Source organism: Dromiciops gliroides, chromosome 3, assembly GCF_019393635.1.
Source record: "Dromiciops gliroides isolate mDroGli1 chromosome 3, mDroGli1.pri, whole genome shotgun sequence".
In the NCBI taxonomy this organism is placed as follows: Eukaryota; Metazoa; Chordata; class Mammalia; order Microbiotheria; family Microbiotheriidae; genus Dromiciops; species Dromiciops gliroides.
In genome coordinates this window covers 647,206,514-647,335,715 of record NC_057863.1, presented here as the reverse complement: position 1 = coordinate 647,335,715, position 129,202 = coordinate 647,206,514, and the positions used below count along the sequence as shown (strand labels likewise).

Genomic DNA, 129,202 nt, shown 5'->3' with positions numbered 1-129,202 from the left:
TGCCTTGCTGGGCCTCCCATTCTTTAACTGCAAAAAGGGGGCAGGGGGTTGGACAAGCTGATCTCCAGGACCTTTCCAAGCGGGACATTCTGGAATCACTGGACACACAGGCTCTTTTCAAGAGCAAATGGAGAGACAGCCTTGTTGACTGAGGACCTTGCTGAGAGGGATCTTGAGGACAAATCACAGACTGTCCAACCTTGCCCAGCAGGGAAGTCACCTCAAAATAACAGAGGTCACAAGGGGTTGGGTGAAATTCCTGGTGGGTGGAGGCCCACGGGCTTATTTAGAACGGTCTGATAGAGTGGAAAGGGGCCAGAAGGGGCCCTGAAAGTTGCTTGGAGATACAAACACCCTCCCCACCCGCTCCTCAACCCCATTCTGAGGGGGAAATGAAGACCCACGAGGGGGGAGTGATTCGCCTAAGCTTTTGCAGCTGGTCAATTGGTCTAAAACTCAATTCTTTTGATTCACAGCGTCTTGGGCTTTTTCCAGGCTGTGGTGCTTTGGGGATAACTGCAAGCAGACATTTTTGAGTCAAAATATGTTGCCCAGAGCCCAGGGAAAAGGAGGAGACATGCTTACAGTCAGGCCTTCTGTTCCTTCCTGTTAGCATTCAGAGCATGTCAGAGCCAGGAGGGACCTAACAACCTAGAATGGCCAAGCTAAAAGGAACCTTAGAACACTGAACTCAGAGGGACCTCAGGATATGGGATGTCTGTCAGAGCCAGGAGGGTCCTTAGAATATAGGGTGTCAGAGCTGGGAGGGGCCTTAGGACAAAGAATGTTAGCTGGAAAGAACTTTGGAATACAAATGCCAAACTGGGAGGAACCTTAGAACATAGGATGTCTGAGTTGGGAGGGACCTTAGAACACAGCATGTCAACATTGTAAAGGGCTTAAAAATATGTTACATAGAAAGTTAGAACTAGGAGATTCCTTAGGACACAATGTTAGAAATGGAAGGGAACTGAGAAGAGAGATGTTAGAACTTGAAAGAACTTTAGCACATAGAAAACCTGAGTTCAGCAGAAGCTCGAGACATTGAATGGGGAGCTGAAAAGGAGTTTAGAACAGAATGTCCCATCTGAGAGGTACCTTAGGACACGGAATGTAAGCTAGCAAACACTGAGAACATAGAATGTCAGAATTAGAAAGAACCTTAGAACATAGAATATCAAAACTAGAAAACACTTAGAACAATGAATGTCAGAATTAGAAAGAACCTTAGAACCCAGAATGCCAAAGCTAGAAAACACATAGAATGTTGAATGTCAGCACGAGAAGGAATGCTGGAATGTAGACCACCAAAGCTAAGAGGGCTCTTGGAAACTGTGCAGTTCAACCTACCCCTCCCCACTAGACCCAGGTTTTAGAGTGAGAAGACTTGAGGCTCAGAGAGGGGAAACAACTTTGCCTGAGGTCATAGAGCCAGAAAGTATCTGAGCCACAATTTGAACTCTGGCTTCCTGGCTCCTAGCCCAAGGCACTCCCCACCCCTACCATGGCTGTCTCTTAAGTAGCACTCCCCACCCCTACCATGGCTGTCTCTTAAGTAAACAAATGAGTGATGATAATATAATATTCTGGCTCCTTCCTCAGCTCCTGATCTTAGTCCGGCGCAACCACTTCCTGTGTCTCACTCCCAACAAACCCTCTCCCATCCACCACCCCTCCCCTCCTTGAATCACTTTCCTCATTTAGAGAAATTTTCCCATTCTTTCCCCCCACTCCCCCCCCATTTCCCAGTATAGGTTTCCAGGAATCTCTTTGGGGGTTCAGTACAGGATTGACCCTTGACGTTACTCACCTCCCCAGCCCTAGCCCAGCCTGGTCATTCCTGGTGGGAGAAGGCTGGAAGCATCCAAAACAATGCTTTGAGATCATCAGTCTGTTTTACCCCCTTCTCCTTACTTGGGGAGGCTGGGGGCGGGGGAGGCAAAGAAACCAGAGAGAAGTCTCCTCCTCATGGCCTGGATAGGTGGGAGAGAAGTGACTGATCCTGGATAGCAGCTGGAGAAATCTCCCCAACCCTCCCTCCCTTCTACCCCCCTTCCTTTCAGGAGCGTGTGAACTGAAGCAGGGGGCAGGAAGGAGAGCCTGGGGAGACCCTGCAGCTGCTCACAAGATCAGAGATTTTAGAACCGGAAAGGGCCTTAGTCCCACAGTGTCCAGGGCCCCTGCACACCAGCCCAGCCCAGCCTGTCTGCTCCGTGTTCCTCAGAAGGGAGCCCAGTACCATCTTCCTGAAGTTTGTGCCTTGCAAGGGACAAGGGAGAGATGTGGAAGGAGAGATCCCTTCCTGGTAGAACCTTAAAGCCATCCACGAGAGAGGAAAACCAAGGCAAAGAGACTTACTCAAGGCCATCCAGTCATGACAGCCTGAGCTGGCATCTGCCTCGGAAGCGTCAGCAGCTGTGGATCTCTCCCCAACACCTCACTTTCTCCCCTGCTCACTGAGGGACAGCCCCATCTCCCCTTTCCCTTCTCCTCTCTCTCCATCCAACTCCAGCCCTCCTTGCCTTCCCCACAGTTTAGGCCTGCAGCCTTCCCCCCCCCCCCAGAGGACAAAATGAATGTCCCCTCTCCATCTTGGCTCATGCCCTCTTTATGGATTCATTTGCATCTCATTTGCACATAAGAGACAGGGGTGGGACGAGGCTGGGGTCCAGCGGGGAGGCTGGCAGAGGAGGGTCACTTCGAGGGAGGCAGCATCTTGAGCTGCACGTCATCCCCTCGCGAATGGGAGTGGGAGGCCAGGGCCCCTCCCCAGCCACAGCGGCCCACACTGTTCCTCTTGGACGCCAGCGGGGTCTCCAGGGTCAGGGAGGCGTTGGCCATCTCCTGGGGCTTGTCGCTGGCCAGGAATCGCAGGAGGCTGTGAAGGGCCTTGGCCACGTCGCCGCGGGCGCCCTCGTTGACGAAGCAGTAGAGGATGGGGTCGGCCACGCAGTTGAGGCTGGTAAAGGCCAGCGAGCTGTGGTAGGCAGCGAAGACCTTCTCTTCGAAGCCGCAGTCCCAGGGGCGGCCCAGGTAGACGGCGCTGCGCGAGAGCAGGAGCACGTGGTAGGGCGCGAAGCAGACCAAGACAATGGCGATGAGGCTGAGAGCCAGCCGCTTGATCTTGGCCTTCTCCTGGCGCTCGGTGGACACGCTGCCACGCACGGCGCGCAGGATGCCCCTGTACGAGAAGAGCATGAGGGACCAGGGGAAGAGGAAGCCGATGAAGATGCGATAGAGATTCATCCAGGCCACCCAGCCCTCCATGGGGAACTTCTCGAAGCAAAAGGTGTGGTTGTAGCGGTCTCGGAAGAGCTCGTCGTGGAAGAGCGGGGCCGAATTGGCGCCCAGCTCCGTGGCCCACACCACGGAGCTCACGGCCACTGCCGTCTTGACGCGCCGCAGGCGGGCGAAGCGCAGGGGGTGAGCCACGGCCAGGTAGCGGTCCACGGAAATGCAGCAGAGGAAGGCGATGCTGATGTAGATATTAGTGTAGAAGACGAAGCCAAAGAGCTTGCAGGAGCCTCGCCCGTGGATCCAGTTATCGTGGTGCAGAAAGTAGTCGACCCACAGCGGGAGCGTGGCAATGTATAGCAGGTCAGCGATGCTCAGGTTCATTAGGTAGACGCCCAGCTCGTTGTGTTGGCGGACCTGGCGGTAGGCAGCCCACAGAGCTAGGCAGTTGGTGGGCAGCCCGATGCCCATGACGATGATGTAGAGGGACGGCGGGAACAGGTGGTCTACCCTCGAGTCCACGTGACAGCCTTCCAGCGTGGTATTGCCCATCGTGGGTGAGGAGGGCAATGGAGGGGCAGGGGTGCACCCCCTGACCCAGGTGGGCGGTGGGGCCTCCAGAGGCTGAACGGCAGGAGGCCATTGGGGCCCCCCTATCCCCTCCAGGGGACTCAGGGACACATGATTAAGGGGAGAGCAGGGGGCTGAAGGGATGGGAGACAGCAGGCTTAGAAAGCTGCGGGAAAGGAAGTAAGGATGGGTTGGGGAGTAGAGAAGGGGTATTTAATGAGACAGCCGAGAGCAATAAGTATAGGTAGTGTTGGGACGGTGGATCCCTCCGCCTGCCCCCTCCTCCTTCCTCTTATTTCTCAGAGAGCCAGAGGACGGTTAAGTGGGAGAGGGCTATAAAAATCCTGGAAGAATAAAGAGAGAACAAGAAAGGCAGTATCTAGAACACTTGGGAGAGTAAGGGAGGAACTGGTGGGGTGGGGTGGAAGAACAGGGAGAAGCAGTATTGAGTCCCTTAGTTTTCTCTCTCTCTCTCTCTCTCTCTCTCTCTCTCTCTCTCTGACAGGCAAGTTGGAAGATGGGGGAGGGGGAGAGGGCTATGGTCTTTGGGAAATAAAGAAAATGTGAAATTGGGAGTTGGGAGTTAATTTGAACCAGTCGGGGTAGAGATGGAAGGCTTCAGGGAGATGAGAGAAGGCAGTTTCAGGTCAAGGGGTTAGGTGTCTCAGTGAGATTCTTGGGGTGGTTCTGGTTGGAGATTTGGCTGAATTATGCCCCTCTACCTCCAACAAGCTGCCTTGAGAGTCTGAAATTCCTCCTGCGTTAAAAGAGAGAAGCGTGAGTGTAAGGGTTATAGAAGGAGAGTCAGCCCCTCCCATACCTCCACTATTTTCAACTTAATCCCATGAATACTTATTAAAAGAATGGGAGGGGCAGCTAGGTGGTGCAGTGGATAGAGCACCGGCCCTGGAGTCAGGAGTACCTGAGTTCAAATCCGGCCTCAGACACTTAACACTTACTAGCTGTGTGACTTTGGGCAAGTCACTTAACCCTAATTGCCTCACTAAAAAAAAAAAAAAAAAGAATGGGAGAAGGGCAGCTAGGTGGCGCAGTGGATAGAGCACCGGCCCTGGATTCAAGAGGACCTGAATGCAAATCTGGTTTCAGACACTTGACACTTACTAGCTGTGTGACCCGACCCTGGGCAAATTACTTAACCCTCATTGCCCCACAAAATAAATAATTTTTTTTTTTAGGCAATGGGGGTTAAGTGACTTGCCCAGGGTCACACAGCTAGTAAGTGTCAAGTATCTGAGGCCGGATTTGAACTCAGGTCCTCCTGAATCCAGGGCCGGTGCTTTAACCACTGCGCCACCTAGCTGCCCCCAATAAATATTTTTTTTTAATGGAAGAGGGGTCAGCATGGGAGGGTAGAAAGAAAGTCAGCTAGTATTAGAAGACCTGAAGTTCAGATCCACACACCCTGGGACCCTGGGCAAGTCTTTTGGGCAATAGATGACACCTAAAGTCTCACAGTATATGAGTCCATGGGTCTCCTTCCTAGCTAGCCCATCATCAGATTCTGTGGCTAGAAGAGGATGGAGCTGTGAGTTGGGAGTCACCAAGGAGAAATAGGTCCCTCCATCTGAAGAAAAGATTATCCACCCTAAGAAGCAGACAGAATCCTGGGGGAAAAGCAGGACCCAGGCATCCAGAGACCTCCCTCACCAGCCTGGTTCTCCCCTGAGGAAGTTGGACAATCATCTAGCAGTCAGTTAATCGATCTGCATTTATTAAACATCTACTATATGCCAGGCACGTGCAAAGCCCTCAGAATACAAAGATACAGCAAAAAACAGTCGCTACCCTCAGGGAGTTCATAATCTAATGGGGGAAAAACAACATGGATACAAATATGGACAAGCAAGCTATAAGCAGGACAAATTGGAGATAATCAACAGAGAGAAGGCACTAGCCTAATATAACACAAAACAGTCAAATGACTCTAACAGTCAAATGAGAGACAAGTATGCGCAAACATGCAGTAATTCACATGCACAGCAGCAAACATGCAGTTACATTCAAGGCACACGTCACAGGGACAGGCTTTCTATAATGCTTTAAGGCTTCTTGTGTTCTTTCCTGACAAGGAAATCCCATTTTATAGAGACTGAAGCTGAAATGTAGGGATGGGTTGCAATATGTCTGTGCTTGCCCGGCTAGGACAGACTAGAAAGGGAATTCAGGGTCACAGATTAGAACTGGAAAGGGCCTTAGAGATGATCTAGTCCAGCTCCCTTATTTTGCAGATTGGTAGACTGAGGCCCAGAGAGAGTCTTTTGCCAGAGTTCACATATGTGGTAAGTAGCAGAGCTGGGATTCAAACTCAGGTGTCCTGACTCCCAGCCCAGGGCTCCAGTCCTCCCCCTCATGCTGTATCTAGCAAATCTGATCCTCTTTGAGTTCTCTTTGCTTGGGTAACCTGGAATTACCCGAAGGTGTGGGACTTCTGCTCTCTGGATGTGCACACGTGTAAGACACACATGCATATATATGTATGGGGTCTTGTGTGTGTTCTCCCTGGGGCTCAGCCTGCCCTTCTGACCTTGTTGTATTCCCTTGGCACAAAAGCATGAGAGCAGCCTCTTAATCCACCAAGAGAAAGGTCAAGTCTGCTTGGCAACCCTGGCCCCAAACAATTCCCATGCCCCAACGTCTATCCTATGGTTCCCACTGGGAGCTGGGATTATGATTACCTGGCTCTGCCCTCAGCCTCTTTCCCCCTCCTCCTCTCCGTCCTTAAGTCTTCCCTCTCAGACAACCTCAGTTTACCCTCAGTCCTTAAATATTCCCCCACTCCTCATCCCTAAATGCTCTTCCTTTTAGTCCCTTAGTCTCTCCCACCAGCTTTTCTGTGTCCCTTCTTTCTGTACCCATCAATGGCTCTTCTCTCTGTGTTCTTCAGTCTCCCTCTGCTTTCCACACCTCTTTGCCTCAATGTCCCCTCCTGATCCATCTTCCCTCTCTGTCACTCAGCCTGCTTTTCTATCCTTAACTTTCTCCCCATCTTTATCACTCTGTGTCTTCCCTGTCTGTCCGTCAATCTCTCCTTTTGTCTTTTCCTCAGTGGTTCCTCTTTCTGTCCCTGGCTCTCCTCGGTCCCTCAGTTTCTCCTGTTCCCAACCCTCAGCATCTCCTCCCTCTGTCTTTCAGTCTTCCCTCTCCGTATTCTTCATCCTGGCTCTCTGTCCCTCAGCCTTTCCATCTTTTTCTCTCAACATACATGTCCCCTCACTGAGTCTCTCCCATTCTCGGTTCCTCAGTATCCTTCCTGCCCCCCCCCCACCATAGGCTCCCTGCTACCACTTCTGTTCTTCAGTCCCCCTCTCTGTCTTTTAATCTCCCTCTCTCTGACCTTCCCTCTTCTCTGTCTCCTTCAATGTCCCCTCCCTCTGGCAGTCTTGCCTCTCTCCCTTCTTCCCTTTTCCTCCATTCCTCACTCTCCCTTGTCCCAACTCTCTATCCCTTATTCTCTACTCGCTGTGTTCACCAGTCTCCCTGCTTTATCAAGTCTTCCCCATTTGCCACAGTCTGTCCCCTTCTCCTTTCCCCTTGGTCTCCCTACACCCTATCTCTCAGTCACCCCTTCTTTCCCTCAGTTTCTTCTTCTTCTCTGATAGATTCAATAAATGTCTTTATCTCCCTTACCTGGTGCCCCTTGGGTGCAGAAGAGAAAACCAACCACCCTGTTTCCTGATATCAAGGAAATTCACCTCCCACCCAATCATTTCCTCCTGGGGTGGGAGGAAGTGGGAGGGAGGTGTGTTATTGCCCTCCCTCATGCAGAGGAAGGGGACACTTTAGGGAAATATCTTGGGACTGATCTCACCCCTCTGTCTTATCTGTTGATCCAGAGTAGTACCCCCAAGAGACCCCCTTTCACAAAGTCCTAGAGTCTTGCATTAATAAGCTCTTGGAACTTCTCATCTCCCTGAATGCTCAGGGTTTCTTGTTGTTGTTGTTTTTTCTACTACCCTACACCACCACCATGCTTCATAATTCTTTGAATACTCTCCCTGTTCTGCTGCCTGGTGACCCCTCTGGACCTCCACCCCTCCATATATGCATTTTAGGGTTGTCACCCCCCCCCTTTCTTCTGCTAAACTTCTGGAGCTCTGGAGAACCCAGTCTCCAATCTCCAACCTCTAGTCTTTGCCACTGACCCCCTCATCTCTTTGTCCTACTCTCATCTGCAGGTGAGGAGGTCTAAGAAGAAAGGTGTTCTGGGAAGGAGAGGTAGGAAGGGAGGAGGAAAGGGGCTGTGGAATCCTTCAGTTTATCTTGATCTGCCTCTGCCTCTGCCTCTGTTTCTCTCATCTCACCTGTCTCTCATGTTTCTGTCTTTGTACGTATGTCTCTGTCTCTGCCTCTCCCTCCACATCTCTTTCTGTTCCTTTCTACCGTGTCACCCTCATTCCAGCCCCCAAAGAGACAGAGCCTGGGGGGATGAGATGGGAAGAGGAACACTGGCGTCTTCTACCTCTCTCCCCCTTCATCCTAAGTCAAAGAGGCAGAAAGACGTAGAGAAGAGAGACAGCGGTAGAAAGGGAGAGGTACGAAGTGGGACTTCGGGCAGAGGGTGGGAAGAGGGGTCAGGGAGGGAGAGAAGGGGGTGGGGAGAGACAGAGACACAGAGATATAGAGTTAAAGCGTCAACGAGGAGGGGTGGGGTGGTTCAGAGACAGGCAAGGAGAGGCAGATAGAGCAAGAGGATGGGGAAGGAGGGGATGAGGGGCTAGAGCAAAGATGGGGGCTCCCCTCCCTCACGAACTGCCCCAGCCTGCTCACCAGCTCCGCCGTCCCCCGGCGCGCGGCCGCCTGCTTCTCCGTCGGTGTCTGTGTCCCCCTCGCATCCGCCCTCGCCCCCGCCCCTCAACCCCTCTAGGCCGGCTCCCCCAGGGACCGCCCGCCGGCTCCTGCTCCCGCAGGCTGCCCATTAGAGGCTGAAATGTGATCACGCTGGCCCGGCCTCGCTCCCCACCTGGTGTCCGGGACGGCCAGAAACCTGACCCTCCTCCCCCCGCAGTCCCCCTGCCTTCGACGGCGCCGGCGACGGCTGGACCCGCTCGAAGCCTTGGAGCCCCCACCCCAGGTGAAGAGAGATAGTGCAAGAGGAAGGAAAGAGAGGTAGAAAGATGAAATGAAACTGGCAGAAGAGGGGACCGAGACCGAGACCAAGACATACGGAGAGACAGTCAGAAACCACTGGGTTATAGTGATGGAGATAGAAGCGCGGAGGAGGAATAAGGCAACCCAGTTTACTGCCGTGGAAAGTGGCTTCTCCTCCCCGGCCCCTTGCCGGGTCTTTCTAGATGAGAGCGTCTTGGGCGCAGCCCCCAAGCTCCCACAGAGACCAACACCCTCTCTCCTCCTCCTCCTCCCCATCTCCATTCCCTTCTTCTGTCCCAGTCACAGCAGCCAAGTTATTAGTTGTCTAGACACAGGCCAAATTATAACCCCCAGCAGGCTAGGAAAGGGGCAGGCAGAAAGCTTGGGGTTATCCCCTTGCCCCCCCATTTTCACCCCTTCATCCAGATTATCTTCTTCCCAAACTAGCTTCCTTCCCCATCTCTTGTTTTGGTCAGGGGTTCTTCACTTCCTGGCCATAGAGCCTAGAGCAGAAGCTCTTAACTGGGGGCAAGGGGGATCCAGGAACCCGTTTGGGCAGTCAGTCTGGGAAAATCTATGAACCCCTTCTTAGAATCATGGTGTTATAATGCCTAAAGTTAAACCTGCAGGATTAAAAAGAAACTGAAGCACCGGCCCTGGATTCAGGAGGACCTGAGTTCAAATTCAGCCTCAGACACTTGACACTTACTAGCTGTGTGAACCTGAGCAAGTCACTTAACCCTCATTGCACCGCAAAAAGAAAAAAAAAAAACTAGATTTGGCGGGAAAATGCCACAGATCCAAATCCAGAACCTCTGGTCTCCAGCTTGTAACTTTTCAGGTTCTAGAATTCCCCAGTTGAAACTACTAAAGTTCTCTGATGCTAAGGATCTAGATTCTACAAGTTCTCAAATTCCACGATTTGAAAATTCTAATGTTCTATGATTCTCTTATCCAAAGTTCACCAAATTTGGCAAACAAAGATTGCGATTCTGATTCTTTTTCAGAAGCCAGGTCCCCATATCTTCAGGGACCTTCTCTCCAATACAGTATCTCAATAGAACCCTCCTAGAAGTGGGAAAGCCTTCTCTCCATTAGTCCCTGTATCCAAAGCCATACTCAGCCATAGACAAAGTGGTTGGAAGATGGAGGGGGGAGCCTAATTTTTAGTCGTTGGGTGGTGTCTGAGCCTGAAAAAAGAAGTGAGGCTGCTCAGCCTAAAGGGTTTATGAGTGGGGTGGGGGAGTGTCAGGAAGGGGTTAAAGTTGGAAAGTTCAAATCCTGTAAGGAAGAAGGTGGGGGTGGGGGGGTTCAGAGAGGAAGAGACCCCCCCCCTCCTCCCAAGCCCGGAATTCCTGAAGCCTTCCTGTCCTGGAGGGGGGGGGGGGACGACGCAGGAGAGGAAGTGGGGATGGGGGGGGGGGAAATTAGAGGAAAGGTGGTGGCCTGATCAGCCTCCTGCCTCTGAGGGCTTTATCTTCTCCTCCAGAACAACCTCTTGAGGGAAATTAACTCCCACCCATGGAAAGGTCGGATGACTTTAGAGACAGATAAAGAGACAGATAAGGATGGGAGAGTAAGGCAGTGTAGTTCTTGGGTAAGCAAAGGAAGCCTTAAAGGGTCAGGAGGAGGGAATGATAGGGTTAAGGGTAACAGAAAGAGGGCAAGGATTGTTGTTGTTGTTTGTCCTTTGTTCTTGAAGGATGTGACATCAAAGTGATGTCATGACTTGCAGTGAATTGGATTTAAGTGAGGCAGGGCTGTGCAAAGAAGTCAGCCTCACCGTCTCCTCCAGAGCCATCTGGGTCCAGAGGCAAGGTAGATATCAGGATGACTGGAGATAGCCCCAGATGTTTAAGGCATTTGGGGTTAAGTGACTTGCCCAGGGTCACAAAGCTAGTAAGTGTCTGAGGTGAGCAAGGATAAAGGGAGAAGAGGGAAGAATGAGACTCTTGACTTCTCAAAGATGCATCTGAGGGCTTCCGATACCAGACAGATGCCAGCTGGGGGTAGGGAGTAATAATAGTTAAGGCCAGCCTTCGTTAAGCCCTTTCAGAACAATGTAATTCTGGAGTTAGGAAGTGGGGAAGAGAGAGAGGAAGACTGCAAGAGAGATAGACAGAGACACAGAGACAGAGACAGGAGTGGTGGAGACAGAGACAGACAGACACATAGACAGTGAGAGAATGCAACAGAAAGACAGACAAAAAAATAAAAAGACAGATACACAGAGAAAGTCAGAGATCAGGGAGGGCTTTCTGGAAGGGGCTGGGAAAAGGGAGCACCAGCTGGGCCTAGAATGGTGAGGGTGGCTGAGAGGGATAGTTAGAATGGGGGGGAGGGGGGCGCTAGGTGGTGCAGTGGATAAAGCACTGACCCTGAGTTCAAATCTGACCTCAGATGACACTTACTAGCTGTGTGTGACCATGGGCAAGTCACTTAACCCTCATTGCCCTGAAAAAAAAAAAAAAGATAGAATGGGACTGGGGTGGGGGCAGCTAGGTGGCACAGTGGATAGAGTACCTGCCCTGGAGTCAGGAGTTCAAATTTGGCCTCACTTACAAGCTGTGTGACCCTAGGCAAGTCACTTAATCCAGATTGCTTCCCCCCAAAAATGGGACTAGGGATTAGGACTCCAAAGGATTTGGGTTTGAATCACTAATGTGTCCCTTGCTATGTGTGACCTTAAGAGCATACTTGTTGGGGCAGCTAGGTGGCGCAGTGGATAGAGCACCGGTCCTGGATCCAGGAGGACCTGAGTTCATATCCTGCCTCAGACACTTAACACTTACTAGCCGTGTGACCTTGGGCAAGTCACTTAACCCCAATTGCCTCGCAAAAACAAAAAAACAAACCAAACAAAAAAAGAGCACACTTGTCTTCTATTTAGGGCAAGTTACACGCCCTCTCTGGCTTCCTTTTCATCGTCTATAGAATGGGAGTAATTAACCCCTGCCCTCTCTCCCACAATGCTAGGATGGTTATTACTTGTGAAGAAAATGTTTTGTAAAACTTGAAATAGGGAGAAATTGGAATCACTCTATGACCCTCAATAGTCACACAGGGTTTGGAAGCAAAGCAAAGGGCTTCCTGAGAAGGTGGAGTAGCACTGAGCCAGCCTCAGAAGGACTGGGAGGGCTGGAAACAAAGAAGACAGGGAAGAAGTGAGGAGCAAGTAGACCAGGCTCTAGTCACGAGCTAAAAGACCTGAGCTACCCCCTGCATATCAACCCCAGAGCCGCTGGGAATTCAGGATAGCACAGTGATCTGAGGGTCCTGGAGGTTCCCACTTGTCCTGTCATTCCAGACCCTAGAAGGAAAAAGACTCCTGGATCCTGAAGGAAACTGCTGATCTCCACCCCTCCGCCTTAGTTTCCACCATGGTCCTTTCTTTTTTTTTCTTTTTTTGTGGGGCAGTGAGGGTTAAGTGACTTGCCCAGGGTCACACAGCTCATAAGTGTCAAGTGTCTGAGGCTGGATTTGAACTCAAGTCCTCCTAAATTCAGGGCCAGTGCTCTATCCACTGCAGCACCACCTAGCTGTAGTAAGCACTTAATAAATGTTGACAGAATTTATTGAATTTGAATTGAATTCTATAAAACAAGAGGAATTATTTCTGGCTCTGTCTTCTTATGCTCTATCCCTAGAGATCCCCTTATTCCAATCCCCTCATTTTACAGATGAGGAAACTAAGGCTCTTGGCCAAGGTCACACAGCCAGTCACATGCAAGGGTCAGGATGGGACCCAGGTTGACTGATTCCCAGCCCTTTCTTTTTCTTTTTTCTTTTTTTTTTAGTGAGGCAATTGGGGTTAAGTAACTTGCCCAGGGTCACACAGCTAGTAAGTGTCAAGTGTCTGAGGCCATATTTGAACTCAGGTACTCCTGACTCCAGGGCCAGTACTCTATCCACTGCGACACCTAGCTGCCCCTCCTTCCTTTTTTTTTTTTTTTGCGGGGCAATTGGGGTTAAGTGACTTGCCCAGGGTCACACAGCTAGTTAGTGTTAAGTGTCTGAGGCCAGATTTGAACTCAGGTACTCCTGAATCCAGACCCAGTGCTCTATTCACTGCGCCATCTAGCTGCCCCCCTCCTTTCTTTTTCTAAACAAAATTCAGGAAACTGAATTCCCAGTCTGACCCCATAATGACCTGTTACAAAGGCACCCAAGTTCTAAACTGCTGAGATAAAGGCCCAAAACTTTAAATAGGTATATCAGGACCAGACAGAGGGACACCTGGGATGAGAGGGGAGAGTGGGAAACAGCTGCCCAAGATGAAAATTAGCACCCTCCTACAAGCAGAAGAAACAAGGCTTCAGGGAGGCCATGGCCAGAGGGAGGCAGAGAAAGACACCTTGCCAGAGATCTACAGTGTCACACCCCACATGCTCACCATCCCACTCTGTACCCAATGATGTTCACAGCCCTGCCTCCCAGGTCACACACATGCAGAGGCAGATGTGCTCTTACCAGCCCTTAGTGTCACGACACACAGCATCCCAAAGAAACCCAGGCACACTTACTCTCTCAGTGCACATGTTTTTATTTCTGGATGATACAAAAGGATGAACTAAAAAAAAAACTAAACTAATGTGCCCTTCCTCCCTGAAGCTATGAGACCTATCCCCTCCCCCCACCCCTTCCCCCAACCTGGAGAAATATAGAGACCTTTGTCTGCTTGGCTGGTCGTCCCCCCTTCACCCACTTAGAACTCTCTTTCATATATATATATATATATAGAATATATTATATATATAAATCTCTCTCTACATATAGATTCTGGTTTATATATTATATCTCTCTCCTACAGAGTCAAGGAATGTCCCAGCCCTATTCAGGGGTTCTCTTTGCCCATGGCCTCAGACCACCCGCCACTGCAAGACACTGGTGTCCTTCCCACCAGCTGAAAGAGCAGCCGAATCATCCCACAGGAAGGCCACGTTAGTCACGTGGCTGCTGTGGCCACCATATTTGTGGCTGGGAGCCTGAGCGGGGAGAAGAAGGGAAGGTTAGAAGAGGGGTAAATTCTCTCTGTCCCAGCTTCAGTCTGCCCCTCTGCCCCCCACTGTTCTTCCCCTTCCTCCCTCCATCCAGTCTCCATTGCTCACTCTGGGATAGGAGCAGGGATAGGCAAACAGGTGCACTTTGCCGAAATCATCCGCCGAAGCCAGCAGCGTCCTATCGTGGGAACGTGCCACTGCGTTGATGTCAGTGCCGTCAGCTCCCTCAGACCAGATCCCTTTGGGGAGGGGACAAGCAGAGGGTCATAGGGATGAGAGCCGGCAGGGACTTTGCAGGTTATCTAGCCCAAAGAAGCCTGGGAACAAAGTGCTCAGACCCAAAGAGAGTAAACAGTGGAGTAGGGATCTGAACCCAGGTGTCCTAACTCCCGATCCAAGTCCAGGTTCTGTTAGAGCTCAGGGAGGTCTCTATCCTTCCTCACTCTACCCCTTTCCCCAATAGACTCCAGGCCAGTTAGGCGCAGGGGCTAGCAGAAGAGAAGGTTTTCACCCATTACTCAGTCACTCAGAGGGTGGCTGCTAAGTGGGGGAGGGGAGGTCCCCCGTATACATTCTGACTCCCCTTTCCCTCTACACCCTCCCCAGCTTCTCACCAAACACGCCAAATCCCAGGACGCAGGTGGCTGTTGCCCATTCCACGTTCCGCACAGTATCTGCGCTAGTGATTTGCTTACAAGTGGCTGGATCCCCTGAAGACCAGAAGGAAAGATTTACCCACAGTTCCCCCCCAAAAAAAAACTGGGCTCAAGGGTTAGAGTGCCCCTAGCAATTCTACTTCCTCCACTGGAATGAGGAACCCAAGGGTTGAGCCCCAGGCTGATGAGACAAGTCAAGACCGAGTATGGCCACTGGAAATGACAAGACAAGGGAACTAGAGGGCTCCCTACCACCCCCAACTAAGAAGAAGGAAGATAGACTGTGGCTTGCAAATTAGCATGCTAATGAGATGGGGGGGGAAGAGGGACCAACAAACTGGAATACCATCATGGTTGGCTGGAGACTCCAGTCCTCTTGCTGGACCCACCCCAACACTTCCCCGAGCACCCCAGGCTCTTTCACTCACAGTACAGGATCTCATAGTCCCCTGAGTTGGTGACAAAGCAGGAGCTGTCCTCTGCCCAGTCCAGATGTGTTATAAAACTGGAGTGACCCTGAAAGAGATGAATCAGGGAGGATGGGTGGGAGGGGGAAGATGATGATAACAAGAATTATAAGAGCCAACAGTTATAAAGGGTTTTAGGGTTTTCAGAACACTTGACATCTATATTAGTCATTTTGTATGAGAAAACTTAAATAAAAGGAAAACATGAAGGAACATAAAAACAGCATGCTTTAGTCTGTGTTCCATCAATATCAGTTTTTTCTTTGGAGGTGGGTAGGATGTTTCAATTGTCTTGGATCATTGAGCACTTTATATCTCAATCCATCAATAATCATTAAGTATCATCAGTAATCATTAAGTATATTCTAATGAGGAGCCAACATGCCTTGATACAAAATTGTGGTTGTTTGTCCTTGTTCTCGAAGAGGACCATGACTTGCACTGAATTGGATTTAAGTGAGGGAGGGCTGTGCAGTCACCAACTTCACTCTCTCCTCCAGAGCCATCTGGGTCCAGTGGCAAGATATATATCAGGAAGCCTGGAGATGGCCCCAGATGTTTGAGGCAATTGGGGTTAAAGGACTTGCCCAGGGTCACACAGCTAGTAAGTATCAAGTGTCTGAGGCTACATTTGAATTCAGGTCCTCCTGATTCCAGGGCCAGTGCTCTATCCACTGTGCTGTCTAGCTATGTAATCATGGGCAAGTCACCTAACCCTGTCTGCCTCAGTTGCTCATCTGTAAAATGAGCTGGAGAAGGAAATGGTAAACCACTCCAGTTATCTCTGCCAAGAAAACCCCAAATGGGGTCATGAAGAATCAGACAGGACTGAAAAATGACTGAACAACAAAAACAACAAAGAATGAGCTTCTCAGCCCTGGTAGAGGGATTTTTCTCACTGGAAGTATTCTATGAATCATGGTTCCAAAAAGAAAAAATGAGAGAAACAGGCTCAGAGGGGTTCAGTGACATACATGGGGTAATATGTGTCTGAGGCAGGATTTGAATTAAGTTCTTGCATGTCCTGTCCTTCAGTCACCATGCCAGGCTCTGTTAAGGCTAAAATTCTAGCTAGTCTGTCTAAAGTATCTAATGAGTGGTTGCCAATAAATTATAAGCTTTAGCAAGAGTTAGACTTTTAAGCATTTATTAAGGAGAATAAGAATTTGGTAAAGAGAGAGAGAAAGGCCTACATTCATCTATCTATTAAAGGGAGAGTGCATTCCTAGCTCCGCTCCCTTCCAGAGTCCACAGGAAAGAGCACAAGTCAGAGCGCCAGCTTCCCCCTTCTTCCTCCTACAAGCAAAAAGACGCATGGTCTTGCCCTCAGAGACCTTCACCTCATGGCGGAGCTTTTCTACAGTAAGTCTCCAGCAGGTGGTGTCATTCCAATCATTACAGCTCCCTCCTGGGTTAAATATTGGCAATGGGGATAAGGAAAATAGCTAATAATAATCCTGGAGGGGAAAAAAGTCAAGATGGGGACCACTACCCTCATAATAGCTGACAACTAGTGAATGTTGTTTAAACCTTACAAAGCCATCCTTGGAAGTGTGGGGGATGAGGTAGGACAGGTCACAGAGATCAGGTCTAGGCTAGGGGCCTGTGCACTCACCGAGCATTTCCCTAGTCGGCTGACTTTCCGGCCTCCCTCGCTCACACTGTACACATAGACTAGGTTGTCATGGGAGCCCACCGCCAGGAACTCGCCATCTGTTGGGGACATGAAATGAGCCCTTAAGACCATGCCCTCCCCAACCTGCCCCCCCCCCAGCTTCTCTCCCTAGGCTCTCTTTTTCTTCTTTTTTTTTTTTGCAGGCAATGAGGGTTAAGTGACTTGCCCAGGGTCACACAGCTAATACGTGTCAAGTATCTGAGGTTGGATTTGAACTCAGGTCCTCCTGAATCCAGGGCCCGTGCTTTATCCACTGTGCCACCTAGTTGTCCCCCACCCCCCCAGGCTCTCTTCTGCCCAAAACTGGCCACTCCCTACCTGGAGAAAAGCTGACCACGGAGATCTGCTCATTACCATCTGTATGAATGGCCACAAGGTCATGGGTCTCAGTGTCCAAGAGGAGCCACCTGGAGGGGAGGTGTCAAAGGCAGACTGAGCTGAACCAAGAAGCCCCCACCTCCTCAGGAGGGAGGAAAGGCCAGCAGAGGGGCTGAGGATTGTGAGCCTCAGTTTCCTCAGCTGTAGAGGAGATTCATAACTGCTTCACAGAATGGTTACAAGGAAAAGGCTTTGGAAACCACGAAGCACCAGAGAAAGGGAAGGTCTTATTTTAATGAAGCTCAAGCCCAGAGAGGTTATCAGTTTGGTTAATGTAACACAGCTATTGAGTGTGGGGTAATGAGTCCATCTCAGGTGCTACATTAAGGGTCAGTGGGCTACTTGGGAGCAGGGACGGACATCTCCTTGTAAAAGAGAAGGATCTTACCCAATGGAACACACAGGTGAGTTCCCTCCCTCCACCTTCCCCTAGGGGTGGTGATCCTCAGGGCCCTACCTGCCAGTGATGGTACCCACAGCCAGGACGGAACCATTGGGGTGGAAGCCGGCCGATCGGCCAGGATCCTGGAGGCCAGGAGAAAAAAGGCAGCCATGGGAGACTGGCACCTCAGAATTCTCTGCCATTCACATGCCTGGGCGGCAGGCTCTTCTTTGTCCAGCCCGGCTTGGAACCTCTTCCTGCCATGCTCTGAGATCTTCCTTGCCTCCCCATAACCCTCAAGGCCCCTGTCCATATCTTTCAGTCTAGTATCTGAAGCCTTCTTGGTGAGTCCCCAGGATTGATTCCTCTCCAGTTTCATGCCCTTCCAAAAGCCACCTCATCTCTCCACACTGGGATCAAGCTCATCCCTCAGGGGCCAGATGGAGTTTCCCTTCTCCTTGACCAGAAAGCCCTCCCTGATCTTCCTGTCAACCAATATTGAATAAGCCTCCCTGCTCTGTGGGCTCAGGGCCAAGTGTAAAGAATTATACTAGCTTGAGGTGATGCGGAGGGTGGGGGCAGGAATAAATCAAGAAGGGCTTCCCTGGAGATGAGGGACCTGAACTGGGCCCTGGAGAGTGGGAAGCAGCTCAGAAGGGAGAGAAAGCTCTCCAAGTTCAAGAAATCTGAGAGGGCTTCCTGGAGGAGGCAGATCCAAAGACGGATGGGGAGGAACTCATTGTGGGGCTCAGGGCTTGACTGGAGTCAGGAATGGGGGTAGGTCCCTGCTCTGGGGAGAGTAAATCACACTAAGAGTGAGCAATGGGGATGTTCAGGTTGGGGATGGGGTTCAATGACTTCCTCTGACCCACCTCTATGATCTTGCTCCATATGGGCTGATGGGAATCTGTACTCCACAAGTGTACTTGCTTGTCCTGACCACATGTGATGAATTGGCCCCGACTGGGGTGGACAGCCAGACCCCACAGCTCCTCAGTATGGCCCTAGACAGGGTGTGGGTGATGGGGATAGGGGACAATCACAGGACAGAGAATAGAGATGGAAGGGCCCTTCTTGTTGATAATTGGTCCAATGCTCTTGTCTTACCAATGAAAGAGCTGCTAGCCCCCAGCTCTGACCTTCCCTGTTCTAAGGCCCTCCCAGTTCTATATCCCCTGTTCTAAGGGCCTTCCCAGTTTTGACATCCCCTGTTCTAAGGTCCATCCCAACCCTGACATCCCCTGTTCTAAGGGCCCTCCCAGCTCTGACCATCCCTGTTTTTTTTGGGTTTTTTGCGGGGCAATTGGGGTTAAGTGACTTGCCCAGGGTCACACAGCTAGTAAGTGTCAAATGTCTGAGGCCGGATTTGAACTCAGGTCCTCCTGAATCCAGGGCCAGTGCTATATCCACTGTGCCACCTAGCGCCCCTAACCATCCCTGTTCTAAGGTCATTCTGTGTTCTAAGTTCCCTCCCAGCTCTAACCCTCTGTGTTCTAAGCTCCGATATTATATGCCCAAAGTTCCCTCCCAGCTCTGACTTCTGGCATCTGATGCCCCTCTGGAATCCCTCTTAAATTTTTGACCTAGAGACAAGGTCCCCAGAGACAGTAAAGATGGCTAGGGAGAGACTTGATTCCTGTGAGTCAATACCGCCATCTTGTGGCCACTTTCAGTAGTGGAGCATGCAAATATTGGCTCTCTGGCAGGAGACCCAGAAAAGGAGAGTGACTTTCCCTAGATCACGGGTAGTAATCCTTTAAGGCAGTATTTGACCCCGGGCCCTCAGAGTCCAGCAGCAGGGCTCACTCAAATCAAGGTAAACAAGGCAGTTCCTCTCTGCATTGCTCTGAGGCAAGGGTCTATATCCCCTTTGGCAGCCAGGGAAGTTGGGGCCCAGAGTTCTAAGTGACCAGCCACAGTGCCCTGGCTGGTGAGTATCAGAGCTTCTCTTTTCTTTTTTCTTTTTTTAGTGAGGCAATTGGGGGTAAGTGACTTGCCCAGGGTCACACAGCTAGTAAATATTAAGTGGCTGATGCCGGATTTGAACTCAGGTCCTCCTGACTACAGGGCCAGCGCTAAATCCACTGCACCACCTAGCTGCCCCAAGTATCAGAGCTTCTCAAAGGCCAAAGGGGCTGGGACCCAGGTGGAGGGGCAGGAGGGAGGGAGCTCACCTGGACCAAGGAAGAGAAGCCCGTGTGGACGGAGCCCCGAAGGATGGAGTTGCGGGTCGTGCCCACAAACAGCTCATCTTCCCGACCTTCTGCCACTGTGCGCACTGGCCCAAAGGCCTCAGGGACCTGGAGAGGCGGCAGGGGAGGGGAGTGGACTGACCAGCAGGGACACAAAGGCACACACAAAGGGGGAGGATAGGGGCAGCGTTAGGGCTGGGACTCCCAGACTTCCCCCTCCTTGGCCTTAGCCAGGGCACCTGGATCTCCTAAGCCTTCTCTACAGGCCTGGGAGCCAGGAGAGGGCAAGGGAAGGAGTCCAATCAGGTGGATCAGGACTAGACACGCCTTTGAGGGCATCTAAGTCAATCCTCTCATTGTACATCTGAGGAAACCAGGGTCCAGAGAAAGCAAATGACTTGCCCAAGGTCACAAAGGTAGCAAGTGAGGGCCCAGATTTGAAGCCAGTGACTGATTACAAATACAGAAAGAACAGGAATTGGAACCCAAAGAAATAACTGATTGTTATTATCTACTCTCATTTTCCTAGTGCTTCCATAAGTTTCCTGTGTCACCACAGTCCTATACTGTGCAAACTTCATGATACCCATTTTACGTATGAGCCAATTAAGGCTCAGAGAAGCCCAGTATATGTGGGGAGTTGTGAAGGAGAACTGGGCGATGCATCGGAGCAAGGAGAAGGACTGGGTAAGGTCTGGATGTAGACAGCTGTTGCTCAGTAACAGCTGTAGTCAAGAGATCGGGGAATTGGAGGGGGAAGGCTAGTCAGGGTGTAAGGAGGTGCTGGGTACCAGGAGTGGGCAGAGCTAGGAGGGTGTGACTTTAAGGCTCAAAGGGGGTGGGGCCAGAGTTAGGAAAAGCAAGGAGTTGCTCTCCCAGCCCGCCCCCTTTTTAAAAATGCAAGCAATTTGATATTAAGGTCAAGAACCTAACAGTCTTTGATGCAAAGAGAAGTGGCCCAGAAGGGAGGTCAAAAGAGGCCAAGCAAGACGAGGGATCTGCAAGATCCAGCTAACATTTCTGTTCAGCGCTGGAAGGTTTATAAAGCGCTTTCCTTATGACCTCCCTGGGCTGCGATCCACACAAGTGAGTCCCTTCTTTCTCTTCGGGGCAATGAAGGGTGGTAGAAATCATCTTACAGGGCTGGAAACTGAGGCCCAGAGAGGTTTACCCAAGGTCAGCTAGGGAGCAAGAGGCAGAGCTAGGATTCGATGCCAGCTCCCACTATGAGAGTGCCTCTCAAGGCTCAGGGCTGAAAGATACAGAGCCCAAGATTCAGAATGGTAGGACTTGGGGCTGGAGCAGAGCTCGGGGCCAAACCTAGCTCCCAGCCTCCTGCCCCTTACCTCCATCTCCTGCAGTTGACTGTAGTCCCGGCCCCAGAGCACCACTCGCCGGTCCCGACCGCCCCCAGACACCAGCGTCCCGTCCCGCAGGACGCACAGGCCGAAGACACCACCCTCGTGGGCGCCAGGCACCGCCTGGCTGATTCGAGTCCCCCCTGCAAGATTGGCAAAAGGTACAGTGTGCACTGGTTCTGCTCTCCCCAACAACCTCCCACCATTCTCCATCCTTCTCACCTTCGTTGGGGTCTCCACCTCCTCATCCCTCTTCCCCTCCAGGGGACCTCCCCTGATCACCCCTCACCTGACATCTTTTTTTTTGCAGGCAATGGGGGTTAAGTGACTTGCCCAGGGTCACACAGCTAGTAAGTGTTAAGTGTCTGAGGCCGGATTTGAACTCAGGTCCTCCTGAATCCGTGCTTTAACCACTGCGCCATCTAGCTGCCCCCTGACATTTTCTTTTAACATTTTTTATTTAAAGCTTTGCATTCCAAATTCTATACCTCCCCTCACCCCTCCCTAAGCACTCAGATATAAGTTATACATATACAATTACGTAAAACATTTCCATATTAATAATTTTGTATAAGAAGGCTTGAATAAAAGGAAAAAATGGAAGAAAGTGAAAATAGCATGCTTCCATCAGTGTCCAATCCATAGCAGTTCTTTCTCTGGAGATGGATAGTATGCTTCATCATTACTCCTTTAGGAATGTCTTGGATCCTTGTATTGCTGAGAATAGCTAAGTCATTCAGTTCTTCATCAAACAATATTGCTGTCACTGTGCACAATGTTCTCCTGCTTCTGTTCACTTCACTATACATCAGTTCATGTAAGTCTTTCCAGGTTTTTCTGAAATCATCCTGCTTGTCATTTCTTCTAGCACAGTAATATTCCATCACCATCATATATCACAGCTTCTTTAGCCATTCCCCCAATTAATGGGCATTCCTTTGATTTCCAGTTCTTAGCTACCACAGAAAAAGCTGCTAGAAATATTTTTGTACAAATAGGTCCTTTTCTAATTTTTTTGGATGTCATTGAGATTTAAACCTAGCAGTGGTATTGCTGGATCAAAGGGTATGCACAGTTTTATAGCCCTTTGGGCATTCACCAGCAGCTTCTTACAAAATCATAGCTGAAATACAATGATCAAAGACAATTCCAAAAGACTCATGATGGGAAATGTTTTCTATATCCAGAGAAAGAACTGTGGAGTCTGAATGCAGATTGAAGCATCCTATTTTCACTTTTTTGTGTTTTTTCCTCACGGTTTTTCCCTTTTGTTCTGATTCTTCTTTCACAACATAACTAACGTGGAAATATGGTTAACATGATTGTACACGTATAACCTATATCAGATTGCTTGCCATCTTACAGAGGGAGGAGGGGAGGGAGGGAGAAAAATTTGGAACTCAAAAATCTTATAAAAATGAATGTTGAAAACTATCTTTACATACAATTGAGAAAAAAATACTATTAAGTGTGTGTGGGGGGAAATCACAGCTGAGAGTAACTTCTGAAACCAGAGTCCCCATCCTCCCCTCCATTGTACAGACAGGGAAACTGAGGTCAAGAAAAGGGAAAAGACTCACCCCAGGACACATAGTAAGTCAATGGGACTAGAATTCGAGTGTTCTGCATGCACCCCTTCTGCCTCAGTTTCCTTTTCTGTCTTTTCCCTGAAGCTAGATGGGGAGGCTTCCTTGTTGAGGGAGAGAAGAGGGGGGTGGGGGGTGTCTCTGACCTTTTCCCCAGATATAGATGTTCCCACTGGAATCTCCAGTGACGACGTCACCACCCTCTGTGAAGGCCACACTCAGCACGTATTTGGGCTTCTCGTGTTTCTGGGGGCAAGGAGTGGGGTACAGGGAGTCATGGGAAACAGGAAGAAACTTCATGGGAACAGGCCCTCTGCCTTGCCACCTGTCTGTAAGTTGGGTTTGCCTCTTATCTCTATTTCTTGTCTCCCTCTTTCTTCTTCTTTTTTTTTTTTGCAGGGCAATGAGGGTTAAGTGACTTGCCCAGGGTCACACAGCTAGTAAGTATCAAGTATCTGAGGCTGAATTTGAACTCAGGTCCTTCTGAATCCAAGGCCATTGCTCTATCCACTGCGCCACCTATCTGCCCCCCCTTTCTTCTTTGATTTGTTTTTTGGGGGGAGGGTTGCAGGGCAATGAGGGTTAAGTGACTTGCCCAGGGTCACACAGCTAGTAAGTGTCAAGTGTTTGAGGCTGGATTTGAACTCAGGTCCTCCTGACTCCAGGGCCATTGCTTTATCCACTGTGCCACCTAGCTGCCCCCCCTTTCTTCTTAAGTCATATCCCTGTTGCCATCTCTAAATGTTTCCCATCCCTCCTGCCTCAATGGCTCTCTGGGTCTCTGCCTTGGAGTTTCTTCCAATTATCTGCTGTTGTTTACTGATGAGGATTGTGGAGACACAGGAAAACCCCCGAACCCTTCCCCAAATCTCCCCCCTTTCCCTATCTGTCTGTCTCTTTAGCACTTAGGTCTCTGCTTCCTGCTTCCCATCTTCTCCTCTCTGTCTTTGCTTCTGGGTTTGTTTTTTCCCCCCTCTGCCTCTGAATCCATCTGTGTGTCTATATCTCTCTCTGTGTATCACACACCCCCTTCCACTTTTTGTTTCCCTTCTATTCCCATTTAAAGATCTGCCTGCTGTCTCTGTTGGTCTTTTTTTCCTGGGGCTCCCGGTTTGTGTGTCTGTGTGTGTCGTCCTCTCTCCTTGTGGCTCTATCTTGGTCTCTGCATTTCTCTTCCTTCCTACCCCCACCACCCACACCCCTCAAAATCCCAGAGTGGGAAGGGAGCTCAGAGGCCATCCTCACCTCAAAGATCCCTTGCCTCTTGCTCAGGCTTCCCCCTTCAAGGCTCCAGAAATAGATGTGGGACTTCCCACAAGTGATGATGAGGTTGGGCTCAGTGGGATGGAAAGTGGCCACAAGGACGGCCTCATTGGAACACTGTGGGGAAGAAAGGGGACAAGACAGACCCACATGTAGGTCAGAAAGGTGGAGCCACAAGTACCCTTAGGGAACACTAAGTGGACACCTGCTCATTTAACAGATGGGAAAACTTAGACCTAGAGGGGTTAAATGTCTTTCCCAAGATCACAGGTCAAGCCATGACCTGGAGGAAGAAGTCCTAGACTGGAAGTTGGAAGACTTCCGTTGAGCTGCCAGTCCTGTGAATTGGGCCAAGTGGCTTCCCCTCTCTAGGCCTGTTTCCGGGCCTGAAAAAATGAATGGGTTGGAACAGACGGTCTCTCACGATTCTTCCATCTCTTAACAATTGGAGCTGGGGTTTCTATTTTCTGCTCCACTAGAGGGAGCTCCTGGGTGAGCCTTGTGGGGAGGGAGGACAATCCTAGGGCAAAGAAATCTAAATTCTAATTTCATTGATTTGCTGTGTGAGCAAGAGCCAGCCCCTTCTGTTCTTGGGAGCTTAGAAGGGATGTTGGACTCCAAGGTCCCGCCTAACTGACCGTCTGTGCTCCTCTGGGCTTGAGAATGCTCAGGACAGGGCTACACGTTCCAACCCCTCAGGGAATGAGGGGAAAGAATCTCTGGTGTCAGGGAAGTTAGACAAAAGGAAGAAGGGAGGGGTCTCCTCACCTTGATTTCAGTCACTTTTTGCTCCTTGGCCCAGTCCCACACAGACAGCACATGGTCATTGGAGTCATCCACAGCACACAGTAGGTTCCCTCCATTCTGGATGGAAGAGGAACCAGTTAGCAGCCACCCCTCCCAAATCAGCATTCCCAACATAGCTGGACTCAGGGGCCTTCGACAGAGGCCAGGCATAGAACTCACAGGCAGAAGACTGGGACAGGCAGTAAGGGAAACAGAAAGGAAAGCCACTGTGGGAGGAAAGGGGATCCCACAGTAGGTCTGACAAAGGACAAAGGGCTCATTGGGAGGAGATGGAACTTACAGACTTGGAGAAGCCCACACAACAGACGGCTCGGTCAAAAGCACCCAGACCTAACACGTGCAGAGTAGAGAGGGAGACCGAGTCCCAGACCCTCACGTGGGGAGGCAGTGGCTACATGGAAAGACAAGTGGAGAGGAGAGTCTGAGTCCTGTCCATTCACCTTTTCTTCCTCCCCACACTCAGGATACCGCCTCCCCAGACTCCAGCCTCTCTTTCTTTCTTTTTTTTTTCTTTTTTTTTTAAGTGAGGCAATTGGGGTTAAGTGACTTGCCCAGAGTCACACAGCTAGTAAGTGTTAAGTGTCTGATGCCGGATTTGAACTCTGGTACTCCCGACTCCAGGGCCGGTGCTCTATCCACTGTGCCACCTAGCTGCCCCCATCCTCTCTTTCAAAGCGTTCCCAGGGGCTGTGTCCTCTAGCTTCCAACAGTCCCACCCCCTCCCTTGTCTGGACCCTACATTGCAGGCATCCCAGGCTCTTTGTACCTTGCCCTCTTTGGTGGTCCCGGCCACCTGTCCCGTGGCGATAGTGACCATGTCAGGGTGGACTGCCAGGCTGGGAAAGGGAGGGAAGGGGGACCCAGGTCACAGAGCTTCCTAGATCTGTGGACCTTTCAATTCCTCCCTCCTTCCTTCCACCTGCCAAGGGTTGGAACTGAACCTCTCTTGGAGAGCCCCAACCTTCTCCCCCATTTTATAGTCGAAGGGATATTGAGGCTCAGAAAGGGGAAAAGACTTTTCATTTGTCCAAGGTTGCCCAAGGAGCGAGAGGACGAGCCAAGATTCTTTAGGTCTCCCAGGCTGCATTCCGCGCCCCCTCCCCCTCCCAGGGGCGGGTCTTCCACCCCGGTGACGTCACCCCGCCCGGGGCTGCAGAGCGAGATGGAGAGGGGAGAGAGTGGATGCGTGGCTAGGGGCGGGGTCTCTTGGGACCAGAAAGATTCCGAGGGTCCGTTCCCACCACTTGATGTCGTCGGTGTGGCCCAGATAGTGGCGCTGCCTTTGTTCCTCCAGGCTGTAAAGGACGCCCACGGAAGCTACGAAATAGACGATCTCCCCCGTGGGCAGCAGGTAGAGGTTGGCCCGGCAGTCCCGACCTCGGTACCCGTAGCTGGGCCCACTGAGTCAAGGCCTCTTTCCTCTGTGGTCTCCGTGAGCAAACTCATATCCAAGAAGACCCCCATAGGACTGCTCTCACTCTGTGCGCCTGCTCTCCTGCCACCAGAATGCAAAGCCCCCTTGGGTTATCCAAGGCTTCTGCATGAGAAGTCCTCTGGGACTGTGCAAACCCTCACGCCTCTGCATGTCTAAGTCTTCCCCAGTCCCTTTTAGGAAATCCAGCTCAAAACCACCTCTGGAAATTCTGGCTTTTCTGAGCCTATACAGAGTTTTTCTTTTCTTTTCTTTTTCTTAGCAAGGCAATTGGGGTTAAGTGACTTGCCCAGGGTCACACAGCTAGTAAGTGTCAAGTATCTGAGATCGGATTTGAACTCATGTCCTGCTGACTCCAGGGCCGGTGCTCTATCCACTGCGCCACCTAGCTGCCCCTATACAGAGTTTTTTGCCCACTCCCTTCCCATCTCCACAACCTCCCTACCCTTCAAGGCTCAGGTTCATTCCACCTTCTCTCCAGAGCCCTCCCAGACATTCCACAGGACTCTCTTCTGATATTCATTACCCTTCCCCGTGCTTCAGGACTCGGGTCAATGCCACATAATGTTAGAGGTATAAGATCCTTGGAGCCCATGGGGTCCAACCTCCTTCTTTGACTGAGGGACAAACTGAGTTTCAGCAAGCACTGAGCTTCAAACTTAGATCCCTTGACTCTCAGTCCTTTCCTCTTGGAAGACTTTGATGTCATGGAGTCGTTGTCAAGCTCAGAGCCAGAAAACCCAGGTTTGAATCTTTGTTCTGATTCATATTAGCTTTATCACATTGAGCAAGACACCTAAGGAGAGGCAGAAGCATTGAGGTGTGGTGGGAATGGGGCTAGCCTTAGACAGTGGATCTGGGGCTAGCCTTGGAGTCAGGGGAGAAGTGAGTTAGAATTCTGCCCCTGCCACTTAATGTCTGTGCAAGTATGGGTAAGTCACTTAAGCTCCATTAACTAACTCATCTACAAAGCAGCAATAACACTCCCTTAGTACGTCTGTCACAGGATTGTGATGCTGGATGAAATCGTGTATTTTAAGGAGAGGCGGGAATTGGGAAATCAATCTACCCTCACTTAGCTGTCCTCTGTAAGCCCTCTCATTGGAGTTTATGGAAAGGATACACCCAGTCCAATTTGAATCGTCTGGCAGGTAGCTCTGGGCGTGCATCCAGGCTGTAAGTGGGCGCCAGGGAGTCGGGGATCAGCATGGGCACTGGACGGCCTCGAAGAAACATTTTCACGGCTCCCTCCTCTGCAGGAGCAACCAGTTCTAGTCAAGGGGCGCCTGCGTCTCTTTCTTCCCAACTTGAAATCCTCCCTTCCCCCAGTCTCGACCTCCCCTCTCCCCAAATTCCCACTCACCCAGGCTGAAGATAACTTCTTTGGTCTTGCTGTTGGGGAGGGAAAAGGAGCTGTTAGAAATGAGATTGGGGGTGGGGGTGGGGAAGGAAGATTAGCTTCTCTTCCACAGCATTCCTATGGTCTGTAGTCTTGGAGTCATAGACCCTTAGAATATTAGCTGCATCAGAGCCTTAGACGTCCTTAATCTTGTATTCAAAGAGTTTCTTGAAGGCGTGGAAGACAGAATGGCCGGGCTAAAAAAAGACCTTAAAAGTCACCTGAGATCCTTCTACCTGCTAGGGGCAGGTGACGAGAATGTGACCAAGGTATGTCAGCTGGCTCGTACGGCCTTTTGATACGGTTCAGGGCAAACTATCATTTTCCATAGCGGGAAATTGAGGCGGAGAGGGAGGGAGGAGCTTGCCCAAGGGAAGTGAACTAGTTGGGAGGCACGGTCAAATACTAGGGCGCCTTACTCTCCCGAGTTTCGTTCGGAGAGTTTGTTTTGAAAGGGGGCGTGGTGCACAAGAGCGGAATATTCTCGGGAATGGGGGTGGCAGGGATTTCCAGTGGCCCCTGTCTCTCTCCTCCCCACTGATCGCAACAACTCGGGACCCTTAGCCTCGAGTTCCAGAGAGGTTAGGGGGAGGGGCGCGTTCCCCTTCCACAGTCTGAGTGTGCACGGAAGAGTTAATCAGGCCGGGGAAGAGGATCCGGAGGAAGGGAGAGCCTGAGGAAGCCCTTCCGAAGCAAGGGGCAGTGGGTGACCCCAGTGACTAGAGAGGGGAAAGGTCTCACCCAGGTCCGAAGCTGCTCATGGCGGCGGCTGTGGCGGTGGCCGCAGGGGTAACTGTGGCGGCGGCGGGACCAGCTCTCCGAGAGGGAGGCGGGGGGCAGGGCGGGGCCGGGAACCCGAGCTGCAGCTTCCTGCCCCTGGAGGTCTGGGCTCCACCCCGCCGTGGTCCCAACCCTCCTTCCGCAGCCTCAAACACCCCGCCCCTCTGTAGGCTTGCACTTGCTGAGAGGACTCTTAGGAGTCTGAAAATCGACTGACTTGTGGGTCTGGGAACTTTTATCTGAGCACCTGGGTTCAAATTCATGGCCAATTAACTGTGTGACCTTGGACTAGTTACCTCCCTTCTCTGGACCTCAGGTTTCTGAGCTCTAACATGAAGATAGCACCGTGGATAGAGTGCTGGGCCTGGAGTCAGGAAGTCTCACCTTCCTAAATTCAAATCTGGCCTCAGACACTTACTAGCTGTGTGACCCTGGGCAAGTCGCTGAACCCTGTTTGCCTCAGTTGCTTCGTCTGTAAAACGAGCAGGAGAAGGAAATGGCAAACCATTGCAGTGTCTCTGGCAAGAATGCCCCAAATGGGATCACAAAGAGCGAGACAAGAACCACAACGAGAGGGTTAGCCCGGAAAACGAAGGTCCCCTTCCTTAAATTAATCTACCACCTGACTAAGTGCCTACTATGTGCGAGACGTGCGAGACGCCAGGGATACAAAGATAAACAGTGCCCCTGTCCTCGACCAGTCCTATTGGAGGAAATCACATATTCACGTCTAAGTAAATACAAAGTGTATACTTAATAAAACAGCTACAGGGCAAAGACCGCGTCCTCCTAGGACACAGCCCCTTCCCTGTCCTCGAGGACTTTTACATTCTAGGGGGATAGGACATAGAGGGATATGGAGCCGGCATTCGGACCCGAGATTTCATTAGTGTGGGGGTACTCCCGGCATGAAAACTCCCTCCACTGGTGCAGGTAGGCCACTAGTCATTCATTTATTCTCAGAGCCTCAAAGTCGGGAAATGTTAATGACTTGCCCAAAGTCACGTACGTAAGTGACAGCCAGCTGAACCCAGATTTTCCTTCCTAACTCTGTCCACTACTACCCCAGGACAAGACATGTACACAGATATATGACATAGTATTATATACAGTAATATATATATAATACAGAATAGTGTGTGATGGGAGAAAAAGAGACCTGGAAGAAAATGTGAGGAGCTGGGGGGGAGGGTGTCATGAAAGGAGAAGACAATGAAAGGCCAGGCTGAGTCAGGGAGAGGCAGACATGCCAGGGGTTCACTGAAATTCTAGGGTTCTGAGATACTTCTGAGCGCTGTTCTAGGAGTGCCTTTCTCTCACCGCCCCCCCCTCCCCAAACCCTGCTTCTCACTCTCTGCTCCACCTCCTCGGCATTGGTCCCGCCCCCCACCCAGGCCCCGCCTCTACCCGTCCTTCTTGGCGCTGCAGTTGCTGCTGGAGGATGTGGTGCGGCTGCGCTCATCGCGGCGGACCGAGGAGAGGCGTTCCGGGGACGGACAGCGCCGCCCGCTGTGGCTGGGCACGGAGGAAGCGGGGCTGGGCATGGGGGCCTCCTCCCCTTCTCCATTCCTCCTCCCTTGCTTCTCCTCACCTCCTGCCTTTTTCTTCCTCTCTTTCCCCTGGCTCCTCCCCTCCTCGCTTTCTCCTCTGCCCCTCACCTTCCTCTCTTGCCTCCTCCCCCCTTCCTTCCTCCCTTTGCTCCTGCCCCTCCTTCCTTTCCACCTACCCTCCTCGTCCCCTTCCCACTGCAGGTTCCCCGGTCTAGAGCCAGAAGAAACTATACATGCCATCTGGTCCAACCCCCTAATTTTAGAACTGAGGAACTCAATCGAGGCCTGGAAAAGTTAAGTGACTTGACCAAGGTCATACAGATAATACGTGCCAGGGCTGGGGTCCCTGCCATTTCCCTTATTTTTTCTCCTCCCTCTCCACACTCTCGGAACCCTAGAGTCAGGGTCTCCCAGCCTCAGTTCTTACCTTCTTCCCGAGGTCGCTTCCTTCTTGGGAGAGGAGGGGGAGGTGGCATAGCCTCCAGGGCGCCGAGGGGTCGTCACACCATTCACCGAGGATCGGGAAGGGAATCCCTTCAGGAGCTGGCACACTGGGAAGAGGGGGGGAAATGGTCATTGGGCCAAAGGACATGCTATTTTAACTTAGTCCAACCCTCTCATTTTACAGACGGGGAGCCCGAGGCCCTAGAAATTATGTGTGTGTATTTAATTTTGGGGGGGTGGGGCAATGAAGGTTAAGTGACTTGCCCCGGGTCACACAGCTAGTAAGTGTCAAGTGTCTGAGGCCGAATTTGAACTCAGGTCCTCCTGAATCTAGAGCCGGTGCTTTATTCACTTTGCCACCTAGCTGCCCCCTGGCCCTAGAAATTAAATGGCTTGACTAGGCTAATATTAGGTGATACACTAGAGATCTGAATCCAAGTCTTCCCATTCCAAATCCCACTCCTCCCTTTCTGTTATGCCTGGATGTCTCCCCAGGTGGCAGCTAGGTGGCTCATGGGCCCTGGTGTCTACAGGTCTTGAGTTCAAACTGGGCCTCAGACACTTGACATTTCCTAGCTGTGTGAAACTGGGCAAATCACTAAACCCTGATTGCCTCGAAGACAAATAAATAGATATCTAGATAGATAGATAAATAGTCTCCCCAGGTAAGCCTACTTCCAACTGCAGTAGCACTCCCTCTCACCACCACCAGCCCAGTCCTATTCTATCCTGCTTTTGATTTTGTGTTAGATCTTCAGAGGTTAAGGTTAGATAACTTCAAGATTGCCTGATTCTAAGAGACAAACTCTACATGAGGAGAATTTTTAGTTCAGGAAATCTGGACTCACGCACAACAAGCCAAGTCACACTGAAGCAATCTCTTCACTTTTCTGAACCTCAGTTTCCCCTTCTGTAAAATTCAACAACAATACTTGTACTCCCTATCTTACATAGGTTTTCTTTAGGAAAGTGCTTGGAATTGTAATTATGAATAAGATTCGATGACTGAAAAATGCATCTGAGGTATTCAAAGAAACGGGGGAAGATTTGTATGAACTGATGCAAATTTCACAAGCAGAACCAGGAAACAATGTGCATGGTGACTACAACAATGTAAACAGAAACAACCATTTTAAAACCTGAATTCTGTTTAATTGTCAATTTCCATGCCTTTTAACTACCTGTGCCCCATGCCTTAAACATTCTTCCTTTTCACATTGACCTCTTGGACTTCATGGTTTCATTCTGGGTATAAACACCACCTTTATTTTATTTTATTTTTAGTGAGGCAATTGGGGTTAAGTGACTTGCCCAGGGTCACACAGCTAATAAGTGTTAAGTGTCTGAGGCCAGATTTGAACTCAGGTACTCCCGACTCCAGGGCCAGTGCTCTATCCAACACCACCTTTATACTGAAGACCTTTCCTGGTGTGTTTTTCTTCTCTCCCAAAACTGCCAGTGGAGGGGTGCCTGCCCTGCTAAGGTTACTGTATATCTGCTTTGTATGTATATTAGATATAATTACACATGAACATGTCTCCTTCACAGAATGTAAGCTTCTGGAGGGCAGGGTCTGTTTCTCATCTGTCTTTGTTCTCTTAGCTTCTAGAACAGTGTCTAGCACAGAGTAAGCACATTGAAATTTATTCTAGGGGACAACTAGGTGGTGCAGTGGATAAAGCACTAGCCCTGGATTCTGGAGCACCTTACTCGGACACTTGAAACTTACTAGCTGTGTGACCCTGGGCAAGTCACTTAACTCTCATTGTCCCACCCCCAAAAAAATTGATTCTGAAGTCCAAGCTTGGTCCCAGAGAAGAACTGAGAACGTGTACCTCCCTTCCTTCCTTGCAGGTATGGACTTGGCATCAGGAAAACCTGAACTAAAATCCCATCTTGGACATTTCCTAGCTGTGTCACGACCCCTGGCCAAATGTCTTAACCTCTGATCCATCACCTACAAAATGGCATCTACCTCACAGAGTTGTTGTAAGGACCAGATAAGAATCGGGTATGTCCAGGGTTTTGTCAACCCTCAACTTAGGCAGATTCCTTTATAAATGTGAACTGTTTTGATATTATATCGCATATATCAGGGCCTCAGAGTCAGGAACACCTGGGTTCAAGTTCTGCCTTGACAAATAGAGGCTGTCTGACCCTGTCCAAGTTACTTAACCTCTCTCGGTTCTCCCGGCCTTAATACAGTGCATGACACCCAGGTACTTCATAAATGCTTATTGATTGACTTCCTGCCACCTTAGACCATACATTGCATAGCTGATGGATGCAGTTCTGCGTTTTTGACTGGGGGGGAGGGGGGAGGGGTTCCTCAGTGGGACCAATGAAATAATAGATCAGGGTAGTTGGGGCGGGGGATGAATATGCTCTCAGACTGGGTTCCTGCGTTGACTTTGCTGAATTGTTTCTTTTAAAATCCTGGCGACAAGGACAAGCTGGATTGAGGGGGTGGGGAGCATTCCAAAATGAAGGCGAGCTGGGGCTTAGCGCAGCGCCTAACACGTAGTAGGCGCTCACTAAACGCTTGCTGACTTGATCTGGCACGTCAAGACCAAAGGGATCGCTCAGAATGCCTGTCAACGACTCGATGACTAAGATCCCGAAAAGGATCTCTCGGGTTTCTCTCTGGTTCTCCAAGTCTCAGGCGGTCCGTGTCTAAGGTTCTAGAGTTCTAAGGGGTTTCTAAGTTCCCAGAGCTGTGGTATTCGGACATCCTAACACCGGAGGACTCGAGAGATCGACTTCGATGTTCTACGACCTCCGCCTCCGCCCCAGGCCCCGGTACCTGTGGCTGCGGCGCCCAGACGCAGCGGGGCCCGCCCTTTGGGGGTGCCGCGCGCGCGGATCGCGGTCCCCTGCTCCTCGCACACGCGGAGCCGGCGCAGGGCGTCCGCCAGCGCCGCCTTCAGCACCGCCAGCTCGTCCTCCTGCAACTGCAGCCGCTGCTCCAGCGCCGACACGCGGTCGTCCACCTCCATGCCGCTCCCGGACAGGTTATCATCTGACGGATGAAAGGGAAGATGAAGAAGGGGGCCCAACTCCCGTTCCCATCCTAGGCCGAATGGGCGAGCGATCGCCCGACCGGGCCCCCTTCGCCTCCTACACGGGGGAAACACATGCTCTGGGAGTTTCGTGGGACCCTGGTCTTAGAGCTGGAAAAGACCTCAGAAGTCACCTGGGCCAACTCCATCCCTTGACAGAAAAGGAAACTGAGGTCCAGGACAGTTAAGTGCCTTGTTCCAGGTCATACAGACAGTAAATTGCAGAGGCTGGATTTGAACCCAGGTCCTCCAACTTCAAAGTCTGCAGTCTGTTGAGGTGGGACCATGAAGGAAATGAGGTCGGAGAAGCGAGTGGAGGAGACTGGGAATTCCCTCCCATTCCTCCTTATCTAATCTATTGGCCCCTCTCCCTACAGCCTCTGTCATTCATTTCGAGGACTCTGGGGCAAGTCGGGTCCCTTTCTTGGCCTCAGTTTCCCCTTCTGGGTAATGAGAAGCTTGTTGGAAGTAGGTTGTGTCTAAGGGACCTTCCAACACTGATATTCTAAGAGCCTTTCTACCCCTCCCTCCAATACACACACATGCTCTACCCCAGAGCTAGTTGCCAGTACTGGGTTAAGGTAGCGCAGGGGCGCCGCCTGGCGGCAAACAGAGGGAGTGCCGGCAGAACGGCGCCAATTGGGAATCCTTAAAGCGAGGTGCGGGTCATTCCCTTGACAACCCACTCCCCAGCTCTCGAAGCCACTTTCCCCTCCCCCGGCGATATCTTGTTCACCCTGTCCCATCCTGAACCCCACCCATCTCATCAGCCATCTCTCCCAGGCCTTTTCGGGGTGGGAGAGGCTGAGGACCCTCTCCCCTTTCCCCCGTCTCCCAGGTACCCAGGAGTTCCCTGCTCCCAGTCCTCTGAGTTGGTGGGGGTACAAGGGGGGCACCTGCCATCCTGAGGTCCGCTAGCTCCTCCCGCTAGGTCTGGACTCCGCAGTGCCTTCGGCCCCTCCCCCTCCCGCTGCCCGCTGCCCAATCCTCTGCCCGAACCTTCCTGCCACCCCGCCTCCACTCCCCTCCCTTGGCCCGAAGCCAGCAGCCTGCAGCGGCCAGAGGAGATGGGAGCAGGAGGGCTCCCTTTAGGAAAGGGAGAGGAGGGTCCCTTAGGTGGGAGGTGGAGAGGAAGAAGGGGGCGGACCCATAGAGGGTCCGTCATCCTATTATTTCTGAGTTTCCCAGGTTCCATCTTCCCAAGATTCTGGGGAAGGCCAGGGAGGGGGGTGGGGTCTGCATCGTCCGCACCTCGCCCCAGCAGGCGAAGGGAGCCAGGCATCATACCGGCCCTTCAGCTACGCTCCTTCTAGCCCATCGTCAGCCACCACTCCGCACCGCCCCCTCCAGCCGTTCCAAGCCCTCACCCTCTCAACCTCTGAGGAGCAGTACTTGGCATGCGTGGGTTCTCACTCTGAGGAATCCCCGAGTGCTTGGGAGTGGAGGAAAGATGTTCTATGTGGAGAACCCTCAGAACTAGAGATCTTCCCACCACCCCCCTTCCCTCTCTTATTCTCCAAGAGGGCCCCACCCCACAAACAGTTGCATCTGGAGGCATGGAGAGAGGATGGGGTATGCCCGTCGTCCCGGCGCCCGGTAAGCGTCGGGGGAGCATCCTCTTCTCCAGCCTGGGCTCTCTCCACAGGAATCTGGCTGTTCCCCCCCACCCCCAGATTTCTCCCCAGCATTTCTCGCTCACCTAGCCCCAGACACCTGAAGCTAAAGTCCTTTCTCCACCTCCCCTGCTGGGCTTCTTCTCCATCGCCTTTATGTGTCTGCCTCCCCGCCCCCCTCCCCCATCCCGGTTACCCTCAGCCTTCTTAATTTCTCTCAGGCCTCCTCTCTCTCTACCCTCTCCTCTCTATCTCCCTTGGTGTTCTCAACCCACCAAGCCTCCTTCACTTCCCTGTGATGGTTTGTCCCTTTATTGCCTCAGTTTCCCCTAGACCTGTTTAGTCCCAAATCTCCCATCGCAGGAGTGCTCCCACTTTCCTGCCCTCTCCCCCATCCTCCTGCCCTCCCCAGGTTTTTCAAGCCCCTGCTCCAGCATCAAGCCCTGGTCCTCAGCATCCTTTTCTACTCTATGTAACTGATTCCTCATTTGTGCCTCAGCCTGCTACCCCAAACCCGCCTGTCCCTCAAGTCTCTGGTTCTCCCCTCAGTCCCCATCCCCCAGGCCTTTGTCTCCCTCAGTCTGCAGCCCCCCTTGAGCCCGGTTCACCCTCACCATCCCATCCTTCAGTTTGCTCTCCTCCACCCATTCCATCATCCCTCCTGTCCCCAGTTTTCCATTCCCCTTCAATCATCTCTCAGGTTCCTAAGCCACCCCACCCCAGTTCTTCCTCTCACCTGCCCTTTCCCCTATGTCCCTCAGGCTCCCTTTGGACCCCTCTGTCGTCCCCCACCCCACCCCGCCTCGCCACTCCCCCACAGTCCAGTCCCTTTCCTTTAGTTCTCTGCCCCCATTTCCCTTGCTTCCTGAGTGACCCCCAGCCCTCCTCTACCACCATGTTTCCCCTAGCAGGTGGAGGAGGGGAAGGCAGGGGGTGGAGATGAGAGCCTCATCTCCCCCCGTTCCTCACGCCCCTGACCTCTGCCCCATTCCACTAACATTTCTCAATTCTACCCTGCTCTTCTTATCACCCATTACCCTGATAGCCTTCGTTTCCCCAGTCCCCAAAGCCATAACCTCCTCTAGTCCATCCTCTGCCCTACTCTTCCCTGGTCTCCCCTTCCTCCGTTGCCTCAGTTTCCCCTGTCCCTTGCTCTCGTCCTTCCAGTGTCCCCTATTTTTGCCTCCTCCTGTTCCTTGCAGCCCCTTGCTTCCTCTCCCTCTGAACTCTTTCACGTCTCAGTCCTTTCTCCTCCAATCCTCAGGGCTTGGACTCCCTCCTGTCTTCCCCAGATCTCTCTCTTCTTGGCCTCACCATTACCACCTTTGTGTCCTTGCGGGTGGGGAAGGGTGGGAGGGGAGAGGGGATGCAGCAACTACGGCCCTCCCCTCCCCCATATTCCTCAGCCCCTCAACCTCCAGTAACTCCCTTTGTTGCCTCAGTTTATCCCCTGGTTCCCCACCACCACTGTGCCTGCCAGCCCGCGGCGAGGAGTGGTAGGGAAGGAAGAGAGGATGAGGCGGAGCTTTGCTCTGTCTTTCATCTCTATCAGCTCCCTCGTGAACACACACACCCTCTTTATTTCCTCAGTTTCCCCCCAGGTTCACTTCCCCGCCCTCCAGTCCTGTGCGCGGGAGGGTGGCAATGAGGGAGCAAAGAAAGGATGGAGCTCGGACCCCGAGCCAGGAACTGACCGTGGCAGAAGCGAAGCAGAGAGGAGGTGTCGTACAGGCCGGGGGGGCAGGCCGGGCCCGGCTCCCGCTCTCGCTCAGACATCGCTGCGATCCCAGCCCGGGCCCGGCCTCCCGCCGCCATGGCAACCAGATTACACCCCCCCCCCCTTTCCCGGTGTCCTTCTCCACCCCCTCCTCCTGAAACTCCGGGCGACGGACGGCGGAGACCGGATCGGCGTCCCACACTACCTCAGACCCCGGGCTCTCCCCACCTCAGCCTCCTGATTGGCTGCCCTCCGGCCAATGGGGCTACAGCAGAGCCAGGGATGCTAAGAGCCCGGGGCTGCCCGGATCCCCAACACCTCCTCCCCTCCCCCACCTCGGGGAACCCCGCCCCCGCAGCCCTCACGGCATTTCAAGCTCCACTCCAACCCCGACATCTTAGCCCCGCCCCAGGACACACCCCATGTTCTAGGCTCCTGCCCCTCCCCCTCAGCTGCCTTCCATTCTATTCGGCTCTTCTAGCTCCACCCCCTCCCAGACCCCTCAGCCCCGATTCAAAACTGGTCTCCTGGCCCATGCCCCTTGGTCCACTCTCAAACGCTTTATTTTCATCTCCCTCCCTCTCCTGCTCCCTTGCCTCGATCTAGGTCTTCCCCAACATTCCACGAGGAAACTGAGGCTTAGAAAAGCTAAGCGACTTTTGCCAAAGCTCGTCATTGTCAAAGGCTGAACCCGGCCAGCCTTCTAATTCCATTACCTAAGTCCTTTCAATTAAAAAACAAACATTCTGCCTCTCCGAACCTTCCATTCACAAGCTCTTGAGACCTTGGAATTTCTCGTCTCAGAGCCTCAAAATCTTAGAACCTCAGAACATTAAAGCACAGAACTGTAGAACCGCAAAGCTGCAGAAACTTGGAACCCCCAAACTTTGGAATCTCCAGGCTTAACATCTTTATAGCTCTCTCTCTCTCTCTCTCTCTCTCTCTCTCTCTCCTTGTAGAGCAAAGAGAGTTAAGTGACTTGCCTAGGGTCCCACAGCTAGTAAGTGTCAAGTGTTTGAGGCTGGATTTGAACTCAGGTCCTCCTAAATACAGAGCCGGTGCTTTATCCATTGGGCCACCTAGCTGCCCCCATAGCTGTAGTATCTCAGAACTTTATTTAGCACCCCTTCTGGACAACTCCCCTAGCTTGAACTTAAACCCATGGCTGCCCTCATAGGTCCTTAGAAAACTTCTAAGGTACCCTTGGGAGCCTGCACTCTTAACTCTCCACTGCTGAGCTTTCCCTAAAGTCAGAAGTAGACACAATTAGTTAATAGCAAAGACATCTAATTAGAGGAATAGTAAGAACAATAGCTATACTCCCCCCATAAACTTGGGGTGTACTCTTCTACAAATCCACGCAGCAAGGTAACCCTTCAGAAAAAAAAAAAGGTATCCAAGACAACTCACTAGTAACTCTGTCTCTGATTGGTGGGTTTGCTCAGCTGGGGTCACAGAGTCTGGTCCTCTCCTAAACTAGAAACCGGCAGAACTAATGCTCCCTTGAGTCCATGGTCCGCTCTCTTCTCTGCTGCCAGGGTTTTTTGCTCCTTGCAACTGTTTCTTGACCCTAGAGTCATTGCCTCTGTGTGTGTGAGCCTGTCTGGATACTGTTTCTCTATTCCTTGCTGGATGAGTAATCTACCAGGGGAGTCGCTTGGATGCTATAAGAGACTTCACATACTTCTCCCCAGTCCCCAAGAGGTGAGGAGGCATTCCTTTCTCCAGGCAGAGCTCTTTTTCACCTACTGATTGCCAAGATCTTGAATGGCTGTTTAAGGGTCTTGAGGCCAAACTGTACCAGATCAACGAATGGATTTCTCTTCCAAGATTTCTTCCCATTTCATAAAGGGATGAAAGGGTGTGCATGAATGTTAGAACCTCAGCACTTTGGAATCTCTCTGAATCTCAGTGCCTTAGATTCTCAGAACATCATAGTCTCAGCATCTGACCATGATGCAGCAGAAAGTAGGCTGACTTGGGAGTCAGAGTCATTTTTCAGTCATGTCTGAATCTCTGTGACTCCATTCGGGGTTTTCTTGGCAGAGATACTGAATTGGTTTGCCATTTCCTTCTCTGGCCCATTTTACAGATGACTAAATTGAGGTAAATGGGCTTAAGTGACTTGGCCAAGGTCACACAGCTAACAAGTGTGAGTTCAAATTTGAACTCAGGTCCTCCTGACTCCAGGCCCAGAACTCTATACACTTTGCTACCTAGATGCCCTTCCCTGCCATAAATACCTGTGTGACCATGGGCAACAACAGCCCAACCAAGTTATTCAACCAACAGTTTCCTCATGAATAAAATGAATCAATGAAGATGAAAATGAGTATAAAATCTAAATTTCCTTCTAGTTCTTGGAACTTGGAACCTTGGAATTTAACAACTGTCATAACTCAGGAGCATAAAACCTTCAAAATTTTAAAACTTAAGAACCATCTGATCCTTGGAACCTCAAAACCTCAAGGTTCTGAGTTTCAAGTCCAACCTCAGAGGATAAGAACCATAGAGCCTTTCAAATACTGAATGTTTGAACAATATTCAAGAACGTGCAAAGAGTTGGTATTAGAGGTTGTGGTGCACCCTGGTACATCTCAGAACTTCTCTTAGAATCTTAGAACCTCTGAGGAACTAGAACCTTGGACCTAAAAAAGATCTTGGGCCCCAGAGAAAGTAAAGTCACACAGTCATTGAAACAGTCATTATTTCCATTTAGAGGGTCTTTCTGGTCCTGAGAGCTGAAGCCTGAGCTTTGGGGTATGCTCTTGGGAGAAGGAAGAAGAGTCAGTCTGCTAATACACACACACACACACACACACACACACACACACACACAGAGGAATTACGGAAAAGAACTCAGGAAGTCATCTCTGTCCCTCCCTCCACTTGGTCCAATATAAGAACAATACCCTCTCTCCTAATCTCCACCTTGCAAACTCTGGCAGATAGAGAGCCCTTGAATTTAGGGCTGGAGGAGATGTCCACAGGGGCCTGGCCCAGATCTTTCCTGTTTCTCCTTCTCTCCAGAGGCCCCAGTGCTGAGAAAAAAGGGTTGACTCCGGAACCGACAATATTTGCTCCCTGGCTTCAAGGGAGTCACTATGACAACCAAGGGATCCGGACTCCAGACTGTGGAGAGAGATAGACAGGGATAGAGAAGAGATATAGATATAGATATAGATAGATATACATATTTCTATATGCATGTATAGTCATTCACATATAGTATACATACATGTATAGTCTATATTCATTACAGTATATGTACACACTAATATCCATGTAAAGAGACAGACATAAAGGCAGATAAAGAAATATATGTATATCTATGTAGAGCTACAGAGACAGATATTCCCACACACGAGTCAGAAAGGCAGAGAGCGAGATAAAGCTAGTGATAGAGAACAAGTTAAGAAAGAAAATCAGAGAGAAGAGCTAGGCTCAGACCCTGAAGTTCCCTCAGACCTCCAGCCAAGGGAATAGAGTTAGCATTAGCTGGAGTGGCTTCTCTCCCATCTGTGTGGGTGGCATTGTGAGCTTGGCTGGAAGTAGGGTCTACAGGGACCTGGGCACTGAACAGTCAGTAGGGGAGTATTGGCTGCCCTGTTTCAGTCTTGCTTTCTATCTCTAGCTCCCTTCTCCTCTCTGTGTATGTGTCTCAGTTGTGTCTCTGTCTTCTACCTCCCCTCCCCCAAGCCCATCCCTTCAGCATCACCCTCTCTCCCCCGCCCCCAGAGACCTCATTTCCCTGCCTCATCGACCTTGCCATCTGCCTGGGCTCCAGGCCCCTGCCTCTTCCCCCAGGATCTATTTCCTGTCCCTGCTGTCTTCTCAGCCCCAGGCCACAGCCCCCTGACTAGCCTGACAGTCCTGTGGAGGGATCATTTAGGAAGGGGCCCTCAAACCTCACACCAGGAGAGAGAGGGAGACAGAGAGACAGAGAGACAGAGACAGAGAGAGACAGAGAAACACAGAAACAGAGACACAGAGACAGAGAGAGAGAGAGTGAGAGACAGAGATACTGAGTCTAGGATAGAGAGAGAAACATAGGAGAAAGAGACTAAGATACAAAGAGAGCCAAAATATGCTCACAGAAATGCTCAGAGACTGTCTGGGGTGGAGCCAGAGATTGAGGAGAAGAAACAGAAAAAGGAGGAGAGTTATGCCCTGAGTTTCCTCTCCTCTCCTTATTGGCTCCTGAGGGGAGGATGGTGGGAGGGCAGGGGTTCCAAACACCTGAGTCCTGGATTTAGGGGTCAACTGACCTCACCACCATTATTCTGAGGAGACTGCTCTCTTTCCATCCCATCCTTGGTTTCTTTAAGTGCTTTGAGATCTCAGAGGAGAAGAGTTGGGGGTGGGGTGGTGAGATTCAGAAGGTATTCACACCAACCAGCTTTCTCCTTCCTACTCCATCCCAACACCATAACCAGGGGGTGCCAAGACATATTTTACAGTCTTCTTTTTTTCCCCTCTGTCTTTCAGCTTTCTCACTTACCCTTTTGGGGACTCAGTTTCCTCCTCTGTGGAATGAGAAAATGGGTTCCTGATGAGTGGGTGTGAGTGTTTATGAACATTGAAGACACTGATGAATGTGTATGAGCTCTTTTGCATATGAAGGGAGGTTTTTGTTGGCTCCTCACGTCTTAGAACCACAGTTGGGATACAAAGACACACAGAAACAGATCAATAGAATCAAAGGGAGACAGAGGTCGAGACAGACAATATACAGTATGTCCCCAAATCAGTTCAATTTTAAGTTTATTAAAGACTTTTTAGAACATCTCATATTTACATTTTTGATGCTTGTGAAATTTTCCATAAAATTTTTTTTAAAAAGATCCTTGGGGGCAGCTAGGTGGCGCAGTGGATAAAGCACCGGCCCTGGATTCAGGAGTGCCTGAGTTCAAATCTGGCCTAAGACACTTGACACTTACCAGCTGTGTGACCCTGGGCAAGTCACTTAACCCCCATCCCCCCCCCAAAAAAAGATCCTTGGGACCTTGGAAGCACCATGAAGTAGTGGGTAGATTGCTGTAGGTGTGTAGTTTGTTTGGAAGATTTGGGTTTGAATCTGGTTGTGTGACCCTGGGTAAGTCACTTGACTTTTCTGAGCCTCTGTTGAATTTGACCTTTAAGAATCTTTTCAGCTCTAAATTGATGATACTATGATATTTCCCATTACAACAAAACAAAGAGAAACAAAGGGAGAATTTGAGACCAAGAGGAATAGGAGAAGAGAGGAAGACACAGAAAGAGGAAGGGCCAGAGAAGAGAGAAAGAAGCCCCTGCATGTTTGTTCTGCCCTGTGGGAGACACAGGATGACTGAGAGACTTGAAAGAGGTGAAAACAAAAAGGGTAGTTGAAGGCTAAGGTATCTTCCAGCTTCCAAATCCTAAGATTCTAAGAGACAGAAATGACAGGGCACACACACACACACACACACACAAACATAGGCAGAATGAGAACGAGCCCTGGTTAGGTATAGGAGGGCTGAGCCAGTGACAGACTCTATGTGTGACAGTTAGTGCTTGTACCCACCCTGGGGGCGGAGCTCAGAACCCAGAGCCTGGAGGAGAGAGACAGAGAGAAAAGGGGAAAGCAGCAGCCACAGGTGAGAGAACAGGTAAAGGAGAAGCTCAGACCTTTTGGTCTTTGGCTTTCTCTCTCTGCCTCTCTGTCTTTGTCTCTTTCTCTGTTTGTTTCTCTCTGTCTCTCTCTGTTTCTGTCTCTGTTTCTCTCTGTCTCTCCTCTCTATCTCTCCTCTCTGTCTGTTTCTCTCTGTCTCTCCTCTCTGTCTCTCTGTTTGTATCTGTCTCTGTCTCTCCTCTCTGTTTTTCTCTGTCTCTCTTCTCTCTGACTGTTTCTGTTTTCTCTGTCTCCTTTTTCTGTCTCTGTCTCTCTGTTTCTGTCTCCGTCTCTTTCTGTTTGTATCTGTCTCTGCCTCTCCTCTCTGTCTGTTTTTCTCTGTCTCTCTTCTCTCTGACTCTGTTTCTGTTTCTCTCTGTCTCCTTTCTGTCTGTCTCTGTCTCTCTGTTTCTATCTGTTTCTCTGTCTCTCTTCTCTGACTCTGTCTCTTTTCTGTTTGTATCTGTCTCTGTCTCTGTCTGTCTGTCTCTGTCCATCTGTTTCTGTCTCTGTCTCTCTCATAGGATCTTAGGGATGACCTCATACCTTTTCTCTCCCCCAACCAAAATTTCAATCTCTTCCTCTGTCTCTCCCTGTGTCTCAGTGTCTCCTTCCTAATACATTGGTGGTGGGGATTTGGAGGTAGATAGGGAGATGGAGGTGGAGTGGAGGCAGGGGAAACTATTGGGACAAAGAGAATGGAGCCACTTTTTCTCCTTCATTCAGATGCCTGAGACTCCTGCGTTCCTCCTCCCCACCCCAATCCCACTCTGGCCACCAAACGTTTGGAGATCTGAAGTTGTCAAGGAGGAAGGTAGTGGAGGGGACCCTCTTGAAGAAAGTGGGGAATGGAAAATAGGTTGAGATATGTGGCAAAATAGGAACTCGGCAAACAGTTTTTGGGAGTGGGGTGGCAAACAGTCCATTCCATAAGTCTGAGTCTGGTATAGGGAAGCACAAGATGTGACTTAAGAGTTTTCTTGTTATTCAGTCATTTCAGTTGTGTCTGCCTCTTCTTGACCCCATTTAGGGTTTTCTTGGCAAAGATGTTGAAGTGGTTTGCCATTTCCTTCTCCAGCTCATTTTTTTTATCTTCTTCTTCTTCTTCTTCTTCTTCTTCTTTTTTGGTGAGGCAATTGGGGTTAAGTAACTTGCCTAGGGTCACACAGCTAGTTAAGTGTTAAGTGTCTGAGGCTGGATTTGAACTCAGGTCCTCCTGATTCCAGGGCCGGTGCTCTATGCACTGTGCCACCTAGCTGCCCCTTCTCCAGCTCATTTTACAGATGAGGAAAATGAAGCAAGTAGGGTTAAGTGACTTGCCCAGGGTTTTAACATCTATTAAGTATCTGAGGCTAGATTTGAACTCATGAAGATGAGTTTTAGAGACTTCAGGCCTGGCACTCTACCTGCTTGCCTTAAGGCTTAGAAGTTAGGGGAGATTAGAAACCACCAACCAACCAAATCCTCAGTTTCTGCCATGGATCTTAAAGTGCCTTCTGGACAATCCAAAACCAGCTTGATTTAGGGGATTGAAATCCTATTTCTTTTACTTCATCTTGTCTGTATAGTGGGGATTGTAATAGCACCTATCTCCCAGGGTAGTTAGGAATAGGAACTGGACCCATGATTGGTATAGAGAGCTACAGGGAAGGGGCAGCTAGGTGGCACAGTGGATAAAGCACCAGCCCTGGATTCAGGAGGACCTGAGTTTGAATCTGGCCTCAGATACTTGACACTTACTAGCTGTGTGACCCTGGGCAAGTCACTTAACCCTCATTGCCTCACCCCCTACCCCCCTCAAAAAAAAAAGAATTTGGATGCTGTACCACTTGGTGCATATATGTTTGATATTACTTCATTGTCTATAGAGAGCTACAGGGTGAGGAAATCCCCTCTACCAATACAGGTTAGCTTTTCTTATCAATGTAAGTCATCAGATGGTGTAGACGAGGGTACAAAGATGCCTGAAGATGAGGGGACTTGTTCAGGGTCACAGAACCAAGATGTGTCAGAGAACTTCTTGGCTCCAAGGTCAGCCATCCTTTATGTCTCCCTGCCTCCCACAAGGTTGATACGAGGAGCCCTGAGGCACCCCTGGAACCTTGGGCTCTGAAGGCCAGATTCTTTCCTGTGATGTTGACATCTCTGATCCTCTTGCTGTCCCATCCAGTCCTGTGGAAAGCGCAAGTAAGGGGCTGGGAGAGAGAAGCAATAAGCTCTCAGAAATCCTCCTAGGGGTGGAGAGGAGGGAGGGGGAAATTGTAGTTTCCAGACCCTTCCTCCCAGGAGCGCTAATGGTGGGTTTCCAGACCCTCCTCATTCCCAGAAGTCCAAGCTTTGGAGGTTTAAAGAGGTCCCTCAGTTTGGATGGTGGGTCAAAGCCTCCTCCTTTCCCTTTCTCACACCAGCATGCAAATCCCGCCCCCTTCCTGATCGTTTAGGAATCCAGGATGAGGGATAAATGGAAGATGGTCTAAAGGAGAAGGGCGGGGCACATTTCAGCATATGGAGGATGGGATGGGTTCAGATGGGTTTCCAAGAGGGTTGTAAGCACCCCCATCAGTTGTAGAGGAATTCCCGAGATACCTCCCTCTTTCCCTGTGTACCTGGGGGTCTCCAGAGGAGACTTCTTCCTCCACAGGCCTGCTCTCCAGGGAGCACAATCCTTGAGCTCCAGCGTCGGTGGGGGAGGTACCGGGCTCAGTGCCAGGAAGCTCTAGCTGCTGCCGAGCCCTCGGCAGGTGAGCTGGGACTCCTGAGGAAGAAAGGAGGTGGTGGGCCATCCTGAATCTAATGGAGAATCTGGGGTCAACCCTGTACCACGTCACGGCTGGAGATGGTGGAGATGCCTTTACAAAGACTGAAGTGACTTAACTGTGGGCATTGGGGGATGGGTATGGATGTGTGTGGGCAGGGAGGGAAGTGTTCCTGTTGGAGAGGGAGGGTAGGAAGGGACTGGGGAAATGGCCAGTTCATCTAGACCTCGGGCAAAGCAACAAGGGTGGACACTCCACAGGGCAGACATTTCACAGATGTGACGGGTCATGCTTGAACTGATGAAGGAAAGGAAGGGGCAGTTATTGTGTGTTATGGGAGGGATGGGGGGAAGAATCCACCTCTTTCCCAAGCCTCCATTCTCTTCCTCTCTCCTCCCTACCCCCCTTGGGGGTGCCTGGGAGAAGGAACTGGGAGTGAACATCTTTACCCCCTTTTCTCTTCCTCCCCCAGGCCTTGCCTGCAATGGGACATTTGACATGTATGTCTGCTGGCCCCACTCACCCCCTAACACCACAGCCAGTGCCCCCTGCCCCTGGTACTTGCCCTGGCATGAGGAAGGTGAGGATCCCCTCCCTGAGAGAATTTGAGGCTGCCTCAGTTTCCCTTTCTCCACTGTTTGGGGGTTTTAAAGTGTCTGTCATGTGTGTGTGTGTGTGTAAGGATCTGATCTCCTCTATTTCTCTCTCATCTCTTTCTCCCTGTTCTCTCCGGGTTTCTCTATGTCTATCTCTCCTTTGTCCTCCCTATGGTTCTGACTCACTGCCTTTCTCCATCTCTCTGTTTCCTTGATTCTTTAAATCTCTCAGTGTTATCTGCATCTCTCTGGTTTTTCTAGGTTAAGCCTTTTTCTCCCTGTGGGACCTTGGGAAAGTCACTCCCCCTGCTGGGGCTTCCATTTCCCCCTCACCCTGTGTCAAAAGAGGGATTGGATTAGATGTTCTCGAAGGTCCCTCCTCTTCTGTGTTCTAATGCCCTGTGTGCCGAGGGACCTCCAGGTCTGACGTACTAATATTGTGCTTCTCTTTCCCTGGGACTTGCCTCAAACTTTGTGACCCCAGCCAGGTCACTGAACCTCTTTAGGTCTCAGTTTCCTCATCTGTAAAATGAAGAAGTCCCTTCCCGCTTGAAATCTGTGATCCTGTGAGCCCTCTCTCCAGGTCCCCGTCCTTGCCCGCTTCCCCCCTCACCTCCACCCTGACATCCCACATCTCCTTTAGCCTGGTCTCTGTCTTCCATCTTCTCTTCAGTGACCATGGGCTCTGTGCTGCGTCTGTGTGGGGCTGACGGGCAATGGGGACCCTGGAGAGACCATTCCCAATGTGAGGCTCCAGATGGGGAGCAGGTCTTCCAGGTGAGATCACTGCGTGTAGAAAAAATAGATCCCTTTCTTTAGGGAGCGTCTGGAAAAATCTCACTGCTCCACGGGGAGCATGCCCTGTTGGTCTCAGGGCTTTGGGGGTCTTCCCTCCTCCAGGGTCAGAGACTCATTCTGGAGAAGTTGCAGCTGGTGTATACGGTGGGGTACTCACTCTCCCTGGTTGCTCTGTTGCTGGCGCTGCTGATTCTCAGCTCCTTTAGGTAACTGAAGCCCCCGGCCTCCACCCCAGTCTAAAGATAGAGGCTTAGCCTTGCTCTTTAGAGACCTCTGGTTGGAGGGCAATATGTGGGGGTGGAGAGCAGATGTGCCAGCTGTCTCCAAGCATTGGAAGGGCCTTTAGGTGGATGCCAGTTCAGATTTGTTCTGTTGGCTCTGGAGCAGGGCCTAGGAGCATTAGGATGAGGCGCTTATTGGGAAGAGTTGTCCAAATGCAGAAACGAGCTGTCTTGGGAGATGGTGGATTCCCTTCTCCACAGACATCTTCAAGCAAAGATGGGAGGGCCGGGGTGAAAGGTCAGCCCAGGTTGGGCTTCCTTAAGGAGAACTAGAAAGGAGGCATGGGAGTGGGAGTGGGGGGGATAAGGGGTGGCTATGGGGCAGGGTCAACAGATTCCATCATAAGCTTTTCTCTCCAGGAAGCTTCGATGCACCCGAAACTATATCCACGTGAATCTGTTCATCTCCTTTGTCTTCCGAGCAGCTGCCATCCTCACTCGGGATAAACTGCTGCCCGCCCTGGGCCTTAACATTGGAGACCCATTTCAGGTGCTCACTGGACAGGAGACCTCTTCCCTTCCTCTTTCAATGTGGACAGAAGTCCTGCAATTCTAACACACCAGCATTCCGTGTCTGTAGTCTGAGATTCCCAGTTGTGTTGGTCTCTTTTATCCTCTGTGATCATTGGTCACCTCACCTCCTCTCACCCCGTTTTGCTCACACACCACTCACTATCTGACTGTCCACACTCATCTCTTTTTGTCCCCCTGGACCAGGTCTGGAAGAGGGGGCTTTACCTGGGGAGAGCATCTGGTTCATGGGGTGGGAGGAAATGGCTGGCTGTTGGGAGAGGGAGTCTCTGCTGGGAGGTTTGCCCCACTTGCTTCTCACCTTCCCACCCACCCCCAGGCCCTGGCCGCTTGTCGAGTGGCCCAGATCGTGACCCAGTACTGTGTGAGTGCTAACCATACGTGGCTGCTGGTGGAAGGTATATACCTGCACAGCTTGCTGGTGCTGATGGCCTTTTCCGAGGAGAGTCACTTCAAATGCTACCTGTTTCTTGGCTGGGGTGAGTCTCCTACTGCCCCGCCCTCACTCCTCCCCATTTGACAATACCACGGGGCTTGGACTAGTGCCCGTAGAGAAAATAAAGGCGGGACTAGGTTACCTCCTAGCTCTGGGACCAGCCAGTCAATAAGCATTTATTAAACCCTGACTATGGGCAAAAGACCTGCGCTAAATCCCGAGGATGCAAAGGCAAAAAGCGGTGCCTGCCTTCAAGGAGGATACACTCGCACGGGAGGGACTACGTGTGAAGAACTAGGTCCACACAAGGTATAGATTGAAAGAGCAGATGAAGGCATCTGAACCAGGGGAAGGCATTTCTAGGGTTTTAGGCATTTCCGGTTCCCTGACCTTAAAACCCTTCAGACACACCGACAACTCCCACCTCACCCCCCAACTCCGGACAGGTGTCCAGTCTCGTGACCTCTGTGGGCATGGCTGATTTCCACAGGGGGTCCCGCGCTCTTTGTAATCCCGTGGGTGATCTCTCGCCACCTCTACGAGAACACTCAGTGAGTGAAAGTGGACGCCAGGAGGTGGAGCCAGTATGGAACGTGGGCGTGACCTGCTCTGGGGCGAGATGGATGGACCTAGTGGGCGGAACTGGGGTGGAGTATGGGTGTGGCCTGCACAAAGGCGGGGCCAGGATGGAAGGGCGGAGCCAGGATCGAACTGGCTGAGCAGGACCTCGGAGAGTTCTTTCTTACAGGTGCTGGGAACGCAATGAGATCAAGGCAATCTGGTGGATTATCCGCACACCCATCCTCGCTACCATCTTGGTTTGATTTTCCATTCCCTTCCCCATAGAATAGTTCTCTCTCTTACTCAGAGAAGATGTCTGCTCCAGCAGCCTCTGGCCCCGCCCCCCCTCGTCTCCCTAGTTTAGGCTTTTTTTCATCTAGTTCTAGGCTCCTTTCCCAGGCCTCTGTCAGAGGCCAGCCGGACTTCCCACCTCCTCCAGGAAGTCCTCCTTGACCGTTCTATTTTCTAAGTGTCTTTCCTCTTCTGAGCTCCCCATCATTGACCATGTGGGCGCCCTCCCCCTGCCAGGCTCTGAGGGTGGGAGTGTTGCCTGAGGCTCCCAAAGGCCCCATGTTCCCAAGATTCAGTCCTGTCCTAGTGGGGGTGGGGTGGGGGTGTAAGGAAGAGGTTCACTAAATAGGACGGCTGGATGAAAATGAACTTTAACATTTTCAGAGTTTACTACGTTCAAATTCTAGGTCTAATCTTCCAGAACTGTAATGTTTGAACATTCTATGTTTGTTTGTTTTTTTTTTAGTGAGGCAATTGGGGTTAAGTGACTTGCCCAGGGTCACACAGTTAGTAAGTGTTAAGTGTCTGAGGCCGGATTTGAACTCAGGTCCTCCTGACTTCAGGGCTGGTGCTCATGTGCCACCTAGCTGCCCCACATTCTATGTTCTTGAATCCCAACTTTCCCCAGTGCTAATAGGCTAGGGTTCTAACAGTTTCTGAGTCTGGAACCTTCCTGTTCCTTAGCTTCCTACTCCAACAGCTTTGTCCTCTCCCCCAGCATGACCTTCCCTACATTTTGTCATTCCCCTCCCCAGGTTAATTTCCTTATCTTCATTCGAATTCTGGGCATCCTGTTGGCCAAGCTGAAGGCCCATCAGATGCGTTGCCAGGACTACAGGCTCAGGTGGAGGTCGGGGGTGGGGGAGGAAGAGACCCTGGAGTCAGGGAGGATCCACATGGGGGGGAGAGATAGAAGAGCTCTGTGGGGTTCATGCTCCCTCTATTCCCAGGCTGGCCAGGTCCACACTGACCCTGGTCCCCCTGCTGGGCATCCACGAGGTGGTGTTTGCACCTGTGACAGAGGAACAAGCGGAAGGCACCCTTCGCTACACCAAACTGTGCTTTGAGATCTTCCTCAGTTCCTTCCAGGTAGGTCCTGGCATAGTTACTGTCCCAATTCCATTCCAAATCAACCAACTGCCACCCCTGCTCCCTGACCTTAGAGCCCAACGTGGCTCTGCAAACGGCTTTGAGAAATCTTCCCAGATCGGACCCCACTTCTAATGCTCCAAGGATGAAGAGTACAAAAACTTTCACCTTCGAAAGTCTGATTATAGAACTGGACATTAAAAACTGTTTAATCTAACGGCACCCACACCCATCCTATTTTACATATGGGAAAGTTTAGACCCAAAAGGGGAAAGGATGTGGCTAATAGCAAAGCTTTTGACCCTCACCCTTGCATGTCAACTGAGAGCAGATAACATCACTCACATTTCTAGGATGCACCAAGGCTTATAAAGTCCTTTTCTCACAGAAAGGGAGGGAAGGGGCAGTTAGGCGACACAGTGGATAGAGCACCGGCCTTGGAGTCAGGAGGACCTGAGTTCAAATCCGGCCTCAGACACTTAACACTTACTAGCTGTGTGACCCTGGGCAAGTCACTTAACCCCAGTTGCCTCACCAAAAAACAAAAACAAAAAGGGAGGGAAGACAAAGACTATCAGGTTGCTAAGGGGGAGAGAACACTGGATTTTGGCACCTGGTCAAGAGTCAGGCTGAAGTGCTGGGCATTCTCTAGAGAGGGCTTGTGCTTCTTTCTCATAAAGCACTTCTGTTCATTTGACATCTTCTCTCCCGCTTCTTTCCAGGGCCTGTTTGTCAGCATCCTATACTGTTTCATCAACAAAGAGGTACAAAGCCCCCAGATGCACTTCTTCCCCAAAGGGGGCCAGTTAATAATGGCCGTGTCCTACCTTTGCCCCTTGGCCCCTGCAGGTCCAGGCCGAGATCCGAAAACAGTGGCAACGTTGCCAGCTGGGCCAAAACCTCTTGGACGAGCAGCGCCTGTCCAGAGACCGCCAGTCTCCTAGCCATGGGGCGGTCCCCTGCCTCTCCATATCCAGCAGAGCGATGGGTGGGGAGGGAGAGGAGGCCAGCCCGGCCTCTGAGAGCTCTTGCTAAGAAAGGTTCCAAGGACCCCCTGCTCCTCATGTGTCTAGCAAAAATGTGATCACTACCATGCCCATTTCTCCAGCCCTAATTTGAGTTTTCTAGAGCTCTCTCCTCAGGCACAGCCTTGAGCTGGGTAACGAGGCACAAGGTTGATTATTCCTGATTTACAGAGGGAGAAAAATGATACTTCAGAGGCTACACAACTTGGCGAGAGGTATACAAGTAGGTAGAGGCAGAACCAAGAACCAGCTAAGGACAGGCAGGAGTCTGTACTGAGGAGCCCCATGGGTGTATTGAAGAATAGAATAATAGGATCTGAGAACCGCAGGGATCACTCAACCTGCCCCTGAGCTAGGGGTCCCTCGGCAGTATCCAGCCTGTTGATGGGAAGCTCACTACCACCCTCTCTCCCCTCTCCCACCTTGGCAGCCCATTCTGTCCTTAAACTGCTTATTATTAGGAATTCTCCTCCCTTCTAACAGTTTTTGGAGTCAGAAAACATGGGTTCAAGTGTCATTTCTGCCACTGATTTCCTGTGTGATTTTAAGAGAGAATCCCCATTCTCTGGGCCTTGGTTTACCAATGTATGAAAGGGTTTGAAAATTGGAATTCCTGCCTTCTGGGACCAAACACAAGTAATCAGTTTCATAGCTGAAAAGGACCTCAATGGCCATGAACTCCAGCTTGGACCTGGCAAAACCCCAACTCTTTGTGTAATGTACTGGATAAGTGGCCATCCAAGCTGGGCTTGGATACCTCCAGAGATGCGGAGCTCACTATCCCCCAAGAATGTCCACTCCAGTTCAGGATGACTGATCATGAGGACATTTTTTTCTTAGTTATCACCCCTAAATCTGCCTTTTCAACTCCCCTTTACAGCTCAAGGCCCTGTCCTCTGAGCCCAACCCAGGGAGGGTGAATCCCTTTTCCATACACACTGTGAGAAAATAATGGGATTTGGCAGATGCCCAAAGGCCCCACCTGGAGATTGATTTAGAATTGATTGAGTTAAGTGAGACTGACTGAGAGACTGAGAACCTACTTCAAGTTAATTAAATCAAAACCATATCTGGCTGACCCTAAATAGGGTATTGTTCTCAGAAGATAAGGACTTTGAACTCAACAATGAGACCACCCTAAACTCCAGTGAACCGATCTAACCAACCAGCTTGAAAGATGGCCTCTTTTGGGGAGGGAAGCAGGAAATAGGAAGTAAGGCTGGCTCCCTGGCTCTGTCTTTTTTCCATGGCTGGAACCTCATGGGGGTGGTAGGGAAGGAGGAGGCCAGACTGAACCCTAGGGTAGATAGGCTTGCTCTTAATTTTCTGAACTCCTTGTGTTCTCTCATGACTATGCTTTAATAAATGCTTAATGCCCAAAGGCTGGTGCTAAAAGCTTCTAATTTAAGGCGACCTCACATTTAGTTTTATTCGGCACAAGACACTTGAAGAGAGCTATCATGTTGTGAGGCTTCTCCAGGGTAAAAGATCCCCCAGCCCCTCCTCATTTGGCATGGAGAAGGCCCTTCACAACCACTGTTTCCTTTCTTTGGACGTTCTCCAACCCATCAGAGTCCTCCACAAATTGTGGTGCCCAGAACAATGCCCCAGACAAGGCCTGGCCCCTGAGAGGACAGCAAGGCCAACCCCTGGATGCTGGAAGTTAGGCCAGTCTCAATGTGGTCCAAGATCCTGATAACTTTTTGGGCTGCTGTCTGCCCCGATGAATTATCTTGAGTTTTCATTCCCCTGAAGACCCATGATATTCTTCAGATGAGTTGTTCAGTCTCACCTCTCCCGCCCGTTTATGTTTTGAACCCAGGGTCAGGACTTGACATTTATCCCCTTTTTTTGCGGGGCAGTGGGGGTTAAGTGACTTGCCCAGGATCACACAGCTAGTAAGTGTCAAGTGTCTGAGGCCAGATTTGAACTCAGGTACTCCTGAATCCAGAGCCAGTGCTTTATCCACTGCGCCACCTAGCCACCCCATTGACATTTATCCCTATTTTATGTTATTAGATTCAGCCCAATTTTCACAGAATCACAGGTCTAGAGCCGGAGGGGACTTCAGGGGTCATCTAGTCCTGCCTGACTCATGTTATAGATAAGGAAACAGGCTGGGGGTGGGGGGAGGGGTGTGAAGCAGGTAACTTGCCCAAGGTCACTTATGTGGGATTTGGATGAAGGTGATTCCAGACCCATAATCCTCCTTCATGTGTTATATTAGCCTGTCAAGAGCTTTTTGTACCCTGATGCCATCACTCACTGTGATAGCTAGCTCTTGCAGCTTCCTGTCATCTGAAAGTCTGATAAAGACGCCACCTATATCCTTAATAAAGTCACTGACAAGGACACCCAGCAGCCAGAGCCAAGCGACAATCCCTGGGGCACTCCGCTGGGGACCTCCTCGTGAAGCAGCATTGAATGACCAGTGGGCTGCTTCTAGAACCTGCCCATTCCACCAGTTCTGAATCCTCTCTCCACCTTTCCCACAAGAATGTCATGAGAATCAATAGAATGTTTTGATAAGATTTAGGTCAATTCTGTACACCGTGCCCTGATGGATGAGCTTAGATAACATGGTCAAGAAAAAAAAAAGGAAATAATTTTTTTTGGTGCTTCCTGCTTCTCCTCCCTCTCTACTCAGTGTCCCTTTATGAATAACTCATTCCTCAGACTGGCAGATGCTGTTCCCCTCTGGAAAGTCAGGATGCTCGACCTTCTCGGCTTGGGGCACCTCTCCCACTCTCCCACCCTTTCTTTTTGTTGTTGTTGTTTTTGTGAGGCAATTGGGGTTAAGTGACTTGCCCAGGGTCACACAGCTAGTAAGTGTTAAGTGTCTGAGGCCAGATTTGAACTCAGGTACTCCTGACTCCAGGGCTGGTGCTCTATCCACTGCACCACCTAGCTGCCCCTCTCCCACCCTTTCTAAGGTCCCTGATGGTGGCTCGGAAATCACAGCCAGGGATGTAATTCATCTGGGTCCCTGTGGACTCATCCCGAGTAGCCAGGGGCCCTCTCAATTTCTCCTGACTCAAGGATCAGCCTCCTAGTGGCCATTTTCACTTTTCTTTCCAGTCTGCAAATCATTCTCCTTGGCAAAGAGAAGTGAAATGAATGTGGTACAGTCCAATCATCAACTGCCCTCTGCTTCACTGGCTCTCGATCTTGGCCCCCACCACCCCCTTCTCCTTGACCAACTGATCCCAGCACTACTGGTCTGAGACATTTAACATGCACCTTCACAAGCAGTCTGGAGGCCTAGAAATCTAAGCTGGCTGTTGTCTGTACATCTACGCCCATCTCCCCAGACCACTGTCCCTTGTCCTCCTTCTGAGAAGAGTATTCAGAATTCCGTTCTTGTGTTTCCTGTTCTTAGCTGTTTCACCCAAAGAATTTTTTAATGCATGGGAATCTAGCCTACTCTGAACTCTTTGAAATCTGTTCTCTCAATTTCTAAGCTGCATGTTAGACCATTCTCCTAGGAAGGAGAGGCCACCGCTTCCCCTACCCCACAACTAGCTCCTCTGTTAGTGAGAATCAGATCCAGAACAAAATTCCCTGTTGGTTCTGAAATTACAATTGAGATAATGAGGGGCAGCTAGGTGGCGCAGTGGATAAAGCACCGGCCCTGGAGTCAGGAGTACCTGAGTTCAAATCTGGCCTCAGACACTTAACACTTACTAGCTGTGTGACCTTGGGCAAGTCACTTAACCCCAACTGCCTCACTTTAAAAAAAAAATTGAGATAATGGCAAGGAAAGGAGGGGAGCTAGGTGGCCCAGTGGCTAAAGCACCGGCCCTGGATTCTGGAGGACCTGAGTTCAAATCTGGTCTCAGACACTTGACACTAGCTGTGTGACCCTGGGCAAGTCACTTAAACCTCATTGCCCAACCAAAACCAAAACAAACAAAAAAGATAATGGCAAGGAAGACTTCACGTGTGTAATTAATATCATATCGTTTGTCTTCTCAATGTGTGGGAGGGAATATGAAGTAAAAAAATTTGTAAAAATGGATGTTAAAAATAAACATTTAGGGGCAGGTAAGTGGTACAGTGGATAAAGCACTGGCTCTGGATTCAAGAGGACCTGAGTTCAAATCCAGCCTCAGACACTTGACACTTACTAGCTGTGTGACCCTGGGCAAGTCACTTAACCCTCATCACCCCGCAAAAAAAAAAAAAAAAGAATTTGTGCTAAAAATAAACATTTAAAAACACATTAAAAAGGCAAGAAATCAGCAGAGAATGAGCACTAGCAGAGGTCTGGAGGGGCCAGACCTCCCCAACAGGGTTCTATCAAGTTTTCCCTCAAGTCTCCTTTTCTGGGTAGCCCCTTCCCTTCAATGATCCTCTTAAATGACTGTAAGAGCTAGTTTGAGAGAATCCTCTTTTTATTCCCACGGGTCCAAAGGAGCCCTTCCTTCTTCCTGGGTAAGGAGCACCTTCCTTCTTGCAATGATACAAGATTTTCCAAATCTAGACTGAGGTGAGAGAGGATTAAGAGGAAGATCCTTGAGGTGGAAAGCCTGGTGGGGTCTTAAGCCTGTAATAGTCCTAAAGGAAGGGGGAGCTCCTTGAGATCTGGTGCTGAGCAGCTGGAGTAAAGCTCAGTGTCTCCTTAAACAAAGGCTGTGAATGCGTGTGGAGGGTTCTTCGCCCCAGCCCCAATCACTACCTTTAGGACCCCTTCAATGCTGTCCCTTGGGCTTCAGTTCCCTTTATACACAGAAGGGGTTGAACAAGAGAGTCTGTAAAGCCCCTTCCAGGTCTCAGGGCCTGTAATTCCATGCCTTCCTATTCCTCCCCACTCTCTTCTGTTTGAAGGGTCTCAATTCCCTTCCTCTGGCATAGAATGCAGCACTGCACCCCAACCTCCATGACTTTACATTATAGTCTGTAATCCTTGGGATGGAAACAGTGACTCCCCAAGAGTGGGAAGGAAGGAGAGCCCTTTGGGGCCAGAGCCAGGTCACTGGGATCTGTGTCCAGCCCATATCCAGCAGGGCTGAGCTGGGAGTCTCCAGGATAGACAAAGATTTAGGGAGTGAGAGTTTGCTTCTTTCTCGTTGGTGAAAGTAGCATGTATAAGTAAATGATGCAAACCACCTTGTTCTTTGGGGGAAGAGGGAATGAAAGTCGACCTCGCTGAGCTCTGCATTCTGCGTGGGGCTGTTAGCAACCCCAGTCTAGAGGCCAGACTTGCACCCCCAAGGTTCAAGATCTCACTAGCTACTAACAGCAGTCCCTTCAATAGCTGATTCATACTGAGCTAGTGGTCAGTCCCACCTGTGGCAACTTACAATTGACAGTATAAATGTTGTGGGTTTTGGGGTTTGTGTATGTGTTGGGGGGAACAAGACTGGGGACCAGGTCTGCTTCACCTGACCTGTCATCAAACCACATCTCTGCCCCAATCCCAGGGGGCTGCTCTCCCTTCTGTTGTCTAACCCCATCCCTGCCTCATCTGCTATGCTTATGCCCAACCCCACCAGGCCTACTCTGTGGACACCCGTGTGCCCAGCCCCACCTAGGTTACAAGAACCAGACTGGGGAAGAAAAAAGAGCAAGGCTTTATTCACAAAAGGAAAACTATGAGGAGCCTGGAGTTCTCCACTGGGCTGAGTCAGGTGCTGGGCAGGAGAGGGAGTCTCTGGCTGCACTACTTGCCAGCAATGAGTGGGTTCCTGAGGACCACGATGACTGAATCCCCTCTCAGGAACATCTTGGAAATGTAACGATCTTTGTTCACTGGCTTGGACTTCTTCTTGCCTTTGCCGCTCTTGGGTACCTCCGTCCACATTTCCTTTACATTCTCCAGGACCATGTTGCAGTGCCTGGGGCCAGGAGGGGCAGGGGATGAGCACAGAAACCGGCTAAGCCTCCCCCAGGCCCCTGAAGGAACAGGCTTGGGCTGTGGACAGCCGTGGAGAGTGGGGCCCCTCCCTTGGCAATGCCGTGGGTCCCTCCTGCCCCTGCTGGCAGGTCAGGACCACGGAACGGTCCTGGAAGTGCCCCCCAACCCCCACCCCAAGTGACCACCAGCAGGGCCCTCACCCACCTGTCAAAGGCCTTCACTCGGCCCAGCAGCTTCTTGTTGTTGCGGCAGTTGATAAGAACCTGAGTGTTGTTCTTCACTGACTGTGTGAGCACCGACAGGGGCCCGGTGTTGAATTCCTCCTCTTCCCGCTTCTGTAGTTCCTCAGGGGTCATCTCGCTCTTGGGCTTGTTTAAGAGACTCCTGGGGACAAGGAATGGACACAGACATGTTGGTGTCCCTCCCACCTGCTTGCAGTGGCTGGCTCCCTGGGCTTCTGATAATCCCTCCCTAGGAGAGGGGAGGACGACTTCCCCAGGTGAGGGTCTGCTGGGCCTGGGCTTCTCCAGATAACCCAACCCTGGGTCCTTGCAGCCTCATCTCATCCGTGACCAAGCAAAACTCCCATTTGACCAAGGTCTCCACATTGCCTTTACCCCTGTAGGTGACCAGGATGGCCGAGTGCCCCCTGCAGTATGGGGTCTGAGCCGGGCAGCAAGATCCCCCCAAACGCTCTGGCCTGCAGATAAGAACTCCCCTTTAATCCGTGGTCTGACACTCGGATCATTTATCTGGCAAGCTGCTCTCACATGGGACTCCCCACCCAGGGCCCCACTATGATCCACCCAAAACTGGGAATGGTTCAGCTGGTGTTACCCACAAAGAAGGCTCCCCAGCCCAGCCCAGCCCAGCCTCAAAGAATCCCAGGGTTGGGAGATACTTGGGGAAGAGGACCTTAGCCCACATACTACCCCTATACAACAGCATTTGGGAAATGACCATCTAGCTTCTTTGTGAATACTTCCAGTGACAGGGAACTCATTACCTTATGCAAACAGAGAACCATTCCCTTCTAGACCACCAGACCTCCAAAGACCACACCCTGAGGGATCTAAGCAGATCTATACATCCCGATCAGCCTGGGAACTGCCAGCCTGGGGCTTCTGTTATCCCAAATGCTCAGTGTAAAACCACATGGCTCACCATGTCTAGTTCCACCCTGAGGGTATTACCAAGTGCTCTGCTGCCCCCAGCCCCCCCCCCCAATACTAATACATCCACTGCCATGTTACCTAGGAGGGCTTGTTACTCCACTTCCCCATTCACCAGACCAGACCCTCCTTCCACAGCCACCTCATCCTTACTAGGCATGCTGTGGGCTTCTAGCAGAAAGGAAGGACACTGAGGGCTTCTCTATTATCTCTGTGCCTGGCCCACAATAAGCACTTAGTAAATCTCGGAAGATAGTATCTGCAAAGCTATCAGCACAGTGCACACAGCAGGCATGGAAACGCTTGTTCCCTTCTCCCTCTGATAAATGCTTTCATTCGATCAATAGCCCTTAGGATTTATAGACGTCTGAGTGGAGGGTGGGGGAGGGAGGAGGGGAAGAATTTCTCTTCTCAAAGAAGCTTCTGGCTTGTGGAAATGGAGTGAACCATGAGATCATGGGAAAATATGTGGCTTGGCCAAGGCCACGTAGCCGTGGCCAATAGCAGAATCTAAGCCCAGGGGTCCTGGTGCCAGACAGAGCGCAGGCTCCCACCCTCCCCATTCTGAACGGCCTTGGAGAAGCGCAATATTCCACAGGGAAGATGGAGGCAGGGGACCGCAGGCAGACAGCATGAGGAGAATGGCAGCAGAGGACGAGGTCTGTTTAGGAAAGGGACAGACCAGTCTGGCTGAACTATGCGCACAAGGAGCTGGGGTATGGGGTAGGGGGGACGACGACACACAACATATTTCTCAGACTTCCTCACAGTAGCTGTCAGTGACTTTGGAAACAGGAAGGAGTTTCTCAGGCTGCTTAGAATGAATGGGATGAGGAGCAGCTAGGTGGCACGGTGGATAGAGCACCAGCCCTGGATTCAGGAGGACCTGAGTTGAAATTTGGCCTCGGACCCTTGACACTTACTAGTTGTGTCACCTTGGATAAGTCACTTAACCCCAATTGCCTCACCAAAAAAAAAAGGGGGGGGGATGAATGGGATGAAGATGTGTTTGAGGTGGAGAAGAAAAGACTCTGTAGGAAAAGGATCCCTGCTTTCAGGTATATGAAAGACTAAGACTCAGTGGACTGGGCTCCAGAGCAGCCAGCAGGGAGGCTGATGTCCGGCTGACCCAAGTGAAGCCTTAATGAGGCAGCTGCTCTTGCTTTGGGAGGGGCAGCTTTCCCACCTGGTTTCCTCATTTCACCCTTGTGGGCTACTTGACTCTCAACTCCCTTTGACATTCCTAATAATGCCCCCCCCCCCCCAATAAGGAGTTCCTCATTCATTCCCCAGTAGCTTCTCAAACCTTTTACCAGCATACACCTACATCTGTCTCTGCTTCTGCCCAAGTGACTCCTCACCTACTCAAGTTCTCATCAAGGCCTGTCTTCCCTGTGACTCCCTATTTGGCAGCCCTCCTTGCTCTCACACTCAGTAGATCCGGCTTGGGAACTGAATTCCCTCAATACTTTGATCACCCCCCCCCCCCCCAGGCTGGTCCTCTTTAGCCTGCTCTGAGCCTTCCCTTTTCCTCCAGGTCTCCCTCTCACATTTATTCTTTAAGTCCCTGACGCTTCCCAGTAGCTCTCTGTGGATTGTGGCTCCCTATAAACCCGCCACTTAAGGCTCTTCAGCTAGACCAGTTCCCCCTATGATTTGCTGACTGATTCAGATCTGTTCCCTACCACTTTCACCTACAGCCTCATCTGTGCAGGTTCCCTCACAACTGCCCACCACTCTTCTTCCCTTCACTCCATCTATTTGAGACCCTTCCTCCCCAAACCCCACGAATCTACTTTCTCTAATCTTTTCATAGCAGCTTTCCCCCAATCCCACAGCTCCCTATCCATTGTCCTATCCATTCACCACTTATAATTCTTTATGGTCCAATTCCCTCCTAAGGTCTGGGTCTACATTCCGTCCTGAGGCTGGCTGACCCTCTGGCCAAGAAACTTCTCTAAATGCAACAGAATGCTCTCTCCTCACCTCTAACTCTTGGAATCTCCAACTCTTTTCAAGATTCACAGGATCATTTGTTGTTGTTTGTCCTTTATTCTCAAGGACGATAGTGACATTGGGGTGATGTCATGACTTGCAGTGAATTGGATTTCAGTGAGGGAGGGCTGTGCAAGGTCACCAACCTCACTCTCTCCTCCAGAGCCATCTGGGTGCAGTGGCAAGATATACATCAGGAGGACTGGAGATGGCCTTGGATGTTTAAGGCAATTGCGATTAAGTGACTTGCCCAGGGTCACACAGCTAGTAAGTGTCTGAGGCCAGATTTGAACTCAGGTACTCCTGACTCCAGGGCCGGTGCTCTATCCACTGCACCACCTAGCTGCCCCTTTTTTTCTTTTTGTTTTTGTTCCTCCTGACTCCTGAGCCAGTGCTTTATCCACTGCACCACCTAGCTGCCTTATAGGATCATATATGAAGAGCAGGAAAGAACCTTACATTATCTAGTCCACCCTACCTCCTCAATTTACAGATGAGCAAAACCAGGGGGGATTTCTGTCTAAATCTAGTATTTATCCACATGAATATTCCTAGTTTACCCTCTAGTAAAATATAAATTCCTTGAGTACAGGGAACATCTCATAACCCCATCACCTAGCTGTGTAGACCCTTAAGACTTGTAGAGCAACGGAATAATCTCTATCCCTTAACACCTTAAGATCAGGGCTTTAGAAGCCTTGGAGTTCACCTGACCCAGCACCCTTACGTTACTTAGGACCAAACAGCAGAGGTCTGGTGGGCAGGGGCAATGCCTGGCATACGGGGATGGTTTAGTTCTTTTTCAATCCTGGCTGACTCTTCGTGACCCCATTGGGGTTTGTTTGTTTTTTAAATGAAAGATGCTTTTATAACACTATTGATTTCCTTTCCCAGCCTCTGGGCAAAACTGTCTCCATTTGGGGTTTTCTTGGCAAAGATACTGGAGTGGTTTGCCATTTACTTCTCCAGATCATTTTACAGGCGAGGAAACTGAGGCAAACAGGGTGAAGTGACTTGCCCAGGATCACCCAGCTAGTAAGGGTCTGAAGCTGGATCTGAATTCTGTGTTACCTAGCTGCCCCCACACAAATGGCATCCAGAAGGCACTAAATTCACAGCAGGGGGTGACTGACAGACACATATTCTAGCGTCCTATTTATTTAGCCCGCCCCCTCCACTCATTGGCCGCCCGCGCCGCTCTACTGGCTCAGCCCCTCTTCCCATTGGCCGCCCTGCCTTGCTAGCCCGCACCCCCCATTGGGCCCGCCCCGTCCACCCATGGGCCGCACGCGCCGCCCTAGGCTCCACGTGCTGCGCGCGCGCGTCCCCTCCTCCCGTAGGAAGCACGATCTAGCGCGGCGCCCCGCTGCATTCTACTAGCGCGCTCCCGCCTCACTGGCCTCACGCGCCGCCTTGCGTTTTAATCACCAACGTCACCCAGGAGGCTGTCCCGGCTAGTAGCTTTAGCTCCGCCTCCCTCGTGGCTCTGGCCGCGCCCCCTCCCCGGATGGCATCCCCGAGTTCGGGCGAGGGGAGGATTGCTGCTCACATGGTGGCGGTGGTCCCTCCGTCCTTTGCACCTCCTCGCGCCGCGACTGCCTCTGTGATCTGGCTCCGTTTTCGCCGCCGCCCGGAGTTGATTCCGGTTCCGGTGCCAAGGAGCGCGGCAGGGTAAGCGGGAGAGGAACTTCCGGTTCCGGGCTGAGAGGCGACTGTGTTGGAGAGGACTCGGGAGCGGAAAATACAGAGGAAGGAGCGTATAGCGCATGCGTGCTGACCTGGGAAGACGCCTGAGTGGAAAGGTTGGCGCAGGCGCGTTGTCATAGCGACCGGGGACCACAGAGACTGTCCAGGCTCAAGGGGTGGGGTCCAGGCTGCCCAAGTTCCAAGGAAGGGAGCAGCCTGAGGGCTCCAGTGGACCCCTTTCATTTCCAGCTTTGGGGTGAGGGGAAGAACAGACTTTCTGCGCCCACCCACACCTCGGTGCCCACGAGGTAGCGCTAGATTTGGAATCAGAGGACCTGGGTTCTAATTCTGGCTGTCCCACCTTCTGTCACCCATGTGCGGTCCTTTCTGGGCCTCAGTTTACTCCTCTGTAGTCATAACAACAACAGTAATAATACCTAATATTCTATCGCACTTGAACATTTGCAAAGCACTTTGATATGAAATGAATGAAAAAGCGTTGATTGGGGGCAGCTAGGTGGCGCAGTAGATAGAGCAGGGCCCTGGATTCAGGAGGACCTGAGTTCAAATGTGACCTCAGACACTTGACACTGACTAGCTGTGTGACCCTGGGCAAGTCACTTAACCCTCATTGCCCTGAAAAAAAATGATTTTGTGAAACCCTTGGAAGCAGCTGTCCTGTCCCTAGAGACTTCAGCCTTAATCAGACAATCCACCAAACCAGCTGCCCTAGAAGAATATGTTCAGCTGATGATGCAGGGGTTAGAGCACTGGGCTTGGAGTTAGGAAGACCCGAGTTCAAATCTGGCTCCAGACACTCAGTGGCTGTGTGGCTCTGGATAGGACACTTCACTTCTGGTTGCCTCAGTTTTCTTATCTATAAAACAGGGTAATAATAGCACCTCCCTCCCAGGATAGTTGTGGGGATCAAATGAGATTGTAATTGTAAAGCGCCCTGAACAGTGCCTAGCACACAGTAGGTGCTTAACAAATCCTTACTGGCTGACACAGAGGACACATGGGACAAAGGATTTAAAGGAACAGCATCAAGGTGAGCCAATTAATTTTAGATGTGGTCAAGATTGTGAAGGGAAGAAGGGAAGGCCAAGGAATTGGCCTTCATGCTGAGGAATAGGATTAGGAGAGGCAATGGGAAGGGTGGAAATTTATTTTGATTTGGGGACCCTACCTTTGGGCTGAGATTAGAAACCCTTAGGCCCTCAGGTTTTTCTTCTCTGTGTGGGAGGGGCTGGAGCTCCTCCCCCTCTGCTTCAGCTGAGCCAGAAAGCCCCATGGCCTGTACAAGACGCCAAGTCAGACAGCTGGGGGAGAAAGCCCCAGCTCCCTCTGCACTGAGTGGATCTATCTGAGAGATCCCGGGCTTGTCCAGCCTGGCCTCTGGCATGGCCCGTGCAGAGATCCCTGGGCACACAGCAGGGGGCATGGGCCCCTGGAGCCCTGGGTGTGGTAGGGGGACACTTAAGCATCCCCCTTCCCCCGCCACAGGGCTAGGGCGGCCAGCGGATTAGATTGGTGTGTGTAGGGGTGCAGAGAGCCCAAGATTTGAGGGGTGAGAAAGAACATATATAAAGGGGGGGGACGCAGGAGATTAGGGGAACAGAGAGAAGGACGCAGGAGATTAAGAGACGGGGGAAGGAGAAAAAGCTAAGAGCAAGAAGGAACAGAGGCCGATAAGGAGCAGGGGGGCTTTTCAGTGAGGGGAACGCTAGAAGAAGGTCCGCTGGTACGCAGGAGGAAGCTAAAAAAGTTCCAGGAGCAGCAGGTGGAAAGAGATGCGTTGGAACGCCGTCAGGTTGTACATTTTATTTCCCTGTGTTCTTAATTTTAAATTGTATCTCATAAACCCTCTGCTGTTAAAATAGAAGAGGCTTTTTTTTTTTTTTTTTTAGTGAGGCAATTGGGGTTAAGTGACTTGCCCAGGGTCACACAGCTAGTAAGTGTTAAGTGTCTGAGGTCAGATTTGAACTCAGGTACTCCTGACTCCAGGGCCGGTGCTTTATCCACTGTGCCACCTAGTCACCCCTGGAAGAGGCTTCTTAATCTTTTGCTTATCAATTTGGGAGGAGCAAGTGTGGTGGAACCTTTTAAACGGCCCATATTAAATTAATAGCAGTCAGATAGGTAAACAGTCAAAAGTCCCCAGATTAACTACCCCAGTCAGATTAGGCCCCCCAAATTAGCCCTAGTCAGTTAAAATATTTTTACATTTGGGGCAGCTAGGTGGTGCAGTGGATAGAGCACCGGCCCTGGAGTCAGGAGGACCTGAGTTCAAATCTGACCTCAGACACTTAACACTTACTAGCTGTGTGACCCTGGGCAAGTCACTTAACCCCAATTGCCTCACTAAAAAATATATATATATATATTTTTACATTTGAATGGTGACTGCAGCAGGACTTACGGCCAAATTATAATTTTTCTAAACTTATAATTTTTCATATAAGTCCAGTTATCTAATTTTCAGACTAATTTTTCTAGCTAATAATTAATTTTTTTTTAACAGAAGGATGCAAGGAGAGGAAGCCATGAGGGGAGGCATTCAGAGTCGTGGACCATAGAGGTTACAGATCTAGAGCCAGAAAGACCCAGAGAGGGGCAGCTAGATGGCGCAGTGGATAGAGCACTGGCCCTGGATTCAGGAGTACCTGAGTTCAAATCCGGCCTCAGACACTTAACACTTACTAGCTGTGTGACCCTGGGCAAGTCACTTAACCCCAATTGCCTCACTAAAAAAAAACAAACAAAAAAAAAAACAAAACAGAAAGACCCAGAGAGGCTGTCAGCCTAATGGCTTTGTTTTACACTGGAGGGAGCCAAGGTGTGGAAAGCTATGGGTGATGCTGAGATGAGGTGAGGAGCCATGGCTGGGCTGGGACTCCAGGAGGGAACAGCACCAAGTCTAGGGCAGGGGGACAGGAGTATGGGAGGCAGGTGTTGAAAAGCCTATGAGAAAAGAAAGGAGACGAGTGCCTGGGGAGAGGGTGATACACCTGGATAGGACGCATCCTTGTCTCCTAGCTGTACCACCCAGGAAAGTTAGCCTATCTGCTGGGCTCAGAGGACCCGTGCTAAAATGAGAAATGAGAAATAATGAGAAAAATAATCAGACTGCCTTCATAGTAAGTGTATGTGGGTGTGCGCACACACGTGTTTGATCCTGCACAGGTGTCGGCCGCCCATCTCACTTTTCACCTGCCTTGGAGAGGCAGCACAGACTCAGATCCTGCCTCAGACACTTCCAAGTCAATCCAAGTGTTTATTAATGCCCTCTGTGCTGGGAATACAAAGACAAAAATAGAAACTGGGCCCTGCCCTCAGGGAGCTCACACTCTATATTACAGCAGGCCAACAGATAAGCATATTCAGGATTGTTTAAGGAGGAGGAAGAGAGCATCAATAGCCCGGATTTAAACCCCACAATCCTCCCTTGTCCAACCTCTCCGAGCCTCAGGCTCCTCAGCTGTAAAATGGATAGTCCCTGTCCCACAGGGTCCTTTTGTGGGGCTGGATGAGACAATGCACGAGGGGAACTTTGTAGGCTCAGGAAAGGCAGCAGCCACCTGTGAGCTACGCCTGGAAGGAAGCTGGATCAGAGGAGACAGAGCATTTCAGGCAGGGGGAAGGGGCACAGAGATTGGGAATGGAAGGCGGCGCTCAGTAAATGACTGAAAGGGAAAAAATAGAGTAACAGGGAATAAGGGCAACTAAGCCTGGAAAGGCAGGGTGGTCAATGCCAAACTGAGGAGTCTGTCTGTACCCAATCCTGGAGGTAAGAGGGAGCCACGGAAGCTTCTTGAATGAGGGAGTGAAGATTGTTTTGGCAGCTGGGTGTAGGATGGACTGGAGAGGGGAGAAAGTGCGGGCAGGGAAACCACTGAGCAGGCTGTTGTGACACTGCTCAGGCAGGGCCTAAACTAGAACGGTGATCTCTGGAGGTCAGCTGTGTAATCGTGAGCAAATCCCTGGACCACTCTGACCCTCAGCTCCAGCTCCCTTCTCTATGAGATGGAGACAGTATTACCTGTCAGGCTCCTCACAGGAAAGCATGTTTCAGGTGCTGGATAAAGATCCTACCCCCCCCCCCAAAGGTGATGCCCTGCCCAGAGGGAAAGGACCCTGGGCTTCTTTCCAGGGGAGTATAGGCTCAGTCAGGCCTGGTCAGGCGAGTAATCCATGTACTCTCACCTCCAGGGACAAGCCCAGCTTGGGACTCTGAGACCCTTGGCCACCAGGGATGTGCACCAGGGGGTGATGGGAGCCCCGCCCCCGGTAGCCAGAGGCCTCAAGATTGGCCAATTCCCTCATAGGTTCTTTTTTTCTTTTTTCTTCTTGTTGTTTTTGTTTTTTGGAGGGCAATGAGAGTTAAGTGCCTTGCCCAGGGTCACAGATAATAAGTGTCAAGTGTCTGAGGCTGGATTTGAACTCAGGTCCTCCTGAATCCAGGGCTGGTGCTTTATCCACTGTGCCACCTAGCTGCCCCCTCCCTCATAGGTTCTTGAGGGAAGCTGTGCCTCTTACAGGTGTGTGAGTGAGCAAGGAGACTGGGAACTGTTCACAGTCAAACCGCCTGGTTCTGTTTCCTCAGATGTAAAATAGGGAAATGACAGCAGGGGCTACAATGAGGATCAAAGGAGATCAGCACTGTCCAAGGATCAAAATAGTCTTAGGCACTTATTAGGTGCCTATTCTGAGCTAGGTGCTCACAGTAGGTGCTTAACAGGCTGGCCAAAGTGAACAATAGTCACGCTGGTGGTTGCACAGCAAGCTACATTTGTACATGTTACCTCCTGTGACCCCCAGAACAACCAGGACAAGGTGCAGTATTGTAATCCTCACCTTACACATGAGGACACTGAAATCAGGTGACTTTCCCAGGGTCACACCCTGACCGGCACGCTCCATCTGCCTAGTGAAGGGTCCCTTCCTTGGAGGCTCAGCTTGGGTGCCAGGGCCTCGCTGGTCCCTTCTCCCAATGTCCTGCTATTTGCTTATCTCTTCAATTCTGCGAGTTCTCTGCGGGTTCTCCTTCCCAACCTTGTACCCCCAGGCCCTAGCACACAGCAGGGGCTTAACAAACGGTTGCTAGCCCCCCTCAGCTGGGCAGCTCACTGCAGGCAGGCCCCTCAGACCGAATGAACAAAGCCAGAGATACAAAAAGGAGGATTTTTCTCACAGTAGCACGTTTGAGTAATCAATCCCTGAGGGTCACAGTCTGGCTGTTCCTGCCCCCACTGCCTGGAAGGGTCAGTCCATGGGTTTCTGGGGGGCCCCTCTGGGGCAGGAGCTCAGAACCAGCCTTGCTCCGGGGCCCTGACATAGAGCCGGTTGTCCAGGGGCTAGAGGCCCAAATACTCAGCCAGGAAGGTGGCCAAGATCCGACTGAGGTTGTGTACTGTGGGCGGATGCAGGTTGGCTTCAGTGTCAGCTGGCGTGTGCCAGACGGCTGGGAAAGGTGTGGGGATGAGGTGCAGAATGGGCACGCCTGGAGGGAGAGAGGCAGAGGCGGTGAGACACCCCCTCCTCCCAGCCAGGCGGGCCCCGTGAGAAGCCACCCCTTTGGCTGTCTGGCCTCAGAGCACAGATGTGAGGGCCAGACCGGGCCAGGCCAGGGATGCAGAGACACATACTCACCTCTCCGCAGGAAGGGGACGTGGTCGTCGTCCACAGCCCCGTAGGGTGGTCCTTGCTGGAAATACATCACCTCCTGAGGATGGGACGCCAGAAGCCCCAGCTGGTGCAGCCTCTTCTCTGCAGGGGAAAAGAGGAGGGAGGGTCAGAGAGAGGCCCCCCTCAGGGAGGGCCTGCTCCCTTCCTCCCCCTGCCCCCCATTACCTATTGAGCTAAGCCGCTGGAACCAGGGGGCTGTGCGGGGGAAGTGACTCTTAATGACGGGGTCGGGGGCTCCCAGCAGGTCCAGGAGGACAAACATTTCCTGGGACAGACACACAGAGAAGTGGGGGGGGGGACGGAAGAAATATCAGCTCCCCTTGCCCTGCCAACGGCCAGACTGGTCAGGAAGGACTTGATCCTCCACTGGGTCCATATGCAGAGACCGAGCCTCTGGTGGTCTTCCTGCGTCTGCCCATGTAACTGCTCCGGTGATTCCTGGGCCTCCTAGGAGCTGGCAGGGAGGCTGGGGACCCCTATGCCAAGGGGCCAGCTTAGGCCAGGCTCCTGCACGAAGCCAGGATGCTGCCCTCTCCCCAGGGCTGGGTGTCCTTCACTCCCTGCCTCTGGCCTTGGGGGCCCAAGGCTTCTTGTGGGTCCCCTCCCAGCCTCTGGTCATTCAAACCCCATGCAGCTGGTGGCCCACTGGGGAGAGTGCTGAGCCAAGAGTCAGGAAGACCTGAGTTCAAATCTAGCTTCAGACATTTGGTAGCTGTGTGACCCTGGGTAAGCCTCAGGTTGCCTCAGTTTCTTCAACTGTAAAGTGGGGATGATAATAGCACCTACCTCTCAGGGTCATTGGGAGGATCAGATGAGATCACATGTGTAAAGCACTTAGCATAGTGCCTGGCACATAAGCAGGTGCTTAATAAATGCTTATTCTTACCCCCAGGAAGAGGATTCAGACATCCAGCCCTGACCTCCCAGTTCTAGCCCACCCTTGACTTTGAAGTTTCCCCACATTTCTCCTGGACTGGAGCCCAAAGGAAGGGATGTAAACCACTTGGTTGCTAAGGGGGGAGCCCTGGAGGAAAGGATAGAAACACGGAGAGAAGAACGAATGCTTACAGACGGTCTGAGGCTGGGAGAAGAGGGAAGGAGGAGGGATGGGGATCCCCCCACTCACACTCCAAGCACTCACAATCGCCTGGATCTCTGAGAAGCCAATGCCATGGGGTGTCTGCTCCATGCGCTGGGCCAGGTGGCGGGCCCCATAAAGAGAGTCTTCTGGCCCCCATTCTTTCAAAGCCTCCTCCCCATCCAGGAAAAGGAGCTGGAGGGTCACAGGAGCCCCCTGTCAAGAGAGATTGAAGAGCCATCAAGAACAGGAAGAAGGCAGAGGTCACCCCTTCCTCTCTGCCTCCCCCCAAACCAAGCTTTAGCACTAAATATTCTTCTCTGTTCTGGAAAATCCTCCAGGGTTATCCCTCCCTCCCTTGTTCTCATTACCTGGTCCTTAGAACGGACAAGTTGAGGGTCAAGGGCACGGGCAAGCTCAAGAAGCAGAGCGCAGGGCACAGCAGAGTCTGTGGCACCCAGGAAGGGGGGTGCACCTGGAGGGAAGAGCTTGGAGTCCAAGTGGCAGGCCAGGGTCAGGCGGCGCGGGGCTTCTGGGGACAGCGTGGCCACCACATTGGCGAAGGCCACAGGCCCCACTGGGGTTGGGGCTGAGAAGGCATCCACATCCACCTGCCAGCCAGCACCTAGAGCCCGGAGTTCATCCTCTAGGAACTGTGGGTACAGGATGGGGGCCTAGTGGGCCAGGTGCCTGGGTCCTGCTATGAGTCTGGGGGCCTAGTGGGCCAGGTGCCTGGGTCCTTACTAGAGATCTAGAGATCTAGGAGGCTCCAGACATCTGCATCCTGTGTACAAGTAGAGTAGGGAGGAATTGGTGGTAGGGACCCTTAGTTTGTTCAAGGGATGAGGAGGGTGGGCTCTGAAGTCCAGGATGCCTAGTGCCTGTCTGTGGGTCTGGGAAGGAACTAGAGGATTTGAGATTCCCAAGCCCACCCTACACCCTCTTTCCTCCCAGGCCCTTCTCTTCCTTACCTGTCGGACCTTCAAGTTCCCAGGACTTCCTGGTGTCCTTTCAACCAGTAGGGGCTGAAGGTACTTGCCCCAGAGGCGTTGGGGGTCCAGTTGTTCTAACAGCGCCCGAAGGTGGCCTTCAGGGAGGCTTCGGCCCGGCCGGGACTGGGACTGGGAAGAGAACCGCCAGGCCTTAGAGATAGACCTATGGTTCCCTCCCCATCCCCGCCCTCTATTCTGCCTCCTTGAGGCCGTCCTCTGCCCACACTAATTCTAAATGTCCCCCACAGTCCGAAGCATCACAGACCCTTGGAACATCAGGAAACACAGAATGCTGAGGTCCTAGAACTGTGGGAACTACAGGATGTTTAAATCAGGACATGTTGGAACAAGAAGAATCAGAGACCACTAAAAATGTGGAATTTCTTTAAAGAAACTGACGATGGAAAGAAAGGACCCACGGTACAAGAACCTGCAGCAGCCCTTTTATCGTAACAAAGCACTAAAAACTAAGGGAAAGTGTGCATCACTGGGGGATGGCTGAACAAATGGCCCATGGATGTAATGGAATATTGTAGTGCTCTAAGAATGGCAAAGGATGGTTAAAGAGAAACCCCAGAAGATTTGTATGAGCCAATTCAGAGCCAAGTGAGCAGAAACATGAGATGATGGATTTAAAGACTCCAACATTGTACAGGAGAACCACTGTAAAGGAGTTAAGAACTCCGGCCAAATCAACAGATGACCAATGGTGATTCTGGATTCCAACACTCCCAGCGTGTGAATTTCTTTTCCTGGCTCAATGCCTTTGAGATGTCCTTTCCCCATGTCTGGAATGTTCTCTCCAACTCCCCCCCCCCCAACTCAAATCCCACTTTCTGTAGGAGGCCTTTCTGGGTCTTGTATGTACACAGTTGTTGGTACATGGTCTCCCCCAGTTAAAATAGGAGCTACTTGAAGACAGAGACTCTCTTTTTGCCTTTCTTTGTATGAAGAGCCTGTGTTGACTGGCTGATTATATTTGGTTACAAGGAAGGGCATTTTGGGGTGGGAGGTGGGGAAGAGCATGGTCAGTAATACTGATGCCAAAAAGAAAAGATCATTAATGAAACTTTTTTTAAATGGACAGAGAACAGAAAGCAATTCAGAATAAGAATGAGACAGGTAGGATAGCTCTGAAACTAAGGCATTAAGTTTGTTCATACACACACACACACACACACACACACACACACACACACACACACACATTTAAAACCCTAGCCGTATATTATAAACTTGTATTTCTTGCACAGTCCTTTTTTCTGTTCTTTGTATGTGAAAATGCTCATGTCTGTTAATTTCATAATACAAATAATTTTTCCCCCAAAAGGATGACAGAATTTTAGAATAATAACTCTGTAAATAGCAGTCTGTGAATGTCAGAATCTTAGAACTTGAGAACATCAGAGCTGGAATTTGGAACTCTACCCAAAAAGGTTACTAAACTCTGCAAACCCTTCAACATACCAATAGCACTACTAGGCCTATACTCCAAAGAGACCAAAGAAAGAAGAAAAGGACCCATGTATACAACAATATCTGTGGCAGCTCCTTTTATCATGGTGAACAACTAGAAACCAAGGGGCTATCTACTTATTGGGGAATGGCTAAACCAGTCATGCCGGGTAAGTGTAATTACTGTCCCATAAGAAATGGCAAAGCACTAGTTGTGTGACCTTGGGTAAGTCACTTAACCCCAATTGCCTCACTAAAAAAACAAACAAACAAGAAATGGCAAAGCAGACAGCTTCAGAGAAACCTAGGAAGAGCTATATGAACTGATGCAAAATGACACAAGACCAAGCAGAAAGATGATTGCTATAAGCTTGGCAACACTGGAAAAGACAACTTCAAAGGATTCTGGGACTGTGATCATGGCAATGATAAACTGATTCTGGAGGGCTGAAGATGAAGCAGCTACCTGCCTCCTGACAGAGGGGAGATGTAAACAAAATGCAGAATAAGACATACATTTTTAGATAAAACCAATGAGGGAATTTGACTTTGTTGCTGTGGTTTTGCTTTTTCTCTTTTGCTTTTCTTTCTTTTTCCCTTGTTCCTTTTCCCTTCCTTCCTTCTCTCCCTTCCCTCCTTTCCCTTCCTTCAATTCCTTCTCTCCCTTCCTCCCTCCCTCTCTTCCCTCTCACCAGTTTCATGGGAGGGGGAAGCAGAAGGAAGAGAGACTCAATGAGCAATTAATGGGTAGTCAATGATTGTTTGATTAATTATATAATCGATGGTTAATTAATAGAGGGGGGAAAGAATATTGGAGTTGGAAAAGGACCTGAGATACCAGCTAGTCCACTTTCCGGAATATCATTGAGAAGGAGAAGGAAAGAAGCAGGTCTAAGGAGAACATCTGAGGCTCTTTGGGGGAGGGCGGTGAATGGTAAACAGCTGCTTGGTCATCGCTGGAGTCGTCCACTAAGGAAGGGAGGCAGTAGATCCAAGGTGCCCTCAGGGAGAAGGCAGCAGCAGCGGGGAGCATCAGGAGTGAACTGGAGATTCTGGGAGGTGAGGATGAGGATGAGGAGGGAGAGCTTTCTGGGAAAGGGAGCCAACCAGCACACAGTCAGGCACAGTGATGGACTGTAATGTGTGAGCAACATTGAGAAAACCAGATCTCAGAAACCAGTTAGAATGAGGCTGGAAGGGGCAGCGAGGTGGTGCACTGGATAGAGCACCGGCCCTGGATTCAGGAGGAACTGAGTTCAAATCTGGCCTCAGACATTGACACTTACTAGCTGTGTGACCCTGGGTAAGTCACTTAACCCCAATTGCCTCACCAAAAAAAAAAAAAAGAAAAGAAAAGGAGAATGAGGCTGGAAGGGCAGGCCAAGGCCTCGTGGCAGGGGGCCTTAAACACCATAGGGGGTTACATCAGATCCTAGAGATAACAGGGAACCACTGGGGTTATTGCATGGGGATGGGGTGTGGTGGTCAGATCACAATTTAGAAAACTTAGTTTGACAGCTGAGTGAGTGGAGGATGGATTAGAGTGGAAAGAGGGGGAGACAGGGAGATGAGTGAGAAAGCTACTGCAATAGGACAGGTGAGAGGCAAGGAGGGCCTGGACCAGGGTGGAGGCTGTTGTGAGTGGAGAGAAAGGGACGTATGGGAGAGATGTTGTGGAGACAAACAAGATTTGGCAAGTAAACGCATTCATGGTTCGAGTGAGAATCAGAAGCTGAGGATGGCACCAAGGTTGCAAATCTGAGGGAATGAAAGGATGGTGGTGCCCTTGAAAAGAGCAGGGAAATTCAGAAGATGGGTTTTAAGGAAAAGTGTATTTTAGATACATTGAGTTTGAGATACCTATGGGACATCCATCTCAAAGTGTTGGTGAAGGGCAGCTAGGTGGCGCAGTGGATAGAGCACCAGCCCTGGAGTCAGGAGGACCTGAGTTCAAATCCTGCCTCAGACACTTAACACTTACTAGCTGTGTGACCCTGGGCAAGTCACTTAACCCCAATTGTCTCACCCCCCCAAAAAATGATTGTGGTTAAAGTGTTGGTGATGACAGGTCTAGAGCCCAGGAGAGAGACTAGGGCTGGGTATATATGTAGGAGTGAGAGAGATGATGATTGGACTCATACCATGAGATCATCAAGTAAGAGTATAGAGAGCAAAGAGAACAGGGCTTTGGGACAGGGCTTTGGGTACACCAACATTTAGTAGGTGAGAAATGGATAAAAATTATGCAAAGGAGTCAGACAGATAGAGGAACTAAGAAGAAAGTGTTGTAAAAATCCAGAAGGACAGAGGATCTTTGAGAAGAAATTGGTCAGAAGAGCCGGAGCCTACAGAGAAGTCAAGAACAAAGACCATTTGATCGAATGGTTGTGTGATGAAAAAAGCACTGGTAACATTGGAGAGAGAAATCTCTGTGCAATGCTAAGTTTAGAAGCTGGGTTGTAAGGAGTTATGAAGAGAGTGAGAGGAGACATGGAGGAAGCACCAAGTGTGGACTATCTTTTCAGGGAGTTTAGCTTGGAAGGTGAAGAGAGCTACGCAGGGGTAAATAGCAGGAAGACAGATCTAGTGAAGGTTCTTTGAGAATAGAGAAGACTTGGCTGAGTATTTGTAAATAACCAAGAAGGAGCAAGTAAATATGGAGAGAATGAAGATGAAAGAGTGGATGTTAGCAGGGAAATCTGCTGGGGAAGATGGGAGGGGAGGGGATTGGCTTTGGTAGGGAAAATGAGCACCTCTTCATCAGAGTTCTTCTCACTTCCCGGATCAATTACAAAATGTTGTTTGGCCCTTCTAATCTAGGCCCCTCCTACTTCTGAAAGGCCAGACAACAAATAATATTCATCAATTCTGTAACAAATCCCGTAATTCTGTTTCTATCTACAATGATCTCTTCCACATTGAAACTTTCCCCGTGGGGATTTTGATATATCAAGGGTCGACGTAAAAAAATTAAATGGGAATTTGGGGGGAGTTTTGCAGTAGCCACAGATGATATGCAAAGGCCAGCAGACAACACAGAAAAAGTTTAGAAACTCAGAAATGCATAAGATATAGATATAGATATGTGTGTGTGTTATTGTATAATATCAACATATTTTATCTCTTATACCATAATAATACAGACTTCTCTGCTATGAAGGGAGAGCCAGACAATTTTACTCAGACTTTCCAGATCACAGGGGCACCATGCCGCTAACCCCAGAAGATGTGGAAGGGATAACTACTTATTGAGCCCTCAACTTCTCGAATCACCAACTGCCTGAGCACTTCAAACTGTTCAAACTGTTGCCAGAAACATCTCAAACACAACCTGTCTAAACCTTTACCCCTAAGACTTTCCATCTTCCAAACTACCCTATTTCTGTCTAAGACACCACCATCTTCCTAGTGTGTCAGGTTTGTAAGCTCAGCATCATCCTGGGTCTCTCCCTCCCCCTTATCCCATATATCCAGTCAGGTGCCAAGTCCAGTCCTTTTCCACCTTTACAACATCTCTCAGCCAACCCCCTTCTCTTCACTCACACTGCTACCAAGATCATTTCCATTCCCCATTCACTGGTCTTTCTCACTCAGGTCTCTCCCCACTTGTCTATTCTAGACACAACCACCAAAGTTATTTTTCTTAGACCATGCGGCTCCCCTACTCAGCCAACTCCAGTGCCTTCTGATTGCCTCAACTCTTCTGGCCCCAGTCTCATTGGACGGCCTCAGTGGACATGACTCCCCTTCTGTACTCTGCAACACAGCCAAAGTGACCTTCTCAGATATCACATTATCTCCCCATCTCTTTTCTCCCCATGCCCAGAATCCACTCCTCTCTGCCTCATAGAGCACATCTCTTCCTTTAAGATGCACCTTAGCCACCTTCCTCTGCAAGAAGCCTTTCCTGAGCCCCCAACTGCTCCTCCCCTCCCTCCCAAGCTAAGGTGCATTTAGTTCCTTTGTATAAACAAATATATATTATATACATGTATTTGCATATTATGCTGTACATATCTTTTTAAGTACTTGTCTCTTCCTCCTAGACTGTAGACTCATTGTGAGTACAACTACTTTGTATATAGATATGTATTAACTTCATATTATATTTTTATATTTCAAGCCATTAAAGCCATTAAGATTTTTGGGATACTTTGTCTGTTTGTTGTCTCCCCCACAGGGTGGGTAAAGATTATTTCTTTCTTTGTATCGCCAGTGCTTGGCAAACAATAAGTGATTAATAAATGCTTAGTGACTGACTGCAAATCAACTTGAAAGAAATTGGATCGCCTCAGGGATCCATGCTTGGCTCTGATAGTTAATATTTTTTCATCAGTTATCTGAATAAAGACACAGATGGCACCCTAATCATATTATAGGTGATGATCAGGACCCAAGAAGATCATGAGAGGTTGAAATATTGGACAGGATAAAGGAAATTCAGTAAACATTAAGTCTGACCCTTGGCTTCAAGATGTCAGCTTCACAAGTAGAGTTTGGGGAGGCTGAAGCTAGACCAAGGTTCAAGTGAAGAATAGCTGGGAGTTTCAGGGGCCTGCAAGCTCAGTATGGGTATGGCATGGGGGGATGGGTGGGTCTAACAACCTACTGTGCTCTCCACCTACATTCAGGGAGGCCTAGCTTTGCGGAACAAGGAGTTGGTAGTTTTGCCATATGTATGTATAACTGGAGTACTGTGTTCAGGTGTGGGCGCCACATATAAGGAAGGCCCCTGTTACACTGGAGAGCATTCGGGGAAGGCAATTAAAATCTAGATGAGCCCTAAGCCAATGCCAGATAAGAATGGGCTGAAGGGGGGGGCAGCTAGATAGCACAGTGGATAGAGTGCCGGCCCTGGATTCAGGAGTACCTGAGTTCAAATCTGGCCTCAGACATTTGACACTTACTAGCTGTGTGACCCTGGGCAAGTCACTTAACCTCCATTGCCCCACCAAAAAAAAAAAAAAAAAAGAATGGGTTGAAGGGGCTGGTGATGTTTTAGCCAAAGAAGAAAACTGTGGGGGGCAGCTAGGTGTCGCAGTGGATAAAGTGCCGGCCCTGGATTCAGGAGGATGTGAGTTCAAATCCGGCCTCAGACACCTGACACTAGCTGTGTGACCTTGGGCAAGTCACTTAACCCCAATTGCCTCACCAAAAAAAAAAAGAAAAGAAAAAGAAAACCGTGTCCTGTCTATAACTCTAGAGGAAAAAAACAGGAGTTCTGGGGTATGCGGGTATGCATAGTATTTCTAAGAGACTGCAATTTAGGGGCAGCTAGGTGGCACAGTGGACAGAGCACCAGCCCTGGAGTCAGGAGTACCTGAGTTCAAATCTGGCCTCAGACACTTGACACTTGCTAGCTATGTGACCCTGGGCAAGTCACTTAACCCTCATTGCCCTGGGGGGGGGGGAAAGTTAAAAACTGTTTTTACATGTTATTGGGGGGGAAATAAAGTATATTTTAAAAGTGACCCTTGAAGCTGTCTTAAGGTTAGAGTCCAAAGGGGTGTGGGGATGAGCCATGTGGACCACTCTTCCAGTCTCTGAGGCTCCTAACCTTGGCACGATCCTGGACTCCTTAGCCTCCCTCACCCCACATGTCCAGTTAGTTGCCAAATCTGGCCATTTCTACCACTACATCTCTCCCATCTGACCCCTTTTCTCCATTCCCACATCTACCTCTTTACTTCAGGCCCTCGTGGGCCCCCACCCCAGATTCCTGTAATAGCCAATATCAATGGGTCTCCCTACCTTGGGTCTCTACCCTCTCCAGTCTACCCTACATCTTGCCACTGCTGCCAGGGCATTTTCCTGAAGCACGGATATGACCACATGACTCCTCTGCTCCTCCCCTCCAGGCGGGAATGCTAGTTTCTCCTGAATAAGGGTCAGTGTGTTTACTGGGATGTCAGTATCCTGTGGATGGGTGTACAGTGGGATCAGTCTTTCCTAGACAGGTGAGGGGGGCGATGGTAGATAGGTCTGTGTTGGTGGTGTCAGTCTCCCTAGGATCAGCGATGGGTGGTCAGGGTCATCTTACCCTAGTGGATAGGTGAGAAGGGGTCAATCTCTCAGAGATAAGTATGGGAGTGGTGATGTTAGTTTCCAATGAATTAGTAGGAGGTATTGTCTCTGACAGATAGATTGGGTGGGGAGGCTGTCAGTTTCCCCTGGGATTGGGGGTGGGGGGAGTGGTGACAGTCTTCCATGGGTCGGTGGAGGTGTCAGTATCCCATAGATCAATGTGGGGGATGTATCAGTCTCCTGAGGGTCAAGGGTGTGTGTCATTCTCCAGTGGGTTACGGAGCGGGGAGGATCAATAGTGTCAGTCTCCCAAGGGTCAGTCCGGGAAGGGCCCGCCCAGCTCCCCGCCCCCTCTCACCTGCAGCTCCGGGCCGCCGCTGCCGCTCCTCCTCCGTGCCGCCGCCGCTCCTCCTGCTCCTCTTCCCTTTCCTCCCCCTCCTCCCCTTTCCCCTCCCCCTCCCCCTGGTGCCCAGGCCACGTAGAGCCCGGTGCCCAGGGCCAGTGCCAGCAGCAGCAACGGCAGCGGTGGCCCGAGCAGCCGGCGCTGGAGCAGGGGCCGGGCCTGGGGAAGCTGGGGCGACTCGGGAGGACCGCGCTCCCAGCTCCGCCGCCAAGCTCGCCCCCCGCCGCCCCCGGGAGCCCCTCCGCTGCTTTTCCGCATGGCCCGGGACCTGCAGAGCAGCCTCTGCGGCCCGGGAAGCCGAAGTGTGCCCGTCACGCCACGCCCCTCCGGAAATAACCCGGCCAATGAGCTAGAACTGAGTAGCGATCGCGACCAATGGGAGGCCCCGGCCCAGACACACAAGGACACGCCCCCTTCCGCCTCCTTCGGTGGCACGATTGGCTCCGCGGAAGCCACGCCCACTCAAGTCTTCAAGGGGCACTTGCTCCCCTCATCCTACCTGTGGACTATTGGACACGCCCCCAATAGGTGTGATTCTGATTGGTTCTACAGTGGCTACACCGCCCAATCTTGCCGGCTCCTGATTGGAGGAGACGAAGGCGCGCTCCCCTTTAACTGGAGATGGTTGGGCCCAAGTCAGGGCTGGTCTAAATCCTTGGACGAGCTCCTTTGCTCTTGTAGGAGTCTCAGTGCGAGTCACCTATGAGCCTTGAGATCCAAGAAGCCTGAGCTGTTACCATTTGGAAGCAAAGTCAAAGGATACCTCTTCCAGCCGTCCCTTCGACTGCACGCTACGGGTAGACGTCCAGCTTAGACTTGGAGACCCGCAATATAAGGGAATCCCCACGTTCCCAGGCAGCCCAGAACATGCCGGGCATCGGGAATCCTTATCTGACCTCAAGCCGCCTCCGAGCTCTGCCCTCTGGGAACAAATAATTATATATATATATATATATATATATATATATATATATATATATATATATATATATATATATATATATATATATATATATATATAAAACAATTGTATAGTGCTTAAAAGTTTGCAAGGAGCTTTGCAAATATGATCTCATTTGATCCTCACAACAACCCTGTTGTTGCTATTCTCATTTTAAAGACTAGGAAACTGAGGCAGATAGGGTTTAAGTGACTCACCCGTGGTGAGACAGCTAGCAAGTGGCAGAGGGTGGATTCGAACCCAGGTCTCTCTGACTCCAGGTGAATTACTATCTCCACTGTACACCTCCAGTTTGCATGTTTATGCAAGCATAAAAGCAATGTGTTATTATGGAAAGAGCACCAGATTTGAAAACAGAGGACCGGGATTGAAATCATGCCTCTGTCCCATATTGCACATATGACCATAGGCAAGCCACTTCAGCTCTGGGCCTTGTTCTCTTCTATAAAAATAAAGGCTTGTCCAGCTCTAAACCAATGAACCTAAGATGCTTTATCTGGTCTCTCTTACATTATGATAACCCTTCAGATACTTGAAGACCACTATAAAGTGCCCCCCCCCAGAGTGAAGCATCCCCACTTCCTTCAGTTCATCCTCAGAAGGCAGGATGTCAACCTGCCCCATGACCATTCTGCACTATCCCGGCTCCCTTTCTCTGTGTGACTTTATTTTAGGATCCTAGATCTGAAGGTGGGAAGGACCTCAGAGGCCAATATGGTTTAACTCCTTCATTTTATTGAGGAGGAAACCCAGGGCCAGGGAACTTAAGTGTCTTAGCCAGTGTTGTCATCTGGAGCAGAAAATATCAGAGGTGAGATTTGAATTCAGGTCTTCTGGCTCTATAGCCTGAACTCTTTCCTTTGCACCTTTCTCTACTTTCTGAACCAGATTTGTGATTTCATTGGTTGGGGAATTCCCGATGAGAGCTCCCTCTACCAACGCAGGGTGTAGCTCTGCAACTAGAAAATTCCAGAGAGTTGTCTGCGGTCGATAGGAGGCTCTATGCCTTGCCCAGGGTGACACTAAGAATTCTGGGGGCTTTGGGGGCTGCCCCATCACACCACTGATACCAGTTCAGCTTTATATGTGTGTCTATGTAAACACACACATAACTTCCCTATAAACTGGCCTTCTTGAAGTTCCTCACACACTTCCTTAACTTTGCATAAACCCTCGCCCCCTGCCTCTTCTCACCCTCATAGCTTAGAATTCACCACTTCCCACATGAGAATTTTCCTGCTCTGGTTCCATCCCCAGGTGCTCTTGCCTCCCCTGCTTCCCCTGAGATTGCCTTGTATTTATTTTTGGATCTAGAGGTGGCTGGGTGGCATGTGGTCGGGAAGACTGGAGTCTGTATGCTCCCTCTATGGGCAGTGACGGGGATCCTGGCAAGTCCTTTAATCTTCCTTGGCCTCAGTGCTTTTGAAACTTCTTTTGGTTCCCATCTCCTGTGGGCTAGCCTTTTCCATCCCACCCTCTCCTTGCCTAGCCAGTCCAACTCTTTGTGAAACAGGGTGAAGTGACTTGCCCAGGGTCACATAGTCCAGTAAGTGTCAGAGGTCAAATTTTAACTCATAACAGTCTTCCTGATTGTGCTCTGTGCACTATGGCACCACCTAGAGGCCCATAACTTCTTTAAATAGCAATCCTGTCTTTAACACTAGTTACCAAGTGACTTAATTGGAGCCTGTTTCTTTCTTGTTAGGTAGCTGTAGCCCCTTGATCAGTGTGTTGTTGTGAGGGTCATATGAGGTCATGTAAGGCACCATCTAACCTTTAGATGCTATGGGAATGTCTGTTATTGACCAAAGCTCCTGGTTCTCTGTTCAGTCTTCCTGGATTCCTTTGGATGGTAAGGACCTTCCCCTGGGGAGCACCAGAACAGGGTGAGTGGGAAGTCAGGGGACCTTCCTTCCAGTTCCATCCCTGCTCTTTATCATCTCTACAATCTTGGTCAAGTCACAAGCTGGCAGAATTTGAAACAAAAGTCACCTCCAAAGCCATCCTGTTCAGTCCCCTCATTCTGAAGACAAGAAAACTGGGGCACAGTCAGTGGTCTCCCCCATGGCCACATAGAATTAAGTAGAAGAGGCTGGATTCAAACTCAGGTCCCCCCAACTTCAGGACACTGCCCTGACACTCATCTGTAAAGTGAAAGACATTGTACCAGAAGCCTTCTCAGGGCCCCTGCTGGCTCTGAAGCAATGATCTGCTGGCTGCACACAGTTTTGTTCAGCTGTTTTCAGCCATGTCAGACCCTCTGGGACCCCATTTGGGGTTTTCTTGGCAGATACAGGAGTGGTTTACCATCCCTCTCTGCAGCTCATTTTACAGGTGAGGAAACTGAGGCCAACAAGGTGAAGCAACTCGTCCAGGGTCACACAGCTACCAAGTATCTGAGCTCAGGTTTTTAACTCAGGAAGGCAAGTCTTCTTGACTCCAGGCCCAGCACTCTATCCACTGTACCAGCTGGCTGTCCTTTATTTATACCTTTCTTTTTTTCCTTTTCTTTTTTTTTTTGGTGAGGCAATTGGGGTTAAGTGACTTGCCCAGGGTCACACAGCTAGTAAGTGTTAAGTGTCCGAGGCCAGATTTGAACTCAGGTCCTCCTGAATCCAGGGCTGGTGCTCTATCCACTGCGCCACCTAGCTGCCCCTACACCTTTCTAATGTACCTTTGATATATTATAGTTATCAGTTTTGGTATCTTATCCCTATGGGCTAGACTGTCAGTGCCAGGGCAGAGATGGTATCTCAGCTACTCTGTATACCCTTCAGGGGTCCCCTGGTGCACAGTATATGCTTGGTGACTCTAGGGCCAATGTATGAGGGAAAGAAAACCCTGGGTTTGCCACCAGGGGACCTGGATTTAAATCCCAGTTTAGCTCATGGCCATCCCTGTGTGACCTTAGATAAGTTTCTTGTCCTCTCTGAGCCTCTGGTATCTGCTTCTCAATGCAGAATGCAGCACACTGGTCCCTGAGTTGGGGAGGACCCATCTGAAGATGACTTTGAGATTTTCAGTCTGTGATAATTAAAGCTTTACAGAAAGAATATATCATTTGAAGGAGATGATTTGTATCTCTAAACCCTAAGACCCTACTCATTAAAACATGGGTTACTGTCCTTCATCTTCCCAACCCAAAATGGGCCTCTGGATGCCTCCCCCCTCCCACTCCCTGAACACAGACCAGCCCAGGCCCAGGCTTATAAATAGTTGCTTTATAGAAAGGGCCGATTTCCAAACCAGCCAGACCGCCACACATGAGAAGCATTTGGAACCACAAAGATGTAAAAACAAACAAACAAACAAAAATCACCACGAAACAAATAAACAAACAAACAAAATATGAGAATGTCCCAGATTGGATTCCCAGCTTCCCCAGGAAACCCAGGAGTCTGCTTTTCTTCTGGGAGCCAAAGGGAAGCAAGCCTTGCCTGGCAAAGAGAGGACCAAAGCCCCCCAAGAGTTTCCTCTGAGTTGAAGTGGGAAACCCAGTAATTCCAAGCCAGGCTTCCCACCACTCTCAGAAAGGATTCACAGCTTTGGGATTGGGGGTTGCCTCAAATTGTGTGGTGAGGGGTAAATGGATTTAAATCTCAAAAAGAAATTTTTTTCCCTCCTTCCGACCCCAAGAAAAAGGGAGGGGAGATTTTATGGATGAGAGATTTGGGAGAAGATGCTGCTAATGTCTCTTCCAGAGACTGGAGAGAAACATTAGAGGGGCTGGGGGCTGGGGATCAGTGTGGAGACTGTCCTGCAGAGGGGACATCAGGGCCAGTTAAGGTAATAAGCAGTCTAGGGCAGGGGGCACAGGAGAATCAAGACAAAAAGGCCTGTGGAAAAAGTGGGGATCGGAGAAAATGGACAGATGGTCCCGTCGAGGGTATGGACAAGGCCTCAGTCTACTTACTCTGCTGGTAGGGCACTGGGGGGAGAGGCTGAAAGGGGATCGGGCCCCTGGCTCATACCCCAGCATCATCCCCATCTGGTAAGTCCAGATCAGAGAAGGAGAGGGGTACAGGGGGCTGAGATGAAGACAACACATTATTCTGAGATGCCCTTCTCCATTCCCGAGCCCCAAGACACCTTCGGGACAGGAGAATGTGAGAATTTCCACGTGTCTGTGGGGGCGGGGCTTAACTGACAAAGAGCCAATCAAAGGGAGGCGTCTCACGTAGGCTCTTCAATTCCCTGTTTGATTGGCTACCAATCGGTTGGGTTTTTTTTCTTTTCTTTTTGGAGGGGGGCAAGCCAAAGAGCGGTCTGGGGAGGGGCTGGGAGGGGGGGGGCGGGCACTCCCTCCCCCTCCCCTCCCTTCACCTGGCATCCTCGCGGCCAGGCCGAGAGCCCGCCAGTGTGTGGCAGGGCAGCACCCAGTTGTTATCATGCAGGCCCAGCCTGCAGCCCGGGGTGTCCTTGTCGGGCCGGCGGCAGCACATCCAGTAGGAGCGGCCGTAGGGCAGGTCATGGTGGTAGGGCTTGGGGTGCCAGCGGCACAGCGACACATCGCCCTTTTCGTAGCACTTGCGGCATTGCTTGCAGGGGTCGTCCCGGTAGAGCGGGTGGCGGCTCCAGCGGGAGTCTGTGGCCTGGACGCCGAAGGTCTCGATGACGCACTTGAAGTAGTGGCAGGTGCACTTGAGCGCGGCCAGGGCGCGGGTGGGCAGGTAGCCGAAGATCTTCACCAGGACGTGGTCGGGCAGCAGCAGCATGTACTGACGGGGCTCCAGCAGGCGCTGGATCTTGAAGCGGATCTCCAAGAAGTCGTGCGAGACGTGGTGGTAGAGGCGGCACAGCGAGGCGTCGGGGGCGGCGCCGGCCGCCTCCCGTTCCCCGCCCTCCGGTGTGGGGGCCGCCGGTGCCTCAGGGGCGGCCGGGGCCTCGGGCGCCGGCTCCCCCCGGGCCGGCAACAGGAAGAGCTGCCCGGGGGGCGGCGGCTCCTCGGGGCTCACGGTCAGGCACACCGTCTCCTCCTTCACCGTCTTGGCGCCGTCCTTGCCGAAGAAGACGCACTCGTCCACCACGCCGGTAACCACCACGTCCACGTGGAAGCCGGCGGCGCCCGCGCCCCCGCACTCTCGAGTCCCGGCTGGAGGCGGGGGCGGGGCCGGGGGCTTGTCCCCCGCGGCTGCGCGCTCCGGAGGGCCCTCGGGGCGCGCGGCTCCCGCAGCCTCCCCGTCGCCCGCCTCGTCCGCCCGGGCCAGCAGAAAGTCCACGTTGCTGGGCAGGGCGTCCCGGGACGGGCTGATGAGCTGGTACAAGTCACAGGTGATCTTGTCCTGGGCCCGGCTGCTGGGCCCCGGCCCTCCGGCGTAGGCGCACCCGGGCCGGCTGCCAGAGCCCGCCCCTGGTTGGCCGCCCTCCGGGGAGCGGGGCTCACGGCCGCTGGAGATTCGGAAGGCGATGCGCACCTCGCCAGAGCCGCCCCCACGGCCCCCGTCCCCCGGGCGCACCTCCTCCTTTCGAAGCCCATCACGCCGGGCCTCAAAGTGGGCCACGGCCTCGGCCACGCGGCTGCAGTCGCCGCCGGGCCGCCGCTCCCCGCCAGAGCCCTGCGCACCCTGCTCTGCGGCTGACACGAACACCACTGGGGTGGGGGCCCCGGCGCGGGGGTAGCTCTGCAGGGCCAGGGCAGCCCTCTGCTCCACCAGGGCCACCATCTCGGCCACAGAGAGCAAGTCCACGTCCTCGGGGGCACCGGCGGCTGCCTCTGAAGGAGCTGGCAGCTGTTGGTCCTCCTCGCCCCCGCCGTCGGGGGGCTTCCCGGGAATGGGCCGGGGCTTGGTGGAGTCAAGGCAGCGGCGCCTCCGCTTGGCCTTGGAGCTGTCACTGCCCCAGTGGCCCTTGACCTTGCCGGCACTGGCCCTGCCGGCTCCCCCACCGCACTGGTGGGCCACAAAAAAGGCCACCTTCTCCTTAGTGTTGCCCGGCTTGATGACGTACCAGGTATCCAGGAGGACCCGGCCCTCCTCCCCAGGGGCGGTGGAAAGCAGAGGGGCTGCGGGGGCTGCTGGGGCTGGAGGTGTGTTCTCGGATCGGGCCAGCCCATCGCCAGGGCCGATGCTGCTACCGCTTCCGGGCTCAGGGCAGGCAGGGGGAGGCGGTGGCTTGCGGGCTGAGGGGGCGGCTGAGCGGGGCTGATTCTGAGAATAGGTCCCAAAGGGCCGAGGGCACCAAAGCTGCACTGGAGACAGGCTGCCGGGGTCCATGGCTGTTGGGCCGCAGGGTCACCACATGCTGAAGACCCGGCCGGTGGAGGCGAAGGCACCCAGAGCCACCTGTGGAAGGGAAGAGAGACAAAGGGATCTGCAAACGGCTGGGGAAAGGATCTGGTTTTGTTTGTTTTTAGCTGAGCAAAAAAGTCTCAAAGTTGGGAGAACTCATCATATGGAACTCCAAAGCCACAGGGAACCTCAGAACACAGAACCCCTGGCTTGAGATGGATAAGTGGCATAAGGCAAAGTGTATGACATTTGGAGTTTGGGGAAGGGGTTCAGATCTTGCCTTTTACCCTTCCCTTGGGAAAGGCACTTTCCTTCCTGTGGGTCTCTGTTTTATTTCTATTCACTGGCCTAGGACTCACCCAGTGATTCTTGCTGTGGGATTTCTGAGGGCTGTATGGGGAGGTCAGATACCACAGCCATCTGGGGGCCTGCCGAAATCATCACAGCAGATGGCAATGAGCTGAAGGAACTGGTGACTGTCAAGCCGGAGGAAAGAAGGCTTGGATTTGGGGAGGGGGATGTCTTCAGCAGAGGGCTTAGACTTCAGGTAAATCGAGAATGGATGGGTACATGGTGCAAAGAGGCAGCTTTGGACTAGATGGAAGGAAAAACTTGGAGAACTGTCCCCAAGTGTGATAAATGGTCTGACTGAGGGACTTTTCATGCTTTTCTTCTCCCTGGAGAGCTTCAGAAAGAGACTGGCTGCTTCAGGGGAAAGGCTAGAGTGGGGATTCAGGTACTGGGCCAGAGGTCCTTAGGACACACCAGGCTCCAAGCAGCATAGATTTGAAGCTGGAAAGAGCCCCACCCCACCCTTATTTTACCGAGGCTCAGAGAGGAAGGGATTGCTCTGGCCAAGTCACTAAGCAAATGGCCCCTTCCACTGCACCCTTTGTCTCCTTGGCACACTTGGCTGCTCCCAACCCACGCCCCCTCTTCTATAGCCCTGTCTGGCTCACTGCACCCAGCACGCTTCTCAAACATCCCGGCAAGAATTTGCAGCACTGCCCACAGTTATGGATTCCAGGGCCCACTGGCCAGAAGGAAGTGGAAGGAAAGGGAATACTTGTCAAGGCTCTTGGAGCTAGAAAGAAAGGACCCAATAAGATCATGGGGTACAAACTCATTCTACACAGGAGGAAACTGAGGCCCCCAGAAGCAGGGGACAAGGTCACAGAATCAGGGACTGCAGAGCCGTGACTGATGCCAGAGCATCCTGCCTCAGTCTGGGTTTTCCGGATAGTTGCCTGGCCTGTTCAAATGGACACAGCACCCCTCTAGGGCTTGGGTCCTGCTGCTTCCTCCTGGCTCAAAGGGTCCCACATCTGCCCCGGTTGGTTTCCCCAACTTCCCAACCCCGAAATTCTGGCACCCAATCCACTCCACGGTGGTCCTTTCACCCAGACTCCTCCCCAATTAGAGGCAGAGAGATTTCGTGCTGACAGAGCCCTGGGAGGTCATTCTAGACCAATCCTTTATTTTACAGATGAGTAAACTCAGGCCCAGAGAGGCAGTGACTTGCACAAAGTCACATAGCTGGGCAGCAGCATGGCCCAGGGCTCGCGACTCCAAATACAGAACTCCCCCTCCCACCTCCCCCAGGAGGCCACCTGGTCCGCACACCTTCCACACACTCCGCACCCCTTCCACACACTCCGTACGGTTTAGAGGGAAGCCCAGAGCGTAGGAAGTCAGAGCGCATGCGCCTGAAGTGCGGGCGGGAGGAGGCCACGCCCCCTCCTCGCACTCCAGGCGCCCTGGCTCCCGCCCAGCCTTCGAGTGAAAGGAAGGCGAGAGGGAGGGGGAAAGATGGGAAGGGTGGAAAGTCGAGCTGTCCCGGGAGCCCGCGCTACCACTCACTCCCCGCCCCTTTGTTGACAGACTCGCGCATGACGGCGCGGCCCAATGAGAAGCCGCCGTTCGGGGCCATGCCCATATATGGATGGACATCGACGAGAGGGCGGGACTGAGGTGTGAGTATGTGAGGGGGTGGGGGGAGGGGAAGGTGTGCACGAGCTGGCCAGGGAGCGTCCTCCAGTTACTAAGCCCGCACTCTCCCGTGCGGAAGGAGGGGGATGGACTCATGTCCTCCGCGGATCTTTCTTATCGAGGCTCCCTGAACTCGTCCTCCCGCCCCCACCACCCCCCGCCAACCCCCGCCGTGGACTAGGAGGGATTTAAAGAGCAGAGCCCACACTGAAATAGACATTCAAAAGGCAAAGAGAAGTGGGTGGGAACCTGGCGGGGAGAGTTCGAGGGGAAGAGAGATCCCCGCTTCCCATCTAAGGCCCGGAAGCCTCGAGCTGCCCAGCTTCCCAGAAAATCGGGACCCCCACTCTCCTCCAGTTTCTCACAAAGCTCATACAGACCCACCAAATTAGTCTAGCAGCGTCCCATTCCTTGGGAGGGGAAACCAGCCCTAGAGCCGAGCTCGACCCCGCTTGATCCAAAGCGGAGGGCTTGGCCCCTGGCTCTCCCGGGAGTGCCCAGCACAGAGCAGGAGCCCAGGCCATGTCTGGCGGCTCCAGTCCGGCCCCTGAGCCCAAGGAGGGCGGGGCAGAGCATACATGGCAGGGCCAGGAGGGGCCAAAGAGACGTTCCCCCAACCCACCGAGTTCCAGGGGGCAAGGGATGTGCTTAGGGTCACAAGGCCAAGGCAGGACTATGTCCCCATCCCCCACCTCACTGCGACCGAAAATGACGGCAGCCCCTCCAGCTGGAGCAAAGAGTCTGGAGGGATCTGAGTTCAAATGTCACCTCTGGCACCTACAAGCTGTGTGACCTAGGAGCATTTAGTGACTTAACCTCCACTTTAAAATCGGGTCACAATGCCAGAAATCAGGCCATGCAGTGTACCTTAAAGTGTTATACAAATGTCATCTATGACCTTTTGTCCTTAGACACCCTCTCTCCCCACTCCCAATCCCCACTTCCAAAATGTTCCCTCAGGAGCTGAGAGGAAAGCAAGCTTCAGTTGGGAAAGACATTCCAGCTTCTGATGGCTGCTAGTGATTTTATGTACCTTCCAGTATCGGGTCCAGGCTACCCTGGAGCCAGTAATACCTAAGTTTGAATCCTACCACAGACACCACCCACTGCCTCTGTGCTCTAGATAAGCCATTTCACCCTGAACCTCAGTTTCCCCAACTGTGAAATGGTATAATAATAATACTTCAGAGAGTGATGGTGAGTCTCACATGAGAGAATATCTGTATGACACTTTGGAAACCTGAAAGTGCTTTAGAAATGTGAGCTGTTCTTGACATTTTTAAGTGAAATTTTATTGATAAACTTGTTATTATGACTATTTTCCATAATCCACAGGATAAAGGTCAAAATCCATTCAGTGCAGTAATCATTGAAGTGCCTCCTATGTGGCAGGTAGATGAACATCCATCCCTGTCTTAAGGGCTAACTTCTGAGTTTGGCATTCAAGGCTTCCACAATCAAGGCTCAACTTCTCTCTCCAGTCCTAGGCCCATTTCCCAGCCCCAATCACAGCCATGGAGACCTCTAGGTCAAGTGGTAAGTCTGAAAAACTTCCAGCCCTTATTCGAGGAGCTGCTGGGAGCCATCAGTACAAATCCTTGGCACTTACTACTGCTTTATACAGCCTCAGACTATGAGCAATGTGAGGCCAGGGACCAGTTCTCATTCCCTTCTCTTCATCTCAGGGGAGTTGGAAAGAAGCTTAGAGAGAGTGAGAGAAGCTTAGAATCAATCAGAAGGTATTTACAATCTAGAACATCCAGACTATATCTCAACTACAGGCCTTCCATTTTACAGATAAAAAAACTGAGGTCCAGAGGCAATGGGACTGTACTAGGGTCAAACAAAGGGATATGTCTAAAGCCAAATATCTATGCAAAACACACACACACATATATCCTGCCTCCCACTTCAGGGCTCTTTACTATTTCTTATGCTCAGGCACCCCATTCACTGGACCGAGGGCATAGGGACCCTTTGTCCTTGGTCCCCAGATCTCATCTTGATAGGCATCCTCAGGGACTTGAAAGATGAGAGGCTGACACCCAGATACGAAACCCAGCTCTGATTGCAGAAATAAGGGACGGACCTGGGTCAGGCCGGGCTGTGTCTTACTACCAGTTCCTTGTTTAGGAACAAAATCCCCTTTGCCCAGACCCAATCTCATGCCCTTCCACTTTTGGGGGTATCAGTTTCCCCAACTGTAAAATGAAGAAGTTAAACCAGACGTTCTCTGACACTCCATGTTCTAAGAACCATCTCGGCGCAGACACTTCAAGTTCTAAATTCCCTCCCTGTTCTGACTTGCCTGTTCCAAAGTTTCTTTCCACTCTAACATTCCCTGTTGTAAGGGTCCATCCAGCTCTGACATTCCATGTTCTAAGGTGCCTCTCAGCTCTGATATGCCATGTTCTACATACAGTCCGTTCCAGCTCTGACATTCCATGTTCTCAGGTCAATTCGGGTTCTGATATTCCATGTTCTCATATCCTTCCCAGCTCAGACATCTTGTGTTCTAAGTTCCCTTCAAGCTCCCCAATGCCCTGTTCTAAGGTCCCTCCCAGCTGGAACACCCTGATATCTGTAGGCCGCCCAGGCCCTCAGGCTCTCCGTAGCTCCCTAAACTCCCTTGGGCCGTCGGGACTCCCGCAGAGGTGAATGATATTGATGGTCAGGCTGGTCCCAGACCATGAATGGGGTGCTGATGGTCCAAGGGACCTCGGGGTGGCTGAGGTTTACGAGCATCTAATGATCTCTGGAGCCGTAAGGGGCCTTGACTTCGTACAAACACACCTGCCCCCTCCTCTCCCGATCGGGAAACTGAGGCCAAAGACACCCGCCCTTCCTTGCACAGGTAGGGAAACTGAGGCCGGATAAAGGCCAACCAGGAAGACGGGTGGAAGAAGGAGAGGAGGAGGCGGGTCTCCCAAAAGGTGCCCTCCCCACCCTCCAGGGTCAAGACCCCTGGGTCGGGGCGGGGCAGGAGTGAGGCCCCTTCCTCCCACCTGTCTCCCCTCCCCCCCAGGTGCCCCGCCCCCCGGTCCCGGTCTCCGAGCGGGGATGACCCCCGCGCCCGCCCGCGGGCCACTCCTGCCCGCCTCCCCGTCTCCCCCTTTCGGCCTTACCCGCTCCGGGCGCCCGCAGGTCGCTCCGCGCCAGGGGCTCCCCCCACTCACTCACTCCACTCACTCCACTCACTCGCCCTCCTGCCTCCACTTCCGGGTTCCCGGCGCGGGGCACGCTGGGAGTTGTAGTTCGACCCAGGGTCGGAGGGGACGGGAAGGGCGGAGGGGAGGGAGGGACTCCATTTCCCAGAAGACACTCTGTCGGGAAGGCCGGCGATGAAGAGCCGCGATCTTCTATGGGAATTGTAGTCCCCGAGCCGCCATTTTGGCCAGGATCCTCGTCCCTGTACATGGGGCTGTGAGCGCCACAGTGGAAAAAAGGACTAGCGCTGTTCCCCCAGGCCTCCCAGAGCCAAGCACACAAACTATGCACCAGGCACTATCCTAGGTGCTGAAGAGAAAAAGAAAACATGAAACAGGATCTGTCTTCAAGGAATTTACATTCATCCTGTTGACTAGTTAGCTGCTGAAACCCCTTTCAGTTCTGTCTCTTTAATCCTGTAACCCTGGTCTCCTGGACTTCCCTGACCACACCTTGCGTCTAATGACCTAGCCTTTCTTGCTTTCCCTTGCACAGGACATTCCATCTCCCTGACTATGTCCATCAAAATAGCATACACTTCCCCCTTCATCTGTGTCCCAGCTAAATTTCCATCTTCTACAAAAAGCCTTTTCCACCCCCTTAATGCGTTAGTGCCCTCGCTCTGAGGTTACACTGAATCTTTCCTGTATAGACATTGTCTGTACAGCGTTGTCTTCATCTTTACATTGTAAACTCTTCGAGGGCAGGGACTGATTTTGACCTTTCTTTGTATCTCCAATATTTAGCACAACGCCTGTCACAAAATAGGTGTTTACCAAATACTTGTTGATTTGACTTTGAATTCTTTTCACCGCACCCAGTCACACACTGCCTTGTTGAAATCATTTAATATATATAATTTTATATAAACACATATATAAGTGTGTGTGTGTGTGTGTGTGTGTGTGTGTAATTTTTAGGACCCACAAGGGAGCTTAAATAAAGATTATTGTATCTAGAAACAAAATGATGAAACCAAGACTGAGAGAGAAAAGGATTTGTCCAATTTTAAGAACAAGCCCACATTTTACAAAAGTAGCAAATAGGGGCAGCTAGGTGGCACAGTGGATAGAGCACTGACCCTGGAGTCAGGAGTACCTGAGTTCAAATCCAGCCTCAGACACTTAACACTTACTAGCTGTGTGATCCTGGGTAAGTCACTTAACCCCAATTGCCTCACTAAAAAAAAAAAAAAAAGTAACAAATGATGTTGGGGCTTCTGGGAGAGAAGGCATGGAAGAAAGAGAACTGTATTTGGAGTAAGGGCCTGGGTATTTGACTCTCAGGTTCAGTATTTGCCATCTGATATGATCTTGGGTAAATTACTTCCCACCCCAACTCAAGTTTCCTTACTTTGAAAGTGAATGGGATTAGACTGTCATCTCTAAGATCTCTCCCAGGTCTGTATCCTATGATCTTCTGATCTTCATTTCAAGGGAACTCACTACCTTGAGTATGTTAGCTTAGAGCCCCAGAGGACTCATGTTGTGCACCTGACTCCCCTGCCCTTGACAGCTCTGTGAACAAGATAAGGTCAGGCAAGTGAAACCACCTCCACCTTGTCCATCGTTTCTCCTTAGGCCCTGCAGGAGAAAGTCCAAAACCCTGAACCCAAGAACCTCTGCAATATCCTGCTGTTGAATGGTTCGACATCAGAAACTGATATGATTTTTTTAAACTTTTTTTTTTTCGGGCAATGAGGGTTAAGTGACTTGCCCAGGGTCACACAGCTAGTAAGTGTTAAGTGTCTGAGGCCGGATTTGAACTCAGGTACTCCTGACTCCAGGGCCGGTGCTTTATCCACTGCGCCACCTAGCTGCCCCCCAACTGATATGATTTTATTAGCGAAAATGACAGAGTCATTAGGTAATATAATATCTGCTTTGCTGCTTGCTGTTCCTTACAGACTAGGGGGACCTTTTCACCTGACTTGCAACTGAGACCTTCCACATCTGTTGTCTCCCCCCATAGAATGTGAACTCTTTGAAAGCAGGGATTCTTTTCTATTTGTACCCCCAGTGCTTTACACATAGTATAGAATGCTTCGTTCATTCATGCATGCATGCATGGTCCTTTCTTTAATTTAAGCTCAATTCACTTAGGTCTTCTCAGCAAGACAATGATCCAAGACAATGCCAAAGGACTCATGATGGAAAATGCTCTCCACATCCAGAAAAAAGGACTGTGGAATCTGAATGCAGATTGAACCATACTATTTCTACTGTTTTTTGTTTTCTTTTTTGAGGTGTTTCCCTTTTGTTCTGATTATTCTTTCACAACATGACTAAGGTGGAAATATGTGTATTGTGATTGTACATATGTAATCTATATAAGATTTCTTTCTGTCTTTGGGAGTGGGTTGGAAGGGAGGGAAGGAAATTTGGAATTCCAAATCTTATAAAAACATGTTTAAAACTATCTTTAGGGACAGCTAGGTGGCTCACTGGATAAGTCCTGGATTCAGGAGCACCTGAGTTCAAATCCGACCTCAGACACTTGGCACCTACTAGCTGTGTGACCCTGGGCAAGTCACTTAACCCTCATTGCCCTGCAAAAAATAAACAAAAAAACAGCTATCGACATGTAACTGGGAAAAAAAATACTATTAAGATTGAAAAAAAAATTCAGCTCAATTCTCCCTGCCTCGATTTTCCCATCTGCAAAAGAGGAGTAGATTCCTCCAAGTTCCGAATTCTGAGTGATGAGGCTTGAGAATCAGGGTCAGAGCAGGGGCATAAATCGGTTGCTGACCCATCCGGCCAAGCTAACCAAAGAGGAGGCTCTCAAACCTCAGACCCGGGCCGGGGCCAGTGGGCGCCGTTGCCACGGCAACTGAGCAGGGACGAGGCTGCCGGAGATGCATCTCTGGAAGGGAGGCCACGCCTTCTTCCCGTCCCCGCAGGCGCCTAAGACTTCTGATTGGCTCCTGTGTTTATGGTCCCTCCTTTTCGTTTCTCTCTCCTTCCCGCCCCGCCTCGCCCCGTCCTTTTGGGGGCATAGCCCAGACTGGATGGTGCGCCCTGAGGGCGCGGGTGTTTTTGATCCACCTGCTCTCCTTCCGTTTAAGGAAAGGAGTGGGCCTGGGAGCCTGCAGCTCCTAAATCCGGGTCCTCCCCATGTCACCTTTGCCGCCTTTCCCCCCCCCCGCCTCCACCCCCGTCACTGGGCCTCAGTTTCCCCATCTGTGAAATAGAAGTGGTAGCAGTAATATCTACTCTTGGAACCTTAGAAGTCCCTCACTTTGAAGGCGGGAAAACTAGCCGGGAATGACCCCAGCGGGGACTGGACCCAGGTCTCCCAGATTCCCAGCTCGGGGTTCTGGGCACCCCGCCACGTGACCTTTCCCACAGGAGGACCCCTCCCCGCTTCTGCGACCTCCGTCCATCCAGTGCAGCCCTTCCATTCCCATGGATGGTTTGCTCCACCAGGGCCAGGCTGTGGTGTCCTTCTTGTATTGGGTGGGGGAGAGAAACCAGAGATGTAACGCAGGCTTGCGGGTAAAATTTTCCGTGCCTCAGTTTCCCCATATGGAGAAGGAGGGCCTACGTGGTCTCTAAACTCTCTACTATCCGTGATAGAGGCCTTGAATGCCAGAGTGAAGAACATGGTGGGAAGGTCAGGGTAGGGATTGGAAAGTGAGGTGGGTGGCCCGTGGGAGGAGCAGAGGGGCGCAGGGTGGGTCAGGAAGGGGAGGTAACATGTCCTCCGAAGTCCCTCCCCCCTCCAGGGACGTTAACAGTTGACACTTGACAGTTGACAGTTGACAGTTGATAATTGGAGAGAGGGCAGATACCCGGGACTGGGAGGAGTCCTAGGGGATTGGTGGGCGGGGGGAGGCCGAGCCTATGGCGTGAAGGGAGGGAAAGAGCTTGCCCACTAAAGAGGCGGGACCCCCTACAAAAGGCGGGAAAGCACCTCCTGACTGGAGGGCGGGGCCAGATAACGGGGGGGGGGGGGGGGAACGGAGCGTCACGAGTCAGCTCAAGGAGAGAGCTGAGAGGCTGCAGGGGCGCGAGAGGGGCGGAGCCCACCAGGCTTCCGTCCAATCCAGGGCAGAGATTGCGAAGCGCGGAAAGTGCGGGAAGTTCGAAGCCAGCCGCAGGGGGATGGGGCGGGGCCAAGGAGGAGAGGTGGTGCGTGATTGGCCATCCGGCTGGGCGCGTGGAGGCTGCAGCTGGGCCTCGAGGCTGCTGCGGCTATTGCAGCAAAGGCGAGGACGAAGGCAGCAGCGGTAGCTGCAGCGACACGCGCTAGGTTTCAGGCCCGGGGTTCACACGCTGGAGAGCCAGGCGCGCGTGCGCGTGGCGGCTTTCCTCTGCTTCCCCTCCCCCTGCTCAGCACGCCCCGGCGTCTCGTGCCGACTCCCGGGCAGCAATCTGGGGGTAGGGCGCTGCTGGAAGGAGGCTCGCGCCATTTCGCACTTCGGGAGGAACCAGCTCGGAGGAATCCCAGCAAGAGGGTACTGGGAATGGGGGGGTACCGACTGGGCACACCCCTGTCCTCTCTTCTATGGGTGCGGCCGAAGTCCCTCTCCATGCCCCGCCCCGAGATCTTCTGTCCCCTCCCCCTGCCGGCTCCCCACCAGCGGCCTCTGCCAGATCCCCGACCCAGCTCCCCACCTCCACCCCCCACCTCCCCACCCCCGTTCCCTTGGCCCCTCCTCCTTGCCTGCCCCCCACCCCAGGATCCCCTCCCCTGTTCCCAGCCCCCAGCTCCTCCTTCCCTTGGCCTTTCCCCCTTGCCTGCTCCCCCACCCCAGGGTCCCCTCCCCTGTTCTCGGCCCCCAGCACCCCCCTCCCCACCCCCAGCTCCCTTTGCCCCTCCTCTTTGCCTTCTCCCCACCCTCGGGTCCCCTCCCTTCTTCCTTACCCCCGGCTTCCCCCTCCCTTTTCCCCTTCCCTTTGCCTGCTCCCCACCCCAGGGTCCCCACCCTGGCTCCCTTGGCCCCTTCCCCATGCTCCTCCCCCAGCTCTCCACCCCCTCTCCTCACCCTCTCCCATCCCACTCCTTTCTCAACTTCCCAATGGCCCTTCACCAGCTTCCCAATTCCCAGGCTCCCTTACTCTGGTCTCTCCCTAACTGGAGATGCCCAGACCCTTCTCTCATGCCCTGCCTCTCTCTCTTCTTGATCTCCTTTCTCCACCTCCAAGGGGTCTCCTCCCCCCAAAAAAGCCTGCACCCTTCTCCCTATGCCCCACTCCCAAATTCTACCTTCTCATACCTTGTCCTTCTACCTCCCAGAGTCCCCTTCCCCTAGATCCTTCCCCCCACTTCTCAAAGGCTTCTCCCCTATACTTTCCCCCTGCCTTCCTGCATTCTTCCTCCTGAAGATGTTCAGGCCCCTCCCTCCATGCCTTCCTCTCCCCGTCCGTTCCTTCCCTTCAACACAATCCAAAGGCCCTTCCAGCTAGTTCTTCCTGGGCCATCCCTCCTTCCTCTCCTTCCCCAGACTCTTCCCTCACTCCCCAGCTGGCCTGGATATCTAAGGATAATGACCCAGCACTCCCCTGCCTATCTTAGGGAGCTTTCCCCAGATTTCCCTTTTCCCCAGACCCTTATCTTCCTTCCCATGGGGCAAAGCCTCTCCTGAAATCCCCGCTTTTCTTAGAAGTTCTTCATTCCCACTCCAGCCCTTCCCTTATGTCCCCTTCACTCCCTTCTTTCCTCCTTCCAGGGCCCCAGAGGGGAAGAGATGTCCCTCTTCTCCCCATGGATTCTGCCTCCTTTCTCTGGCATCTACTTTGGGTCCCAGTCCCATGGGTGTCAGAGGTCAATGCCCCACTTGTTACCTCACCTTCTTTTTTGTCTTTTTCCAGATGTGGGGCCCTAGTGGACATCCTCGTCCCCCTGAAAGGCCCCAAGGAGGCCCTGGTTGCAGAATAGGCCCCCTCTGCCCCAGTGAAAGGTAACAGGGTCTCCTCTGTGTATCAGAACAAATGGCAGGAGTAGAGACACTTAGCATAGGGAAGAGGTGTTGGAGAGAACATTGAATTCGAGTCAGAAGGTCTGAGTTCCAAGTGCACATATGCCACCTGTGACCTGGGCAGCTCACTTTTTCTTTGGGTCTTAGCTTCCTCATCTTACAGATAAAGGTGGGGGTGCAGCAGGGTGGCACAGTGGATAGAGCACCGGCCCTGGAGTCAGGAGGACCTGAGTTCAAATCTGGCCTCAGACACTTAACACTTACTAGCTGTGTGACCCTGGGCAAGTCACTTAACCCTCATTGCCCACGGGGGGGGGAGATATATATATACATACACACACACACATATATATATATGTATATATGTATATGTAATAAAATAAAGGGGGTGGGTTAGATGACCTTTGAGGCTTTTTCTATTCCTGGACTTTCTGATAATGTGGTTCTTCAAATACTTGTCCTGTATAAGACAACTTAGTTGTTAAACTTGGCCTAGAGGGCAGGCTTGGCAGGGGATATTGCAGAGAAATTGCCTGATTGGAGCTTGAGAAGAGGGAGAGGGACCTAAAAACAGAAAGGGTTGCCTGTTGAAGGTAGGGGATTCCTCATCATTGGAAAGCTTCAGCTTAGCCTGGAAGAGCCTTGTGGGAAATCAGGCAGTTTGGCATCGAAGAAAGCTGCACAAAACTCATGAAGTTCTGACTGAGCTGGAATCACCCTTGTGATGCCAGCCGTGTGACTGTGGGCAAATTGTTTTATCAGCTAGCATTTATTGATTGTTGTTTTGTTTTGGGGGGATTTTTTTTTTCGGGGCAATGGGGGTTAAGTGACTTGCCCAGGGTCACACAGCTGGTAAGTGTCAAGTGTCTGAGGCCTGATTTGAACTCAGGTACTCCTGAATCCAGGGCCAGTGCTTTATCCACTGCGCCACCTAGCTGCCCCTAGCTAGCATTTATTAAGCACCAACTTCATGCCAGATACCTGCTGAGCTGGGGGTACAAAGAAGGTAAAAAGTTCCTGCCCTCAAGAAGCTTACATTTTAATGGGTGAAACAGCAAATAACTTGGTGCACACTAGATAGATAAAGAGATATACATATCTGCCTCTCTCTCTCGATAGATAGATATAGATATATAAACATATATATAGAAAGACACACACACACACAGAGTAGATTGAAGCCAATTTGGTAGGAGGGGAAAACAATGAATAGCAACTGGGAGGAGACCAGGGAAGTTCTCCTTGGATAAGTGGTATTTGACCCTCATTCACCACGAAAAGAAATGAATTCTAGACTTGACCATTCTCTCCCCTGTGTTAGGAGCCCCAAGTTGGCAGCTTTCACTTTAGAAGAAGCCCTCTAGCGAATTGGGTGGACCCCCTTTGGAGGAGTTACAGTCGATCATGGATAAAGGTTGCACAGAATGAGAAGATGTGGGCCTTCCCGTCTGTAATTTTATATGGAGCACCCACATTCATGAGATCACAGCTTTATCTAAATGTCAAAGGGGTGCTGACTTGGCCAAGTTGTGAGGGTCATTTGAGTTAATGTATGTAAACGATTTGGCCAGGCTTAAATAATCTTATATAAACTCTGGCATTCTGATGCTGTGGGCAATCGTGCTTGGTGCTAGCTTGGACAAGGTGTCCTGTGAGGGATCTTTGAGCTCCTGGTCCAGTTCCAGACAGGGCCCCCAGGGAACCCTCCTGCCCTGTTTGATGGGGGCTTAGGGGACAGACAGTCTGTCTGCAAGCAGGGCCCTGTTCTGCCAATCCTTTATCCTAGTGTCTGCAGCTCCCATTCCCTCTGGGCCCAAGCTGTCCTTCCCCAAACAGCTCTAAGTCAACGCAGCTTGAGCTAAAGCCAATCAGCAAACTGTCTCTGCTGGACTGGGCCCTTCCCTGGGGCTCACAGAGCCCCTTAGGGCCAGCTTCTGAGGCCTGTCTGTGTCTTCCCAGACCGCCTCACCCTGGTTTGGCCCCACACAAACACAAAGGCTTCCTGCTGTTATTAACATTTGGTGTTGGGGTAAACAGTGTAAAAATTGGGAGCATACCAGCATGGGGCTGCTTGCAGTGCACAAGCCTGCAGGTGAGCCCAGGACTTGAAGCAACAAGGGAGCTCCAAACCGATCTAACTCTCACTTTGCAGACGAGGACCCTGAGGCCCAGTGAGGAGAAACAGCTGGTTCTGGGGCAGGTGGAGTTGCTGATTCCAGGGCCCCAAGTGGGCCCCAGAACCTTCCTTTTTGTATCTGTAAAACAGGTGCTGTCATAATAGCTAGCATTTAGTGCTACACACAATAGCTCCTTTGATCCTCACAACTACTTCGGTGCTGTTCATAGCCCCATTTTATAGATGGGGAAACTGAGGCTGAGAGAGGGGAAGTGACTTTGTTCAAGTTCGGACAGCTAGGGTCTGAGACAGGATTTGAACTCAGGGCTTCTGGTATATAGGGCCAGCCCTCCTAGCCACCTAGAGGCCTAATAATAGTACTGCCTGTGCTACGTCCCTTACCGGAGTGCAGTAACCAAAGGAAGCACTTGGCAGACCCCACCCTGCTATGTAAATCTGAGCAGATAGCATAACCCATGAGTCACCCATTTGGGTGGGCAGTGGGGAGAACTTAGTCCTTTGGCATTCTTCTACCAGGAGTAGTTGAGATCTCTCTCCTAGGGGCCTATAGGCAGGATCAGAATCCAGACCTAGATTTGGGGTGCTCACTGACCTCTTCTGAATTCTCTCCCTGAACAGAAAACGGAGGCGAAATTACACCAATACGCTTCAGGAGTTAGCCATGCTACTGCCTATCCCCCTGCAGGCCAGCAGCAAAAAACTCACCAAGGTACAGGGAAGGGTGGGCCAGGAGCTATGGAAACACAGGTGAGACAGCAACAGGAAACAGGGAGGCTGATGAATGATCGAAGGGGCCTTAGAGATCACTGGAAGGCAAGGGACCTGCCCAAGCTCCCACAGGGGTTGTGATTTGAACCCAGACCCTTTGACTCTAAATCTGGTATTCCTTGCATTTCACCACTGTCCTGGTGACCATCTGCCAGCCCCTGAGGGTGAACGACAGAACTGCTGGGAGAGAAGCAGGAGCTCCCACTGACTCTGCTCATGTGGGAGCCCAGTTTGCTGCTTGGCTCACTGGCTTTCCCCCCTCTCAGCAGGGGTAGCTGAGTGGTCATTGCCAGAGCCTGAGGCCAAGTCAGCTAGAAATGAGCCCACACCCCACACCCCGACTGTGATGCTGTTCATTCAGCACATTTTCTGGAGGGTAATGTAATTGAAAGAGCTGGTGGTCAGAAGCCTGAGGCTGGGGATCTGGCTCAGCCTGGGGGACCCCTTAGACATGGGTGATTTGCACCAAATGATCTCTGTGGTCCTTTCTGGCACTAATTGTGCCATGACAGGGTTGAAGAGCCCAAAAAAGAGAACATGGCCTGACTGGTAGCAGTGTTCCAGTACTGGCATATTGGGTGAGCAAGCACCCTCCTCCAGCCTGGCCTTGGCCTTGCGCAATGGAGGGTGGCTGCCAAGAGGCACAGGCCACTGGAGGCATCCGGGCCGGACAGGTGGCCTCAAGGGCTGGTGATCTCAGCCTGAGACCGAGGGAGCACTCTTTAGTGCAGCTCTGAAAGGGGCTCCTGCCTGGGCCTGGAGGCAGATTTCTGAAGGTCCCTTCCAGCGCGGAGATTCCGTCATTGGATGATGCCGTCACCCCCCGGCACCCTCTACCTCAGCCAAATTGACTTCCTTGCTGCTCTTCCCATACAGGTGCCTTCCAGGCTGTCTGCCTGGCCAGGGAGACTCACCCTCTTTATATGGGCTTCTTTGAACCCAAGCATTTCCTCCACGAGGCCTCTCCCTGAAATGACTTCATATTAACTATGTCTGTACATCTCTTTGTCTGACAGAATAGAGGCTCCCTTAAAGGCAGGCACTGTGCCATCTTACTCTTTTCCCAGTTTCTAGCACATAGTAGGTGCTTTATAAGTACTTGTTAATCAGCTTTCCTAGAGTTCCTTTCACAGCTGACATTCTAGGACTCTCTGCGTTCTTGTCTCCAATCCCGTTCTCTCACCCAGTCCTGCTGCTAGGAGTCCCTCTTTAACCCATGGGTGTTTGGCTGCCTCCACAAACTCAGGACTTCCAAAACAGGACCCGTCCTCTCCCCACATTCCCTGTCCCTGTGGAGGGACCTCTTCTCCTAAACATCACTCCTTTCCTTTGCCTCCTTCATCGTGAGTCATAGTATTGTGGTTTTTTCAAAGGGCCCCTCTCAGATCTGCCTCTTCCTCCCCTTTGCTACCACCACGCAAGGCCTCGGCACCTCCCACGTGAACTGTGATACCATCCTCGGCCTGGCCGTCACATGGTTGAGCAGGGGACCTATGATCTAGAGGTCAGAAAACCTTGGGTCTAAACCTGGACCTGTCCCCCTCCCTCCCCCTGTCTGTGATCATGGAGAATCCCTTTCCTCTTCAGGCCAAACCTTCATTTCCTGCCTAGAGAATGAGGGGATTAGGCAAGATGGCTTCTGGGGCCTTCCAGCTCCTGCAGACAATGATTTTGTGGTTGCTCTTGGTTTTTCCTTTCCAAACTCTCCTGGGAAGCCCAGCAGACAGCTCTGGACCAGAGACTCCTCCAGCTCATCTGACCTCACCTATCGTATCTGCAAGGGGCCTCTGACTTCACCCTGTCCAAGATGTTGAGGCCAGAGAGGCCGGGCCTGCCTCCTCTCCACCCTCTCACATACCGGCCTCTTCCCATGCTCTCCCTTTCTTAGTTTTTTTTTTTTTCCTCTAGCTAGAAGAGTCTCTGATGCAAATCTTTCCAAGGCCCAACTCAGCTACCTGCCACTCCTGTGAAAACTCCCTGAGGTCATCTTTTCCTTTTCTGAATCCCTACAGTATTTCTGCTGATGACATTTTAGAGGCAGGAAGGACCTGTAGAGGTCATCTTGTACAGCCTTTGCCTAGAGAAGGAATCCCCTGCTCTGTAGGTGACCTTCAGTGACGGAGACCTCGCTGCCCCTTGGAGCCAGTGCATCTGATTCAGTTCAGCAGATGTGTCTTAAGCGGAGTGTGCAAGGTCTTCCATTTTCTGGATCCTTCTTCTCTAGGTCACCCAGAAATATGCCCTCATTGGCCTCTGTTTCACCCTCTCGGGCCAAGCAGAAGAAACATTCTTCGTCCACATGAACAATGTGCAGATATCTAAAGACCAACCATCAGGTCATAGTAGAGCCAAAAGGGACCTTAGAGCTTAAGCCTTTGACAGGTGAGGAAACTGAGGACAAGACTTACTGCCCAAGGTCACCCAGGTAGTAGCTAGCACAGCTAGGATTCAGCTGCAAGGTTTCCGACTGCAAATACAGTTTTTCTTTTCTTCTCTGGGGTAAGTGTCCCCCATTCCTTTAAGAGAGTCTTGTCCGGCCTTTTATCAGGTGGTTTTTATTTGTTGTCTTTTTTGTTCAAACCTATCATTTCATGAGTGTGGGATCTTCCAGTGTGGAAGGCTCTTCCACTGATGCAGATGGACCACTTCTTAGTAACTTAGCCTGAGAGCCTGGGACTGAAAGCTAGAGTGACTTCTAGGCCCTTGGTCCTAGAGCCATCGGGTATTCCCAACTCTGAGGCTGGCCTTATTGCTGCTGCCACCTTGTTAATTTCCCTTCCAAAATGTGGCCCCCCAAATCACACACATTATTCTGGATGGCCCTCACCTCCTTGGGCCTCTTTGGACGTTGCTGTGGGCTCTGAGGTCACTCAGAATGAATGAAGCCTTCAAGCCATTCAACCTCTTGATGATAACATTAATAACTAAGATTTACACAGCACCTTCCCCATGCCAGGCACTAGACTAAGTGCTTTACAAATATTCTCATTTAATCCTCAGACAACCCTTAAGGCAGGTGCCACTATTTTATTTTTTGCATTTTTCCAATTACACGTAAAAATATTTTTAACTTTTTAAAAAATTTTGAATTCTAAACTCTCTCCCTTCTTCCCTCCTCTTCCCTGTCCTTTAGAAGGCAAGCAGTTTGATATAGATTATACATGTGCAGTCATGCAAAACATTTCCATATTAGCCATGTTGTAAAAGAAAACATACCAAAAAAAAAAGAAAAAGTTTTTAAAAGTATGCTGCAGTCTGTACTCAGACTCCATAGTTCTTCCTCTGCAGGTAGATCGCATTTTTCTTTATGAGTTCTTCAGAATTGTCTTGGATTATTACATGGCTGAGAATAGCTAAATTGTTCACAATGAATCATTGTGCAATGTTGCCATGACTGTGGACAACATCTCCTATTTTTGCTCACTTCTCTTTGCATCAGTTTGTATAAATCTTCCCAGCTTTTTCTTGTCATTTCTTACAGCACAGTAATATTCCATTTCTAGGAAGTATTATGATCCTTATTTTTCATTTGAGGAAACTGAGGCAAACAGGTGAAGTGACTTGCCCAGGGTCACACAGCTGCTAACAAGTGTCCAAGGCTAGATTTGAGCTCCTGTCTTCCTGCCTCCAGGCCTGGGGCTCTGCCCATTGTTCCACCTCACTGCCTCAGGTCTCTTTCATTTGGGCTGCTGTCCAGTGATGCTTCCTCCATCCTGTGCCCCATAGTTTAGAAATTACTGGGGGATGCCCTTGGCACCCTCCAGAGTGACTTTCCCTTGAGGCAGCCCTTCCTGGCTGTTGCCATGGGAGGGTCCCTCAGAGCTGGCTAGTCTGGGCAGCCATTGGATGAATGACCTAAATGAGGCCTTTCATGGGGAAGCGCTCTTTGAGCCAAGCCCACCCAGACCCTTTGTTTCTTTTTGGCACAGAAGGAGATTCTCCTCCACGTTCTACACTATATTGAACACCTCCAGCGAAGCATTGATGTGGCCAAGTCTCTTCTCCTATTCCAGCCCACAGACAAAGAAGGTAACCCCTCATCACTGGGGCCTGGGGAGGGAATTTGGAGGGCAGGAGCAGACGTTGCACAACCAGACTGCCAGGAGGCCGGCCTTGGAGAGACCTGGACGTCGAGTGGCACAGTGGAACCCAGGCTGAGCTAGGAGATGGGAGCTCTCCTTTGCCCTTGCCTTCTGTTTGTGTAACTGAGTGTCTTCATTCTCTCTGGGCTCTGCTTCTTCCAAATGAGCAGAGATCGTGCCTTATGAAAATCAGCCCAGGAAATGGTATGAGCTAGCTGCAGGAGAGACCGGGAAGGGCTGGCGTTTGGGAGGGTTAGGCCCGTTCTCATGTTTGGCACAGCTAGCATGTTGCAGAGAGGAAAATTTGGGCTTCGTTTGAGCAAAAACTTTAGAAACAACGAAGTAGAGGTCTCCAGAGTTGGGACAGGGCGGGGAGGGGGGGGGGGGCGGCTCCTCTTCAGATGGAGGCTGGGGAAGCTCAGAGAGGATTCTTGTTCAGGTTGGACCACATGATCTCGGGTTCCTTCCAGCTCTAGTCTCAGCTCGATACTGACTGGCTCTGGAGTTCTGGTGCATGGAGAAGCAAGGACAAACCTCCTCTAGGCCTGGAGCCAGCCCTGCTTGGGGGGCAGGGTCCCACCCGCCGTCCCTAAGCCACTTGCCCTTCTTGCTCCAGGAACAAATATCTGTAGTGATCCCACTTTGACTCCAGATTCCCTGGCACCCTGCCCTCTGGCCAGACTGGGCTGCTCAGTACTCCTGACACTGCACCTTCCAAGGCCCAGCTCCAACGGTGGCACCTTTCTATTGTACAGAGCCCAAAGTGGGGGGGTTGCAAGGAGAGCATGCGTCCTGCCTCTGCTGCTCACACCCTGCCTGACCCTGGGCAAGTCTTTTCTCCCCTTTGGCCAGTAAAATCTGGGTTGGGCCAGATGATCTCTGGGGGCATGTCTTATGATCCTCTCTCAAGTTAGAAGTTAGGCTATATTGGAAAGAACATTGTCTCAGGCCTGGCTCTACCTCTCCCCTCAAAACATTGAGGAGCTGAGCAGCGTTGTTTGTTGATCTAAACAATGGGTGGGATGATGCTCCTGAAGTGTCTTCAAGAATGGCTGTGGACCAGTGAACTGGTGTTATGAGGAAACCCACCCCCCAGACCACCCAGAGTCTGTGACTTGAGAGGAGAAGCAGAGACCTGGGAGAGACCACTCAGTCCCTGGGCCTCATTTGATTCAGGACCTGCTTGTAACTGAGGTGGTCTGGTCACAGCAGGGGAGCACATCAGGACAAACAGGGGAGCCCTAGTGCATCAGTGGGACCTTGTGGACCATGGGGGCTGTTTGGGAGACATGGACAGAAATTGCACAGGATGGGCCTGGGATCTGTACCCCGGAGAGCATGTCCCCTTCAGTAAAGTCTTCAGGCTTCCAGTGAAGCCTGGAAGCATCACCCCAGGAATGGAGAGGACAGGGTGCAGAACTGGGGTTTGGTCAGTGCCTCCTGTGGCCATTCTCTGTGCAAGGCACCGAGATAAAACAAAAATGGACCAGGGCTTGCCAGCAAGGAGCTTCTAGTCCATCTCAGCTCTTTACTGTCTACCTCTGTGGCCTCGGTTTCTCCATCTACTAAATGAGTTCTAGATTATCTCTAAGCTCCCAGCCTGGCCCTGGGGAAGGAAAGGGAGGCTATGGGAGGAGTCAGTTCCTTTCCTTTTTGTTTTGTTTCCTTTTCTACATTTGTAGGCTTTAAGATAAGACCCTTTGTTTTATAGACTGGTAAATATTAGCTGTGGACCAATAGATAGTGCTGATTTGGTTCAAGCCATTTTATAGGGGCTGGGGTGGGGAGACAGCAACAGAATCTGAGGCCTTGAGAGGAGTGTGACCTGCTGTAAACCAAATAACCATTCTTATCAGAAGCCTCTCTTTGTATCTGGCCCAGGGCTCTTCCCCCAAAGTGCTTAATCTTGCTATTTTTTTTAAAAACAAGTTTTTATTGATATTTCTTGTTTCTTACAACATCAGAGTATCCCGTGTGTTTGTCCCCCTTACCCTCCCTGAGAGCCAGCCCAAATGACAAATAGTATTTTTGTGGAGAGAAAAAAAAAGTCAACACAACTGGATACATTGAAAAAGTCTGAAAACATTTTCAAATCTGTCACATCTGTAGCCCTCCCACTTCCATAAAGATCGGGAGTATCCTCTTATCTCTTCTCATGCTAGTCCCACTTGATCTTTATAATTTTGTTACATTTGTTTTTGATTTTTTACTTTGTGACACTCATGATCGCTGCATGCATTGTTGTCTTGGCTCTGAGTACTTCCTTCTGCATCAGTTTATGTAGATCTTTCCATGCTTTTCTGTACTCATTGAATGCAGTCATATTCCATTGCATTCATGGACCCCAATGTGTTTAGCCATTACTCTATGGCTAAACCTGGGCATCAATTTGGTTTCCAGTTCTTAGCTATCCCAGAAAGCATTGCTACAGATATTTTGGAATACCTATATGGGGATTTTCTTCTTCTCAATAGCTTCCTTGGGGTATAAGCCCAGTAATGGAGTTTTTGGTTCAAAGAATACAAGTATTTTAGTTACTTTCTTGCATAATTCCAAATTACCTTCCAAAATAATTGTGCCATTTCATAGATCTATCAACAATGAATTATTAGTGTGTCTTCCTTTTCACACCCCCGCCAACATTGACTGTTGCCATTTTGGGTCATTTTTGCCAATTTGTAGGGTGCTCAGAATTGTTTTGATTTGCATTTCTTTCATTATTCATGGTTTTTTCATGTGGTTAGGAATACTTTGCATTTTTTCTTTTGAGAACTGTTTATTTACATACTTGGACCATTTTTCTATTAGAGAATGGCTATTAGTCATTTATACATCGTATATATGTATATGTGTATATGTATGTACGTAATTGTTTATATATTTTGTGCATCAAATCCTTATCAGAGAAATTTAATTTAAAGATTTTTTTCCCCCATTTGACCACCTCCCTTATGTTAGAGGCATTAATGTTGTCTCTGTGGAAGCTCTTGAATTTCAAGTAATCAAAGTTGTCTATTCTATCCTTTGTTAATTGCCTCTGTCTTCTGCTTGGCTCATAAGAACATATCTCCTACCCCTATCTGTGAGGGCCAGGCAATCCGTCTCTCTTGTGATTCTTTTATAGGACAATCTTTAATATTAAGGTCATGTGTTCACTCAGAATGCATTGTGGGGTGGGGCGTCAGGAGTTGGTCTAAAGCTAATTTCTGCCAGGCCGCTTTCCTTGCGGTTTTGATCACGTAGGGAGTTTTCTCCTTGGTAACTCATGTTCTCCTTGGGATCAAACTGGGTTATTGAGTTCTATTGTTTCTGAATCCCCCTTGTCCCGTCCTTTCCATCGATCCATCCTTTGACCAATATCAGGTGGTTTTGATGACTTTGCTGCTGCTTTATTTAGAATAGAGGCACTTCCGATCTGCTCTGTCCCACTTCCGCTTCATTTTCCACCCCATGCCCAAACTGTTTTCCTAGTGCACTTGTTCTCATTCCACTGCTTCTTTGTTCCAAAATCTTCAGAAGCCCCTGCCTAGCAGATGAAGTCTGAACTGACCCTGCCATTCAAGGCCCACTGTTCTTGGCTCCTACCGTTCTAGGTTCTAGGTTCTGGCCAGACCGGCCTATTTTTCTTCCCCTTTCCTTGTCCGGTCTCCTGCTGTTCCCCACTTAGAGTAGACTCCCCCCTTCCTACCTTTACCTGAGTCCTTCTCTTCAAAGCCCTTTGAGCCTTCCCTGACCCCCAGCCCTGCACCCCTTCTTGTGGTACTTTCCCTCATGTTCCCTTGTCCTTGTCACCTTCTTCCTGTCCCTACTTCCTGTAAGTAAGTGGTGGGAGGGCCCAGGGCCCTTTGGAACAACAACATTCACAGGGTGCTTGCAGGGTGTCTCATTTGATCCTCACAACAGTCCTGGGAGTCGGGTGCTGTTGACAGTTATACCCATCTTACAGATGAGAAAACTAAGGCACCTCTGGCAATGCCTGGGGTCAGGCAGCTAGTGAGCGTCAAGAAGACTCAGGTCTTCTGGACTCCTCATGCAGCGCTCTATCTTCTACATCATCCCTTAGTCATGTTCTCAAAGGGTACTTATTGACCCAGACCCTGGAGGGAGTGTTTTTGGTTTGCCCTCTAAGGAGTCTCCAATGCCTCTTCAGCTCTAGTCACTTTGGTTTCTCAGAACGAAGGGCAGGAGCCAAAGACCCTCATCCGTGCCTGGCCCTAGGCAGAGGTCCCTCCCAGCCAGGGAAGCAGCCTGCGGAGGAGTTGACAGCAAACAGAAGCAGAGGAGGAGCTATGGGGGGAGCCGCTCTCCCCAGGAGACACCCCCTCCCATGCCGACACCTGGAGTCTTGGCTGCCCCCATCCCACGGAGGAGCTGAGCTCACACTTCTGGAGATGGCCGAAGGCGGGGTTCACCTCTGCTTAGCAGGTTGGTTCCTCACCCCCACCCTCCACTCTGGGAGTGCTTCAGGCCCGGGTGCTAAGGATCTGGAGGGAGGGCGGGCAGGGGTCTCTCCTCAGAGCTGACACCATAAGGGGAGTGGGTTCTTCTTTCCCTTCTTGGTCCTATCTGCAAAGGGAGGCAGGCAGAGCTGTCCCTGTCTCTCTCTCTCCCCTTGCCTCAGCCTGTTGTGGAGGATCCGGTGCCCAAGAAGAGTGTCCCTGCCCCCCCTGTGAGGCCCAGACAACAGCAGGTGACACACGGCTGCCACCTCCCCCCTGGAGTGAGCCTCTTCCCAGGTAAGACCCCCCCTACTCTCACCTCCGCTGAGCCCTGGCCTGGAAGGCCCTGGGCCGTTGGAGAAGGCCCCCCACTGGAGGCCAGCATTGGTCTCTCGGAACCTTTATAGCCGTGTCGGTGTTGCTGCGGCTTCCCAGCTCAAAGGCTCATGGAGTACCAGAGGCTAAGGATGGTAAAGAGAGCAGGTCTTCCTCCTCGGCGACCTTGGGAATCGTGTCGTCCACCCCTTGTTTTACAGAGAAGTAAACTGGCCCCAGAGCTGCCTCGAAGATTTGGGAACATGATTTTTTCCTGCGTTTCTGTGCTAATCTTTACCCCTCGGTCATTCACTGGAGAGAAGAAAGTGGAAGAACAGGTGCTAATGCTCTGGGCTGCTCTGGGCTGGGGAGCCAGCAAGAGAGGCTAGCACCGAGGGTGACCTCCGAGGAGGGGGCGTGCTGACCGAGAATCTCCTGGTCATGTCCAGTAGCTCCAGGGGGCAGAAAGCTTTCCTCTCCGTCGGGTCGGCCCTAAGGTGCCTTCTCTGCCCCCTCAGCCCATCTCTGCCGCTCTGCCTCCTCGGCCACACAGAATGAGTCATCGTGCCACTTCTCGTATGTCAGGGTGGGCATCCTAGTCAGCCTCGTCTGGATGCTCCAGCTCCTGAGGGGCCTTCCCAGACCTAAAGAACAAATTCTGAATGCTCGGCACAGAAGACAGAGCACTTATTGAGCACCTGCTGTATGCTAGGCGCATGCTGAGCACTTTCATCCTCATAGCAACCCTGGGAGAGAGGAGTTATTAACATCCTCATCTTATGGTTGGGGAAACCGAGGCTGACAGAGAGGTGAAGTAACTTACCCAGGACCACACGGCTGTGAGGGGTCAGAAGTCAGATATGAACCCTGGCCTTCCTGACTCCAGGCTCCAGGGCCCTCTGCTTGAGGGAGATGACCCAATCATGCGGGACTCCCGACCTCAGGGAGCTTACAACCTGTCTGGGGAAATAAGGCAGGATGACACAGAAGAGCAGGTCATGATTGGCACAGGAGGCCAGCCATCGCCATGCGCTCAGAGGGGCATCCTCTGTCTGAAGGAGTCAGGGAAGACTTCTGAAAGAGACCCCGTTTGACAGGAGCCTTGAAGGACAGGGAGTAGGATTGGTGGGACCAGAGGGGACGTTGCTGAGATCTGAATAGCTGAAGCCAAGCCAACGCTTGGGGTGGGGCTGAAGTGCAGGTTTGTGAGACCTTTGGCTCCAAGTATGGGCCTGTGGGGACCGGGGGGCCGGGCAAGCAAATATCCTCACGAGAAAAACTGGGCATCTTGTGGAGTGTCTGTGGTGCCAATGAAATCGGTAGTTTCATTTAGCACTGGACTCGCGGTTGTTTTTTTGTGGAGTAAGCAACTTCGGCAACCAGTGCAGGTCAGCTCCAGCTCTGGGAATGATGGTCCTTGGCTCCGGGGCCCTGGGCAAGGCACCTCGCCTCGAGATGTCCCCATGTCATTCTCTGCCCGTCAGGTCCCTTCTGGGGGTCATTTTAGGAAGGCCAGTGACAAGCTCAAAGGAAGTCAGCCAGCATGGTCAGGGGTGCTCTGCACTCTGTCCTTCCAAGGTCTCCTGAGAAACCTTGGCAGGATGTGGGATTGAAAGGTGTCTTGCTGGGCCTCGGAGGCCAGAACTTGGACCCAGCAGGAGGCGGGACAGGAACAGGGAGGGAGATTCTGGCTCCATGAAAGGGGGAAACTCTCGGCGTCTGATCTGTCCTAGAGTGGGATGGCTCCCAAGGGGGGAGCCCTGCTCAGGGAGGGACTGAAGCAGGTGACCCCTGTGGCATCCTGAAATCAGCTCTTTCCTTAAGCAGCAGCAGCAGGGGCTACCCCTAGTATGGGGCCTGGCCCAGAGTAGGCCTGGGTTTAGTTTGGTTAACCTGGCTCTGGGATCCTGTGGTTGTGAGCCACCAGGCCGAAGCAGCAGGATGGGGCTCTGAATGAGAGGCAGAGACAGCCTGTCTTCCCATGGGGTGATGAGAGGCTGCAGCTGCGCTCCCCTCCAATTCTGGAGGAGGGGGGGGGCCATGGGCCTAGGACTACAAGGCCAGAACTGGCTGGGGCTGGGGGCTGTTACTTGGGCTCCTTCCTAGTTCTGTGTGTTCTCGGGGGAATCGCTTTTTCTGTGCCCTCATCTCCTCCTCCGGGAGATGAAGGGCTGCGTTAAAAGGTACTAACTCTGAAGTCTGATTCTTGCTCTCAAATCCCTCCGTCTTTAAGGCAGGAGCTGGTGTTCTATGACTCCTGTGAGGAGGAGGAAGAGGAGGAGGCGATGGACACAGGGCCTTGGCTCTCAGCCTGGCCCCCCCAGGGCAGCCCCCATGGTAAGCAAAGCAGGAGGATGCCAAAGCTCTGGTCTTTGCTGAGGATGGACCCCGGGCAGGATGGCATCCTTTCAGAAGACAAGCCTGGACCCAGCCTAGATCCTAAGAGATGATGGGGCATCCTTGCTGGAAGGGGCCTTAGGGACTATGTAGGAGATCAGGATGGTGGAACCTTGTACAAAGAGGGAAACTGAGGCTCATCATTCTGCAGGTGTTTGTTGAATTCCAGCCTTGTTCACGGCTGTGTGCGCCCACTTCCCACAGTCCTCACTACAAAGTGCTCCTGGGTCAGAGGGGGAATCTTTTCTGGGTACCTGTCATCCTTATGTGGGTTCTGTCCAACTTGGGATTCATTAAACAACCTGTTGATGGAAAAGTAGCTCCCATAGCTCAGGCTTGCTTGTCTGGTTTCCAGGGAGCCCCTTGGTGGATTCTCCCAGGACCAGGAGCTGGCCTGGAGCTGGCCAGCCTAGGGAGAAGCTTGGCCTGAGCCCCTCCCTCTTTACCTCTCCGGGACGACTGCTGCCTGGGAAGATCCTTCAGGAAGGCACAGAGAACCTTACCCAAGGTGACATCACAGCGCTGACTTGCCACGGGGTGGGGGCCACAGCATTTCCAGCCTGGGCAGTGGGTTGGGGACGAAGAGACCTTAAGAAGGGGGCCTCCTGGGGCAGCTAGGTGGCGCAGTGGATAGAGCACTGGCCCTGGAGTCAGGAGGACCTGAGTTCAAATCCGACCTCAGACACTTAACACTTACTAGCTGTGTGACCCTGGGCAAGTCACTTAACCCCAATTGCCTCACTAAAAAAAAAAAAAAAAAAGAAGGGGGCCTCCTGACACCTGTCTCCTTCACCCACAGCCCTCTTTGAAGACGTCTGCCTGAGCCCACAGTCATCTCCTTCCTCTGCCACTCTGTCCGGGGTGCCACAGAAGGTAGCAGACTCTGAAACCTCTCCATGCTCCATCCCCATTCCTTTGTGGCTTTTCCTTTTACTTCCTGATAAGCCTCGGGGAGGCTGGAGCCCCAAGCTCAGGAAGCTCCCTTTGTTGGGGAGTCCCTGGGCTGAGCTGGCAGCTCCTCTGTCTTCTCCATGTAGAGATGCAGAAGAATCCGGCCTGCACTCAGCTGAGTTGGGGGAGGATGCCTGGAGGGCTGGGGGCCTAGGAAGGCTTGAGGGGCTGCTGCAGAAGCAGGAGCCCCCATACCCTGGAAGCAGGCCTGTCTCAAAGCCTAGCCACCACTCTCATGCCGCTCCCTCTCTCCTGCCCCTCCCAGGACTCAGCCCCATCAGCCCCTGGGGACCCTCTCCATGCCCTCAACCTCTTCCAGTCATCATTCTCCCTAGACCACTGCTACCTCTCCCTGAGTGAGACCAGCAAGACGGACTCCAGCCCCAGCTCAGGGGTGACTGAATGGGCGTCCCTGTGGAACAGACGGCGGGAGGTGAGATCGGGTCAGAGGCCCCTGGCCCAAAGCTGGGCTTCCCGTTAGAGGGGGGCTGGCTGCCTGGAGCTGGCCAGAGGTGGGTGGCAAGGGGCCTGGAAAAGGGAAGACCTAGCAGGGAGGGGGGTTGGTCCTAAAATATATGCCACGAGAGGGATTACAGTCATGCCTAAACTTTATCTAACACCTACTCTGTGCCAGGCATGGGGCTAAGTGCTTTACAGTTATCATCTCATGTGAGGGTGCTGTTATGATCCCATTTTACAGATGAGGAAACTGAGGTGGGCAGAAATTTGGGGAAGGCGAGGAGAGGTCCCTTTTGCCCCCGAATTGCTAGAAGGGACTCGAAAGCATCTCTTGCAGCTCCCTAGTCTTTCAGAGGAGGAAACAGGCTGAGAGAGGGGGCGGGACCTACGTTGGGCCACACAGCTAGTAAGCAGCAGAGCAAGTGCCTGAACCCAGCCCAGTGGCCTTGCCACTCCCTGGCTACGTCCAACAGAGACTCCTGCACTGGCTGGGAGGTGGGACGAGATGACCTCAGAGCCGTCCGCCTTCTGGCTCTGAAACAGGCAGGAGGGGGTCAAGACTAAGTCGTGCCTCCCTGCCCCAGGGAACCCCAGATGGCTTCCTGTCCTCCAGCGATGAGGATGGGGACTGTGCCTGGACCCCCACCAAGTGTGCCTCTCCTCTGCCCATGTCCGGGAAGAAGCGGAGAAGGAGCCGGGCAGGTGGCTCTGGCTGCAGCCCGGGGAGACCCAAGGAGAGCAAGAAGGCGCACTGTCCCTTCCAGCTGAAGAAGAAATGCGTCAATGGCTTCATCATGTTCTGTCGCCTCAACCGCAAGCAGTACATTCGGTGTGTGTGTGGCCCGGCCTCCTCATGGGTGGCTTTTCTGCTCTGACCCTTCCCCAAGCCCTGCAGCTCCAGAGCCTTTTTCTCCCTTCCCCTCCTGCCATGTCTGAGCCCGGAGCCAGGCCTCCCTGCCCCACCCTCAGCCCCACACAGTCGGCTGCCCTCCCGCCATGCTGCCCATCCAGATGAGTGACCTCTTCCACTAAACTGGCCAAGAGACAAACGAGAGGTGGACGATAGCACCCAGCCTTCCTCCTGCGAGGGGATATTGGTGTATTAGTAGTAGGCTTCAATGCCATAACTCTGCAAGGACTAAAGGTGAGAGGTCAGGCCTGGTGGCAAGCAGAGCTTCTTGGAGGTGAGGATTAGGGTAAGAGTCCCCCCAAGGCCTCCACCGGGTCTATCCTTCATCAACAAAGCTCTTTGCTTCCTTCTCGGGATTTCTGGGGGTAGAGGGGATACTGGAGAAGATCCTGACCATTTATAGACACAGAACAAGGAAGACCCTTAAATCTTTAAATCTAGAGGGTCAGAGCTGGGAGGGCCTTAGAACAGGGGATGTCAGAGCTGGGAGGGCCCTGAGAACAGGGAACCTTAATCATGAAAATGGTCCCCAAAGGTGAAGGGGTCTCATCCAAGTTGCCAAGGAGATCTAGACAAAGGCAGAACCAGACACCTGGTCACCTGGATGCCCAGGTTTCCTCACCCCATCCTCTTCCTTTGGCAGAGCCTGCCCTGGCACTGCATCCACCGCAGCCACCAGAGAGCTGGCACACCTGTGGCGGGTGATGACCAAGCAGGAGAGGAGACCGTACTGGTAAGAGGGATGCCTAGACAGGAAGAGGATGTGGCAGGAGAGGCTTCTGGGAAGCATGTCCCTTAGGTGGGGATGTCAGTTAGGGACTATCAAGTCTTAATACACCCTCTTCTCCACCAAGTCCTGAAGGAATGACCTGACAAGGTCATGGTGACAGCTTGATGTGAGGAGTGAAAGTCCCTTAAGAGATCAGTCAGGCCTGGGGGGGTGGTAGAAGCCAAAGCTGAAGGCCAGGGAAGTTTTGGGGGCCCTGAACCCCGCTTTCTGCTGCTCAGCACACCTGAGTGGGGGGGGGGGAGAGGCACGAGAGTAGCAGGGCTGGCTCAGGCCTTGGAGGAGGGGGAAAGAAGCAGGTGGGAGAGCCCTCACTGGTCGTGACCTCTGGCCTAGCATTAAGGCCCGGAAGTTCAGCCGGCAGCACAACCGGATCGTCAGGCAGGACTGCTCCAGCGAGGAGGAAGACCGCTCATCCCCCAAGCCCTTCCACCTGCTTCTGGCCGAGAAGGCCCTGTACTCCCCAGGCTCCCCGGGCCTGGAGTACATGAGCTCCCCTCTGAGGGACCCCCTCCCTGACAGCGTGGCATTGCTGTGAAGCAGGGGCTGCCCCCACTCTGACCCGGGGTGGCCTTGCAGCCCTCCTGGGACCTGGCTGCGCTGCTGCTGGCCATGGGTCAGGATCAAATGTTTGAAACACAATTGTCCCCCCCCCCCATATTTATAGGTTATTCTTGTTCTAAAAATAAAATCGCACTTGTTTTTGGACTTTCCCTGGAGAATGCTGGGTTGTGATACTACTGCCCTAGCCTGGAGCAGGACCGGCTCCTGATCCTGGGGCACTCACAGGGGTTGGGGTGAATTGTTTTCTGGCCTCTCCAAGTTCTTCCCCCCCCACCCCCACCCCCCAGCAGCCCCGCTTGGTGGTGAGACCACAAATCCCCTTCCCTCCCCCTGACCCTGAGGAGGAGGAGGAAGCGAAAGCTCCAACAGGGTTGAGAAAGGGCATCAGGAAAGGGGGCTAACAGGCCCCACTTCCCCTGGATCAGAAGCCCCCCCTGCATTTCTGGGTCTGGTTTATTGAAATTGAGGCAGTAACACGTCCTAGAAAAATATAAAGATTTGGGAAGGTACAAACCAAGGTGGGGAAGGTCACCCCCTCCCAGGGGCAAGTTGTTGGGAGGAAGGATCTTTGGTCTGGGGTCAGGAGGGGCTGTGGGGCCCTCGCTGCCACCACCCAGATCCTGTGGGCTACTTAGGAGCCTTGTGCATGGGGTGTCAGTGGGGCCCAGGGCCCAGTCACACACTCCCATGCCCTTCTAGGACCTCCTTGAATGAAGAGCCGCTTGCAGGTCAGGGGCAGGGTCCTGGGGAGGGGGTGGGCCCAAGGGCCATAGTGTTTTTCCATAGACAATTCACAGCCAGTACCGGATCCAAAAGGGATGGGTGTGCAGCCAGCCCTAGGTCCCCCCAGAACAGCTCCAGGAGGGCAAAAGTCTTTGGGGGAAGGGGAGCATACAGAAAAGCAGGGGCTGTAACAAGCTGAAGCCTCTACTCCAGCCCCCAACCCCGAAAGAGAGGGGCCGGGGAGCCTCACGCCCCGAGAGGCAGGGTGAATTAGTGTTATGATCTGGAAGACGGCGTTTGTGGTAGGCACAGAAGCCCCGTACCCATTCCCCTTTGGCCCCTTGGGGAAGGACGCTTCAGTCTTCAAAGCACCTCATTTGGGGAGTGGGGGAGAACACAAATGTCTGGTCCAGTCACAGCTCCAGTGGCTCCTCCACAGGCACTGACTGGAGCTGGGTCAAGACCTTGTCCTCGGGCTCCAGCTCGTCCCCCTCCTCACCCCCTGTGCCCCCCAACAGGAGGCCCTCCCCATCAGGCAGCCTCAGGAGGGCATGGGGGGCAGGCGTTCCTAGCCCTTTTTCCATCTCAAAGAGCCCCTCAGTTCCCACCCCCAACTCCAGCCCCCCAGGCCAGGAAGGAATGGTGGGGACAGGGACACTAGTTAGGGTGCCAGAGGAGTCTGGGGAGAAGGCTGGGCCAGCGGCCACTGGGGCCACAGGCACCTGGGGCTGGGCCGAGAAGGTGGGAAGAGATGGGCCAGGGGCCGCCGTGGCCAGGGGTGGCCCCTCAGCCACAGGAGCAGGGGCTTCCTGTTTGACGGGCAGCGCCAGGCTGGCGGCAGTGGGTGGCAGGGTCTGCGAGACCAGCATGCTGGCTGGGAAGGTGGCAGTCAGGATGATTTTGCCCTGCTGAAGCGTCATCCCCGTCACAATGGGGCTGCTGGAAACTGGGTTTGCCAAGAGGAAGTTACCTGTCCGGGGAAGGGCAGAGGTGAGCGAGCTGGCGGCCCCAAGGCAGAATCCTGTCCCTGTCATTTACCCCCTGCCCAGCCACCCTGCGGCAAACCTCTGCCACCCAAGCCCCTGACAGGGACCGTTTCTGCCTTGATGGTGCTATCATGATAGAAACCACACTAATGTGTGACAGAGTCAATCTGACCCCCAAGCGGAGGTCGCACCAGGCCACAACCATCCGGGTCCAGGACTGCCTCACTCCCAGGCCGAAAATTTAGAGGGGAGCAATGGAGAAAACAAGACTGTGTCCTCCTCTTTACACCTTGGAGCTAGAAGAAGCCTTTGCCAGATCACTGGGGGCGGGGGCAGAGAACCTGGGCTTGGGGTTCTCACAGTCTGGGGCAAGAGAGAGGAGAGGAGGTGGGGAGAAGGGAGGTAAGAGGGTGGCCAAGTAGACTCCCCCCACCCCCCAGCTTCCCTTCCCTTACACTGCTCAGATCACAGGTTTCGGGGTACAAAGAGGACCTAAATGGTAAAGTGGCCCCGAGAGAAGAGCAGACACTTCCAAATTCACACAGGCAGCAAAATGGGGGGGCGGGGTCCGACAGCAGGGGCCATGCTTGCTCTCACCCTGGGGAAGGATGTTTACCTGGGGCGGCCGTAGGCAACTGCAAGGCTGCGACCCCCATTCCTGGGTTGATGAGGTGAACGTTGGCCTGGCCCAGAGTGGCCCCCGTTGCCGCTGCCACCTTGACGGGGCTAGCGGGCCCAGCCAGCAGCTGTAGGGACCCAACCCCTTGGGGCAGGGTCACCACCTGGGATGTGGGCACCACTTGGGGAAGGGAGACCAAGGGTGAGGTCCCGGGGTAAACAGGGCCTGATGGAGAGAGTGGGACCACCTGGGGGGCTGGCATGGGAGCTACTGAGCCCGGGGGGGACAGTGGCACCACCTGGGGCCCTGGCCCGGCAGGGGTCACCACTGCAGGAGAAGGGAAGGGCACTGCCGGCTGGGGGACCGGGGCTGCCGGGGTCTGGGAGCCAGGAACCACCTGGGAGAGGGACAGCCCCTGCAGTGGCACAGCTTCCTCCCCAGATGTGGGGTTTCCTTTGGCGCCTCCATCTTCAGGCTGGATCTCTTCTGCCTTCATGTCTCCAGGCTGGGGAACTTGGAGGAGGGAGGGCAGTGGAGCCTGGGCTTGTGGGCTAGTGGCTGGTGGGCCCCCTCCTCCAGGGGCCCCTGTGAGCAGGAGTGGGGCCAGGCCCGGGGCCTCCCCCAGGGCCAGACCATTAATGATGACGGAGCTGCCATTCAGCAGCACAGCCGGGGAGCTGGCCGTTGTCAAGAAGCCCCCATTGAGCAGGATAGGCGGGGCACTCGGGGGTCCTGCCGGCGCCCCAGCCAGAAACACAGAACCAGGAGCCGGCCCCTCGGTGCTTCCTGGGGCCGCCCCTGCTCCAGCCTCCTGGTCCTCGGCTCCGTGACTGGACTCATCTTCCGTACTGGGGTTCCCATCCGACTCGCTAACAAGACAAGAGATGGGAGAAAGCTGAGTTTTGCAGGGATTTTGCAGGAGCCGGGAAGGTCTCAGTCCCACCCTAAAACCAAGTCCCTAAAGGTTTAGGGGAGCCTTCTCTAGGAATCTGAAATGCTCTCTACCAGCGGCTCCTCAAAGCTAGGCTGGAGAGGCGGGTGTAACACAGAAGAGTGCTAAGGAGAGACCTCTGGACCTTCCGCCTAGGGCTCCCTGAGGAGAATTCAGAGGGTGGAGGCACAGCTGGGAGCTCCACGTGGACCATGGGTAGGAGGGGAGAGACTAGGCTTACAGGGAAGGAGGGGTCACGTTTCACAACAAAAAGGGAGGCCCAAGCATGCTGCCTCTGGCCAGCCCTGACCCCTCCTCCTCCAACCCCTCCTTCTCCCTCCCCAGCCCCCCTCCCCCCGCCAGCAGAGTGGGGGGCTGCAGAGGAGGAAAGAAGGGGGGCGTGTCCAGCCTCCCCCAGCGGGAAGGGGAAGGGGCGGGATGGAACGCGGCCCGGGAATGCGGACGAGGCGCAGGCGCGGGCCAGCCCCCCGGGGGTCTCACCTCCTGCTGGGCGCCCCCGCCGCGGCCGCGGCTGCCGCCCCGCTCCCGAGCGCGCCGGGGCCCGGGCCACCCGTGCGGTCGCGCTGCCGTCGGTTCTTGAACCAGTTGCTGACCTGCGTGAGCGAGAGGCCGGTGAGCGCGGCGAGGCGGCGCTTCTCGTCGGGCGCCGGGTAGCGGTTGCCGCGGTAGCAGGCCTTGAGCGCGGCCCGCGAGCGCTCCTTGAAGCAGTACACCGTCTCCTCGCCGTCCCAGATGGTCTTGGGCAGCGGGAACTTCTTGCGCAGCCGGTACTTGTCCACGGCGCCCAGCGCGCGGCCCCGGGCGCGCTCGGCCTCGCGGTAGCGGGCGCGCAGGTAGAGGTCCTGCAGGAAGGCGTGGTGCGCCGCGGGGAAGGGCCGGCTCTCCAGCAGCCGGTACAGCTCGGCGAAGTCTCCGCGCTGGAAGGCCACGAGCGCCCGGGCGCGCAGCAGCGCGTCGCTGCCGCCACGTAGGCGCTCTGAGGGAGGCAGCGCGCCTAGGAAGCGGCCCAAGCGGCCCGCGTGGCCCGCCTGCAGCAGGGCCTCGCACACGCACGACACCTGCTCGGCCGAGAAGCGCAGCCCGCCGCTGGGCCCGGGCCCGGGGGCGCCGCCGGGGCCCGGGGCCGGGGTGGCCGCGGCGGGGGGGCGGCGGCTCCAGCCCCGGCGGCGGGGCCCCCGCGCCCTCCCCGGCCGCCGCCGCCTCGCCCTCGGCCGCCTGCAGGGTCTGCAGGAGCCGCCGCGCCGTCTGTTCGTCCGCCTCCCCCTCCCCTTCCTCCTCTTCCTCCTCTTCCTCCTCCTCGTCCCCGACCCCCGCCGCCGCGGCCGCCTCCCCGCCACCCGCCGGGCCCGCGCTCGGCTCCGCAGGGAAGGTAGCCATGTTTTGCAACTTTGGGAAGTTCCTCCCCCTTTCCTTCCCTCCCTCGGGCTTCCCCCGGCCCCCTCCTCTTCCAGCCCTGTCCCCCGGCCCGGCCCAGTCCGGGGCCCCGCCTCCCCTGCCCCTCCCCCTCCGCCTCCTTCCGCTCGCGGCACCGCCCCCTGCCCTTCGCATCTCCTCCTCCCAGGGGGTGTCTCTCGGAGACCCGCCGGCACGCCCCCGGCGCCCTCCCCGTCGGGCTTCCCGGTGCCCTCTCGCTGCGTGCAGGACTCAGCTCCTCCGCCCCTGTAGGCGGGGCGCCGGGGCTCTGCGCCTGGTCAGTTTCTTCTCGGGGGCCACAGCCCCGCCCTCTCCCGCCTTGCTCTCGTTACTTGCCCCGCCTTCCTCGGCCCGGGCCCCGCCCACTCCGCCCCTTTCACTTCTTCCAACCCAGGAAAAACTTGGGAGAAAGTTTTCTGTAACTTTGGGAGCTCGGCAGCGCCTGCGCGGGGCGGCTCCTGCCCTTAACCCTTTGCTCTCCGGGGTCCCAGCCCTTGTCCCCGAGGCTCCGAAGCCCCTGCTACTGAGCGGAACCCCACCCCGCGTTGGGCCGTAGCTGCGGACCGGATCCCTGCGGCCTCCGCGATCTCCTCTGCCCCCCGCCCCCCGGCCGTGTCCGAGGCCTCGCACTGCCCGCTCGGACCCCGCCTGGGGCGACGGGTGGGAAGAAAGACTAAGCCTGCGCCAAGGAGACCAAGAGGCTTTTATTGGGCGACAATAAATACCGGGGTTCGGGCTCAGTGCTTAAATAGGGAAAGGGGTTGGGCACGGGACAGGTCAGCTACCGCCACTCGGGGGACCTCGGCATCCGGCTGGTGCAGAGGGCTGAGGCGGCTGGGGAGTGGGTTTCAATAAATATCAAGCCGGGCAAACGAGCGGTGCGGGAGGCGGAGGAGGCCCCGGGCGCGCGTGGTGCGTGGTGGTGTGTGCGTGGGGTCCCTGAAGTGAGGGCCAGTGTTTGGTCTGGGAGGGGGCAGCCCAGAGGGGCCGCGGTCTCCCTCTCCCCTTGATTCCCTCTCCTGACGCCGCCGGAGCCCCGGAGGACGGGTCCGGATCACGGGGATGGGGCCGTGCGCTTTGTCCGGGGAAGGCGTGGGGGGGACTGCGCGCTCGGACCACGGCTTCCCCTCCCGGGACTCCTGGGTTCATCGGGGACAAATCTAGGGCTCAGGGGCCGGGGGCGGTTCTGGGGCTGAGGTGAGTCGGCCAGGGGAGGCCCCAGCCGGAGCCGGGGCCAGGGCCAGCGTCGGGGCCAGCACAGGCCCACAGCCCAGGGCTGCCCAGCGTTGTGGCAGGAGCCAGAGCAGCGGCGACGATGAGCAACTGGCACGCCTCCGATAGGCCTGGCTTAAGGACCTGCGGGAAGACCGGCCGAGGGTCAAGGGGCGCGGTCTGATTGGTCCCTCCAGGCCGTCCTAGCGAAGCCCATTGGTCGCCGCGCCATCCCCATCCGTTCCCTCTCGCATCTCCCAGGGGTTCCCCCTCATTGGTCCCGTCGGCGGCAACACGTTCTGATTGGTCCCCCCCTTCCATCCGCCCCTTCCCCAGTGATCTGAGCTGGCAAAGAAAGAGCGAGGCAGAGGGGCCAGGCAGCAAGGGTGAGCGAGGCAGGGGGGTGAACAGCCGGAGGGACGTACCCGGGCACAGGGCAGCAGGTGGCAGGGCACCACCAGGGGGCACTGGCACAGAGCCACGGCCGGGGGGCCATCTGGCTGGAGAGAGAAGGGACAGGTGACCAGATCGGAGCCCCTCCAGGTCCCTCCCCAGGGCCACCCCTAGAGGGATCCCACGAGATGTACTGGGGATTCCTAGGGCAGATAAGGGAAGGGCAGGGGAGACAGAAGGAGGACTTAGGGGACATGGAGGGGGTCCCGGAAGCAGACCCAAGGCAAAAGCGGGCAGGGGAGTCTTACATGGGGAGGCAGCTCCGTGGCCTGGGGAAGGGGGAGCCCCGAGTTGGCTGGAAGGAGAAGAGAAAGGAAGTGGGGTCGAGCAGTGGGCAGGCAAAGAGAGATCCAGACAGAGAGAGGTCAGCAGCCTTGTGGCCTGGGCAGTCCGTTTCGTGTGCTGGCAGCCTCCAGCCCCCTGCTAACCCCATTGTGTCCCCAGGGCTCCTCCTGTTCTCCCCACTCCTGCCCTCCACAGGGGGTGGGTACCCCTCGGGGAGATGGGACTGGACTTGCCTGATGCTTGCAACTCCTCCATCCTCTCTCGAAGCTGCTGGATCTGAGCCTCTAGCTCCCCATTCCGGCTCTCGGCGGCCTGGAGCTGGCTAGGGGCAGAGCAGAGGAAGGGTCACCCCTGGGGTGCCAGCCCCCTTCCCTGTGGGGCCAAACCTGGCACCATGTGGACCACCAATATTGCCTTGGCTCTTAAAATGGGGCCCTCCTGACTGTTCCTAGTACTGTGGCATTCTCATTCCTGTGTACTGACCTAGGATGGAGAACTAGGACAGACCCCTGAAGTCATCCATTTACAAAAAGGGGACACTGAGAGCCAGGGAGAGGAATGGAGCTGCCCCAAGTCACAGAGGTCCAATTTAGGGCCCTATCACAACACAAGGTTCCCCTACCGGGTCGTGACACACTAACTTATCTCCCTACCTCCTTCCCTCTGCTAAAACGTGATTCCAGCCAGCAGTTCACTGACCTGGCAAAGTTCTGGTTGGCCAAGCGGATGGCATCCAGCTCTCTTCGAAGGCTCTGCTGGTTCAGCATCTCCTCCTCCAGAGCAGCCTGCAGCTCTTGCAAGGTGACTCCCTCTTCCTCCTCCTTCTCTAGGCACGATGTGGCCTCCTCAGGCTGAGTCTGGGGGACCTTGGGATTCAGAGCCGGAAAGGACTTACCCAGGCCCATACAACTAGTAACTGGAATTCAAGCTGAGGTCTTCAAGCAGTGCTGCTTCCACTAAGCTAGCAGTGGCTCCCACCCTTCTTTTCCAGCTCATTCTAGGGCCACAGCACCCTCCTCCAGAAGCCTTTCTGGCCTGACCCTGGAACCCTACCCCCTCTCACTCACAGGCTCCTTGAGGGTGGGCAGCTCCGGAGGGGTAGGGACTGTAGGCTCAGATTCCAACTCCATTGGGGCAGGGTGGCTGGCTTCATGGGCCTGACTTTCACTGTGGGGGACAGAAGGCACCTGCATTCCAAGGCTGAGCTCTTTTTTTTTTTTTTTTTGGCAGGGCAATGAAGGCTAAGTGACTTGCCCAGGGTCACACAGCTAGGAAGTGTCAAGTGTCTGAGGCAGGATTTGAACTGAGGTCCTCCTGAATCTAGGGCTGGTGCTTTCTCCACTTCACCACCTACCTGCCCCAAGGTTGAGCCCTTTGCCTTGCCCTCCCCCAACCTCGTTGGGAATGAGGGCCCTCCTGGAGAGGAGGGCATGAAGGGAATGATCCCACTTGTGTGACTTCCTTTCTCAGCAAGCATTTACAAACCACTTAAGTGGTTCTAGGCTCTAGGGCTACAGACAATGTGTGCGTGGACACATACACATAGCGATAACAACTGAACCTAGATTTCTGTACCAACAGAGGTCAATATCTTCGCTTCAATTTATCAGCTTAGAGAATGGCCTAGGACACTGAGAGCTTAAGTGTTAAACCCAGGGTCACACAGCCAGGATGGGGTCTTCCCCATCTATGTGCATAGATGTGAATACACCTATAGCTTTGGGCTGGGCAGTTAGGTGGTGTGCAGAGTGCCAACCTGGAGTCAGGAGAACCCGAGTTCGAATCTACACTCAGACTAGCTGTGTGACCCTGGGCAGGTCACTTAACCTTGCTTGCCTCAGTTTCCTCATCTGTCAAATGAGCTGGAGAAGGAAATGGCAAAGTACTCCACTCCCTTTGCCAAGAAAACCCCAAATGGGGGTCACAGAATCAGGCACAACTAAACAACGACAAAGACATTTAAGACACCCTGTGTATGGGTGTATTCACATATATTATCCTCAAACATGATAAACACAGAAGAGACAAGGTAGTGTGTGTGTGTGTGTGTGTGTGTGTGTGTGTGAGAGAGAGAGAGAGAGAGAGAGAGAGAGAGAGAGAGGTCAGATTGGGAAAAGCCCCAAGGAAAAGGTGAGAGACGAGAAGGTCCTCCCCCTCACCTGAGAGCAGCATAGGAGAAGGAGTAGCCCACAAAGGGTAAGTGCACCCCCAGTGGGGGGCTTTCTTCCAGGTCAGAAAGGGTCTCCTGGAAGGAAAGAGAAGAGAAGGGCTTAGGGAAGCTCCCCGCCAGTGCGAAGTGGAGACCCACAAACCCGAGATGAGGAATCCAGCCTTCTGAGCACTGGGTCCCTGCACCATCCTCGCTCTTGCCTCCTTGGGGAACAGCCTAAGTCTAATGTAAAATGACCAGGTTGGGAAAGCCCGGCTGTACGCTTCTTTCTGGCTCACAGCCTCGGCTGTGCCAGGAGCTGGACCAGAGAACTTTTAGGGGTCGCCCCAGGCCTGAGGTTCTAGGATGATTCAGGCAATGAGCACGCAATTGAGGCAGAGTGCTAAGGTCCTCCCTAGACTTCACTAGTAATACAGATCGGTGCTTGCTCCGCAACGTCAGAGCCTCACAGAGTAGACAAAGATACAAAGAAATCTTTGGATACAAAGAAAAGAAATAGCGCTGAAGCTCTCTGCCTCACCCCACCCCAGCCTAACGCTCCCAAAGCCGAAGCACTCCTTTGGCTCAAGGCTGACTCGATGAGCTCAGGCTCCTGGACCGGGCAAGGTGGGCTCCAAGCTGGGCCTCTGGGGGAGGATGAGGGGCGGGGGCGGGGTACGTACCCCACCCCCGCTCACCATGGCCGTGAGCCCGTCATCCACCAGGTCGAAGTTGCAGGTGTCCGTGGCTCCGGAAAAGTCAGGAACGAAGGGGGGAGAACTGTCCCGAAGACCCTCCCAGTCGAGTCCCTGGAAGAACGGATGGTCTCGGAAGTCCCCGGCCCCGGCCCGCCCCAGCCGTATCTCCCTCGGGCATAGAAGCTGTTGGATCAGATCTTGGGCTTCCTGAGGGACCCCGGCGTCGGACATAGGCAGGGCCAGGTGCTCCTAGGGAAGGGGGAGGAATCAGGGGCGTGCTCAAGGGAAGGACTAGGCCAAGATCACAGCAGCAGGGTGAAACCTCCCCCGTGCAGGCTTCCAGAGGGCTCCCGGGGGCACCTTGTAGTGGACGATCTTGCCGTAGGTCTCGGCCGTGGATTCGGCGTAGAAAGGCGTCTGGCCGAAGAACATCTCGTAGGCAAACACACCCAGGGCCCACCAGTCACACTCGGGCCCGTAGGAGCACGTCCCTGTTCCGTCGCCCACAGATTGCAGAATCTCCGGAGACAGGTAGTCCGGAGTACCCACGGCTACCGACGAGCATACCTGGGGTGAGAAGGTGGATGAGGCCCCGCCCGTCCCCGCCTTCAGCCTGGTGGGTCCCTGGTCCTACTCGGGTATCCTGGCTCCACCCCTTTATCCATTTCTGCCCTCCGGTCTCGTCTTCTCCGGGCTCCATCTCACCCTTGTTTTGGTCACACCTCCAGACTATTAACCCGTCCGTGGCCAGGCTCACCCCTAGCAAAGGAATCTCTGGGCTTTGCCTTACTCTACCCGGGGGCCAGGCGTCAGGGTTTCCAGCTCCCTTCCCCCCCACTCACCGTTCCGTCTTCACGAAGCTTGAGGCAGGAACCGAAGTCAGCTAAGCGGATGTGGCCACAGCGGTCCAGCAGGATGTTGTCTGGCTTAATGTCCCTGGAGGAGGGGGCGACAGCTCTGAGAAGTCACCTCCCAACCCCCCAAGCCGTGCCCTCCCAGTCCAGTGCTCTCCCTCCCACCCCCTTTGGGATGAACCCCCACTCGGGGCCTGACCGGTGCACGTAGCCGAGCCGGTGCACGGAGTCGATGGCTAGGACCATCTCAGCCAGGTAGAAGCGTGCCATCTCTTCGGGGATCCGCTCCCCAAACTTGCTCAGAAGGGTCAGCAGGTCCCCGCCCACATAGTACTCCATCACCAGATACTAGGGGGGAGGGAGGTTTGAGAGTCACAGATTTAAGGGCTCTCCCTCCACTGCTCCACTTGGTCCAGAGACCAAGAGAGTCCCTGGAGGGGAGAGAGGAGGATGGGGAAAGGGGGAGACAGACAAGTGTGAAGACAGATAACCCGGAAAACAGAGATCCCACCGAGAGTTGGCACCCTGGGCGGAGAGATTGAGATTCTGAAGCCCAGGTCTTATTCAGTAAAGCTCAGTGGCGCCCCCATTGACTCGGGTCGATTCTAACCTAGAGACCAGCCACTCTAGCATTCTCTCTGCCCCTCACACGGGACTGCTCATCTCTAGCTTCAGTGGACAGCATTCCTGAAATGCTTTCCTTCCTCTCGCCTCTTCTTGGAGTACCAGTTTCAAGCTCACATTACCCTTTCCACGAAGCCTTTCCCGCCAAAATGACACAGTATTTGCTGTGTGCATATAGTCTGCATACCCACAATAGCGTGCAAACCGTGGAAGGCGCGGACTGGTTCATTTTCGTCTTTGTAAACCGAGCGCCTAGCACAGGAGGGATAGGGGCATAGGGATGACATCTAGTGATGAGGACACTCGGCCTAAGCCCTTGGTAGGCACCTTGGAATCTCGGGAGTTGCTTACTGTATGAGGTATTTTATTTTTTCCGTTACATGTAAAGATAGTTCTCAACTGGGAGTTGCTTACAACAGAGGTTTGGTGACTTGCCCTCGGACCTACTGTCAGCAGAGGCGAGACGCAGGACACAAGAGCTACTTAATAAGGACTTGGTAATTGATGGATCCCCTTGTTTTGCAGCGGAGGAAACTGAGGCGGCCCAAAGCCCCACGGGAAGCAGCGCCTCCTGGCCTCCTCTGCCTCCCAGCCTGATCTATGACCCAATGTCCCTGCGCCCGACTACCAAAGGCCTTTCAGAAGGCCCGAGCCGTGCCGCCAGGATCAGCTCCGCCCCTCCTCACCAAGTAGTTCTCGTCCTGGAAAGCAAAATGCAGCTGCGTGACCCACCGGGGGTCCCCGTTCACCAACACATCCCGCTCCTCTCGGAAACACGACACCTGTCGGGATGGGGGGTGGGTGGGGGGAGAGACAGATGCAGTGGAGCCCCTGCGGGTGCCCTGGGCCCGCCCACTCCGTGAGCCTCTCCCCTCCCCGGCTCCACCCCTGTTTTCATCCTGGCTCCTCCCTCTCCGGCTCTACCCCCGTTTCCTCCCAGGTTGCGCTCCTACCACGGACCCTTCCCGGGTTCCTCCCCGGGCCCCTCCCCTGTCCTCCGGGGCTCTACCCTGCCCCCTAGGCCCCGCCCCCACCCTCCGGGCCCCGCCCCCTCACCTCCCCTCGCTTCAATATGTCCCATTTATTCATGATCTTCATGGCAAACACCTGCCCCGTGCGCCTCATCTTCACCACGGCCACCTGGTGGGAGAGGGCGTGAGGATGAGGTGGAGGAAGCCCGGCCCCGCCCCCAACCCCGGCTGAGCCCCTCTCACCTCACTGAACGCCCCGCGTCCGATCACCTTCAAAATCTCAAAGTCGTCCCTGCGCAGCTGGATCTCCTTCAGTCTCGCAACGACGGGCTCCGCTGCGGGGGGGGAGGGGGCGAGAGCCGTGCTTTGATACCCCTTCCCTTCTGCCCCTGGCCTTCAGGGCGAGCGGCTGGGGGCGCGCCGCACAGACCAGGCTCTGCCATGCCGGGGAGGGGGGGAGTGGGGGGAGGGGACGGGACAAGCAGCGGGGGGGCAGGGGGCGAGCTGCCTGGTAGCCAAGGGCGGGGCGGGGCGAACGGGAGGGGAAGGGGGTGGGGGGAGAAGAGGAGCAGCCGCCGCCGGGGCCGCCAGAGCTGCCGGCCCTTTTATGGAATCGCCCCGGCTTGGTTCTGGTCTAACTCGCACAAGGGCGGGCTGTGCCAACACTGTCCACAAAAGGCAGCACCCTTCGCGGGGCTGGGGAGGGGGGGAGATGAATCTTGCCCCCTTGCCTCAGTTTCTCCTTTTGTCTCCTCTCAGGGGGGACGGGGGAGGAGGGAGAGAGATGTCCCGGCTTCCACTTCTCTCAAGAGAAGGGTGTCTAGGTGTTTTTTTTTTTTTTAGCTCACGCCGGGGCAGAGAAATAAAGAGACAGAGACGGAGAAACAGACAAGGAAATACGCAGGCCCCGAGAGATGGGGGATATGAGACCCAAATGGGCAGAATCAGAAATGGAAAGCGGGGAGAGGCGGCCGGTAGGCTCCCGGGGCCACGGACAAGGAAGTGTAAGGCTCGGGGCCAGAGAAGTCAGGCCGCGGGCTGGGCCCCGCGGGGGGGCGGGGGGGGCCCTCTAGGACCCCGAGGGCTTAGGTTCGAATTTTGGACTACACAGCGTACCTGGGAGAGAAAGCTGTTTACCCAGCAACAGAGACGGGATTAAAAGATCAAGTGTTTCTCCGATGCCGTGTGGCGCCTGTTCTCCAGAGGAGAGCTCAGTACCACTTCTAATGCCAGCTGGTGGCAGCAGTTCGGAACTCTTGGGTGGGGGTGAGGGGTGGGGGACGGGACGACCCAGCCACCTGAAGGGGATCTCAGGGCCCCATCTTCGTCTGTGCCTGCCTTCCTCTCTCCCTTCCCCTCCTTCTTTCCCCTTCCTTCCTCCTTTCCCCTCCCTCTTTCCTTTTTCCCCTTCCTATCTCCCTCCCCCTCTTCCTCTTCTTTTCCTTCCTCTCTCCTTTCTTTCCTTTCTCTCCTCCTTCCCTCCTTTCCTCTTTCCTTCCTGCCTTCCCCTCCTTTCCCTTCCTTCCTCTCTCCCTTCCCTTCCTTTTTATTTCCTCCTTCCTTCCCTCTTTCCTTCCTTCCCATTCCCAGCCCTAAGGTTTGGGAGGAGGAAAGAAGACTGGAATGGGACAGAGGATTGATAGGGCAAGGCAGAGGTGACCCTGGGGTCTCAAACCCTAATCCACCTCTCCAGACAGTGCCTCTGCCCCCTTCACTATGGGATCTGGCCTCTCTGGCCCCCAGTTCTCCCTTTTGTAAAACAAAGTGGGGGGACAAGGCAGACAGGATGACCACTAATCCACGGAGCTGCCTCTAGTTGGGGATTCTGAGGCCCCAGAATAAATTAATCCTGTTCCTCATCTGTTCCCCCCAACATAAGTAGGCTTTTGAGGCAGGCCCAGTCCTGAATCAAGCCCAGTGGGACTTGGGGTACTGGAAGCTGAAACCGAGAGTTGCTCAGATTTGGGGTGCTTCTGGTGTTGGTGAGTCAGAATCTAGTAGGGGCCAGAGAAGGCCCTGACTCACCCGAATCCCTTTTCCCTCCCTCCCCTGGGGCCTAGGCACCTGTCAGGCTGTGGCGCCGACCACCTGCCACTGGCCGGCAGCTGCCACCCTTTCCTCCGACTCCCGGAGATCTCTAAGCACTTAATGATTGGGGACACACAGGAGGTGTCTTGAGGAAAGTTACTACCACTTATGGGTTGACGTGGAGGAGATATAGGAGAGCCAGGCCATCGACTCAGGACTCCTTCACCAGGGCCCCGGCCCAGGCCCACTGATGGTGAAGCTGCCACCTCCTGTCTTCTGCCAGGACTCTGCTAGACCCCCTCACTTACTCGGTGGGCTGGGAGACCTCTTGCCACCACGTCTCCATCTAGGAGTTGGGGCTTCGGCTCTTCTGTCCTTTTCCTCCCCAGCCTGCTCTCAATCCTCACTTCGGCCTCAAAGCTGGTCCCCCCACCCCAATCCCTGGGACCCATCCCCGCCTCCCCCTGAGCTGCTCCCTCCTCCTCAGGGATGCTTCTGGCCCAAGGTCCCAGGGACTTGGGAGCGCCCTTGGCTGCTGCCCTCGCTTCACTCACCCCACTGCAGGAACTCCACCACATATTTGTCCTGGGCCAGGGCCGAGGCGCTGAGCTCCTGGTAGACGCACAGCAGCAGGTCCAAGAGAGGCTCCAGACCCACACAGCCTCCACCCACCACGAGCTCCTGGAGCCGCCGGAGCCGCTGCAGCCGGACCTCAGCCGACATGACGGGGCTGCTGCCACCACCATGGCCCCCGCCCAGGCTGGGGGGCCTCACCTCTCACAGGCCTGGCAGGCCTGGCCCTAGCTCCCGGGCCTCATTGCTCCTCCTCCTTCCCGCCCCCACCTCAGGGCCCTCTGCCCTCTCCCCTTAGGGAACGGAACTCCAAGCTCGGCAAGTCCTGTCTCCCCCTGGAGCTGGGCTATCCCTCTGCTGTCTCCTCTCTCTTCCAGCTCGGCCCACCCCTGCCCTCCCTGCCCCTCCCTCCTCCCAATTTAACCCCTTGTAGGCCCAGGACAGCAGCACCGCCCCCCAACAATACACCCCTTGTCTAACTCCTCCACTGAACTGTCCACATTGCAAAGCAACAGGGGCCGGGAATATGCGCTTTACACTAAGAACTACTTGGCTAAGGCTTTAAGATTTACAGGTAGCACAAATGTTATTTACAGATAAAGAAGCTGATCCTGAGAAAGCCAGTGACACACCCACTGTTCCCCCTTTATTAAGTCTTCCAGATAGTTCTGGGCCCCAGCCAGACCCTCAGTGTCCAAGTAAAGGCACTTTCCACTTAACCCTTTCTTGCCAGAGGCACCAAAAGCCCCCAGATTCCGGACTGGGGGGAGCAGGGGACGCCAGGTTTCTTTAGGGGAGGCAGACAAGGGCCGCGTCTCCTCCAGCTGTTGGAGCTGGACAGGGCCTTTGGGAGCACATCGTCCAAGGCCGCAGATTGCCAACGAAGAACCCATAGTCAGGCTTGTAAGTGACAGAGCCCTAACTCAAAGCCAGGTTCTTGAATTCCAAGTCTGCGCTTGTTCTCACTGTAGTTGTAATCCCAGGAATCGTCCCTGTTGGAGCTGGGACAGGCCCTAAAGTCTGGGTTTCACACCCCACGGACAATCTGGTCCAACCCCTTTATTTTACAGATGAGGAAACTGAGTCCTATAGAGAGGAAGGGGCCAGCAGAGTTGGGATTCAAACCCAGCTCCCAAAGAGCTCCCGGTTCTGGGCTCTTTGAGGACAGAGAAGGGGATGGGGGGGGGGGGCAGGAGGGAGCAGTGGCTTCTCCCGTGACTCAGCGATGGATTCCATCCAGGACTGTTAAATTTAGCTGGGAGGGCCCTCCCGGGTTTAATTGGATCCATTTTGGGAGGGGAGAGGGGGGGCAGGGAGAGGAATTCAAGGCTTCAGAGTGACTGTGGCAAGGGGGGACCCTCTTTCCAAAGGAAGACCCATGTCTGGGCACAACACTGAGGCCCTATCTGGCCCTGGGGGCCAGGGGTGGGGATCAGCTACATTCCTCCCAGCTCAGATTAGAAACAGAAACATTTGGGGGGAGGGAGGGGTGTCGCTCCCCAGAGCCAGCCCTGGAGAGGATGAGGAAT

The 129,202-nt window shown here is 52.7% G+C and overlaps 10 protein-coding genes across 23 annotated transcripts; 3 read left to right on the top strand and 7 right to left on the bottom strand.

Moving 5' to 3' along the window:
* Positions 1-2,482: 2,482 nt before the first annotated feature.
* On the bottom strand, positions 2,483-4,286 carry GPR4 (G protein-coupled receptor 4). Its single transcript, XM_043995775.1, has one exon. It carries the CDS (start codon positions 3,784-3,786, stop codon positions 2,695-2,697), a length of 1,092 nt encoding a protein of 363 aa, XP_043851710.1. The 5' UTR covers positions 3,787-4,286; the 3' UTR covers positions 2,483-2,694.
* Positions 4,287-13,553: 9,267 nt separating this feature from the next.
* EML2 (EMAP like 2) lies at positions 13,554-36,898 on the bottom strand. 4 transcript variants are annotated; one of them, XM_043997630.1, is made up of 22 exons: positions 36,649-36,898; positions 33,086-33,301; positions 30,266-30,389; positions 29,696-29,803; positions 27,473-27,501; positions 27,233-27,362; positions 25,919-26,068; positions 25,444-25,513; positions 24,958-25,068; positions 24,639-24,734; positions 23,853-23,987; positions 22,754-22,853; positions 21,010-21,164; positions 19,646-19,771; positions 18,344-18,475; positions 17,547-17,614; positions 17,030-17,118; positions 16,652-16,749; positions 14,998-15,085; positions 14,528-14,623; positions 14,022-14,152; positions 13,554-13,898 (listed from the first exon to the last, which is right to left on the bottom strand). In XM_043997630.1, the coding sequence occupies exons 1-22, from the start codon at positions 36,767-36,769 to the stop codon at positions 13,773-13,775; spliced, it is 2,499 nt and encodes an 832-aa protein (XP_043853565.1). In that variant the 5' UTR covers positions 36,770-36,898; the 3' UTR covers positions 13,554-13,772. The 4 variants fall into 4 exon arrangements, with proteins under 4 accessions (XP_043853565.1, XP_043853567.1, XP_043853566.1 ...); XM_043997632.1 differs by lacking the exon at positions 36,649-36,898 and adding an exon at positions 34,238-34,287; XM_043997631.1 differs by lacking the exon at positions 29,696-29,803 and having other exon boundaries at positions 36,649-36,894.
* Positions 36,899-44,436: 7,538 nt separating this feature from the next.
* Positions 44,437-50,677, top strand: GIPR (gastric inhibitory polypeptide receptor). The gene is made up of 13 exons (XM_043997999.1): positions 44,437-44,490; positions 44,945-45,044; positions 45,532-45,639; positions 46,329-46,432; positions 46,556-46,659; positions 47,095-47,224; positions 47,585-47,744; positions 48,192-48,252; positions 48,450-48,519; positions 49,309-49,397; positions 49,504-49,642; positions 50,365-50,406; positions 50,492-50,677. The coding sequence occupies exons 1-13, from the start codon at positions 44,437-44,439 to the stop codon at positions 50,675-50,677; spliced, it is 1,347 nt and encodes a 448-aa protein (XP_043853934.1).
* A 5,545-nt stretch (positions 50,678-56,222) lies between these two features.
* On the bottom strand, positions 56,223-61,530 carry SNRPD2 (small nuclear ribonucleoprotein D2 polypeptide). Its single transcript, XM_043995773.1, has 3 exons — positions 61,241-61,530; positions 56,729-56,908; positions 56,223-56,504 (listed from the first exon to the last, which is right to left on the bottom strand). Exons 1-3 carry the CDS (start codon positions 61,513-61,515, stop codon positions 56,330-56,332), a joined length of 630 nt encoding a protein of 209 aa, XP_043851708.1. The 5' UTR covers positions 61,516-61,530; the 3' UTR covers positions 56,223-56,329.
* Positions 61,531-66,561: 5,031 nt separating this feature from the next.
* QPCTL (glutaminyl-peptide cyclotransferase like) lies at positions 66,562-77,311 on the bottom strand. 2 transcript variants are annotated; one of them, XM_043997813.1, is made up of 7 exons: positions 76,973-77,311; positions 69,115-69,264; positions 68,515-68,796; positions 68,207-68,359; positions 67,231-67,330; positions 67,030-67,146; positions 66,562-66,880 (listed from the first exon to the last, which is right to left on the bottom strand). In XM_043997813.1, the coding sequence occupies exons 1-7, from the start codon at positions 77,273-77,275 to the stop codon at positions 66,735-66,737; spliced, it is 1,251 nt and encodes a 416-aa protein (XP_043853748.1). In that variant the 5' UTR covers positions 77,276-77,311; the 3' UTR covers positions 66,562-66,734. The 2 variants fall into 2 exon arrangements, with proteins under 2 accessions (XP_043853748.1, XP_043853749.1); XM_043997814.1 differs by lacking the exon at positions 68,515-68,796.
* Positions 77,312-81,202: 3,891 nt separating this feature from the next.
* FBXO46 (F-box protein 46) lies at positions 81,203-89,431 on the bottom strand. The gene is made up of 2 exons (XM_043991368.1): positions 89,320-89,431; positions 81,203-84,259 (listed from the first exon to the last, which is right to left on the bottom strand). Exon 2 carries the CDS (start codon positions 84,188-84,190, stop codon positions 82,298-82,300), a length of 1,893 nt encoding a protein of 630 aa, XP_043847303.1. The 5' UTR covers positions 84,191-84,259; positions 89,320-89,431; the 3' UTR covers positions 81,203-82,297.
* Positions 89,432-95,217: 5,786 nt separating this feature from the next.
* Positions 95,218-113,107, top strand: MEIOSIN (meiosis initiator). Its single transcript, XM_043993904.1, is given in 13 exon segments — positions 95,218-95,306; positions 98,080-98,170; positions 102,159-102,258; positions 106,485-106,903; positions 106,905-107,047; positions 109,299-109,402; positions 109,818-109,970; positions 110,262-110,323; positions 110,437-110,448; positions 110,679-110,851; positions 111,453-111,701; positions 112,426-112,515; positions 112,906-113,107. Coding segments are annotated over 13 exon segments (1,887 nt in total).
* A 397-nt stretch (positions 113,108-113,504) lies between these two features.
* SIX5 (SIX homeobox 5) lies at positions 113,505-117,790 on the bottom strand. The gene is given in 4 exon segments (XM_043991174.1): positions 113,505-114,826; positions 115,459-116,330; positions 116,894-117,535; positions 117,537-117,790. Coding segments are annotated over 4 exon segments (2,325 nt in total). The 3' UTR covers positions 113,505-114,269.
* LOC122748230 (poly [ADP-ribose] polymerase tankyrase-1-like) lies at positions 117,789-118,836 on the top strand. The gene is made up of 3 exons (XM_043993903.1): positions 117,789-118,153; positions 118,318-118,486; positions 118,579-118,836. Exons 1-3 carry the CDS (start codon positions 117,789-117,791, stop codon positions 118,834-118,836), a joined length of 792 nt encoding a protein of 263 aa, XP_043849838.1.
* DMPK (DM1 protein kinase) lies at positions 118,517-128,049 on the bottom strand. Of its 10 annotated transcripts, none has more exons than XM_043998296.1 (16): positions 127,655-128,049; positions 126,189-126,201; positions 125,316-125,407; positions 125,158-125,241; positions 124,788-124,883; positions 123,677-123,825; positions 123,466-123,559; positions 122,984-123,190; positions 122,609-122,872; positions 121,936-122,021; positions 120,844-120,943; positions 120,476-120,642; positions 120,010-120,098; positions 119,740-119,786; positions 119,464-119,538; positions 118,517-119,182 (listed from the first exon to the last, which is right to left on the bottom strand). In XM_043998296.1, the coding sequence occupies exons 1-16, from the start codon at positions 127,844-127,846 to the stop codon at positions 118,994-118,996; spliced, it is 1,944 nt and encodes a 647-aa protein (XP_043854231.1). In that variant the 5' UTR covers positions 127,847-128,049; the 3' UTR covers positions 118,517-118,993. The 10 variants fall into 10 exon arrangements, with proteins under 10 accessions (XP_043854231.1, XP_043854230.1, XP_043854232.1 ...); XM_043998295.1 differs by having other exon boundaries at positions 119,464-119,534; XM_043998297.1 differs by having other exon boundaries at positions 119,464-119,534; positions 120,476-120,633.
* Between the last annotated feature and the right edge of the window lie 1,153 nt (positions 128,050-129,202).

Coding starts and splice junctions, on each gene's coding strand:
- GPR4 (XM_043995775.1), bottom strand. CDS start 3,786: ATGGGCAATACCACGCTGGAAGGCTGTCACGTGGACTCGAGGGTAGAC.
- EML2 (XM_043997630.1), bottom strand. CDS start 36,769: ATGGCGGCGGGAGGCCGGGCCCGGGCTGGGATCGCAGCGATGTCTGAG. Junction 22,854..23,852: donor AGAGGCAAGGGATCTTTGAG/GTGAGGATGGCC, acceptor CCTTGCCCCCAG/AAACACGAGAAGCCCAAATA. Junction 17,615..18,343: donor TATGGAGCAAGATCATAGAG/GTGGGTCAGAGG, acceptor CCTGGCCTCCAG/GATCCTGGCCGATCGGCCGG.
- GIPR (XM_043997999.1), top strand. CDS start 44,437: ATGTTGACATCTCTGATCCTCTTGCTGTCCCATCCAGTCCTGTGGAAA. Junction 46,660..47,094: donor CTGATTCTCAGCTCCTTTAG/GTAACTGAAGCC, acceptor TTTTCTCTCCAG/GAAGCTTCGATGCACCCGAA. Junction 50,407..50,491: donor ACTGTTTCATCAACAAAGAG/GTACAAAGCCCC, acceptor TGGCCCCTGCAG/GTCCAGGCCGAGATCCGAAA.
- SNRPD2 (XM_043995773.1), bottom strand. CDS start 61,515: ATGACAACGCGCCTGCGCCAACCTTTCCACTCAGGCGTCTTCCCAGGT. Junction 56,909..61,240: donor GGAGGGACCACCGCCACCAT/GTGAGCAGCAAT, acceptor CCTTGTCCCCAG/GAGTCTCTTAAACAAGCCCA. Junction 56,505..56,728: donor CGAGTGAAGGCCTTTGACAG/GTGGGTGAGGGC, acceptor TCCTGGCCCCAG/GCACTGCAACATGGTCCTGG.
- QPCTL (XM_043997813.1), bottom strand. CDS start 77,275: ATGCGGAAAAGCAGCGGAGGGGCTCCCGGGGGCGGCGGGGGGCGAGCT. Junction 68,797..69,114: donor GGAACTTGAAGGTCCGACAG/GTAAGGAAGAGA, acceptor CTGTACCCACAG/TTCCTAGAGGATGAACTCCG. Junction 67,331..68,206: donor TCTCAGAGATCCAGGCGATT/GTGAGTGCTTGG, acceptor TGTCTGTCCCAG/GAAATGTTTGTCCTCCTGGA.
- FBXO46 (XM_043991368.1), bottom strand. CDS start 84,190: ATGGACCCCGGCAGCCTGTCTCCAGTGCAGCTTTGGTGCCCTCGGCCC.
- LOC122748230 (XM_043993903.1), top strand. CDS start 117,789: ATGTTTTGCAACTTTGGGAAGTTCCTCCCCCTTTCCTTCCCTCCCTCG. Junction 118,154..118,317: donor CCCTCTCCCGCCTTGCTCTC/GTTACTTGCCCC, acceptor CCGGGGTCCCAG/CCCTTGTCCCCGAGGCTCCG. Junction 118,487..118,578: donor GACCCCGCCTGGGGCGACGG/GTGGGAAGAAAG, acceptor GTGCTTAAATAG/GGAAAGGGGTTGGGCACGGG.
- DMPK (XM_043998295.1), bottom strand. CDS start 127,846: ATGGTGGTGGCAGCAGCCCCGTCATGTCGGCTGAGGTCCGGCTGCAGC. Junction 122,873..122,983: donor GCAAGATCGTCCACTACAAG/GTGCCCCCGGGA, acceptor CCCCTTCCCTAG/GAGCACCTGGCCCTGCCTAT. Junction 119,787..120,009: donor GGAGGAGTTGCAAGCATCAG/GCAAGTCCAGTC, acceptor TTCTCCTTCCAG/CCAACTCGGGGCTCCCCCTT.